This window comes from Oncorhynchus clarkii, chromosome 22 (genome assembly GCF_045791955.1).
Source record: "Oncorhynchus clarkii lewisi isolate Uvic-CL-2024 chromosome 22, UVic_Ocla_1.0, whole genome shotgun sequence".
Lineage (NCBI taxonomy): Eukaryota > Metazoa > Chordata > Actinopteri > Salmoniformes > Salmonidae > Oncorhynchus > Oncorhynchus clarkii.
In genome coordinates this window covers 14774577-14912389 of record NC_092168.1, presented here as the reverse complement: position 1 = coordinate 14912389, position 137813 = coordinate 14774577, and the positions used below count along the sequence as shown (strand labels likewise).

Sequence of the window (137813 nt, the reverse complement as noted above, 5' to 3'; positions counted from 1 at the left end):
GAACATGTTATCACCCTAACCAAGATGATAAAGCACATCAACCTTGTCTGGCCTTGTTGAAGTCAAAATAAAACAGCAAAATTGAATGCTCCACACTTAACAAAATCCTTTATAAATTTCCATTCATACCAAGCACATCAAATCAATGTGGCAGTAAAGTACAATTTGCTTTAAAAACACATTTAGAATATGTTCAGGCACCTTTTCTAACTCTCCCTATTGACTGACTGTACACAATAATACATAATATATGAGCATTTCAAGCATTCAATAATTGATAATGCAGCAAAAAAGAGAAGTGCCTCTATCAGACCTGCTTTCATGCTTTTATCCTATAACAGATCTAACAGGACATCAGCACAGTATGTGAACTGGCCAAAGAAAATCCTTCCTCAGCCATTAAAACAATAAATCACTGGGAAAAGCCTGTTAATTGAAAGCTCCCTGCAGTTATCTGTTCTAGTTACCAGCAGCAGATGTTCACACGTTCCTCTCAACGGTTTCTTATTATGTTCAGTTTATTACACAGTTTTGGGAGGAGAACTTTAAGCTTCAGATGACACATCTAATCCACAGCAGGAACTTCCATATATCGGCATTCCGTATTGGAAAGCATCCTTAGAGCAGGAACTCCATATGTGGACAAAGACTTTCGTATTGGAATGTGGCCCTGAGCAGGAACTCTTTACATGGTCACCGACATTTATATTGGAACGTAGCCCAGGAGCAGGAAAGCCATATATGGGCCCAGACACCCATATTGGAACGTGGCCTATAAGCAAAGTATTCCATATGGACATAGAGTCTTGACCATGCCTATATGCTCACCTGCATCCAATCTTCATTAGCTACCAGCCCGCCTCACTCACCTGAATCCCCTTTCTTAATCAACCACCCTCATAGTATTTAAACGGCATCCATCCTCACTCCTTTGTACATCTGCCTAGCGATCTCACCCATGACTGGTTTTTGGCCCCCATATCAAGCAGCTTAGGCCTTGCAACACCTAGCTTGTGTTGTCATGTGCCTTCAAGTTGTGAGAACTTCTATCCCCCTCTACCTATGATGACCCCTGTGGAATATTCTCTGCCCTGCTAATGCCTTTGTTCTCAGTCTGATCTTTCTCCATGGTCAATGGCTCCTACTGTGACTGGCCTGGCATGCTGCCTCACTGCCAGGGTCCATTGCCATGGTTCCACCCTTGAGTTCCCCTGACTTGGAGGTCCTTCCTCTCTCCCTTTCCTCTAGGACAGGTATTCCCAAACTGGGGTACGTGTACCCCCAGGGGTACATGCAATGCTGTCGGGGGTACGCCAAATAAAAAAGTGATACACATTTACATTTTATATTTTCCAACATGACTATACATTTGGGTGAGGTTTTTTCTCACCTGAGTAGCCTTGTTTCACTGCCAAAAATAAAACAACACAATGTCAAATACAGGTAGCCTAGTCAAATAATTATTATCCAATCACATTAACCGGAATTCCGCTAACAGTCTGTACGTAGCCAAACTTAGCTGCTGCTCATGTTGGTATCTGTACTGATGGTGCAAAAGCCATGACAGGAAGACGTAGTGGAGTGGTAACGCGTGTGCAAGCAGTTGCTCCCGATGCCTCTTGGGTACGCTGCAGCATCCATCGAGAGGCTCTTGCTGCCAAGGGAATGCCGGTGTGTTGGACACTACAGTGAAAAATTGTTAACTTTATTAAAAGCAAGGCCCGAACCCAGAGTCTCTGGTGGCACAGCTAACACTGTGATGCAGTGCCTTAGACCACTGTGCCACCCGGGAGGCCCTATTTCACCTTTATTTAACCAGGTAGGCCAGTTGAGAACAAGTTCTCATTTACAACTGCGACCTGGCCAAGATAAAGCAAAGCAATGCGACAAAAACAACAACACAGTGTTACACATGGGATAAACAAAGGTACAGTCAATAACAAAATATAAAAATCTGTATACATTGTGTGCAAATGAAGTAAGGAGGTAAGGCAATAAATCGGCCAATAGTGGCGAAGTAATTACAATTTAGCAATTTGCACTGGAGTGCTATATGTGCAGATGAGGATGTGCAAGTAGAAATACTGGTGTGCAAAAGAGCAGAAAAACAAAAACACATATGGGGATGAGGTAGGTAGTTGGTTGGATGGGCTATTTACAGCTGCATCGATCGGTAAGCTGCTCTGATAGCTGACGCTTAAAGTTAGTGAGGGAAATATAAGTCTCCAACTTCAGTGATTTTTGCAATTTGTTCCAGTCAAATGGCAGCAGAGAACTGTAAGGAAAGGCGGCCAAAGGAGGTGTTGGCTTTGGGGATGACCAGTGAAATATACCTGCTGAAGCGCGTGCTGCTGGTGGGTGTTGCTATGCTGACCAGTGAGCTGAGATAAGGCAGGGCTTTACCTAGCAAAGACATATAGATGGCCTGGAGCCAGTGGGTTTGGCGACAAATATGTAGCGAAGACCAGCCAACGAGAGCATTCAGGTCGCAGTGGTTGGTAGTATATGGGGCTTTGGTGACAAAATGAATGGCACTGGGATAGACTGCATCCAATTTGCTGAGTAGAGTGTTGGAGGCTATTTTGTAAATTACATCACCGATGTCAAGGATCCGTAGGATAGTCCGTTTTACGAGAGTATGTTTGGCAGCATGAGTGAAGGAGGCTTTGTTTGCAAAATAGGAAGCCGATTCTAGATTTAACTTTGGATTGGAGATGCTTAATGTGAGTCTGAAAAGAGAGTTTACAGTCTAGCCAGACACCTAGGTATTTATAGTTGTCCACGTATTCTAAAATCAGAGCCGTCCAGAGAAAAGAGTCGGCCCGAGAATTGAACCCTGTGGCACCCCCATAGAGACTGCCAGAGGTACAACAGGCCCTCCGATTTGACACACTGAACTCTATCTGAGAAGTAGTTAGTGAACCAGGTGAGGCAGTCATTAGAGAAATCAAGGATGTTGATCCTGCTGATAAGAATACGGTGATTGACAGAGTCGAAACACAGTACTGTCTTTTATCGATGGCGGTTATGATATCGTTTAGGACCTTGAGCGTGGCTGAGGTGCACCCGTGACCAGCTCGGAAACCATATTGCATAGCGGAGAAGGTACGGTGGGATTCGAAATGGTCGGTGATCTGTTTGTTCACTTGGCTTTCGAAGACTTTAGAAAGGCAGGGCAGGATGGATATAGGGCAGCGACTATGTAATGCTTTTACAACATACAGAAGTGCACTGGTTATCAAGAGGCAAAGTATTGACACATTTTTTTTGATTGAGAAACAAGCTTAAAGTTTTCTTTAGTGACCATCATTTTCACTTGTCTGACCGCTTGCATGATGATGAGTTAATCACATGACTGGCCTATCTGGGTGATGTTTTTTCTCGCCTGAATGATCTGAATTAGGATTACAGGGACTCTCCAACTATATTCAATGTGCGGGACAAAATTGAGGCTATGGTTAAGAAGTTGGAGCTCTTCTGTCTGCATTAACAAGGACAACACACAGGTATTCCATCATTGTATGATTTTTTTGCGTGCAAATGAATTCAAGCTTACGGACAATGTGATACAGCGAAGCACCTGAGTTGAAAGTGCAATTACGCAGTACTTTCCAGAAACGGATGACACAAACAACTGGATTCGTTATAACTGGGGGTTGACCCTACCAGGAAGTGGGATTGAGCAAAACCTCGGTCCAGGACCGGACGGGGGCTTCCCTTATATTACATTTCCGCACTCGTCTGCTCTTTTCGCCTCCTCCGTGCCAAAAGCACCTGCCACTCGATATTGGCCACTCTAGTGCATGTCTACAAGCAAACACTTCAACTAGGTCGAGTGAATGACTCAGCTCATTCACCGAAGTGCAACGTGACCATTCCAACTTGGCGCTCTACTGGAGCTTTGGCATCTTGCCTGGACCAAACCCTGGACCTCTTGATCTTCCTACCTGCACTCCACAACTCCAGATTCCCTTTTCACAGCCTGCTACATAGGCCCAGATCGAACCAAGCATCCTGCTTCCACTGTACAGCCATCACATGGCCATTCCCACATGGTTCTTTCCCACGCCGATTCCGAACAGATCCTCCCACTCCACCAGGCAGCCGTCACACAGCCTTCGTCACACGTTTGCCCACCCTAGGACGGGGCTGAATCTCCTGCAAGCGCCCATTTTCTCTCCAACAGTTGTAACTACACTCCCACGCTGTTTCCTAGCCAGCCTTCATAATGTGTAACTCCATTACCAATGTAGCTTTACATTTTTAGAGCACAGCTTTAGCACTCCCAAGGGTCTTGACTTGGACTAGACTTTAGCGAATACAGGACTCAGACTGGGACTCGAACACCAGGGACGCAGCCTCCCGGGTGGCACAGTGGTTAAGGGCGCTGTACTGCAGCGCCAGCTGTGCCACCAGATACTCTGGGTTCGCGCCCAGGCTCTGTCGTAACCGGGCGCGACCGGGAGGTCCGTGGGGCGACACAAAATTGGAATAGTGTCGTCCAGGTTAGGGAGGGTTTGGCCGGTAGGGATATCCTTGTCTCATCGCGCACCAGCGATGCCTGTGGCGGGCCGGGCGCAGTGCACCCTAACCAAGGTTGCTAGGTGCACGGTGTTTCCTCCGACACATTGGTGAGGCTGGCTTCTGGGTTGGATGCGCGCTGTGTTAAGAAGCAGTATGGCTTGGTTAGGTTGTGTATCGGAGGACACGTGACTTTCAACCTTCGTCTCTCCCGAGTCCGTACGGGAGTTGTAGCGATGAGACAAGATAGTAGCTACTAACAATTGGATACCATGAAATTGGGGAGAAAAAGGGGGTACAATAAAATTTACAAAATTTAAAAAGTACACCATGGACACGACTCAGACTTGAGGTTTAGTGACTTGACTACATCACTGCTCCCACGTCATCCCCACAGTGGCTTCCTCCACAGCAGGATTGGACAGAGCCTCCACCCAGGGCCTTCCGCAAATGGACCCCACCTTCGATGAGACAGGACTGAGGCTCCTGCATGCACCTTCTCTCTAGCAGTCAGCCAGAGCTCCCGCTTCCACCTGGAGATGGGAGCTGAGTCTCGGCTGCAGAAGAGAAAGGGAGTGAGAGCATGATGACCAGTCTGGGCTCAGAATGGACCAAGCGAGATAGCTACCTACCTATCAGCTCCCATCTCTACCCCACAGCCACGGCCCTCCCTACGCCGAGCCCTGACCCTTCACCCTCCTTTCCTGTTGACCAGGCCTTCTGAAGATTGACTCCTCCAAAAAATGATCAATGTCCCTATGTGTGACTTTCCTATCATCACATCCTACGTCAAGTACGCCCACCAGCACCACCGCTAGTACTACACCACCATCAGTAGTATGTGGACACCCCTTCAAATGAGTCGAATCCACTATTCCAGCCACACCCATTGCATGGCTCTGTGCTCATTTTATACACCTGTCAGAAGTCTCCACAGACAAATATTGGCAGTAAAATGGCCTTACTGAAGAGCTCAGAGACTCAACGTGGCACCGTCATAGGATGCCAACTTTCTAACAAGTCAGTTCGTCAAATTTCTGCCCTGGTCAACCCAACCTAACTATTGCTCTTATGGCTGAATGGAAGTCCCTGCAGCAATATTCCAACATCTAGTGGAAAGCCTTCCCTGAAGAGTGGAGGCTGTTATAGCAGCTAAGGGGGGACCAACTCCATATTAAATCCCATGATTTTGGATGAGCAGGTGTCCACATACTTTTGGCCTCCAATTCATGGATATTCCTTTTGGGGGTGCCAGCTCAACCTTGGGCCACGATCGGGGGCTATCCTGCTATAGCCAGCATGAAGGCCAGCACAACCTCGACATACAGCTGGAGGTTGGCTCTGCCAGCAGGCTCAGCACAACCACAGTTCATGACCGGGGGCTGACCCTGCCCGGGAGGCCGATCCATGATCGGGGGCTGGCCTCCCCAACCTCCATCCATGGCAAAACCCTTATACTAAACTCTGAGCTACTACTTCTTCCGACATGTTTGTCAGATGGCGAGAAGCCGAACTTGTGAAGTCAACACTTTGTAACCCAATTCTCAAGGTCAGATTGAACCCAATGGGCACAGACTTCAATTCAGCGCATAATCGACATTGGTTCAACATAATTTCATTGAAATAAAGTGGAAACAACGTTACTTCAACCAGTGTGTGCCCAGTGGGAAGAGTATGAAGAAAAAATCTTCCCGACAAGTGAGTCATGGTGACAAAGATTCTGAATCACCACAGAGGTTCAAAACAGACTGGTTACTGAGCTTTACTTTGGTCAATGAGGGTTACAAGCACAGGGGTGAGACGCGGTTGCTCTAAAAGGCCCAGGCACCTGCTTCTTGTCTTCTGTCATCATCCTCATTTCAGTGAACACTGAGCAGACAAACAGCACCATGCTTATGCACAGCACTGAAGGGAAGAACTCAAAACAGCTGAATCAATACGTTCAATACAAACAGGACCTTACACTACAGAACTATTGATGTGCAATAAACTCCGATTATGAGAATCAGGATGGTAAATGTTGAGTACTAAAGAATCTGTATTGAGTGCCTCCCAAAACCTCTATGCTATCCTTTATGGAGAAGAGTAGTCGTGTTTCCATGTGTTTGATGCCATTCCATTTACTCCATTTCGGCCGTTATTATGAGCCTTCCTCCCCTCAGTAACATCGCCACTAACACACATGCACACACACTCACTGTATATCGCTTACTTACTTCCTCGTGTTCTCCTTATTTATATTTCTGGTGTGTTTTTGTTCTACTTTATTACTAGTACTACTGATATTGATTACTGCATTGTTGAGAAAGAGCTCGCACGAAAGGCATTTCACTGTACTTGCGCACATGACAATTTAACTTTAATATTTAAACTAAATAATCCTCTTGAACGATGAGACTACACTGTGAAGTTCCATCATTCCACAATCCGAAAGTGATGAATCATGCATTCCCAGTGGGTATCTGTTGCCTTAAATTGCTTCTGACAGTACTTACGTTTTCCGTGCCAAGTATTTGCACCCTGTGCCTTGTTAGCTGGCCTCCCAAGGAAAAACAGATGTTGAGACAATGGACAAATCTATTCCAGGGGCACTCTCGTGGCACACAGCCAAGACTCACCTCTCACCTCTTCACACAGGGCCAAGCAGAGGAGAGTAGTAGTAGGGGTGATGACTGCTCATCTTTCACTCTCCCTCCAGATTACTGTACGATGACTGTCCTGGCTGAAAACAACTTGTCTGTTGTCTCTTGCCGTTTGTTGAGTCTCAAACCGCAACGTGTCAATAACCAAATGGTTCGGTATGAAACACATTTGAAACTAAAAAAGCAACTTAAATGTAGGAAACGTAGTGAAACCACTGATTAACCATGTTTTATAGGTATACCGTTTTTTTTTCTAGTATGCTTATTTCAAAGAATAAACTCAAACTTAGTATATCCTTAGTAAAACATGAAGTGGTAATGAGACTGATCAGCTTCAGTGCTGCTACTTTAACTGCATGGGAGCAGCTCATTCTGGCCATAGACTATTAGGTTGTTGCTGGCTGAGTGCAATGAGACTGTGGAGATCCTTAATGGGCTGTGACAGGCAGTCCCCATCAGTCCAGCCTGGGAATGGAGCGTTGTGTCCCTGGAAACAATGGGCAGATATATCCCCCTCATTATGTGAGGAGGAGAGATCCCAGCAGCCTGGCTCTGCCAGAATGACTAAGAAAACTCAAACTGACCATGTCCACCACAGCAGATGGCCAGGTCAGAGGTATCCTGGAAACAGAGGGTCATGTCTATGGTTTATTCAATCTCAGCAGCTATTTTACTGTTAGCTTGTTTGTAGAAATGTTTACTTTTATTTACGATGTATCCATATACCTTTTGACATTTTCAATGCAAAGTTCACTCGGGCCTGGACAAATTGGACATCTTCTGAGTAGGTGAATTTGAAGTGAAAGGGTAAAGTAGACAAATTGATTGATCGGGTCATTCAGTGGATGTGAGATTCCTATTTTTGTTTTGTCATTCAGAAGGTCCTTACACACTGATAAAAGTTGTTGGAAAGAGAAAGTGAGATCTAAGTTAGAATGAATTCAAATTGTGTCCATTGTGTAGGGGAGGGGGCCTGTTGGTACTGGTGTAGTGACCTGTGTACTGACCCCTGCCCATCCCTGCATCCATCCTACCACGAGTCATGTGCAAGATCTGACAAAAAGCATTTGTACTGACGACTGTTCAGTGCTTTATTTGAGCCAGATCTGGCACCTCTTTCCAGGGTTGCCAGGTGTAATTCGTAGCCCAATGAACACTGAAAACCCACCCAATAGGCCTGAAAACTAGCCAATTATTTTTTTCCTACAGCAAGAGTTGCCAGATTTATACGAACCATTTTTCCATTACGTTATCGAGCAAATTAACGAATATCGACAAAACTTGTAACTACGTTAGAAGCAAAATGCCGTTTTCATTAAAATAATAATTATTGCGAACTATGACATAATAAACTAACTTGAATATTTCATTTATTTAACCTTTAACTAGGCAAGTCAGTTAAGAAAAAAATCGTATTGACAATAACGGCCTACCCCGGCAACGCTGGGCCAATTGTGCGCCGATCAAACCAGGGTCTGTAGTGACGCCTTTACCACAGCACCTCTCGGAAGCCACCAATATGTCACAAGAGAAAATACAATTTGCCATTATTAAACTCGCCAGATCCTTTTCCATCAATGGATGTCGATTTGACTCATTTGACTACAATAACTAAGTAATAAGGCACAGGGGGGTTAAATAGCTAAACAGTTCAGTTAAATATCCTACCTACAACTGGTAAAAAGTTGTCAGGACGTGTGCGTGTGCTGCTCTGTCTCCTCTCACTCACCTGACTCAAAGCTGCATACTGCAGTGCACTCTCAGCACACACACACCACTCAGCTACAGCCTGCCGCACTGCATGATAGTCAGCAGCAACAGGTCACAGTGAAATATATGTTTGATTTTTCAAGAGAAATGCCATGGCGGCTGCGGTGCAACTTAGAAGTAGCCCAAAAAACACTGCAACCTGTGAACAATACATTTTCGAAGTACTACAATTTTCAGAAAAAAACACGAACATGGCAACCTTGACTGTTTCCCCAGCACCTGCTTCGTTCCGGAACCTATTTGGCCGCATCCAGTACATCTCGTGGCATGAGAAATAATTGTCACTTTTTGCTATACAAACATTATACTAAAAGCGATCAAAGTTAATTTGAGTTAAAAGAGGGAGATATAAACTTGTGGTACGTTTGCGCATCATTGGGTGAGTCAGTGAAAATGGAAAGCATTTTTAGGACTACCTTCTTCTTTTTCGCATTCTTCTATAATATAATTGCGGTCTGCAAACAAAACGTTAAAGGTGCATGCCGCCACCTACTGTGCTGGAGTGTGTGGTCAATCTCAGTTTACAAAATGTCTAAATCCTACCTAACTCAGTACTTCTGAGAAAATAAAAAAGAGCCCTACTAACTTCTAATAGACCTTCCCCCACCCCCCAAATCCCTTCCAAACCCCCCAACCCCGTCCAACTTCAATGGCCCTACACTTCAATCTTTCCCTCTCTTCAACATACTTACAATATAACAACACAAGCTCCACCGTTTCATCAACCATACACTCCAGACACAAACCATTCACATGCTTGCCAACCAGATGTAATGACAAGTTCAATGTCGTAAGTCATTTCCTTCTCATATTGTAGCCTACAATATTTCTCCACATGCCCAGGCCTAGACCACGTGTCCAACTCATTCTGCAGAGGGCCGAGTGTCTGCTGGTTTTCGCTCCTTCCTTGTACATGACTGACGATTTAAGGTTACTAATTAGTAAGGAACTCCTCTCACCTGGTTGTCTAGGTCTTAATTGAAAGGAAAACCCAAAAGCCAGCAGACACTAGGCCCTCCATGGAATTTGTTTGACACCTCTGGTCTAGGCTATGGATTCAAGACAAGGGCGTTTTTATTGATCTCAGATTATCTGTTTGACAGTGCCAAAGTAGTTTTGGTTTTCCCCCCTAGCACTACACAGCTGATTCAAATAATCAAAGCTTGATGATAAGTGCAAAAACCAAAACGCCCACCCCTTGGACCGAGTTCAGAAAACCCTGCACTATGCAAATGTGCAGTCCTTAACCACTGAGATGTGGTTAAAGAAGAGTGTTTGGAATACTGATGTTAACCTTTCTGGTAATAACCTTTTTCGACAAGACAGAAGTTCCAAAGGTGGGGGAGGGACAATCGTTACCAAGGATAACCTTCAGTGCTCATTTGTCTACACCAAGTCTGTCCCCAAACAATTTGATTTGCTGGTTTTAAGTATTAAACTTTCAAATAGCTCTTTGTTGGCTGTTGTTGGGTGCTATCGTCCTCCATCAGCACCGGCTTGTACTCGACCTGCCCTAAGCTCTCTCCTGGCCCCTTACACCAAGTCTGAATTTGTCCTGCTAGGTGACCTAAACTGGGACATGCTTAAACCACCTGACCAAGTCCTAAAGCAACGGGACTCCCTAAATCTTTCTCGGATTATTACCAATCCCACAAGGTATGACTCCAAACACCCAGAAAAGGCTACTCTTCTTGATGTTATTCTCACAAATAATCCTGATAGGAATCAGCCTGGGGTTTTCTGTAATGACCTTAGTGAACACTGTTGCCTGTCACCAAAGGAGTACCCCAAGGCTCAATCCTAGGCTCTTCTCAATTTACATCAACAACATAGCTCAGACAGTAGGAAGCGCTCTCATCCATTTATATGCAGATGATACTGTCTTCTACTCAGCTGGCCCCTCCCTGGATTTTGTGTTACATGCTCTACAACAAAGCTTTCTTAGTGTCCAACAAGCTTTCTCTACCATTAACCTTGTTCTGAACACGTCCAAAACAAAGGTCATGTGGTTTGGTAAGAAGAAGGCCCCTCTCCCCACAGGTGTGATTACTACCTCTGAGAGTTTACAGCTTGAAGTAGTCACCTCATACAAGTACTTGGGAGTATGCCTAGACAGTACACTGTCCTTCTCTCAGCACATATCAAAGCTGCAGGCTAAAGTTAAATCTAGACTTGGTTTCCTCTTGTCACGTTCTGACTTTAGTTCCTTTGTTTTGTCTTGTTTTAGTATGGTCAGGGCGTGAGTTGGGTGGGTTGTCTATGTTAGTTTTTCTATGATTTTCTATTTCTGTGTTTGGCCTGGTATGGTTCTCAATCAGAGGCAGCTGTCAATCGTTGTCCCTAATTGAGAACCATATTTAGGTAGCCTGTTTTCGATTGTGTTTTGTGGGTGGTTATTTTCAGTCTTTGTGTGTCTGCACCAGACAGAACTGTTTCGGTTGTTTCTTTGTTGTTCAGTTTTTTCATTAAATAAGATGAACACTTACCACGCTGCGCTTTGGTCCTCACCTCATTCCAACGACGACCGTTACACCTCTATTGTAATCGTTCCTCTTTCACCCCAGCTGCCAAACTAACTCTGATTCAGATGACCATCCTTCCCATATAGATTACAGAGACAAAATGTATAGATCAGCAGGTAAGGGTGCTCTCGAGTGTCAAGATGGTCTTTACCATTCGACCATCAGATTTGCCACCAATGCTCCTTATAGGAGGCATCACTGCATTCTATACTCCTCTGTAAATTGGTCATCACTGTATACCTGTCGCAAGACTCACTGGTTGATGCTTATTTATAAAACCCTCTTAGGCCTTACTCCCCCATGTCTGAGATATCTACTGCAGCCCTCATCCTCCACATACAATACCCGTTCTGCCAGTCACATTCTGTTACAGGTCCCCAAAGCGCACACATGCCTGGGTCGATCGTCTTTTCAGTTCGCTGCAGCTAGCGACTGGAATGAGCTGCAACAAACACTCAAACTGGACATTTTTATCTCAATCTCTTCGTTCAAAGACTCAATCATGGACACTCTTACCGACAGTTCTGGTTGCTTTGCGTGATGTATTGTTGTCTCTACCTTCTTGCCCTTTGTGCTGTTGTCTGTGCCCAATAATGTTTGAACCATGTTTTGTGCTGCTACCATGTTATGTTGCTACCATGCTGTGTTATGTGTTGCTGCCTTGCTATGTTGTCTTAGGTCTCTTACGTAGTGCTGTGTTGTCTCCCTTGTCGTGATGTGTGTTTTGGCCTATATTTATATGTTATTTATTTTATATTTAATCCCAGCCCCTGTCCCCGCAGGAGGTCTTTTGCCTTTTGGTAGGCCATCATTGTAAATAAGAATTTGTTCTTAACTGACATGCCTAGTTAACTAAAGGTTAAATAAAGAATAAATAAAAATGTGACGATATTCAAATCAAACTGTATGTGCCGAATACAACAAGTGTAGACCTTACCGTGAAATGCTTACTTACATTCCTTTAACCAACAGTGCAGTTCAAGAAGGGTTAAGAAAATATTTACCAAATTAACTAAAGTAAAAAATACAAAATAATAAAAAGTAACACAATAACGAGGCTATATACAGGTAAAGAGTCAATGTGCACGGGTACCGGTTAGTCGGGTCAATGTAATAGTCCGGTGGCCATTTGATTAATTGTTCAGCAGTCTTATGGCTTGGGGGTAGAAGCTATTAAGGAGCCTTTTGGTCCTAGACTTGGCGCTCTGGTACCGCTTGCCGTGTGGTAGCAGAGAAAACAGTTTATGACTCGGGTGATTGGAGTCTCTGACAATTTTATGGTCTTTCCTCTGACACCGCCTATTCTATAGGTCCTGGATTGCAGGAAGCTTGGCCCACGCATTACACTCTGTAGCGCCTTACGGTCAGATGCCGAGCAGTTGCCATACCAGGCGGTGATGCAACCGGTCAGGACCATCTCGATGGTGCAGCTGTAGAACTTTTTGAGGATCTGGGCACCCATCCTAAATCATTTCAGCCTCTTGAGGGGGAAAAGGTTTTGTCGTGCCCTCTTCACAACTGTCTTGGTGTGTTTGGACCATGATAGTTCGTTGGAGATGTGGACACCAAGGAACTTGATTCTCTCAACCTGCTCCACTACAGCCCCGTTGATGTTAATGGAGGCCTGTTCGGCCCACCTTTTCCTGTAGTCCACAATCAGCTCCTTTGTCTTGCTCACATTGAGGGAGAGGTTGTTGTCCTGACACATGAGTCGCTGGTGCGTGATGAGACAAGGATATCCCTACCGGCCAAACCCTCCCTAACCCGGACGATGCTAGGCCAATTTTGCATTGCCCCACAGACCTCCCAGTTGCAGTCGGCTGCGACAGAGCCTGGGCGCGAACCCAGAGTCTCTGGTGGCACAGCTAGCGCTGCGATGCAGTGCCCTAGACCACGGCGCCACCTGGGAGGCCCCTCGTGCTCACTTTTTGTTCCGGCACCTCACGATTTACAAATTAAGAACTGCAACTGTTGCTGTATGCTCATGGTTTCATTTCTTCACAAGCATATCTCCATGTTACTGTGGTAAGGGCAACAAGAGAATAAGTCTCAATACAGTTTCTACTGAACCTCATATAATATACTGTACATAGCCAAAACCTTACTTTTATGATCATGTCCACATAGTCTCATATCAACTTGAAATGCTGTGATACATGGGGTGTTCTGTATATCAAGGGCATTTGGAATGTGTACAATAAAACAGAAGACATTATTTCAAGAATCTGTTGGCTAAATGAGATGATACTGACCCCTAGAGGGCATGTTTGGGCCACTCTAAACAACCAAAACAATGCATAAAAAGGATTGACAATATTATTTGCCGTCTTATTGCTGTCTTAATGTCCTCATGCATCAGTGCTCAGATAGGACGCAAATGGTATAGCAATATGAGTTGCTTGCCAGGTGTTGTTGTCTTTGAAAGGACATATAGGCCTATATGTAATCAACCAAGATGAGTTCATAATAGAGGTGTGGAGTGCCCTCATCAAGAGAACAGAATGATTTGAAGAGTTTCATTCCAAAACGCTATATATATACATTTTCAGAAATGTTGGTCAATTAGCTTTGGATGTTTAAAGAAATTATGAAAGAGATTAGTGTGTTTTCTCTCTATCTATCTAATTATGGCATGGGGTTGACATGCATGTATTTGTTTTAAATCTATCACTTGATGGTTTCATTTCAGAGAGATAAATAATCATGTTTTCTTACTAAATGCTATATATCCACCTCACTCTCAGAGAAATAAGTAGACATGCTAGGTTTACCACAGTCAAATGCAACAAATACCTACTTTTTTAATAAACAAATGATAGATCTGTGACATCAATATTTAAAAAATGGTTAAAATAATAATTCAATACAGTAATATGTATTTCCCCTAAGTCGGGAAAAAGATGAGAAGTCTCTATCTGGTTACGTTTCCGAAATATTCATGGTTCTGTATAGAAGAACCGGTCGCCGGAGGGTTGTGGCCCAAACCGGAATGAGAAACCAGGAGTTTCCTACCACATCAACTCTAGGGTGGAACCAGGTCATTGCTGTAAATGAGAATGTGTTCTCAATCAACTTACCTGGTAAAATAAGGGTTAAATAAATAAAACAATTCCAGCTAAACAATGGATATATAGCGTTCTGCAACAACAAAACAATTATTTCACACACATCTAAAATCTATGAATAAAACATTTGCAATATTTTACACACGTACCCATAAGAAATAATTTCTGATAAAAAAAAAAGTATATATTTATTTTTTGATATAGCGTTTTGGAAATAAACTCTTAATTTGTACTGTACCACCCACCCACTATATTACTATGGTATATTTCTTATACCACGATGAAGGTGAATGCAGTTGTAGCAACAGAGAACAATGTTTACGCTTGCCTCAATGTCACTCATGATCATGTCACGCTGCCTGGTGAAAAGTGTATAAATAGTCGAAATAGTCTTCTCACGGGGGTAGAAGATATGTTCATGTAAATTTTAGAGGACAGAATATGTATCACTTCAAATAGAGAAAGAGGCTGACACTTCAGTCATGTTCTCTGGGAAAACAAGACAGATATTTTTTTTTACATTGCTGAGATGTGTTTACAGATCTAAAATAGCGTATACATTCGATAAAACATGACTGAAGAATCCCCCCCCCCCCCAAAAAAAAAAAAAAATGAAGTGCAGTAAAAGTGTAAATAAATGTTTAAGTGCAGTAAATGTCTGTGGGCCAACAGGGTGAACATGCTGCCATCTTGTAATGGAAAAGGACCCGCAAGTGCCGCAAGAAATGTTGACCAAGATGGGGATAGAAACTTGCTTGAGACAAGCCAGCTGCTTCTGCGATGTGGTATCCCCCAACATCCTTGTCTCTTCTACCGTTCTTCCCCGTGTAGGTAACTCGCCTCCATGTTCTAGTAGGCCTATAGGGTTCGAAGTGGGTGCCGTTTTTGGAGGTCGCTAAACTGGTAGTTCAGTAAACCTACACTAGCCCACTTAATCTATAAATTATCTCAGGCATCCCCGTTTCAACGCGAAAATCTTCACAATCTATATGATGCCACCACATGAGGACGCTAGCCTACCATGACGGTCTCCCAGAGGGCTACAGGCAGGAGTAGTATATGTCAATCATAACCTCCACGCCCAAAACCAAAAGGTGAAGAGAAAATTCTCAGGGTCTGACATCCTCTCATCCTCAAATGTTCATTGCAGTGACGTTTAAGCATACACCTCAATCTGGTGAGTAGAAGCCTAAAATGTTAAGAAGGCGTGTGGGCTTGTGTGTTGGTCTTTTTTTGGCACAGATGCCATTATGTCCTATACTTATCGTTGAAATATGATCCTGTAAAATAAAACATTTGTCTTTGAAATCTTTTAAAACAAATACAATCTTGAACCATATAAATAGAATTTGAACTCCCTTAGGGTCTAATGCGTGTGAGGTCATATAAGTAGACGCAAAACGTACATTTACACACGTATCTCATGTTCGGAATTAACAGAGGCTGTTTGGACTTCCAGAAGGTTTTTCAAAGAGCAGGTCTTTATAACAGATAAATAACTGCTAAATGTTATATTGTACAAACATGTGTTATCACATTTTCTATAGCCTCTGCTTTAGAAGTTTAGTTTACGATATATTGTTACATTTGTTTTACATTTGTCAATCGGTGCAGGGCAAGCAAGCGGGATAAGTAAATGGTGGAGTCTGAAAATCTGTGGAGTTGTCAGACATGCACACAGTACTCATTGGCTGCCTCGGAAATACCAGCTCTGCCTCCCACGTGATACTGGATAAAGGCCCGCCCGCTAGCCTCCTATAGCAGACAATCACAGACCACTGAGAGAGGGACACACCTTCGTCGTTTTTAGGTAAAGTTCATGGGGATGCCATTTTACACTCAACTCATTTAATATACGAGATTTAAGCATTATTTGCTAATTGACGTGTTCAATTGCATTGCTTCAACCACATCTACTTGCGCGACTTTGCCGATAAAATGACTGGAGTTTTTGACAGTCTAAATACAGACATGCATTCGAACCAGATGACCTCGAACAGTTACCATAGCTTGCACAAATCGCAGGAATCCCCAACTCTACCAGTATCGACGGCGACGGACAGCAGCTTTTACAATAGCCAACAGCCTGGACACTGCGCAGGGTCTCCATATGGCCAACTCGGGACTTACCAGTACCACAGCAGTGGTATGAGCAGCGTTCAATACAATAACAAATCATACGATCTTGGTTTCAACTCCACTTATGGCACCTACGGCTCCTATGGTTCGAGTTCTTCGCCGACTCTGACGGATGCAGGTAAATAAAATCGCAATGTTTTCCTATTCGTATTATATTACATGTAAATTCTACTAAGATCAAAAATTGTATGCATTTTTAATAATTGTTCGTACATGTATTTCTCAGAAAAAGAAGAAAGTGAACCTGAAATCCGAATGGTTAACGGAAAACCGAAGAAGGTCAGAAAACCTCGAACTATTTATTCAAGCTTCCAACTGGCCGCTCTTCAACGGAGATTCCAAAAGACACAGTACTTGGCTTTACCGGAGAGAGCCGAGCTGGCAGCCTCAATGGGCCTTACACAAACCCAGGTTAGTGCAACTCTGCAATGCATCCAGTTTCTGTCAAATCCCCCATCCCCAATCTGTGAATATTATGGCTAGCTACATATTTTATATAAGCATGACATTTTTACTTTGGACTGCTATTTATATTTATCCAGCATTTGTTGTGTATAGTTTGTCTCTTGTTAGGATACGTTTTTGAAATAAACTTTAGGTTTAGAACAATAGTAACAGAGTTCCTTTTCAGGTGAAAATTTGGTTCCAGAACCGTCGCTCCAAGTTCAAGAAGTTGTGGAAAAGTGGAGAAATCCCCCCTGAGCAACATGTGGCCTCCATCGAGTCTCCCCAGTGTAACTCTCCACCCGCCAATGCCTGGGACTTTCCACAAAATCAAATAATGAACAATGTAAACTCCAGTTTACCTCAGAGCAGCAGCCCTCCAAATACGACTGCGCCTTCTTTCTTGGCAAACTATTCTTGGTACTCATCAACGAACTCTGCAACGCATCTTCAGTCTGTCCCGCGTGTCCATAACCACCACAACTCCGTCTTGAGCGCTGGGACAATATTTTAATACAATTGACTCTTACTCGGAGAATACTGGTGAAACATTAAAAAAAAGTTCATGATACATTTTCACAGACCTCACAAAGCGAACTTTACGCGCAACGTTGACCAACTTAATGTATAGGTGCCAGGGTAATTCAGAAGGTCACAGTCCTCACGCCGGCAAATGGCAGACTACAGATTTGTACAGTTATTTTTGTATTTATTTATTTAGTTTATTTTAATGGATAAAATGTATGAACCACTAATATCCAGAGCAATCACAGAGTAAGTTGCTTTCTTTTAGCGCGGGCGTTACTTTTGCATCAGTGCAAGTAAAAAGTTGATTGCAGGATGTAAAGAACTGTCACATCTAGCACAATTTGCAACTGTATCGTGCCTTTTGAAAATGACCTCAGTTTTGTTGTATGATGAGATCGATGTTTTACATGCACTCAGATTTCTATTGGGCCTATTCTTTACTCTTGATTTATTTTGTACGGTGTCAGAATTCGTCTTTGAGCATATTTCATAACATTCTTTTCATATTAAGTCCTGTCATTTTTTTCTTGTTGATATTAGGGCCAAATACCTTCTAAATCCTTCGTAAGCTACTGATTGTCCCATATTCATACTGAACTTGTATAACATTTTGATGGTATATTGTCTTTAATTTATTTTTATGGTTAGCAGTGTTTCTTTTATAATGATATGATAAGGCGTTATTTAAATAAAATGTGTTTTCTGTGTACATGGTGTTTTTCTCAATTTTAAGAACTTTAAGAAATGTGTATACTAAGTGAGGAGTGGATTTATTTTTGCATTGAAGCTTAGCCCGGTTCTTTGCGTCTTTATAGTCTATCAATAAGCATACTTCAATGGAGCTTTCTTATTTAGCCTACTGGGAGAAAAACCCTACTCCACCTCCATTCAATACCACGGCGCCAGAAGAGTTCTCCATCCGTCAAAGATGTGTTCCTGACCCTTGTAAATATTTCAACGTAGCTCACAACATTTGAACGTCGCAGGTATGGGCTCGACAAGCTTTTTGAAAGACGTAGCTTAAGTAATAACCATATTAAAATACCACCATTTGGTTATGCATTTGTATTATTTATTAGCTGCAAATTGTTTCGTCTTCTTAACTCATGTTTTATAGACGCGTTAATTCTAGCTGGGTATGGTTCTGGGAACTTGATAGAGGCAAGATGATTAACAGAGCCGAGACACACTGCCGGGGGCGCAGAGAGCGTTGGAGTATTCAAAGGCACGCAACACGCCGTGGCATGCAAAAGAGAAGATGAGGGCGTATGACTGAGCTCAACCCCTCAGACTCTCTGGAGTCAGAGCGCCGCTCTCCAGACGTTTTATGAACTCAGTCCAATCAAAAAACTAGACCCAAGACCGCCTGAAGCTAAACAACATGGAAACATTTCTCACGTGTTCACTCACACAACACAAGGCCCTTCTCATCGGTTCTCATTGCAGGCTAGATTTTCCCATCGTAGACTAGGCTGGTAAACACATTTTTATTTATTTATACGATCGTATTCTTAGCTAAATGTTATCTACTTTATCTCAGCCAAGTTTTGAAATACATTCCAGATAGTGGGCCTTTTATTTAACTAGGCAAGTCAGTTAAGAACAAATTCTTATTTACAATGACAGCCTACCGGGGAACAGTTGGTTAACTGCCCTGTTCAGGGGCAGTTACCTTGTCAGCTCGGAGATTCGATCCAGGAACCTTTCGGTTACTGTCCCAACGCTCTAACTACTAGGCTACCTGCCGCGCCTATTCTCTGTTTTGTAGGCCTATCCTCTGTTATGAAATGTAAGGATAAAATCTGGATAAGGATCAAATCTGGATTTTCTTAGACGTAAAATAAACATTTTATTACGTTTATTTATATTGTGTTCTCTAAAGGGATGTAAAAGACATAGCTTTGAAAGCCTATCTATCCCAAATGCACGAGCGTTTGCTAGGTTTGATCATCACGTCGTCCCGTTGCTTTTTATGGTTGAGTGATCATAAGCCACATAACGTGGAATCGTTTTGCATAAGGATGTACCTTGTCAGTGATTGCCACATTACAAGATGGAACATTCTCCCTGGGGCTGTCGTTGCTTTATCTTGATATGAGGAGTCCCTCGGGATAGCAGGCCTACCACATGTTGAGTGGGCCTGTGCAACAAGAAACAAGATAATACACATTTGATTGAAGACTACGGTGAATATATAGATACATATTGGATAAATACATGCTTAAATATGCTTAATAAGTGGTACTTTACATTTAGTAAGATATACCTCTTTCGCAAGTGATGAGCTAGTGCGTGCGTAATGTGCGTGCTCATACTCACGTTGGCTTTGACGGTCTCCCTTTATAGACATTTGGATGGAACAATAATCTCCATAAAAGGCATGCACTAATTCATCTGCTTCAGAAAGGTCCTCAGAACACATGCCCTTAGCTGACATTGCAGCATTTTCTAGTCTTTGTCTACACACGAATAATAATGTTCACTTATGGAAGCATATGTAGCCATTACGCACGGGATCAAATAAAGAAAATCTGACAGATTAAACATTTTTTTCTCTGTCTAGTTGGTGCTTGAAGTGCATATATGTCAAATAAAAGTAGGTCCGAGCAAACAATGGTTAATGACAATCACAATGATATGTATGTTTCTTATTGCGCCCTGCATCCATGTCTCATCCTCACCGATTAGAAATGATGTGGCTTTATACTTCCGGAATCCTGTAGGCAACTTGAAAATGCCATACCCCCTATCCTAATTTATACCCTGATCTGTAATCACATCCACATTTGCTCTACTTTGAGCATTCTGGCGCTTTCCGATCTGAAAGCCTGCAATTACTATATAATTCTTCGCAATTTTAGATGTCCTAATATGGGCTGTAATTTTTTGCACAAAACAATTTCAGGCTATTTCAAGCATCAACGTTGTCAAAGTTGTATGTACATAATAAATTGGAATATCAATGCATAGGTTTTAGCATACCATCTTGACTCGGCGATAATTATATCCGTGTGGAGCCTACGCAGAATTAGCCTGAATTGCATGGTAACTGCTGCTTTACATTTTTAAAAATTGCTCATAATTTTCCCAAAGATTACCAAGATCTCGAGTGCACAATGTCATCAGCGTAATGAGGAGTAAACATTTATGCTAATAATCTACAATTTTTTCCATCAGCTATTAAAAGGGGAAATAAAGCAGAAATGTTCAGTCATATTCCGAGCTGTGCTGTTATAGCACTTAACACTTCATGGGCAACAGTTTATGGGATTCAAGCGCTCAACATATGCCCATGCATCAAGATGCTACTTTCATTTATCTGCCTTTATCGAAATCAGGGAATATTTGAATCCTGTCAAAAAGAGACTCTGCGGGCTTCCTTTTTAGAGATTACGGTAAGTATATAGCCTATGGAGCGTTATTTTATATATTTTTTAGATTTTATGTTAAAACATTTTTTTTGGGGGGGGGGGGGGGGGGGGGGGGGATAGCCTATTTAGTATTCACCAAGATTCCATTAGACCTAATTGATAGTTTAATACATACATCACGATTAGGCTATAACAATCAAACGGATATATAGTTAGTAATTAATTGTAGGCCTATTCATTGATATATTACAAATCTATTTTCTATTTAATTGGAGCATAGTTGTCATACATTTAATTTCTGGAAATGACAAAATTATGCCGCATGTCAAATTGTAATGTGTTCTAGCCTATTCTAGACAAACTGAAAACATAGAAATTGCACAAATTTCAAACAACGTCATTATTTTGTCCATAATATACTATCTGTAACGAGTTATTTTATTGTCATACGCGTCTGTATACAATACTAATGTAATATATGCCATTTAGCAGACGCGTTTATCCAAAGCGATTTACAGAACTGCGTGCATACGTTTGAGTTGTCCCGGGAATCGAACCCACTGGGGTTTTCTATTAATAAAAACGTGTACAAAAATGGGAGAAAAAAACAAGGATTCTCGATTAATCTTCCGGAGACAATACTCACCATGCTATGACTGATTCTATATTTACATTAGGAAATGGGTACTGTAGCCTATGGATTTGGAAGGGACCTGGCATAGAATAAGCCTCCTCTCTTGCTGTAATTTAGCCACTGCCTTCATCACTCTTACATTGTGCTTTGCTAATTTTGAACCCTCTTCGCATAGACAATCCCGTGCTATACACCTGCAAGCAATTTGCCAGCCTTACATGTAAGGGAACAGCGGAGAGGCAGCAGCTCACCTATTTCACGATTTTCATTGCGCAGCAAATTTCTTTTAGTGTCTCTTTTGTTAACGCTGAAATATTCCCCGTGCGAAAAAATTGCTCATAATTACCCCAGAGATGGGAAACTGCATTAGAATAAATAAGGGCAAATTACTGTAATTATGTTGGGTTTGATGGGCTCGGCTCGTAATCAAGGGGAGAATACAGTGAAATAGCACTGAACCTCTTGGACGTGCAGCTGCGCCTTTCGGAGGGAGAGCGAGAGTATATTTATGTTGCAGACGCCTCACTCTAGCATTTTCAGGTTGATTATTGCCAGGCTATACTCCTCAGAAAGTAGCCTATATAGGACTACTAATACCAAGTGAATGGGGAAAACATAAAGATTCATTTTTACACAGAGAAAAGAGTTAAAGGCACATATAGGCTAGCCAATAATATAATTGGTCATTACAATTATAATGATTTGCTATGCGATAATAGGCCGAATTAGTTGATTTAACGATAACCTGGTGACAAGATTAAACCAAGACCAACACATATTTTTTCTCCTTTCCCTGAATAATAATAATAACAATAATAGCATAAATGCCAAAGTTATAGTTACATTAATGTGATCAGGTTGTTATCTTGCTCATTGTATTGAACATAAATCAAACAATAAATCAAGGCAAGCAGATGGATGATCTGTCTATGCGTGAACTTTAAGGGCAATTTGTGGCGGTGAGTTAGCCACATTATTGCTGTGGTTTTCTCAAGGGATGGCTGGTGCCTTTTCTGCTCTGGCCAAGCCGGCTAAACATTAGAACGTCTCTGCGGTGTCACATTTGTCATCTTAATTACTAAACACTCGCATTTGAATCTTCATGGGGAATGCTCTATACACGCACTTAAGGAAAATATGTTGTTTTGTCATTAACAACTTGAAGAACATAACACTCAGTTTTTTCTGAAGTATATATTTTATTTTGTATATTTGAAATATAGGATATATAGGCCTTGTATTTATGAAATAGACAACTGGAATGAGTGTATATCTGCATGGTGCATGCACGGGATGATATTGGCAGTCTATTGTCTCCAGTAGGCCTGTACTGTTTTCCCTCAATTGGTCCTTTCCTCAGCTCATCGGGTGCTTCAGAATGTTCTGTAAAATCGCAGTTAAATCATCAAACCCAAACAAGAGCCCCTTTGAACTTTTCACTTTTACTTATCTGCATTTAAACCCCACCCCCACCTCCTCTACCAACCAGTCTTTTTGCAGCACCTGCCTCTCGCCCAATTATTCACTTAACACACCCCATTGCTCTCTCCTCTATTCATCGATGAAAACAGTGTTTGTTGGAACCACAGAAGACTTAAAAGGAGCTTATAGCGGCTAAATGAAACCGAAAAGAAACAAGCACTATATTGTTGAAGGAATTACAATGTTATAGAAACTGACATCATTAATCAGGTCAGGTTTGAATTGACACGTCTTCAGCATGGCTATATCCAGCACTCACAGTAAGAGATTATGATAAACTGATAGGCCTATCCTAGGGACTAAAATGTGGAAACGCTGAACGCCTGTGCGTAATCACATGTAGGCTATACGGCCAATGCTGCACATTGTAGACTAATGAAAAGGAATAACCATATAGGCTTTATTTTATCACACTGTATCTTACCTCTGTATTAGTTTTAAATATAAGTCCTGAAGAGATAGCTGCATGTCATATCCCAGGCCTACATGGACTTGCATGGAAATGTGAAAGTTGTGGCCTACAACAAATGGCCGGTAAGGAGTCTGACACGTCATACTGGCCTTTTAAATCATAGCTTTACTGTTTTCAACATTATGTACACAACTTCCATAAAACAAAGCAATAAATTAAAGTGATCAATACAAAACTAAATATTTCTAGATTGCTAAACACATTCATCTTAATGAACACATGTAAATAAAAAAAAATTAAAAAAAAATTAAATCCTATTACACAACATATCGATTACAGCACAAACCAAAGCTGAAAAATGCCTATTATATTGTCCTTATGTACATCCAACCGCTTAACACATAACAAACAATGACAAACCATATCTTTATCATCGGGATCACGTTAATGCTCTTCTCAAGCAGCCAATCATCATTTAAACGTGTTATTAACAACACGTTGTTGTCGTTTCATAAGTCAAACACACTGCATATTAAATAAAGACACAGACATTGAAAAAAAACTAAATAATTTAACTTAAATTAACATACAAAGACAGCATGGTAGCATGCGCAAAGGGCGCGGGCAACTCGGGCTGTGAAAACTAAGGAACGGACTGAAGATTCGATTCCATGCAGATAAAAATGATGAGGCTATTTTTTAAATGCTTCATTGGATTGGCCTACATTCGTTGGTCAAAGTTACATTATAGACCAATGGGGGTTTGTCTGTTTAAAGGCTAGGTTTTAAGGTCATGGTCAAATCACCATGTTGACCTTCGTTGGAGCTGTAGAGGCCTAGCCTACATCTGATAGGCCTTGGTAATACACGGCTTCATAGGCCTATTTTTTATCATCATTGGGATAAGAAATGTAGCCAATCTTAAAATCAAATATAGTATACATAAATATACTCTCACTGACTTGTTACAGCAAAATATATTTCGTCTAACACATAGCCTATTAAAATTTCACAAAAGATAATAACAGCAGCTTGAGGACCCATTTGTCAAAACAATTTCCGGTATCTGTCGTGGACATGACAGGACTTCTTGCCCTTGGGCGCAGACAGTGCCCTTTTCAGTCTCTCGGCTCCCAGGCTATTCTCTGTGCCGTCGTTCGGTATGAAGAGGCCAATATGTCATCTGGCAACTTTGAGAGCAAACTCCGGATTACATCTGTGCATGGCTACAGCGGGCCAGTGCAAGGCCACGCTGGGTTGTTGACCCAAAATCTCCTGATATGGGCCATGGCAGTATAGAGGGCGGGACAGGTCTATCAGCTCACAGTTATGTTCACATGAGTTGCGGTTGCTGCATAGACTCTTGGTGTGCAGTTGGATACCATGAGGTATAACTTGGAATGTAAGACCCTGGTGCACCCACGGATGTTTTCACGGTGGTCGGTGAGCTCCAAACTGGTGCTACCGGAGATCCAGTCGTAGGTCCGTGACCATTAAACTGGGCTAAAGCGTTCGTGTCTATCGTGCCACCACCTTGCTTCATCAGTTTCTTGAACTTCGATCGCTTATTTTGAAACCAAATCTTTACCTGAAAAGAGAGAGACAACCAATGTGATTAAGATTGGCTAGTTGGGCCATTTCCATTAACTCTAGACCAGGCGACAGTGACGCACCATTTGGACTTGGAATGTAAAAGCCTATATTTATTCCCAGAAAGTCCAGGGCAAATTCATCTACATTTTTTCCCGTTTTATTTAAAAATAAATAAATAATTGAATGCAAGAGGAAATGCTTGCTGAACATGGTTTTGCCATTATGGGCCAAATTTAAAAGCTATGAAGAATAAAATGAAGAATAAATCGACAAAACATAATTCTGCGTAGCTATTTATTATACTTATTTTAAAAGCCAATCCTCGAAATACTTGTAAGCTTTTTCATAGAACATCTGCATGATGATAATCAATCCGAAACATTCGATAAAAAAACAAACATTTTGTTTGTCAAACACGAGGACAACAAATCAAATCAAATCAAATCAAATTGTATTTGTCACATACACATGGTTAGCAGATGTTAATGCGAGTGTAGCGAAATGCTTGTGCTTCTAGTTCCGACAATGCAGTAATAACAAGTAATCTAACTAACAATTCCAAAACTACTGTCTTGTACACAGTGTAAGGGGATAAAGAATATGTACATAAGGATATATGAATGAGTGATGGTACAGAGCAGCATAGGCAAGATACAGTAGATGGTATCGGGTACAGTATGTACAAATGAGATGAGTATGTAAACAAAGTGGCATAGTATAGTATAAAGTGGCTAGTGATACATGTATTACATAAGGATACCGTCGATGATATAGAGTACAGTATATACGTATGCGTATGAGATGAATAATGTAGGGTAAGTAACATTTATATAAGGTAGCATTGTTTAAGTTGTCTATAACCCAAACAAACAGGGAATACATAGTCAATGTAACCACTTGGTGGCCTATTGTTTAACGTGGTACATTAAAGTACACGTACATTAAACTGCGAGCATTAGGCCTAAGGAAATGAAAGTAAAAGCAAACGTTGACTTGCCTGTGTTTGCGTGAGTCCCATCGAAGCTGCGAGCTCGGCTCTCTCTGGCAGTGCCAAATATTGAGTTTGTTGAAATCGTCTGTTTAGAGTCTGTAGCTGCAAACTGGAATAGATAGTCCTTGGTTTGCGAATCTTTTTCCCTTTCCCATTGAACCGCACCTCTCCGCCTTCTACAACTGTGTTCTTCTCTGTCTCTTGTGCTGAGAAGGAGAGACAATAGCAACATTACTCAGGAGACAGCTCGCCAACGTTGCTGCACAGCAATGAGCATCACAGTGCACGTTTTACAGGCTGTAGTTTAGGTATAATTACCCTTAATTGCATACATTGTTTATAGCATTACGCAATAAATAATTACCGAGCCTAATACCCCGACATCTGGGTTGCTTTTCCAATCCAAAGCGTGTTTGCGGACCGAAAAACACAAACCAACAGATTCCAAGAACATTATAGAGCCGAAAGGGATGAAGTATAAATCTTACCTGTATCTTCTAACCGTGTCTGTGTTAGAGTCGAGTTGTTTTGGTACGACTGCACTGTACTGAGATATGGACTTGAGGAATGGCTGCCGACGGAGTTAACGTATGGATAACCTAAAGATCTAGGAAATGATGAGGCTGGACTGTACGAGCTCTCGTGTTGCGTATGACCCGCAGAATGTAAACAGTGCATGGAATAGTGTCCGTGAGACATTGAGGAAGGCGACATTTGTTGACTCGGTGGCCCAAATTCCATGAAAACGGTTTTTCCTGAGACAGGGCTATTAAGACTTTCTGGTATTGTAGTCATTGTCATCTCTTCTGGCGGATCTCTCCTCTTCCTTTTTTGTTTTCTTCTATGATCTCAGTGAAGGATGGATCCCAATTTAAGCTGTACTGATTTTTTCTCTTTCCATTCATAAGAAAATGTAGTTTGTCTCTGTGAAAAGTCTAGGCATGATGCAGTGGTCTAGACAAACTCGCTCAAAGGTTTGAATCAGGGATTCATGAATATTCATCAAAGGCGGTCGCTGATTGGTCCACTCTATCCAAGAATGATGCCTATTGGCGATCCTGGGGTTGTGTCCGAAGGACCTGATAAACTCAAGAAAAACAACAAGACCTGCAGATTCAGGTCTGAGATGTATTTTTTTAAGTGCTTAGGTAGCAGGGAAAGGTATAAGCAAAATAAACACTAACATCAAAAATGTCTGCTTTAAAATAAACAACACACAATTAAATCTAGCCTATTTGATAATAATAATAATAATCCAATTGTAAAGAAATAGCCTATTCTGTGATCAATCACACATAGGCTACGGATAGATCATGTTATGTTGATAGGCCTGCTATTCATTTAAACATTAAGAAACAGCCTGCATAGTGTTATTATCTAAGAACTGTTACATCCAAATTAATCACACTACAACAACAAAGATGAATGTTCATAGATAGCAGTATGAATACATTTAAGTGTAGCTTTGAGGCGTACCATTTAACAGAAAAACGACGTTTTATTTCGCATTAGATATTATTTCGATATCTCATAAAAAATCGTTATAGATTGGCTCATTATTGCCAGCGTCTTTTGGTGTTCACATGCACAGATGTATATCTTACAGGTCCGTTTGATTATATGCCAGTCTCAAGTGCTCTGAGCCACAGCTGAAGCGAGCTGAATTAGCATAACACTGATGTTTAATTTTCATATGCATAATTAGCCATTTATTTAACACTTGCAATAGCTCGTGGTCTCAATTATCTGAGCAAAGAAGTCCTGGTTGAATTTATGCATTTAAAGCAATGACTAGTCTAGCCTATGTTACATGCGTAAATATATTGTTGTGAAAATTAACACCTTAAACTTAATATTTGTAAAACCAGATTCCTATTGGGCTGTCTATGCAACATCTCTCCATATAGCATTTTATTGTGCAATCATTTCATGACCAAAAACAAAATGGCTCCAGGAATCCTTTAACTTAACAAACCGTTATGTTTGCCCTGAGTCAACCATTAGTGTTGAACGTTTTTGATGCGGGGTACATCATAATGACCATGAACGTGTGTTATCAACTTACAAAACAATCATCTTTGTATCTAATTAGCTAGATTGTCAACCGATGTAAAACACTACACAACTAGGAAATCCCCAAATGATTAATGTGTGGGTAATCAAACAAAACGAATGAAACATAATGTGTCATTCATTTGAGGCTGATGTGGCAGCAGTGTTAAGACATTATTTATAAGTGTCATTTTTTAACAGGTTTTGTTTTGACAATGGTGGGATTATATTTAATTTATTTTCACTTATTTTCAAATTAAAGTCACTCTTTTCCAAATTCTTGTCCAGTACATTTTCATTAGGAGTAGGCCTACATTATGCAATAGCTTTGCTGGAACACGGATTGGGTGACCTTTGGCTGATCAATTTATTGCCCAGCTCTCACAATACAATAACTAAAGTATTCACTCTCAGTTGCCATTAATGGGAATTATATAGTTGATATAATACCGTATTAAATATGGAGTCATGCAGCCCTATATATCATCTCCTCTATCCAGTATTTTGCCCAACAGCCAACAGCCGCCATTTACCGCAGCAGTTGGTAAATCCGTCGGCATCATGTTTTGTCGTGAAATTCAAAACACATCAAGTTCAATTAAACATTTTGATTTACTCTGTAACATAATAATGTAGGCTAATTTAATCGTAAATAAACCTAACATTTAACATAGCATCCTTCAACTAATTTAATCCCCAGCCAGGTTGATGGGGGGTGTGGACAGTTTTCCATTAAGACCATAGACGTTGAACAATGATTTTCCCGAGCACGTTTGATTTAACTGAACTGACGACTGACTAAAGAGTAGGCTGTTTCCCTTTGTTATTGGCTCAGTTTCCGGAGAGAAAAACCCCCGTCAAAAACCCACGCTGATCCATATAACAGGGCATGTATGAACGTTGATCAGTTGAGTTGACAGTAGCTATACAGTAAGAATAAATGGGCTCCACATTTCAATCAGCACTGAGATTAAGTTAACAGCGATTAGGCATTATTTGCACTTACTTAATCGATAATCATGTGAGGAAAAAGAACGCACATCCCCAATATCCATTGCGTACTACTCATTGAGGGTGACGAAGAAGCAGCAAGTATCCAAATCTTCATTTTATTGTACAATGTACTTTATAGAGTCCGTCTGCTGTAGACGATCTGAAACCAAAATCACCACTAGCCGGTTCCCCGGCAGCTCAAAATACCCACCTGAATAACAAATTAAAGGCAGTTAAATTCCGTCACTGTGATTATCAACCTAATTGCATAATTGAACTCGAAGCAGAACAAGCAACTTAAAAATGTGTTTTGAAAATGCGAGCGCTAACATTATGGTGAGCAATATCTAGTCTGCGATGTGCGTCTGACAGTGGATCTCTGGATTTGAAGAATTCTATAAAATATTAAGGCTTATAAGGAAAACTGCACTTCTCTCCTTTAAAATTGCCCAATTTCAAGTCATTTATATCTGGAATTACATTCGAAAAATACTTAAAGGTATCCTCTATCTACAGCGAAAATGATAATAGTACAACCAATAATTATCATCTTCCAGAACAGAGGACCGATTTTTATGGGCACTTGGTGGGTGCGACTGATAACTGTCATTATTTCCCCCGATTATAGTATCTGCAAACTGGAATTCTAAAGATGAACATGCGTGTTCTGAGCAATAGGCCTACATTTCAGACCATTAACAGATTTAAAATGTATTTAATTCCAAGGAAAAGCACGACAAAAGATAAATAATCACATGAATACAGTTTCACTGAAGAAAATGTCAAGTAACCCAATCTAAAACATAGGCCTACTGATATTTAAATATAACAACATGCATATCAAGTCGTTACCAGTAGATATATAGTCTTTCTCAAATGGCATTGTAATTAACTTTGTTTACAATAATATTTGTTTTGACAAAATCCTAAATTCTCGAACAGGGCAAATATTAATTAGCATTTCATGTAACGATTTAATTAATTATTTTCAACCTATATTTTCATTAAGAATAATAAAGAACAATAGAATACCAATTTGTGTTCCATGCAATTATTACAATTAGACTAAATGCAATTCCAAATTGAAAATCACAGCTTTTAAGGACACTGCTGACTTGGAGAAGCGTTAGTCATAGACGAGACATAACATAGTAAAGATAAATCCGGGACATTCAAATTAGTATGATATGTTATGTTTGGTATGGTTACATCAGACAGAAGGCTACTTTAGACAAAATCAAAAGTTGTTCAAGTGGGATGGGTGGCACGAACCTCTAGCAACTCAAAGGATGTGTGGTCGAATCTCATCACGGACTACTTTAGCTAATTAGCAACATTGCAACTACTTAGCATGTTAGCTTCCCCGTCCCCTAATCTTAATAACATAACCCTAACCTTAACCTTGACCCCCAGCCTAGCTAACTTTAACCATCTAGCCAACGTTAGCGTTAGTCACCTAGCTGAAGTTAGGTGACTAGGAATTCATATATCATACGTTTTGCAAATTCGTAACATATTGTACACATTGAAATTCGTTGCAGCATGACATGGTTGCAGCATGACATGCCTTTACATTCGTGGCTCCTCCAGATGGAGGTACCTTGTAATGGTCAGTCTTACACGATTTTTTCATCTTCGGATGTAATCATGGCATTGCTCTAACTGGCCTACGCTAACAATAAAGCCCATGTGCATAGAAGCATCAGTGGACCAGAGAATTTAAGGAGACAGGACTCATTAGCAGTGAGTAGCTCTATGGCAGAGTGTGTTTTAACACCTGCTGCACTTCACATGAGGGTTAGCAGCCAGTGCTAAGGGTGGAGGGTGGAAGCGACAGGGCCTGAAGTGTCACAGACCTCATTTCAGCCCCCTGGTGGAAAACGCTCACTAACTGTCCCTTCCAAACGACATTTTAACAGTCGCCAAATGTTAATGCTGTGGCTCTGGAAAAATCATGTTTCTCAAATTAATATTCTCTGCCCCTATGAGCTTGCCAGACTAATTCTGTTCTTCTGTTGCTTCAGACTGTAAGGCCCAGGGTAAATGTGAGTAAATGTCAATGATTAATTACTGTTGTTGGTGGCACAGGATACTCAGGTTTATTTAATTTCCTCTATGTTGAAGGGAGGGACACACGCTATCCATGGCAAGACTTAGCCATGAGTTGTACAGCCATATTCTATGAATCACATTACTCTCGAAGATGGCCATCCTTTGCAGTTGTAAATGTGGTGAGGTGACACTTTATTATGAAGAATATCTGAGGAATGTTATAAAATGCTCTATAAATTCGGACTACATAATGTCCAGTTCATTTTGAACAGATCATTTAGCAACAACATTGCCACGATAACATGCTGGACAGAGGGATACTATGGATATCTGCAGAATATCCATGTTAAAGGAAGAGGTGAGAAACATATCCTGTTTCTAAACCTTCTCACTTTGGTTCTATTTCATCGAAAAGATTGCTTCTTGTTGCAATGCATGTCTTTTGATGTGAAGTACACTGTTCTGTGCATCATCTATTCTGTTTACACGAGGAGGTAGTACGTGGAAACATATCCACACCGTAGATTTCTAACAGGCTAGGAATATCAGAGACTGCTCTGAACAAACGACTTTGTTAAATCTAACTCAAAATGGAAAATGTCTTCATTTGTCATGCTTGTATTACTTTTGTCGCCAATTAATATTGTATTCATTAAGCGTGCAACATTTTATAAAGACAAACTCAACAGTATCATCTACGTTACATGAACTTGATCTATTTGCCAATAATAGCAAGACAAAATGACTATATTTCTCTCAAATCGGCAATAATTCATTAATGCGTCTTTATCAGAGTACCAAATACTTTTAACATGTGATTGATATCTGTCTGATGTCTAAAACCAGCTGTTGATAAACAAATATTAATTTAACAATATGATCAATCCATCCAGGTCCTCTGGATGGCATTTCCCTCAGCTTCTCCTCTGCGCTTGGAGGTCTTTGCCTTGTAATTTGCTGCTTCGCTGGGCACCAACTAGACGAATTAAGTCAACCTTAGAGGTCAATTTTCCCGTTCAATGTAGCATCAAACAGTTAATTGATTTGGATTTACTCATTCCTACTCTGTAAATAGATACTGCATTATGTTATAAATGAAGTTCAAATGCAATACAATTGAACAATTGCTTGACTATTATGTTGAAAAGTCACGATGTCTGTATAAAAATGCAAAGATGTTATGAAATTATAGCAATTATACAATTTCTGAGTTTTAAATATTCTTATAATAAATGGAACAATGTTCTAGCTATCAATTGTCCTTTATTTCAGTTACTTCAGACAGAAGGCATGATACATTATTTACAGCTTCTCAAATATCAAACTGTATAAGTAAGTGTATCAAAAGATGACAATATGTGGAAGGAGTAGGGATTCGGTGCAGTGTACCTTCACTCATCAGAACTGTCAGGGGAGTCACTGTGAACAAGAAAGCAGAACATGCAGAAATTCTTGTTAAATTCCATTATCATTACCATTAACAATCAATTATAGGTTTGGATTCAGTCCAAGTGGTTTATGAAACTAGGAATACGAATGATATTTATACAAGATGATGCATGTTTCATTAATTTATCTTGTAAACTCAAACTTCTATTCTTTGACATTTGTTGACTGAGCTAGGGGGGGTTGTTTCTTGTTTTGAGTCAGTGCTCTAGAGGGACAGCCAGTCAAGTTGGACTTGTTGCTTCTGGGTGAATCAAAACCCAGCAATCACCATTGTGGACTGGGTCAGTCTGAGCTTCTTCTCGTACATCACGCGTCTGTCTGGGGCACTTCCCGATGTCGAGTTAGATAAACTCCAATCAAGAATAAAATAACACAAAACAAGCACTGCACGGCCCTTAAAATCTCAAAGTGGTAACAATGTCTCTGTAAATATGTATTTGAAATAGTCAGGGTCTCAACTGCTCAACTGTTGTTATGTTTTTTGTTGTTATTTTTGAGAAAATGACACACGAAATAGCATGTCAAAGGTTAAATAAATATGCAGGTTGTTCATTCGGGCTTTAGAGGATGTGATTTTAAACTTTCCCAAGCGTATAATGTTACTTTTAGATAATATTTTCATTGTTATTTTCTTACATGGTTGAGTATTTGCCAGCCTTGTCTGGTGGAATTTTAGCAGAGTACCACATCAGTCTTGAAAGATCAGCCAGAGATAATTGTCTCCAGACACTGCAAGTAACAGACACCTGCACATTGAGAAATACTACGTTGACTGACTTCCCATATTCCGTCTTTTTCAAGAGGTTTTCTAAGAAGAGGGTTCATATAGGTACCATATTGGCTCATACAGGCACCATATTGGCGTTGTTCAAAGGCCTATTCCGCACTTAGTGATTGGACATATTATGTTGGAACAAAATAAGTTAAACGAATACATCTAGCTCCATACTTTCTTAAAACATTATGATATTCTCTGACATAAAAAAAGCTATATTGGAGGTCCAAATCAATCCAAGAATTGTCCATAAAGAGAGCCATTGGGAGTGAAATGTGATTAACTGTGGCGTTTTCATGATCTTAATTAACTGAATCAAAGTGAAAGCTCTTTCATTTTAGGAGAGGGGCAAATCATACACAGGATAATGTGACGGGGTCAACCATTTGTTGAATTTTCTGTGACCCATGTTAAAACAATGCTTAATTAAATGTGTGCAAATGTATGTCTCATTGAATTAATGTCCTCACAAATGGGAAACATGCAAATTTCCCAATTAAGTCATTTTCCGTGGAGGACTCGGCTGCTGCCTGAAGTTCAGCTGCCTCTGTGCCTTCGTCTGGCTCCTCTTTCTAGTTTTTCTAAAGATTGAAGTCGCTAAAAAAGAGAGGAAGGAGGTCAGCACTCACCCAACACCTGAATGCGCTCCCTTTTTTGTGTTCCCCTTGATCCCCACAGTCCGTGCCTGTCATTAGTCTTAATGATGGAAAATTGTCATGTTGATACAAGTCTCTTACTCTCCCCCTCTCTTCTTTGTATAAGTAGTAGGTGGAAGCTCCATTTGTTAGAAAGTTCTTTGTGACTAAAAGCAGTGGACGGTGCATTTGTGCTGGGGAAGAGAAAAGGCTCTAGATGCTCTTTCCATAGCTGGGATAATTATTCCTACTGTGACCTTAATGGTTCACAGTGTTCCCTCTGCATCTCATCCACGTGCCAGGCCCTCAGTGAAGCCCCATGTCAGGGAATATGAAAAACACATATAATGAAACCATTTTGGCTGATGGAAAAAGGCTACTGAAGCTTCACTTGCTACAAAGACGGCTCAATTATATGAGTAATTGTGATAATTTTCCTTCCATTCAGAGCTCTTTCTGAAAGGTAAAAAAAAACAGAGATGCTGAAAGGGAAATTACTTGGACAATATAGAGTGTGAAATGTCGACAACAAAAAAAGGTGACTGTAAGAAAGTATAGGACTATAAATAAATAGGTTAATGTAGGGTCAGATAAATACACCCCTCAAAAGCTAGCAAACAAAGACATATATAAACACACAAACTCTCTCCCTCACACACACACGGACGTACACAAAAACGTATGTAGACAAATGACCGTTGAGAATAACTACATAAAAAAAAAGTAGATCTGCAGCTGCCTGAAAATTAAACCTCTTTCTCCTTCCTATTGACGAAATTTCAGCTCCTGCAAATGGACCCCAGTCGCTGGCTATCATTTGTTGTTCTGTGAGAGGAAAAGGATAATTACATCTCTGAGAGGCAGGGCGACTGACATTCCCTTTAGACTGCCATGAATGCAGGAGGCTTGATAGAAAAAGGCTGAGGAATAATTTGTTGCTTTTCCTTTTCCTTTTCTTCATTTAGCAGAACATGTTGTGTTCAATGGAACACAGGAATGGCAGTGTTGTAGAGTGCATTAAACTCCGGGTGTTCATAAATATGATGTTCCCTTGCCTGTAAACTCTCCCCTTTCAAAAAAAACTCTTTCATCACGCTGGCAGACAGGAGAGACAGTGAGATGTGCATTACTTTTTGTCTCTCAGTGGGGGTCGGATTAAACATTTCCTCCCCACAGCAAAGATAGAAAAGATTCTTGACAAGCAGGAGCCAGCCTATAATTTCAATCTCTGTGCTACAGCGAATGGCCAACATACATCTTGACAATGGTGTACCTTCTGAATTTAAGAAATGATTATTTCATACAGTCTACCTTTATTCTTTGTAAAAATGCTTGAGACGAAATGCATGATGCACAAAGCGAATTCAACCAATTTAGAGAAATGGAAGCCCTCAAAATATGAATTGGAATAAATAAATGCGTGCTCTCCTCAAAGCCACATTGCCCTGTCTAGACTGAACATCTGATCTATGAATACAATGTTTGGAGCATGTATTGCTCCAAACATTGTACCCTACTAAATAATTCTGAAAATGTTATAAAACTGTTAAAACCCAACTGTTACATCACATTGTGTGATTGAGCAATAACTATCCCACTGCTATCAATGGTAGATTAGTGTTTCTTGTTCTTTTTGCTGACTAGCTGACACCTGGATGTTGTCCATTTTTGGGATGTTAGTATACCCCCACAAAACTGCAATTTATTCAGACAAAGCTTAAACTGTTCCCACATGTATAGCTGCTGACCCCTTAGGCCCTGCAATCTGGGATAAATCTTTCCAGGCAAGGCGAGCAACATTACAGCCTGGCAGCTCAAATGCTTGTATCACACTCAAATGATGAGTCTCCTGTCACCAGCCATGTCATCAGCTTCATCCCAACCCCCAATAACTTCTGGCCCATTGAGCAGCCTGTGTGCTACATGGCCAGACCCTCTGGTCCCACCTGATTGTGCCTCCGGTGACATGTAGAGGGGGTGTCCAGCTCACAGGCGCCAATAGCCGCGTCCCGCCACCAACACTCAGCTCCCAGCATAGCCAAGCATCTCCATGCAGCCCCCCCAGCAGCGCTTCTCCTGGCAGCCACCAGAAATGTCTGCAACTTGTCAGGTTGCCATGGTGATAGGCCCGAAACAGAGAATAGCACTAAAGCATATTCAAGCAGTGATGCGGAAATAAAAAGCCTATGAAAACACTGACGTTCACAATGTTCACAATTTAAAGAAATAAGAGAGCCTTGAAGCCGTACATTATTTCCTCTATGGGCTGCGAAGAGGTGGTATATTGGTTTCTTTTGCCATTGATGACTTCTATGTTTAAATTGAAAGCACATATCATTCATATAGCCACTATATGAGGCCAATGGGGGTAAATCAAAAGACAATGATATTAATTCCAGGCCACTGCTGACTTGTAACACGACCTGCCACCACTAAGCAGGGTTTATTTGTCTGACACATGAACAAAACACAAACATCTCAAGGGGTCGGTAACATTCTGCTTGCCTGACATTAATTGACGATTGAGATAAATGGTTGACTCACAGTGAAGGAAACAAAGGAACTGTCCCTGTATGATACAATCATCAGTTGTCATTTTGTGGAAAGATTCTCTTGCATCAAAAATGGCTTTACACACAAGTTCACGCACACATGTAATTCCTAGACGGGTGTAATCATCAAGACCAACTAAACACCACTGCAGTGTCAGTAACCCTTCTGGATGGTTGGACAGGTGGTTTGACTTTGAACTACGATGATTAGTCATCTTATCCCATCACGCAATGGAAACCACACCATCTACACCTTAGCACTGCCACAAGAACAGGTACCCTATTATCAAAACCATTCCTGAGGTTAGCGTTTACTAATCATTCCACAGTTTTCTTCAAGCTTGGGCATCTATCCAGAGAAAGCTCACCAGCAGCAAGGGTTAAGGTGTCCCTAATGCACTCGGAGGCCAGCTAGCCTGTCAGGGATTTTAATAAACGTAAGAGCACTGTGAGGGAAAAGTGTTGCTGTCTCAATAGAGTGACACAGACAGGCCAAGGCTGTCAATGGAGCGCCTAATGACAGAGGAAGATAATGACGGACCCCAGTCAGAATCAGCAGGAAGAGGAAGATCAATCCGCAGTGAAGGAGGGAGGGATGGAAGGGGGGGGACGGTAGGCTCTTTCTTTTCTATCTTCTCCGTTCTAGCTCATCTCATACATATCTATCTGCTGCAGCTGGCCCATAGAGTGGCGAGGGAGCTCTGCATTAAGCGCACAGCGGATCAATAACCATTACGACTCCTCCACAGCCTGACACATAGCAGGGACGCGTTTGACATTTCACTCAGGACTGCATTGATCCCAGCACACAGTATTTCAGCCCCCAGTTTGTGCCTGAGCCTGGGGTCTGTCTGGAATTGAAAAAGGGGGGGGGGGTGGGGGGGGGAGAGCAGCAGAGGGAGTAGCTAACCAGCTGCCGGCGTACAAGTAAACAGCACACCCCTCTGTGCATTCCTCGTTTTCAATTTACTGTTTTTCCTGCCGCTACTGGCAATTCAAGAACTGGATCAAAGTGGATCAAAGCTTGACCTATGTAGGCTATGTTATATATAGCCAGGGTCTGAGTTTTTAGTGAGGTCTGGTCCAATACATGTTTAGAAAGTTGAAGCTCAAATACTGCATTGCTATATAATTTAAAAACTCTAAAAGGGCATTTGGAGAACAGCACATTGGTTTGCTGTACCTTCATTCCCCTCAGTCGATCTACAAACGCATAGCCTGTTAGCCGCTACACGTTAACTCAGCACCGGGATTACAAATGATAATTGAATATGTACAGAGGGATCTGTTAGCAGAATAAGTATTTTATGAACACAAGGTAAACAAATATGTTTGTTTTACAGAACTAGATTTTTTTTAATGCAGTTTCACTGCACAGTTCCTGAAATTCTACACATTTTGCCATGTGGAGGGTAGGAAGTTTGAAGCTAATTTCCTGCTATTCTACACATTTTGCCACCACTTATGCTAGGTGAAAATTATATCTGAGTGAGAGTGACTAGGAAAATCAACGGGGCCGCCTGGTGGTCAGCCATGGTTAGCTTGCTGCAAGTTTAGATAGTATAAACAGCTAACTAGACTCATTTACCAATCTAAAATGTTTTAACTGACATGGGCTAATTGAGTGATTGTCAGTGAGTGACATAGAACAAGATGAAAACTGCTGCACCCACGTTTAGACAATTCACCTTGTGTAGTCTACCATTCTAACTCTCAGCAGTAAATTGAGACCCTGACGGAGTTAAATTATTTTTCGTGAAGAATTACCGCCCTGACTGTATGTGTATGAATGTGTATGAGAGAGAGAAATAGTCACACTGACATCATTCTGGATAACATCTCCAGCCTGAAGTGGCGGTCTGGAAATCCAGAGGCATAAAAAACAAAAACAATTCAGAAAGTGGGAGTTTCTGAGAAACCATGAACAAGATAAACATACAGAAAAAGTAGACGACATAAAATTAGAAACAATTTAGTCCAATTTCTTTTTAATCGTCCTTTGAGACCCAAGATGTTATCTCCTAGGTCAGTCTGCTCTTTTGGTGTTTTCATGTAAAAACAGAGGTGGTAGTGATGCAAAAAGACCTTCCTCCAAGGAAAGGAAATGGTTGAACTTGAGGTCTACCAAAATAAAATAACACATTTTTATTTTTAAATGACTGATACAATCTGAACCATCTCAAGTTTTTATTTCCATGTACTTTTTATCAGGAACTTGAAATGTTAAATAGGAGTCTGAGATATTATATTTTTTGTAGTCCGTCATGTCTATGTCTTCCATACATACTCATGCATATTTTTTTCTCCATTAAAATGTGCTATATTCATATGCCATACAAATCATTACATTAACCTGCATGTAATTTGTTTCTGTTTCATTGGAAGGATAGGACATCAATGAGCTTCTTCATAGCAAAAGACAAGCCTATCAATGACCAACAGGGATCCTTTCCAGGACCTATCTGCAACACAATGGGCTGTGTGTTCCCCTGTTTCTATACTCATGTCGCTTTATTTAAACGAAAAACATCTTCTCATAACTCCACTGCCAGCCATCACTGTTCCTGGGGTTGATTCCTAAATTGCGCTGGTATAATGGAGAGAGGGGGTTTCCCAGCTGGAGCCGGAGCCGGAGCCAGGGCTAGACTGTACAGCTAAAAGGAGGTGAATACCTGTCAGGTATACCGTGACACACCACATTGTTCACTGGGGTAAAGATTGATTTGGGGAAGCTTCTGTGGAGCAGAGAGGAGGAGACTGATGGCTTTTTTTTTGCTGAACAATTTATGTCTGTTTCTTCAGTTGTCATGCCAACCTGAAGATTAAACAACTGAGTGCAGCTCAACTCCAATCATGAGTAATGAGCAATTACTTGCCCATGCACACGTTGAGACTCTAGTAGAAGTAGGCCCAATAGGTTTCCAGAACTCGTTTGGGTGAACGTATGTGGTCTATGCATGCTGAACGCACTTCTGGTATTGAGATGCTAATGGTAGCATGGATAATTACAGTGGCAAGACAAAGTATGTGAACCCTTTGGAAATACCTGGATTTCTGCATAAATTGGTCATCAAATTTGATCCGATCTTTATCTAAGTCACAACAATAGACAAACACAGTGTGCTTAAACTAATAACACACAAATTATTGTATTTTTCTTGTCTGTAATGAATACATCATTTAAACATTCACAGTGTAAGTTGGAAAAAGTATGTGAACCCCTAGGCTAATGACTTCTCCAAAAGCTAATTGGAGTCAGGAGTCAGGTGACCTGGAGACCAATCAATGAGACGAGATTGGAGATGTTGGTTAGAGCTGCCTTGCCCTATAAAAAAACAGTACAAAAATGTGAGTTTGCTATTCACAAGAAGCATTACCTGATGTGAACCATGCCTCGAACAAAAGAGATCTCAGAAGACCTAAGATTAAGAATTGTTGACTTGCATAAAGCTGGAAAGGGTTACAAAAGTATCTCTAAAAGCCTTGATGTTCATCAGTCCACAGTAAGACAAATTGTCCATAAATTGAGAAAGTTCAGCACTGTTGCTACTCTCCCTGAGTGGCCGTCCTGCAAAGATGACTGCAAGAGCTCAGTGCAGAATGCTCAATGAGGTTAAGAAGAATCCTATAGTGTCAGCTAAAAACTTACAGAAATCTCTGGAACATGCTAACATCTCTGTTGATAAGTCTACGGTACGTAAAACACTAAACAAGTATGGTGTTCATGGGAGGACACCAAGGAAGAAGCCACTGCTGTCCAAAAAAAACATTGCTGCACTTCTGAAATTTGCAAAAGAGCACCTGGATTTTTCACAGCGCTACTGTCAAAATAGATTAAACTAAAGTTGAGTTGTTTGGAACGAACACAACACTATGTGTGGAGAAAAAAAAAGGCACAGCACAGCACACCAACATCAAAACCTCATCCCATCTGTAAGTATGGTGAAAGGAGCATCATGTTTTGTGACTGGTTTGCTGCCTCAGAGTCTGGACAGCTTGCTATCATCGACGGAAAAATGAATTCCCAACTTTATCAAAACATTTTGCAGGAGAATGTTAGGCTATCTGTCCGTCTATCGAAGCTCAAAAGAAGTTGGCTGATGCAACATTACAACGACCCAAAACACAAAAGTAAATCAACAATAGAATGGCTTCAACAAAATAAAATACACCTTCTGGAGTGGCCCAGTCAGAGTCCTGACCTCAACCCGATTGAGATGCTGTTGCATGACCTCGAGAGCAGTTCACACCAGACATCCCAAGAATATTGCTGAACTGAAACAATTTGGTAAAGAGGAATGGTCCAAAATTCCTCCTGACCATTGTGCAGGTCTGATCCGCAACTACAGAAAATGTTTGGTTGAGGTTATTGCTGACAAAGGACGGTCAACCAGTTATTAAATCCAAGGGTTCACATACTTTCCCTACCCTGTACTGTGAATGCTTACACTGTGTGTTCAATAAAGATGTGAAAACGTGTTTGTGTGTCATTAGTTTAAGCAGACTGTGTTTGTCTATTGTTGTGACCTAGATGAAGATCAGATCAAAGTTGATGACCAATTTATGCAGAAATCCAGGTATTTCCAAAGGGTTCACACACTTTTTCTTGCCACTGTATCTGTCCTTTTGCAGAGAGGAGTTGCATGAAGGATCTCTGCTGTCTTTCCTTACAAGTCTTTGATGTTGACAAGGTACTCTCTGAGCTAACATGAATAAATAATGGAAATTACAGGGATTGTCATTATTGTGAATCATTATATAACATTTTATATCACAATAGGACTTGTATGCCAAGCCTGCCTGTTAACCAAGATATGCATCAAATTACAGGGCTAAACCTAATATTGATTTCTTGCTCTGGGCAGCTGATCTGATGTTAACTACTACATGTGTAGGAAATCACAAACACACACAAACAAACACACACCTTACATTCATTTGAACCAGTGGCAGGATATGGCAGGCCAACTAAAGGAGCTGCGGCAGCCCCTGAATCCGATCTTCATCTTTAATTTCTCTGTGGTCGCCCCAGTTGGATACAATGCCTGTCGTCACATAGTCTGGGGTCATTATGTGCTGGGAGGCAGGGGGGGGGGGGGGGGGATATTGTACGATGAAGATGAGAGCAGGTCTGCAGTCACAATGCAGCCATTTAGCATGGTGGGGGTGTGGGGGACCAGAAGCAGCCTGCCCTCCATGTCCCAGGCCGACCCAGGGCAGCTCTAGCAGAAAGACTCCAGAGCCCTGGGGACTGACAGAGGACTCAATTCCCCTCAACACTCCCAGACCATCATATAATGTTTGTCTGGCACACAATAACAAGTGATACTTGGGCTTAACTCTGGAGCTTGTTGGCAATCATCCATCTAGCCGCTAGCGGTATGGATACCAACCAGTGGAGAGTTGACGTGGATGAACTTGATGTTTGTAATCGGCAACCAGATGTACACCACCAGTCAAAAGTTTGGACACACCTACTCATTCAAGGGTTTTTCTTAATTTTTTACTATTTTCTACATTGTAGAATAATAGTGAAGACATCGAAACTACGAAATAACACATATGGAATCGTGTAGTAACCAAAAAAGTGTTAAATAAATCAAAACATATTTTATATTTGAGATACTTCAAAGTAGCCACCCTTTGCCTTGATGACAGCCTTGCACACTCTTTGCATTCTCTCAACCAGCATCATGAGGGAATCACCTGGAATGCATTTAAATGAATGCCTTGTTAAAATATCATTTGTGGAATTTCTTTCCTTCTTAATGCGTTTGAGCCAATCAGTTGTGTTGTGACAAGGTAGAGTTGGTATACAGAATATCGTCATATTTTGTAAAAGACAAAGTCCATATTATGGCAAGAACAGCTCAAATAAACAAAGTGAAACAACACTCCATCGTTACTTTAAGACATGAAGGTCAGTCAATGTAGAAAACTTCAAGAACTTTGAACGTTTCTTCACATGCAGTCGCAAAACCAACAAGCGCTATGATTAAACTGGCTCTCATGAGGACCACCACAGGAAAGAAAGAAAGACATTTATTAGAGTTAACTGCACCTAAGATTGCAGTCCAAATAAATGCTTCACAGAGTTCAATTAACAGACACATCTAACATCAACTGTTCAGTGGAGACTGCGTGAATCAGGCCTTCATGGTCGAGTTGCTGCAAAGAAACCACTACTAAAGGACAGCAATAAGACGACGAGACTTGCTTGGGCCAAGAAACACGAGCAATGGACATTAAACAGTGGAAAACTATCCTTTGGTCAGATGAGTCCAAATGTTTGATTTTTTATTCCAACCGCCGTGTCTTTGTGAGATGCAGAGTATGTGAACGGATGATTTGTTTTTCAACAGGACAAAGACCCTACACACCTCCAGGCTGTGTAAGGGCTATTTGACCAAGAAGGAATGATGGAGTGCTGCATCAGATGACCTGGCCTCCACAATCACCCGCATAGTAAAGGAAAAGCAGCCAATACGTGCTCAGCATATGTGGGAACTCCTTCAAGACTGTTGGAAAAGCATTCCTCATGAAGCTGGTTGAAAGGATGCCAAGTGTGTGCAAATCTGTCATCAAGGCAAAGGGTGGCTACTTTGAAGAATATAAAATATATTTGGATTTGTTTAACACTTTTTTGTTTAATACATGATTCCATGTGTTATTTCATAGTTTTGATGTTAAGACCCTTGAATGAGTAGGTGTGTCCAAAGTTGACTGGTACTGTACACAAAAATATAAATGCAACATGTACTGTGTCCCATGTTTCATGAGATAAAATAAAATATCCCAGAAATGTATGTGCACAAATTTGTTTACATCCCTATTAGTAAGCATTTTATCCTTTGTCAAGATAATCCATCCACCTGACAGGTGTGGCATATCAAGAAGCCGATTAAACAACATGATCATTACACAGGTGCACCTTGTGCTGGACACAATAAAAGGCAACTCTAAAATGTGCAGCTTTGTCACACAACACAGATGTCTCAAGTTTTGAGAGAGCGTGCAACTGGCATGCTGACTGCAGGAATGTCCACCAGAGCTTTTCCCAGGTAATTGAATGTTAATTTCTCTACCATAAGCCATCTCCAATGTCGTTTTTGTGAATTTGGCAGTTCGTCCAACCTGCCTCACAACCACAGACCAGAACCTCCACATCCAGCTTCTTCACCTGCGTAATTGCCAGAGGGGAAGGGCGGGGTGCTGAGGAGTATTTATGTCTGTAATGAAGCCCTTTTGTGGGGAAAAACAAATTCTGATTGGCTGGGCCTGGTTCCCCAGTGGTTGGGCCTATGCCCTCTCAGGCCCACCCATGGCTGCACCCCTACCCAGTCATGTGAAAGATTAGGGCCTAATGAATTTATTTCAATTGACTGATTTACTTATATGAACTGTAACTCAGCCAAATCTAAAACATTGTTGCATGTTGCATTTATATTTTTGTTCAGTATTGATACACATTTATGTCATGCACCTTTTCCCAAACTGATTTGCTACAAATAATGTATGTAGGAAAGAAAAAAAGATTCATTTCGATCCACATTTAGACACTTAACATAATTTGTCAAGTTCCCACACGGCAATTACTCGGATGCTTCCATCCCTCACAGTGTAGAATATATATTTACCCCCCCCACACAAATAACTTTATCTGTATTAAATAACATTGTAAACATCAACATTGAAACTTGAAATGCAACAGAATTACAATATTTAATACCAAACATGTTAAATACAGCAATACAAAACACCTTCAAAATGACTTTGACACTCTCCTACATTGCTTCTTTGGGCATGTGGAATGTCTTGAATATTGCACTGCACACACCAAATTGTTTCGCTTGATATGGTTGACAATGTGTAGACGGGGAGAGCAACTATTACGGTTGTTGATTAAGTTGGCCTTTGAGGACACTGTGGATATCCATTCACCTTTGAGACTGGGTGGGTACGCCACCACTGCTCTAACAACGCTCTAACAACGCTCTAACAACGCTCTAACAACGCTCTAACAACACTCTAACAACACTCTAACAACACTCTAACAACACTCTAACAACACTCTAACAACACTGGAGGAACTGATACCCAGACCCTCTGGAGGAAACACCTGCACAGACCACATGTTGAAGATCCTCTAGTTCCTCTAAGTCTGCATTTCTCTAGCAGTGAAAGATGACGACCTTGTTCTACGACAGCTCAGGACATTGTCTGAATGGACCTCGGGAGACTCTACCAGGGAAAGTATCACCATGACCTGTTAATTATATCAATTACAAAACAACCCATTTATGTGAACCAGCTCTGTAGTGAACAGCAGCAGGAAGGGCAGTGGTCTTAGGCTGTGTCCGTCTGGCCTCTCTGAGAGGAGCTGTGTAACGTAGTGTGTAATGCTCTTTGGGCCGTGTGAGAAAGTGCTCTCCCTCCACGCGGCTTGTTTAAATTAGCCCGAGCACCAGAGGCAGTGGGAACAGCAGCTGGAGAACGAGAGGCAGTGCTGGCAGTGGTGATAATCAGCAGGGAGGATGTGGGGCGAGAAGCCCTGAGGGAGGGCAGAGAGAAGGCCTGTGATCTTACAAGCCCAATCAGGGCCCGAGTGGAGCCCGCCGAGGCCTCATACGGCTTAACAGCACACCAGCGCACCACTCAACATCCTGAACACAGAGCAGATCTCCTCCCTGACCGGCAGCTTAACCTTTTTCAGAGTGTGGGGGCTCCCCTGGCCCGGGCTCACGCCGCTCGTTCGCTCATCACCACACCAATCAGCCTCAGAGAGAGCAGCGACGGGGAGCTCCACTCCCAGCCTGGGCTGGAGAGGCTTTTATCCTCCACCAAGACGAGTGCAAATATGGAGCTTAGTGTTCTCAGCAGGGACAGCATGAGGAGCCGCATTCAACCACATCCAGTTGGCTCTTTTGTCGTCTTCTGTCAACAGCGGGTTTATTCACCGAGTATGTCTACGAATAGAAACACAGAGAAGGGAATATGGGGATATGGTGAACATTTCCATGACAAATATAGAATAGCAATTTTTATACTGAATATACAAGCGCTAGAATTTGAGTCCCTGGAATTGTGAATTACAGTCACTAGGCTGTGAATCTGTATACCAATGACGACACTGTACGTCAGTGATTGAGGAAAATAACAAGAGCAGGCTAGTTGCTGGGGCGTTTCTAGACCCTCTGATTTCAGGCCCACTGGCACCTGTAGCCTCAGTAAATCAAGCACCAGGACAAAGCTCCTCAGAGGTTGCACGTGACCAGTTCATCAGGGGCCCGCTCTCCTCGCGGTGTGTGACAGGAGGACATGACGGAGGGCAGAGAAGCCCTTCCGCTCAGGTAGGGTCAGCGCCAGGCACTGATTACACAGCTGCTGATCCTCCCCAGCACAGAGCCCTGAGACAGACGGGGCGGACGGATCCCATGTCCCCAATCCATCCCCAGCCCTGGCCACGCTGCTGCTGAGGACACGGACCACAGCCACACACTGCCTTCTCCTCACCAACACCTACATAACAGAGGTAGAGGAGGAGGAGAGATCCAGAGGTAAATGTCCCTGTGTGTTCCATAGGCTAACACCACAGACATGAATGCCCAAGCCACTGATATTCCAGTCTCAGGCCCAGCTTGACACAATATTCAGTAACGATTTTATTCTGTCAATCAAAGCAGAGGAAAATTTACACCACTTGGCAGCATTACATAAAGGGCTATTCTCACAAGAGATTGTCTGAGCGCCTACTCCCCCCCCCCCCCCCCCCCCCCCCTCAGTGTACTTTTGTCTGGGGTTTTAGAGAACGGCGTGGCCCGTGGGAGGGGAGCCTTGGAGAACAATGTGGGAAGCCAGAGAAGAAACCGCACATGTTCCCTTTCTACAGTCTCTGCTGTGACTCCGAAAAGAGGCTGCATCTTCACAGGCCATTTCATGCGGCTACATCGTCAATCACGTCAGACAGGCCAGACTGCACCTTCTACTCTTCACGTTACTTACATGACCCCACATTCTTCTCAGATGAAGGAGGACAAAATCCGACGCGCTCTTACACAATACTAACCTAAAGGAAATGTATTTTGGCCGTTGTGTGACAGGGTAACAAAAGGTTGTAATTATTGGATGTATAAATACACTGTACTATTTGGATGTGTATGCACTGAGAAGGCTCATTTCAATTGAAAACATGCGCTATTATTTTCAGCTCAGTAATGTACACACGCTCATTTAAATAAGTAGCTATGTAACCTCATCAGATGGTAATGATTAAAATCATGAGCTGATGTTCATAACACCTCAGAATAGTGAGCCCAGAATAGGAACATAAAACACCCATCAAAGATTACAGCACATTATCACCAACCACACATGCAATGGATACAGTCTAATTATGGCGCAGATAAGGTGAGAGCTTGCCCTATTATAGGCTGAGTGGTGGTACGGATCACTCGCATGGAGACGATAATGGGACAAGCATTGTTGACCCATGTAGCAATGCAATGGGCTCCCAGGGACCCAGGCACGGTGTCTGTCTGTGGGCCTGTAATGCTGCAGCCCTCCCCCAGCCAGCGGAGCCTCTGCTGTGGCTGGATGTGACAGCCTTCTCCACCCCTCCACCCTTCCCCAGGGTCCAGCCACCAGAGGATCAACCGTGCTTAGAGATGCCTAGGCAGCCTGGCTAGCAGGGGAACAAGCCGGGCTTTGAGGAGACCGCTGCCAGTCAGACAGGGAGCCCCAGGTCTCCAGCCCTCAGGGGTTAACCTCTCAGGCTGCCAAGCAAAATACTGCAAGAGGCTCATAATTACACACACAGTCAAAGGGCATGCGTAATTTCCAGAGCTATTTACACAGTTGAGAAGGCCCCCTCGAGATCTGCCAGGAATAGACCGAATCAAGATAGTAAGGTGGTCTCCATTGAATATGCCCACTGTAATTTAAGGACATTGACTGTTCTCGGATTAGAAGTCATTTGTGATCGTATGACCTGTGTACTGTCTGTTTCAAAAACCAGTGGCTTTTATGCGAATGAAAAAGTCTGAGGGTCATGATAGTCTCAGCCTAAATAATGTGTCAATTTTCAGGATTATAAAATAATGAATCAAGTTCATCCCTAATTACATGTCAAGAGCAGTTGTCATGTGTGCAAATGAGTCTATCATACATCCTCCTAAAACAGAAAAGTGAATACTCATAATTCAACTTCCCAACAGAGTGGGCTGGGTGTGAGGTGTTGCTGTTAAGCTGGCATTGGCCCAGCCTCTGGCCCTGGCCTGCTGTGGTGTGAGGATGAGTATGTGCAGTGGGACTGAGAGTGTATAAATAGCAGTGCAGAGCTGTACCTCCTACCTGGTCCGTGCAGAGGCCCCAGGGGAGCCAGGAGTGCTCGGGGCCCCTGCAGCCTCTAACCCGCACAGCTGTTCCCCAGGTCCAGAGTCTCTCCAGAGCCCACCGCTACCCCCTGCAATGGGGACCGCCAGCCGGGGGGCATGGAGCACTAATAATAACAACATCCAACATGCAGAGACCAGGTCAGGCACTCCATGACCCTCCCCATCACAGTGCTGGAAACTGGACAGGAGCCAGGCAACAGCCCCATGCTGCAGCCCAGGAGAACCAGGCAGGGAGGGGGAGGAAGGGGATCTGTGGGTGGCTACAGCTCAGAGGTCTCCTTTCACTTCCTGCTTCTCCTTTCACTTCCTGCTCTATATACTGTTTCCTTACAACAGGGCTCCAGGTCAATCTCCAACAAATTCAGACTTCTAGGAGAATCTAAATATTTGTTTGTATTGATCGTTTAGGAAAATGTCATTCCAGTTGACATGGCCACTAATCTTCATGGTAAAACGACTTGGACATGTGAACACCTGCAGACGAGGTAAGAAAAATACATGATTGCGCACCGGAGAGATGGAGGCCTGAGTAGGACAAGTTCATCTCCGCTGTGGACTAATGGTGTTTTGCTTCTCCTCCACACTATGTGCTGCTGTATTTGTGACACACACAAAAGGCACGGCAGTGAGGCAGGCGGAAACCGCAGCCTGTGTGGCTCTTAAAAAAGCCAATGGATCCTTAATAACAGTCCTCCTCTACAGAGTCTGGCTGCACCTTTCAGCGGGAGGCATCCTGGAGAAAAGACACCGCTAATGCCTCCAACGGAGCCTCCTGCCAGAACTGGTCTCCATATTCTGGAGCTCTGGGCCCACCAGGATACAGACCCAGCCCACTCACACACACACACAAAGAGCAAGTGGATGAGCTGCTACTGCAACTGAAATCCTACAAGGTGGTCGTCTCTAACGGCTCCAAATATAGAGCTCTGAAAGTATTAAAGACCTAGGAGAGCCAGCTAAAGTGTAGGAGGATGGTATGACCATTCACATGTCTATGAACAACGAAATGACACATTGCTTCTCTAGAATAACACTTCTGGTTTACAAAGCCAATAATAAAGCAGTGTTTGTTATGTTCAAGTGTTGGGAGTCCAAACACTGACGTTTCACTCGAGGCAGGTCTGATATGGTTTCTCACCCACGCCACGCAAGAGGGAATACTTGGCCCTAATTAGAACAGAGCATCTGGCAAATGTCAGCGTCTTCTCGCAGCATAGGCAACATTCCTATTTACTTACTAAGCTGGGGTTCAGCTCGAAAATTCACTGGGAGCTTCAGAACGTTTCAGACAGGGAGTGTTCCCACTTCGATCTTATTGTGAGTGGCATACAGAATGGAATGGCATCTCATCTGAATAAAACCAGGGGAAAGTAACAGGGGTTTAGAAAAAAAAACACATGAATATCACGTGAACACGTGATTTTATGTGAGGTTAATGTGATAACATGCGATAACGTGAAGCTTCATGTAATAACCTGAAACTACACAACTACAATAAATCTACAACAAGTTACTGTACTTTAACAGCTAAATTTAGGTGATAATGTTAAAGAACTGTATACTGCTGTATGCTGATTACTTGTCAGTCAACCTTCCTGCTGCGCCATCAGGTTTGTGGGCATAATGGAGATTTGACTGGTACTGTACGTATAGCCAAAGTTTGGACACACCTACTCATTCAAGGGCTTCTCTCTATTTTTACCATTTTGTACATTGTAGAATAATAGTGAAGACATCAAAACTACAAAATAACACATATGGAATCATGTAGTAACCAAAAAAGTGTTAAATAAATCAAAACATATTTTATATTTGAGATACTTCAAAGTAGCCACCTTTTGCCTTGACAGCCTTGCACTCTCAGCATTCTCTCAACCAGCATCATGAGGGAATCACCAGGAATGCATTTCAATTAACAGGTGTTGTTAAAAGTTAATTTGGGGAATTTATTTTGTTCTTAATGCGTTTGAGCCAATCAGTTGTGTTGTGACAAGGTAGGGGTGGTATACAGAAGACAGCCCTATTTGGTAAGAGACCAAGTCCATATTATGGCAAGAACAGGTCAAATAAACAAAGTGAAACAACAGTCCATCATTACTTTAAGACATGAGGGTCAGTCAATGTGGAACATTTCAAGAACTATGAAACTTTCTTCAAGTGCAGTCGCAAAAAGCATCAAGTGCTTTGATGAAACTGTCTCTCATGAGGATAAATTCATCAGTGTTAACTGCACCTCAGATTGCAGCCCAAATAAATCCTTCACTGAGTTCAAGTAACAGACACATCTCAACACAAACTGTTCAGAGACTGTGTGAATCAGGCCTTCGTGATTGAATTGCTGCAAAGAAACCACAAAGAATAAGTGACTTGGTTGGGCCAAGAAACACGAGCACTGGACATTAGACTGGTGGAAATTTGTCCTTTGGTCCGAGTCCAAATTTTTGATTTTTGGTTCCAACCGCCGTGTCTTTATTAGGTGAACAAATGATCTCTGCATGTGTGGTTCCCACCGTGAAGCATAGAGGAGGAGGTGTGATGGTGCTTTGCTGGTGACACTGTCTGTGATTTATTTAGAATTCAAGGCACACTTAACCAGCATGGCTACCACAGCATTCTGCAGCGATATGCCATCCCATCTGGCTTTCACTTGGGACTATCATTTGTTTTTCAACAGGACAATGATCCAAAACACTCCTCCAGGCTGTATAAGGGCTATTTGACCAATGAGAATGATGGAGTGCTGCATCAGATGACCTGGCCTCTACAATCACCCAAACACAACCCAATTGAGATGGTTTGGGATGAGTTGTACTGCAGGGTGAAGAAAAAGCAGCCAACAAGTGCTCAGCATTTGTGGGAACTCCTTCAAGACTGCTGGAAAAGCATTCCTCATGAAGCTGGTTGAGAGAATGCCAATAGTGTGCAAAGTTGTCATCAAGGCAGAGGGTGGCAACTTTGAAGAATATAAAATATATTTGGATTTGTTTAACACCTTTTTGGTTACTACATGATTCCATACATGTTATTTTATAGTTTTGATGTCTTCACTATTATTCTACAATGTAGAAAATAGTAAAAATAAAGAAAAACCGTTGAATGAGTAGGTGTGTCCAAAGTTTTTACTGGTACTGTATATTGCCAACAGGGTTGGGGAGTAACGGATTAGATGTAATCCGTTACATGTAAGGGATTACAAAAAAAATGTGTAACGTAATCTGTTACTTTACCAGCAAAAATGTTGTAATCGGATTACAGATACTTTTGAACAATTACTTTTCAATTCAGAAAGGATGTTTGTGGAAAAAAAATATTTGACACTTCTGTTCTCAATGACATTCAAATCAGCATTGAAAAAAGACGCAAGTTTAAGTTTGTTCCACCTGAGCGAGTCTGACCCCAAGTCAGAGGCCACTATGATGACACACCAAATGTGGATCGCGGGAAAAGAGCAGGAATAGGCTTTTGTAGGCTAGAGTCAAAGCTTTGTCTTCCAACGGTGCGACTGCTGTCGGCATCCAAGATTATCCAATTTGAATAAATGCTTGGAGGTAAGGATGACAGCAGTGGTGTTGTCTACGGCGTTACGGATATCACTTATTATCTACATAGTGCACTGATGTGAATCACACTGCTGTTCTCATATATCCAGGGTTGGGTAGGTTACTTTCTAAATGTAATCTGTTAGTTACTAGTTACCTGTACAAAATTGTAATCAGTAACGTAACTTTTTAGGCCTATAGCAGGCACATTAAGAAGCCTGAAGGAGAAAAGATTACTAGAAACTAACGCTGTTTACCCTTTTATCTGTGGATTAACTGTCAGAGTAGAGGACCTTGTGCATTTCAGGTAAAATAACAACCCAATGTTAATATCCCAGGACATATTAGCGAGCAACAGCAAGCTAGGTAGCTAAATTGCCATAAATGTTTAATGCTTTTTGACCTGTCCCCAAATTAATATAGTTGGTTCAGAGTTCATGTTTATATTTGAACCTGCATGTCCTGATCCTGTCTAGTGTGGGTGGACAAAGTCAACATGCACGCGATGGCAGACGCACATAGCGAGCGGTCTGGTCAGCATGTTAGCAGTGAAGAAATTCAGGTTGCTGGCATCCCCCTTACAGAAAAACCACATATCGCATGGAAAAACACAATTTCCCACGTGACAATGTGTTTTTAGTACACTTCACGTGTGACATTTCATGTGAAATAGTGTAAAAACGTGCATTTAGAACACATCTTGACATTTCACATGTTTTTGGAACACATCACATTTCACATGTGAAATCATGCGCAAGTGAAATTTCACAAAAAAAAATCATCATGCGCAACACAAATTTCACATTTGAAACCTCTTAAAACACTTCACAAGAGGTTTCCTGTTATTACACAATGAAATGTGCATCCCCGCGTGTCACATTTATTTCACATGAGACCATATTGTCACACGTGCTCACATGTCACGTTTAGTTTCATGTTGTCACATGTTGCTTTACACGTTGTCACATTAACTTCACATAAGATTATGTGAAATTCATGTGGTTTTCCAGAAGGGTGAGGACCATGTTAGGATTTTTGTAAGACGTTTTCAAGACATTTGTTTTACCAGTCGCCAGGACGTCACGTGATGGTCCCAAACATCCCAAACCATTCAAAGTAATGGCATGAGGGTTTTAAAGTAAGACGTGGATGTCGATTTAGACAGCACCCCGCACCTCTCTGATTCAGGGGGGTTGGGTTAAATGTGGAAGACACATTTCAGTTGAATACAGTCAGTTGGACAACTGACTAGGTATCCCCCTTTCCCTTTAATGTTGGTGGGGCATATTATTGTTGACTCATATTAAACATCTCCAATCCAAAATCAAATCTAGAATCAGCTTTCTATTTCGCAACAAAGCCTCCTTCACTCACGCCGCCAAACTTACCCTAGTAAAACTGACTATCCTACTTCGGCGACATCATCTACAAAATGGCTTCCAATACTCTACTCAGCAAACTGGATGCAGTCTATCACAGTGCCATACGTTTTGTTACCAAAGCCCCATGTACCACCCACCACTGCGACCTGTATGCTTTAGTCGGCTGGCCCTCGCTACATATTCGTCGCCAGACCCACTGGCTCCAGGTCATCTAGAAGTCTATGCTAGGTAAAGCTCCGCCTTATCTCAGCTCACTGGTCACGATAACAACACCCACCCATAGCACGCGCTCCGGCAGGTATATCTCACTGGTCATCCCCAAAGCCACCACCTACTTTGGCCACCTTTCCTTCCAGTTCTCTGCTGCCAGTGACTGGAACGAATGACAAAAATCGCTGAAGCTGGAGACTTATATTTCCCTCACTATCTTTAAACATCGGCTATCTGAGCAGCTAACCGATCGCTGCAGCTGTACATTGTCCATCTGTAAATTGCCCACGTAAGTCAGAACCAGAGTAGTGATGCTAGTCGGGCGGGTGCGGGCAGCGAACGGTTGAAAAGCATGCATTTGGTTTTACTAGCGTTTAAGAGCAGTTGGAGGCCACGGAAGGAGTGTTGTATGGCACTGAAGCTCGTCTGGAGGTTTGTTAACACAGTGTCCAAAGAAGGGCCAGATGTATACAGAACGGTGTCGTCTGCGTAGAGGTGGATCAGGGAATCATCCGCAGCAAGAGTGGCTGTTATGAAAGTGAACTGTGTGGGTGAGCTCAGGAGTGTATTCATTCAGCTGATTCTGTTGAAAAACATCTAAGCCCCGTCAAAGCCAGGAGAGGGAATTGTTTTAGAATTTTAAGACCCCTTTAAGTAGCAAAACATTTTAGGAACATTTTGATTTTGCCTTACTGCTATTAGCCCATACAAACACATTGAATAACATATTCACTACATGGAACCACAGATTGTCCCCCACAAAAAAATCTAAAGGAAGTTTCTTCTGAAGTCTCTGTTCTATAAGAAAGATCATACATACATACATATATATATATATATGTTCGTGAGAGTCTCCCCTTTCCACAGAGGGGTCATGTTAGTGTGTGGCACAAACTGTTCGGACTCTATAGACAGAAGTTGTCAGATCAGCTGTATCGACTGTAGACGAGTCCCAAGACGCTTGTGGGGGTAGTACGGCAAAACAGAGAACACCATTGTGTTCATGAGTCTCGACCATTCGGACACTCCAGACAATTTTGTGAGAAGACTGACTTCCGGGATGCCTCATGGTCTGACCAACATCGCTCTAGCACCTTTCACCGCAGATGCGGAAGTGCGACATAGACAAATGCGGTGGATTGAGACACATCCAATGCAAAAAAAACAAAAACAGATACAGTATCTCTAGCTTAAACTGACAGATTTTGATGGGGATTTTTGTTATTATGCTAATTACATTTCTGCGGGGGCGCAGACATCAACCTTAGGGGGTTGAACGGAAGCATATGGAACCAAAACAGGGATAAACAAACCTGAACTTGTCCAATAGAAACTCTCGTTTGCAACTGTTTGACTAATGACTACACCCTAGATCAGCTAGATGCAGGCAAGAGTGTGGAAGGCAGTATGGAATGTGTCACTGTCTGTCACCTTGATTACTCAAATTTTTTCTCTTGACCTGCGCACCTACGATGTAAACTTTCATTCATAGGCTAGGTTGTAGTAACTTCATGACGGGTACAGGGAAAATGTTTTATAACCTATCGCTGTTACATTGAGCTGGGTGAATGGAATATGAATGCCGGTCATCCAATATGCTGTAGTAGAAATAAGGCCATTCTCATTTTTGAAAAAAAAAGAAACATCATCCCTATTCTTAAACGGCACCGACTGCCACTGCTTCATAGGCACCTTCCTAATACAGACTTCCCACTATGTTGTTCCAAAGACAAACATGGAAAAGAGTATGTCCCCAGAGTAACACTTCCCTGCAGCCAAACCCAATATCTTATTCGCATCTTGTGGTTCAAGCCGGTGGTCCAAACTGAGCACATCAGTACATTAAAAAAACAGCAATTGAACTCTGAAAACAGTCTGCCCTCTATAGCCTGTCGTGTTGCCTATGACCTGGGTATTTACATATCCACCTTAATAGGGAGTGCACTTGTGCTTAACAATCTGTCTCCTGAGATGGGTCTCGCCTGTTATTAAGCAAGTCATTTGTATTGCACCACAGTTGTCAGTGTTTATGATCTTCCTTATATTTGGCACTCCAAAAACATTTTTACTGTGTCTCACTTAATACACAGGATAAATGTTTTTACTGTGTCTCACTTAATACAAACATTTTAGAATTAGGTTATGCCTCCGCGGAAGTCTATGACCTTCATATAGGAAACTTCTGTAAATGTTTGTTATCAATCAGTAATGAAGATGCAGGACAACACTCTTTACCACAAACATCTACCAGGTTCAATTTATGCCAGGATTCATTAGAAACACACATAAAAGGGTGCAATAAGACAGGAGTTGAGGGGAGTTGCCCCGTCCTGGGGAGCGACTTCTGTAGAACACAGAATAGACCTGATACCACCTCAATGTTACTCCTCCTAGCCCCCCCCCCCCCCCATCATAACTCCAGATAGTGCTGCACCAATTACAGCCTAATGGGACAGTTTTAATTAGAAAACTACATTGAGCAAGTATTTGCTTCTCCTCCACAACACGGCTCATTTAAGAGATTAATGCTCAGGCCCTGGATGGCTGTACAGTTAAGGAAGCCGTTCCTCCCCAGATCCAAACACGATTCCTAATATTTCAAGGTCACTTCCTGGCTGATTTTATCATGCCACACATGGCAACATGTACCCCCCCCCCCCCCCCCCCGCATCCAGTAAATGAAAGCCAAATGTCACCACTCCGGTTCAAATCATTAATGACCACACATGTTCAGTCTAATAGCATCTGATTGTTTACATTGGTTCAAGTTAATTTAAAAAGTGAAACATTTAAACGAGGAAAAAGCCCCCCCCCCCAAAAAAAAGAGATAATAAATGAGCACATTGGACGACAAGAACCCAATTCAAGCCGCGCTGCCAGGTCAAGACAAAGTGGTCTTTGGGGTTTGAAACGGGATCTTTATCGAGCTGTGATACAGGAAAGGCTTGTTTAGATTTTCAGCACTACCAACATACATCACTTGCAACAAAAAAAATAACAAGTTCTGCACTGGAGCTGTTCAATCACTGTCAATCATTATGACTAAATCCAACGCACACCACTGGTTCTCTGTATGGTCCTTCAAATATTCATTCAGTTTAACAATACAATTCATGTTTTCCTTTCTTCATATTCCAGATCCCAGTATGGATGCTTCCAACGAAGTCTTGGCAGTTCAATCCCAATAACATATTCGATGCCGATGTAATCACAAAACGATGGAATTATGAACATGTTTCCAATATTTCCCAAACAGATCCTGACGGTATGGATAGCAATCCATCAGCTTTCACAGATGTATTTTTCAAATATTCAGTTATTGAACCTGGCCACCCGTTTTTGTCATTCAACACCAATCAAATAACTTTCTGCTGACACAAACTACATGTCATTTACTGAAATAAAGACAATGTGCACTGCCTGAACCGTCTTTGCATGTAAATGGATAATGTGAAGCAAGCCACAAGCACAGTGGTCTCCAGGGACTTCTACTGTGATCAACACCACCACTTTCATCACATCCTTTACTTGAGCAAATTACCATATCAGGAGCATGATCTCAACCAGTCGAAAGACCTGCAATCATGCTTTTTTTCTGGCACACAATTAAAAGTGGTCGTCAAACCTAGCTTCTTTTACAGTGTTTTGGTTCTGCTTGTCAGCGCAACAAACATTATCTTAAAGAGGCCTCATTTAGCAGAGAAAACAACTGACCAGGTTCAATGATGGCGACGGGGGCTCGGGGTATGTGGGTAACCGGGGAGCACAATGGGACTGGAACACGATAAGGAGGACAAGGGAGGGAGGAGGGGGGCACCAACATGCCTCCCTTTCACTCTCCTGGGAATCCAGAGGCTAAGACGTGGCTTAGACATCGGGGTTCCTCAACACAGGTATCATGTTCCTCAGGCCCTTCAGTACAGCTGGGAGGGGTCCAAAACTCCCCGTCTGTCTCAGTGGAGGGATAGGGAGGCGCCATCAGGTAAATGTAGCAGACAACCTGCATGCCAACAGGTGAAACCAGAGACTTAAAGTCTAGCTTTATACTGTCCACTAGTCATCAATAATAAGACTCATTTCTGGCCCATGCACAATGCACACACCAATCAGCCTTTGTTAACACAACAGAAATGATAAGCACGTATTTAATTGAAAAAGTCCATAGAAAATGCATACACATAATGCATGCACTATATACATATACAGTGCATTCAGATCCCTAGACTTTTTTGACATTTTGTTACATTACAGCCTTACTCTAAAATTGATTAAATCATTTTTTCCCCTCACCAATCTACACACAATACCCCACAACACAAAGCGAAAAAACAGGTTTAGATTATTTTTTTGAAATATATATATACACGGCCCTCTCTCGGTCAGGGCCGTCCTTAGGTGCTTTATGGACAGTTTAAGATATGACGATGGATGCAGATTGTTGTGCATCTGGTAACCCAAAAAGGCCTGTGTGCATCTGGTAACCCAAAAATTAAAAAACAGTGCCTTGCGAAAGTATTCGGCCCCCTTGAACTTTGCGACCTTTTGCCACATTTCAGGCTTCAAACATAAAGATATAAAACTGTATTTTTTTGTGAAGAATCAACAACAAGTGGGACACAATCTTGAAGTGGAACGACATTTATTGGATATTTCAAACTTTTTTAACAAATCAAAAACTGAAAAATTGGGCGTGCAAAATTATTCAGCCCCCTTAAGTTAATACTTTGTAGCGCCACCTTTTGCTGCGATTACAGCTGTAAGTCGCTTGGGGTATGTCTCTATCAGTTTTGCACATCGAGAGACTGACATTTTTTCCCATTCCTCCTTGCAAAACAGCTCGAGCTCAGTGAGGTTGGATGGAGAGCATTTGTGAACAGCAGTTTTCAGTTCTTTCCACAGATTCTCGATTGGATTCAGGTCTGGACTTTGACTTGGCCATTCTAACACCTGGATATGTTTATTTTTGAACCATTCCATTGTAGATTTTGCTTTATGTTTTGGATCATTGTCTTGTTGGAAGACAAATCTCCGTCCCAGTCTCAGGTCTTTTGCAGACTCCATCAGGTTTTCTTCCAGAATGGTCTTGTATTTGGCTCCATCCATCTTCCCATCAGTTTTAACCATCTTCCCTGTCCCTGCTGAAGAAAAGCAGGCCCAAACCATGATGCTGCCACCACCATGTTTGACAGTGGGGATGGTGTGTTCAGATGTGTTGCTTTTACACCAAACATAACGTTTTGCATTGTTGCCAAAAAGTTCAATTTTGGTTTCATCTGACCAGAGCACCTTCTTCCACATGTTTGGTGTGTCTCCCAGGTGGCTTGTGGCAAACTTTAAACAACACTTTTTATGGATATCTTTAAGAAATGGCTTTCTTCTTGCCACTCTTCCATAAAGGCCAGATTTGTGCAATATACGACTGATTGTTGTCCTATGGACAGAGTCTCCCACCTCAGCTGTAGATCTCTGCAGTTCATCCAGAGTGATCATGGGCCTCTTGGCTGCATCTCTGATCAGTCTTCTCCTTGTATGAGCTGAAAGTTTAGAGGGACGGCCAGGTCTTGGTAGATTTGCAGTGGTCTGATACTCCTTCCATTTCAATATTATCGCTTGCACAGTGCTCCTTGGGATGTTTAAAGCTTGGGAAATCTTTTTGTATCCAAATCCGGCTTTAAACTTCTTCACAACAGTATCTCGGACCTGCCTGGTGTGTTCCTTGTTCTTCATGATGCTCTCTGCACTTTTAACGGACCTCTGAGACTATCACAGTGCAGGTACGGAGACTTGATTACACACAGGTGGATTGTATTTATCATCATTAGTCATTTAGGTCAACATTGGATCATTCAGAGATCCTCACTGAACTTCTGGAGAGAGTTTGCTGCACTGAAAGTAAAGGGGCTGAATAATTTTGCACGCACAATTTTTCAGTTTTTGATTTGTTAAAAAAGTTTGAAATATCCAATAAATGTCGTTCCACTTCATGATTGTGTCCCACTTGTTGTTGATTCTTCACAAAAAAATACAGTTTTATATCTTTATGTTTGAAGCCTGAAATGTGGCAAAAGGTCGCAAAGTTCAAGGGGGCCGAATACTTTCACAAGGCACTGTATATATATATATATAAAAAAATATATATATGTACATACACTGCTCAAAAAAATTAAGGGAACACTAAAATAACACATCCTAGATCTGAATGAATGAAATATTCTTATTAAATACTTTTTACTTTACATAGTTGAATGTGCTGACACCAAAATCACACAAAAATGATCAATGGAAATCAAATTTATCAACCCATGGAGGTCTGGATTTGGAGTCACACTCAAAGTCAAAGTGGAAAACCACACTACAGGCTGATCCAACTTTGATGTAATGTTCTTAAAACAAGTCAAAATGAGGCTCAGTAGTGTGTGTGGCCTCCACGTGCCTGTATGACATCCCTACAACGCCTGGGCATGCTCCTGATGAGGTAGCGGATGGTCTCCTGAGGGATCTCCTCCCAGACCTGGACTAAAGCATCCGCCAATTCCTGGACAGTCTGTGGTGCAACGTGGCGTTGGTGGATGGAGCGAGACATGATGTCCCAGATGTGCTCAATTGGATTCAGGTCTGGGGAAAGGGCGGGCCAGTCCATAGCATCAATGCCTTCCTCTTGCAAGAACTGCTGACACACTCCAGCCACATGAGGTCTAACATTGTCTTGCATTAGGAGGAACCCAGGGCCAACCACACCAGCATATGGTCTCACAAGGGGTCTGAGGATCTCATCTCGGTACCTAATGGCAGTCAGGCTACCTAAGGTGAGCACATGGAGGGCTGTGCGGCCCCCCAAAGAAATGCCACCCCACACCATGACTGACCCACCACCAAACCGGTCATGCTGGAGGATGTTGCAGGCAGCAGAACGTTCTCCACGGCGTCTCCAGACTGTCACGTCTGTCACATGTGCTCAGTGTGAACCTGCTTTCATCTGTGAAGAGCACAGGGCGCCAGTGGCGAATTTGCCACTCTTGGTGTTCTCTGGCAAATGCCAAACGTCCTGCACAGTGTTGGGCTGTAAGCACAACCCCCACCTGTGGACGCCGGGCCCTCATACCACCCTCATGGAGTCTGTTTCTGACCGTTTGAGCAGACACATGCACATTTGTGGCCTGCTGGAGCTCATTTTGCAGGGCTCTGGCAGTGCTCCTCCTGCTCCTCCTTGCACAAAGGCGGAGGTAGCGGTCCTGCTGCTGGGTTGTTGCCCTCCTACGGCCTCCTCCACGTCTCCTGACATCTCCCTACTGGCCTGTCTCCTGGTAGCGCCTCCATGCTCTGGACACTACGCTGACAGACACAGCAAACCTTCTTGCCACAGCTCACATTGATGTGCCATCCTGGATGAGCTGCACTACCTGAGCCACTTGTGTGGGTTGTAGACTCCGTCTCATGCTACCACTAGAGTGAAAGCACTGCCAGCATTCAAAAGTGACCAAAACATCAGCCAGAAAGCATAGGAACTGAGAAGTGGTCTGTGGTCCCCACCTGCAGAACCACTCCTTTATTGGGGGTGTCTTGCTAATTGCCTATAATTTCCACCTGTTGTCTATTCCATTTGCACAACAGCATGTGAAATTTATTGTCAATCAGTGTTGCTTCCTAAATGGACAGTTTGATTTCACAGAAGTGTGATTGACTTGGAGTTACATTGTGTTGTTTAAGTGTTCCCTTTATTTTTTTGAGCAGTGTATATATATATATATATATATATATATATATATATATATATATATATATATATATATATATATATATATATATAAAAATTATTGAAAACCTTATTTACATAAGTATTCAGACCATTTGCTATGAGACTCGAAAGACTTGTTTCCATTGATAATTATTTAGCTGTTTCAACAACTTGGAGTCCACCTGTGGTAAATTTAATTGATTGGACATAATTTTTAAAAGCACACACCTGTCTATATACACATTTGGCAGTGCATGTCAGAGAAAGAAACCCAAGCCATGAGGTTGAAGGAATTGTCCATAGAGCTCCGAAACAGGATTTTGTCGAGACGCAGATCTGGAGAAGGGTACCAAAACATTTCTGCAGCATTAAAGGTCCCCATGAACATAACGGCCTCCATCACTCTTAAATGGAAGAAGTTTGGAACCACCAAGATTCTTTCTAGAGCTGGCCGCCCGGCCAAACTGAGCAATCGGGGGAGAAGGGCCTTGGTCAGGTAGATGACCATGAACCCAATGGTCACTAACAGTGCTCCAGAGTTCCTCTATGGGGATGGGAGAACCTTCCAGAAGGACAACCATCTCTCCACTAATCAGGTCTTTATGGTAGTGGCCAGACGGAAGCCACTCCTCAGTAAAAAGCACAACAGCCCGCTTGGAGTTTGCCAAAAGACAGCGAAAGGACTCAGACCATGAGAAAAAAGATTATCTGGATTGAGGGAAAGATGAACAGAGCAAAGTACAGAGAGATCCTTCATGAAAACCTGCTTCAGAGCGCTCAGGACCTCAGACTAGGGCGAATATTCACCTTCCAACAAAACAACAACCCTAAGGACACAGCCAAGACAACGAGACCTGTCGTCAAACCTAGTTTAAGTTTACCTAGCATATGTGGGAACTTCTTCAAGACGTTTGGAAAAGCTTTCCTCATGAAGCTGGTTGAGAGAATGCCAAGAGTGTGCAAGGTTGTCATCAAGGCAAAGGGTGGCTACTTTGAAGAAACACAAATATAAATTATATTTTGATTTCTTGGTTATTACATGATTCCATGTGTGTTTTATTAGCTTATGCCTTCACTATTATTCTACAATGTAGAAAAAAGTAAAAATAAAGAAAAACCCTGGAATGAGTAGGTGTCCAAACTTTTGACTGGTGTATACAGTTGAAGTTGGAAGTTTACATACACTTAGGTTGGAGTCATTAAAACTATTTTTTCCAACCACTCCACAGATTTCTTGATAACTATAGTTTTGGCAGGTCGGTTAGGACTTCTACTCTGTGCATGACACAAGTACATTTTCCAACAATTGTTGTTTAGACAGATTATTTCACTTATAATTCACTGTATCATAATTCCAGTGGGTCAGAAGTTTACATACACTAAATTGACTGTGCCTTTAAACAGCTTGGAAAATTCAAGAAAATGATGTATAGAAGCTAAGAATATAAGCTTCTGATAGGCTAATTGACATCATTTGAGTCAATTGGAGGTGTACCTGTGGATGTATTTCAAGGCCTACCTTCAAACTCAGTGCCTCTTTGCTTGACATCATGGGAAAATCAAAAGAAATCAGAAAAAAGAGACCTCATCAAGTATGGTTCATCCTTGGGAGCAATTTCCAAATGCCTGAAGGTACCACGTTCATCGGTACAAACAATAGTACCCAAGTATAAACACCATGGGAACACGCAGCCGTCATATCGCTCAGGAAGGAGACGCGTTCTGTTTCCTAGAGATGAACGCACTTTGGTGCGAAAAGTGCCAATCAATCCCAGAACAACAGCAAAGGAACCTTGTGGAGATGCTGGAGGAAACAGGTACAAAAGTATCTATATCCACAGTTAAACGAGTCCTATATCGACATAACTTGAAAGGTCGCTCAGCAAGGAAGAAGCCACTGCTCCAAAAACAGCCAGACTACAGTTTGCAACTGCACATGGGGACAAAGATCATACTTTTTGGAGAAATGTCCTCTGGTCTGATGAAACAAAAATAGCAATGTTTGGCAATAATGACCATCGTTATGTTTGGAGGAAAAAGGGGGAGGCTTGCAAGCCGAAGAACACCATCCCAACCGTGAAGCACGGGGGTGGCAGCATCATGTTGTGTGGTGCTTTGCTGCAGGAGGGACTGGTGCACTTCACAAAATAGATGGCATCATGAGGTAGGGAAATTATGTGGATATATTGAAGCAACATCTCAAGACATCAGTCAGGAAGTTAAAGCTTGGTTGCAAATGGGTCTTCCAAATGGACAATGACCCCAAGCATACTTCCAAAGTGGTGGCAAAATGGCCTAAGGACAACAAAGTCAAGGTATTGGAGTGGCCATCACAAAGCCCTGACCTCAATCCCATAGAACATTTGTGGGCAGAACTGAAAAGCGTGTGCGAGCAAGGAGGCCTACAAACCTGACTCAGTTACACCAGCTCTGTCAGGGGGAATAAGCCAAAATTGCCCCAACTTATTGCGGGAAGCTTGTGGAAGGTTTCCTGAAATGTTTGACCCAAGCTAAACAATTTAAAGGCAATGCTACCAAATACTAATTGAGTGCATGTAAATTTCTGACCCACTGGGAATGTGATGAAAGAAATAAAAGCTGAAATAAGTCCTTCTCTCTACTATTATTTCACATTCTTAAAATAAAGTGGTGATCCTAACTGACCTAAAATAGTGAATTTTGTACTAGGATTAAATATCAGGAATTGTAAAAAACTGAGTTTAAATGTATTTGGCTAAGGTGTATGTAAACTTCCGACTTCAACTGTGTGTGAGTGATATATATATATATATTTTTTAATAACCTAAGATGGGCCCGTCACCAGGTGAACCTTGTATGTCCCCTTAATATTTCAATGAATTGCACCTGAATGGTTGATTGACTGCAGAAGGAGAATAACATGCGATAACATTACAGAGAAGTCTAGATGTCTCTTTTGCTAAACATGATTATCACAACAACCCCAATAGGTCCATTTTAACACAGTGCATGGGACAAGATCTGATTCCTAAACTGAAGAGAATATAATAATAGAATATAGCTCCACCTTGTCTCTCGTCGACCACACCCGAATACAGAAACATGCTTACTGTTCAATATAAAAAGGTCTGATTTGTCATCTCTTTTCAAGAGTGTAAATGTGGATAGCAGTTTTGAGACATGAGTGCACTAAAGCAACACTTGTCATTGTAACATGTTATCAAACAAGCCCTTAGAAATATCTTTGTATGCTCCCTGCTGCCTAGATGTCAACAGCCTTGCATCAATCTGAGCCACATTCACTCCTAAACTCCCCAGCACTATAACCTACTACAGGCAGGGTCACTGAGGGACTGAGGGTTTGGGCTCCCCTGATTTGCATGGCAGAGTTCTAGGGAAGTAATTGGGCTTCTGTAAACATCACTGTGTGGTCTGGTCTGGAGGGAGACATGGGGTCCCAGTCCCATAACCCCCCCACTCTGACAACATCACAGAAGGCATGTAAAACTGTCCAACAGCACGGCGAGAAGTCCCAACACGAACTCATAACTCAAGATGTCAGCAACCACTATTCCCCAATAAAATGAAACCCATCTCTCACCAGTCTGTTTGGCTTCTACCGTAGCTAAATACTCACATCATTAAAGAACAATACATGGTCTGGTCTCCGACAGTGAAATGACACCCCACACGTGGATTGAATCAATCCAAATCCGAGCTGGTCAAATATTCAGAGATTTTACTTGTTACAACTGAAGTGGAGGGGGGACGAATTAATCTGGAAACCTTGATTTGGCGACAATGTGCAAAAGTATCTAGAGATGGCTATTCATCACAGCGCTCTGGACAAGTGGGCAGTGCAGAGGCAAAGAGGTTTTAAATTGAAAACCATAACGCTCATTAGCTCAACACTCAGCCTAAAGGGCAATCAGAAGTTGCATTAGCCACAAGAGGGTGCCTGAACAAAATTATATCTGTAAATTGATTAGACTAAATAGAGTAACTGATATTAGTAACTGCATATTCAGCCCAGTTGAACTCCACACTGTGCTTAAAAGTACAATTGATCTGGTAAATCAGGATGCAGTTAACATTAGGAATACATTAAGTTTAATACGGTAGTTTACCAAAACATTGAGAAAATAATAATTGTACATTGTACCAATAACAGTACAATAGTAGCTACCGGTACAATAATCATCACAGCGCAATAATTATTACACATTGTCCCAATAACAGTAGAACACGTGAATCTGAAATGACACTTCAGAACAGCATCAATGAATAGATCAACCCAATTGATCAATGTACAACAAAAAAACATGTCATTTATTTCAGTACGAAGTGCTTAAAAACCTACACGTCTTCAGGAAAAACCTAGACAGATATTTGAGGGGGAAAAAAATAACCACCATCTCTGTTATTCTCTATATCAAAAGGAGGCATGTTCTGCACAGCCAGACCGTATGGATGGTGTTCCTATCACCTGTGAATGATTACCAATCACTAAATCTCACACAGCGTGATTACACACATGGGACACAGTGGGCCTTCCCCAGGCAGCCAGCCAGCTGCACAGCGCTGCTCAACCTCTACTGTATATCTAGGACCATCAGTGGGAAGAGGAGAAGGAGATGGGGCCAGGGTGGTGGTGGTGGGGGGGTTTGTGTTACAGGGGGTAGCCAGGGCCGACGTTAGGCCCCCTGGATCAGGCCTGTGCTAGCCTCTCAATGACTCTCCGGTACACGGCTAGCACCTCCTGGTAGCTTTTCTCCAGCACCTCCTGCTACAGCGCCGTGTCCATCTGACTGATGTGGGATGCCAGCTCCTCTGGCCGCAGACACCTCATCATCTTGGTCAGCTCCCGCTGGTTCTTCTAAGCACGCAATAAACACATACACTGGTTAATGCACTGCGTTTGTGTAAAATCCCTTGGCGTGTTTCCCCCCCAAAACGTTATAGTTGCAATAGTAGCTTGTGTTAGCCATGTTTTTTTTTATTGAAGCAAAACAAAAAAATGCTATATGGTATTTTGCAAATGCGACTGTTTTGATTGCAATTAGCAGCATCTTACATAATGCACGTTCAACTGGCAAGAGAAAGTTAATATTGTTCCTCATATTGCAGACCTGAATGCATCTCATTAGTGTCTTAAAACCAAATAGTCAGAGGGCAAGCAAAGGATTCTGTAATTGAGTCTGCAGGAGTGCTGACAGCTTCTGGACATGAACCAAGAGTCCTCACTCATGTATTTTGGGGCCAGTGCAAAAAAAGTTCCCACTCTCTTGGGAATCGGGGGAAGAGAAGTTGAGCAGAGACGTGAAATTCTCCACACATTCACAGAGAGGACTCCGCTGAGCTAACTACAAACTACAAACCTCCCCGAAAACAAAACGGCCTGCTGCATCTGGCTGCCAGATCTCTCCTCCACTCAACAGCCAGTCTCCCAAGGAATTCCTACTTCCTTTTCCACCACACACTTTTTCCCTCTACAGATAATAAGGCCTTTTTCAAGACATGTGGTTACACTGCTGACAGCAATCCTCTAATGCAGGGATCATGAACGAGTATACTCCCCCCCCTTATGAAAATGTATGCACTCACTACTGTGAGTCGCTCTGGGTGAGAGTGTCTGCTAAATGACTCAAATGTCAAATCATCAACTAGACTCAGCAGCGGGCAGTCTTTCTTGAGCGGACGGTCGGGAGCCTGAACATAATTACAACTCATTTGTAGACTGCAAATTGACCTCAAGAAGCCCAAACAGACATAAGTCACTTTACCCCTACCTACATGTACATATTACCTAACTTACCTCTACGGCGTACATGATCACGCGTCTCTCTATTAGGCGTGGGAATAGTTGGAAACAGATTTCCAAAATTAAAAACACTTGGAGCTGATATCCAGGTTTTTACATTTCTATTAGAATATTTTACTTTTTTAATGTCATTTTTTACAGTATTTTATGTCAAACGCTGATTTTATAAAAATAAATAAAAAGACCCGCGGGGAGGGGGACAAATTCAGCATGCGGGCCACCAGATGAAGAACCCTGCTGTAACGGCTGATATGCTGGGTTTCAACGAGACACTCAAATTACATGTCATGGAACATACATATGTAAATCAATGTTATCCTGTAAATACAAAATTAGTAACAGTTTGTCTAATCAAATTTCAAAAAGCACAGTAAGAGCGCTAATATGAAACGTGTACTATTTGGCAAGCATATTCTTTAACTGCTTGAATGTGTGCTGTTAGCAACCTACTTCCACCTAAGTTACTCCTCCCTCCTAATGACATGCAAATCCTGCATAATGACACTGCTCTGAATAGAACTGAATCCTGGGGTAACACTACTGTGGAGGCCTGCAGTGCTCCATTGTATCTCCAATAATAAGCCTTTGGTACTCCAGACATTTTTCCTGCAAATGGGGAATAATCGTTCTCCTGATTCTAGAAAAGTATTGCAACATAAGTTACAAGACGCAACAAGAAGTAGCTCTAAGCAGATAAAGTGTGTCACATTCTTGGCCTCATCCTTGGCCATTTCTGAAACCATGCTAATGCATCGTGGGTAGTCAGTCATAAGTCGTCAAACACTATATATTTTGCAAACGTGTGGTATAATCAGTTAATGGGTGGATTCTACACCAGAGGAAAATAGTTTTGGTATCTCAGATTGTTCTGGCAATTCTCACATAGAAACTTCATTGGGAGGAAGGATGTTTGAAATGCCTCTTTCATTTGTATCAAACCATTTCTTTGAAAACCATGATGAAAGTGGCCATTTTAGGCCCTTTTTAGACCTATACATGCCTCCTGTAAGACCCTACATGATACAGACACCATCTTGGTTTCATTATAGTCCTTATAGTGTGTTCTAACTTACGAAGTATGTCTAGATTCTGAAAGACAAATGTTCACATTCATTTATTCAACATTAAAAATATTAATATCGCATAACGACCCTTTTAGATTTTGTTCATTTTTAAGACATTGTTTGGAACAATATACAAGTACATCAAATTTCCAGTGTGGGCGTTGCTAATTATGAAGTTATGATACATTTTATGAGCACCACCAACACAGTGAATGGGAAAATGGATTCAAAAGGGAACTCCCTGTGCTGATGATTTGCAATCCTCAAGGAGGGCTGTGATTGGTTAATGACCTACAACAGGGGTATTCAACTCTTACCGTATGACGTCCAGAGCCTGCTGGTTTTCTGTTCTTCCTGATAATTAAAATTGCACACACCTGGTTCAGCCGGGTTTAAAGCGGTCCCTGATTAGAGGGGAATAATGAAAAAAAATGCAGAACTGGCTTCGAGCTCCAGAGTTGAGTTTGAACAACCTATGTAATTTTCTATGTATAAATGGGTTATATCATTAAAAATAACAGAGAGCCACTCTGGACATGGTTAAAGCTGAGGTTTGAAGAGTATATTGTTACAAACAATGTCTAAAAACAAGACAAATCAAAAAAAGGATAGTTTTGAGATATTCATATTTATGTTGGACAAATATGTCTTTCAGAATCTAGACATACTCCCTATGTTAGAGCACACTATAACTATAAGGACTATAATGAAAACAAGATGTTGTCTGTATCATGTACGGATCATAGGGTCTTACATGAGGCATGTGTAGGTCTAAAAAGGGCCTAAAATGGACACTTTTATTATGATTTGTGATACAAACGTAAAAAGCATTTCAAACATCTCCCAATGAAGTTCCTATGTGAGAATTGCCAGAACAATCTGAGATACCAAAAATATTGGACTCGCCCTATTATCAAATGAAATCAACTCTGAATTGATCCCAGGTTATATAGTGCAACTAACAGCCATTCACCACTAATGAAGTCTATTGGGAAACACATAGACATTACACAGTAGACACAATCTGCTTATTCCATGTGATTAGAAACTAGAGCGCAAGGCAGACACTGCAAAAAGGACGGAGGAATGCATTTCACTGGAGAAGCTACGGTCCTTTCTTTTAAACATACCTTGGTCGGGGGCAAATAGCCTCTTTTTGACTTCCAGACGGTAATCTCTTGCTTTCGTCTCAACGCTCATGTCCGTCACCCTCAGTCGGAGGATTTCATACACTCGTCTTGCGTGTTTCTGTAGGGGGAAAAAAACAGGACAGGGCCATTAGTGCCTTTAAGAACCCGTACAGTCTGTCTCCACAATCATCTAGAAAAGACAGACGATTTCTTAGCTTGGTCGAGCTATTCAGAACCTTCTTGAACAACTCTGAGGTGCCTGAAGCTTCATGAAAGTGCCATGGCGGAGTGAGAAACAACCATTTGGCAAAAATGAAAACATGACGCAGAATAAGTGCAGTAAGATAAGTCAGTGCCTACCCTTTTAAATAAAATGGTACATGTTCCCTCTAGGACTGGAGAGCCTTGGGTTAATGAGTGAGAGAAGTACAGTAATCAAATGTATCCTCCTCTGGGCTCTAGGGTTAAAGCTGAGGTTGACCTTGTTAATCTTTAACTTCTCCCTGGCCTCTGTGGCCATGTCGTCACTGAAGCTCAGAGGAAGCTTGTCTGTGGCGAATGATCGGCAGCGTTTGGCAGAGCTTGACCAGAACGTAGTCTCTCAGCTTCACGTAGTTCTCTGAGGGGTCTTCAGCTGCAAATAACAGAAAACAATAAATTAGACACAAGCTTGAAATTCCATTTAAAATAAAAACATTACATGAAATGTTAGGTATAGTCAATTGATGTTTTATCAAACTGTTCACATCAACCTCCCCAAGACATCCAAGGCCACAGTTTTCAATACAGGCTTATATTCAAATCCCACTGATTCCTGAAACAGTCCAATAATTACACCATTGTCAGAGTATGATTGTGGCTGCATGTGTCAAGCGCAGTTCTGCGAAAGCGGCTTGCATTGACATTTTACCCAGCTCCCACTGCGGTTTTGAAAAATATTCACTACAGCGCAACATGGAGAGGATTTAAAGCCACCTGGAATAAAACATTTAAAAAAAGAGACAAAAATCCAGCAGTAGCTGGCCTACCTGGTTAAATAAAGGTGAAATAAATCAAATTTTTTAAAAAATTCAAAGACTAGATTCAAAGTAGAGAAAAATAAGACAAGAAAATAGGGGTGCCCCTCTGGACAGGAGAGCGGATGCTTCTTTGTTATTTTCTAAATGAGCTGTCAGCTAAATCTGGTGCACCGCATCACTTCTCCTCTCTGAGACTTATGTTTTGTTGTACATCGTCCCTGGCAAATAAAGTAAAATACAAAATAAATTCATTTCAATTGTCCTACGCAAATCAATTATTCGGGTGTAACGGCTTTGCATTTTACCATGTAAATACATGTAATCGTATGTGAAACTCTAGCAGTTATAGCCTCCTCCCCAAAATGAAACATCATAAGACATCAACTCATTTTGTGTTACTTACATTAACACACACAGTCTTGTACAGCTTAACCTTGTGGGGACACAATTCAGTCCCATTCCAAATCCTATTTTCCCTAATCCTAAAATCTAACCTTAACCCTAGCTCCTAACCCTAACACTAATTCTAACCTTAACCCCCAAGAAATAGCATTTGACCTTGTAGGGACTAACAGTTAGTCAAATTTCTGTTAGTTTACTATTCTTGTGGAGACTTCTGGTCCCCACAAGTATAGTTAAACACGCCCACAAACACACACCTGTAATGTCTTGTACTTTAGGCAGATTGCAGTAGAACCTGTGCACTACCTCCAGCAGCTGGGCACCATGACCCTCTCCTTGGAACGGCGGCAGGATCAGCATTTGGCTGTTCAGAAGGACACCAGGCCAACATACACAAAGACATGAAAGAACAGCCTTGCTGACCTCTCAGCCAGACCTATCAAACCCCCCGTCATTCACAGAAAAAAGGCAACCTTGTATATGACTGATCAGATCTTGATGTTAAGATAATTATCTGAGAAAGAAAAAGCTCACTTTTGTAATTTATGTTAGCATGGAGTAATGTACATGGCCTTGAGACTTTTTCCACGTTTTGTTGTGTTACAGCCGGAATTTAAAATGGATTACATTTAGATTTTTTTTGGCACTGGCCTACACACAATACCCCATAATGTCAAAGTGGAATAGTTTCCCCCAAAAATGTTTATTAAAAATGAAAAACGAAAATTATTAAATTATTCAACCCAATTTGTTGGCAGTTGTGGCTGCTTTGCGTAATGTATTGTCTCTACCTTCCTGCCCTTAGTGCTGTTGTCTGTGCCCAATAATGTTTGTACCCTGTTTTGTGTTGCTACCATGTTGTGCTGCTCCCATGTTGTGTTGTCATCATGCAGTGTTGTCATGTGTTGCTGCCATGCTATGTTGTTGTTTTAGTTCTCTCTTTATGTAGTGTTGTCTCGCTTGTCGTGATGTGTGTTTTGTCCTATTTTTGTCATATTTTTATGTAATTTATTTTGAATCCCAGCCCCCGTCCCTGCAGTAGGCCTTTGGCCTTTTGGTGGGCCATCATTGTAAATAAGAATTTGTTCTTAACTGACCTGCCTAAGTTAAATAAAATGTTAAATAAAAATAAATACAATTGTTATGGCAAGCCTAAATAAGTTCTGGAGTAAACATGTGTTTAAGAAATCACATAGTAAGTTGCATGGACCTACTCTGTGTGCAATAGTGTTTAACATGATTTTTGAATGACTACTACTTCATCTCTGTACCCTACACATACAATTATCTGTAAGGTCGAGCAGTGAATTTCAAACAGATTCAACCACAAAGACCAGGGAGGTTTTCCAATGCCTTGCAAAGAAAGGCTCTTATTTGTAGATGGGTAAAAATAAAATAAAGTAGACATTGAACATCCCTTTTAGCATGGTGAAGTTATTTACCTTTGGATGGTGCATCGATAGTCCCAGTCACTACAAAGATACAGGCGACCTTCCTAACTCAGTTGCCGGAGAGGAAGGAAACAGCTCAGGGATTTCACCATGAGGCCAATGGTAACTTTAAAACATTTACAGAGTTTAATTGCGGTGATAGGAGACAACTGAGGATGGATCAACAACATTGTAGTTACTCCACAATACTAACCTAAATTACAGATTGAAAAGAAGGAAGCCTGTACAGAATAAAACATATTCAAAAACATGCATCCTGTTTGCAATAAGGCACTAAAGTCATACTGCAAAGAATGTGGCAAAGCAATTCACGTTTTGCCCTGAATACAAAGTGTTATGTTCAGGGCAAATCCAATAAAACACATTATTGAGTACAACACTTCACATTTTCAAGCATAATGGTGGCTGCATCATGTTATGGGTATGCTTGTAATCGTTAACGACTGGAGAGTTTTTCAGGATCAAAAAGGAACAGAATGCAGCTAAGCACAGGCAAAATCCTAAAGGAAATCCTGCTTCAGTCTGTTTTCCACCAGACACTGGGAAATTAATGCGCCTTACAGCAGAACAATAACCTAAAACACAAGGCCAAATCTACACTGGAGTTGCTTACCAAGAAGACAGTGAATGTTCTGGAGTGGCCGAGTCACAGTTTTGACTTAAATCTAATTGCAAATCTACGGCGAGACCTGTAAATGGTTGTCTAGCAATGATCAACAAGCAATTTGACAGTGCTTGAGGAATTTTGTAAAGAATAAATGGGCAAATGTTGCACAATCCAGGTGTGGAAAGCTCTTAGAGACTTACCCAGAAAGACTCAAAGCTGTAATCGCTGCCAAAGGTGCTACAAAGTATTGACTCAGGGGTGTGAATAATTATGTAAATGAGATATTTCTGTATTTCATTTTCAATAAATTTGCTACAATTTCTAAAAACATGCTTTCACTGTCATTATGGGGTATTGTGTGTACATGGGTGAGAAAATAAATCCATTGAATCCATTCTGAATTCAGGCTGTAACGCAAAATGTGGAACAAGTCAAGGGGTATGAATACTTTCTAAGGCACTGTACTAATGAATTGAAATTGAGGGAGCCCTTTTCACTTGATTATAAGAAACGTAACAAATTGTTATGTCATGTCCATCAATACATCAAACAAAATGCTTATTTACAGGCAAAGCTTTTTTTGTTGTTGAAGATACTCATCATTTTGGCTCCCATATGAGTCAGAGCGGGGTTGGATGGTTGGATACATAAGCCAGTAATTTGAGATTTTTGTAAGACTAGGGAGAGAGAAATATATAATTTTCCTCTCCTTTTTTTGTACAAAAGAAAAGGAAGGCACGTGCTCCCCTAGTAATTACCTTACACGTGGTCGGGTTTTGTCTGGATACACATAGTAATTATAAACTGTCATGTAGCCAACAGTTGCGAAAGAGAGTCTCCCCATCGTTATTGTACTTCTCAAATCTGCAGATAAAACACAAAAGGCAAGCAGGACAATTACAGGCACACTCCAGTGCCGCGTCCATTTTCCCCTCTCCATTCTCTGGGATGCTTTTTCCAGTGTCAGCATGCTGGAGCAGCCAGGCCCGTCCCGATCCGTACACCTGCTACAACCTGAATACATTAAGCACTTAATTGGAGGACTGCAACTTAGAAGAGGAGAAGAGGGGTAGAGAGGGGGGGGAATCGGGGGTCCTCCACATCACTTCAGTCCATTTACCCATTGTCACTATAAATAGGTGCCAGGATAAAGAAAACACTGGCAGAGGCTCTTTTTACTGTTCGAGATGTCATTCAGTGTTTCAAAAGACAACCGTGTTCAATTCAGCTCTTGCCCTGAAAAAAATGAATGAAAAGGGTTTTCAACACAAAAGGTGCCTCTTGCCAGATCAACAATTCTCCAATAACCAGGGAAAATATAATCAAACTGGCCTGGTAATTGGTAGTGAGCTCCTCAAAGGAGCCCGTTGTTTCTGAATGAGTCAACGAACGGGTTCGGGAGAGTGACGTTGGTTAAGGAGGGCACCACTCACACGAGAAAGAAGTCCCAACGATCGTCGTCCACGTCGATAAAGCTGGCCGTCTCAATGAACCACATGAGGAAGGTCTGCAGGCGCTCATGGTAGTCTCGGAATCCAGGGCACGACACGTCCACCTAGAGAACACAGCAGGTCTGAGGACAGTCTAAGTCATGATAAATAAGCAGAGCGCCCTCCCTTACACTGAAATAACCTGCAAGTCATATGGGCGAAATGGAAAGCACTGTTATCTGTATATAATTACATAAAATACTCTATATTGTAGGACCAAGGACTAGAATGTGAACCTTGTGAATCTGGTAGGGAAAGTCTTCACCCTCCTCCACATTGTGGACGTGGTATGTGTGAAGCAGGGTACCGAAGGGTTTGAAGTTGGCCTCTTTCTCCAACAATGAGGTGAAGTCGTCCGTGTTGCAGCTGAACCCAGCGGGAATGATCTCCCGGATCTTTCCTTCGACATCATCAGGCTGCTGGGAGGAAAGAACAGGGTTTACTAGAACATGACACAAAGCGACAGCATCTTGTATAAGGGAAAGTAGCCTTGTATCTATATTCCATTTCTGTTCAAAAATAAATAAAAGTATGCCGATAAGCATTTGCCAGGACGAAAACTGCAATCGTATAACTTTTAAAGTCAATAATGCATTTGAAATAAACGGATTTCTTCAAAATGTTGTACGCGTTTGTTCTTTGATATAGTTGGATCATATAGATTAAACACGTCCACGGTCTTCATTACAAAAAGACCTTACAGAGCCCATCTAGTTTTATGGCCTAACTGCTCCAATTGAATAAATCAGGAAATCTGTGGACATTATTTATTTATTTTCCGCTGCCATGTCTAATCACAGTTCCTACTGTTCGGTCATTAGGCTATGCTTCAGCCCTGATTGACAGAGAACACGAGGAATTAAAGTGGAAGAATACATATTTTTGTGCCACAAAAAGGAGAACCATTAGGCAATTAAGACAGTCAGCAGAGCAGAGACGCCCGCCCCCCTTCCCAACCCCTTGGTGAAAGAGCACTTAATTGAATACATTTACTACTTACGTTAAACCATGAATATTTGATGAAGCCCCCACAATAACGTATTTCTGCATTTCACTGGGCAATAAAATGTAATGAATTGATCTCAACTTAACAAACCTCGGGCATCCATAATAGAGGCCTCTCGTCTAATCCTGGCGAGCGCAACTCAATCAAATGAAAGAGCCTGGCAGACAAAGGGCCCCCCCCACCCCACCCTCTCCCCTGGACTTTTTACTCACTAGAATGTGTGGTTGGTTCAGCTGTGATGTTTGCATTGTATCCATTTCCACAAGGATTGACATGAGAACACTTTGTATTAACTTGCTAAGCAGCCCTTTCACACCATTTACATGCACGATGAGCATTAGTTCTATACCGAGGCCCTTTCTGCTCGCCATAGAAAAACGGGGAAATGAAGAAGGCCCGAACAAAATGCACTACAAAAGGCTAATACAACACACTGCTAATTCCTCTCCTTTCAGACATCAGCTAATATCCAACTGGAAGTAATGCACCTGCAGCCGAATGCCACTTCACCATTGCAATTGTTGGACTGCATTTCTGAGGAATAAGGATCAGAAGTAAAAGGCCATGGACAAACAAGACATATTGTCCGAGGCACTCTCCGATATACTAGACACTAAATTGCACAATCGTGAATAAAAGAAGCCATAGTTCGGTATAAATTACGTAACAATGCATCTTTAGAAACGCTTTGTTCCATCCGAATGCCTTTTATCTTCGGGATATAATTGATCATGTGTACACATCTTATTTAGGAGTAGTGAAAACGTTTTTGAAGGTTAAAAAAAAAAGAAGAAAAAAAGAACACTGAATCAGATCGCGTTGTCCTTCACAATGCACGGATTCTGCGGCTTTGCATGTACCTATAGAGCAAATACATTCAATTAGATCTCTCTCAGGACCCAGAGAGGCACTAACCAGGCCGACAACAGGATCGCAAATATTTGTTTCATGGCAAAAATGAAAACGCAAAGCAGACTACTCTTTGGTCCTTTAAAAACCTTGTGTATGTAACATATTGTGTGCTATAGCTTGGAAAATAAATACATGTGACTGAATGACAACATAATAACGGTTTATTGCCAACATTTTCCTAAAGTAGTTAAATCTGCTTCGCGTTTCTTTTGCGTTTTGTTTCCTTGACGTGATACTAAGGAGTACCACGATACGGTTATCGTCCCGGCCCTACCCTTTAACCCAACTGTGCCATTTTGATAAACGTCCAAATTCAATTGAACTTTTAATTGCATCACTATCTGCTTAAAATCTCAAATTGGATTTCTTTGTCATACAAAAAATATCTCCATTGACAATGATTTTTGGCAGACTTAAAACGTAAGCTACATATTGCAATGACAATCCAAACATTTGTATATTAACAGCTTTGCATTTTAGATCGAGGCTCATATTTGATTTACACATTGCTGATGTACGTTTCAGATTTCCACGAGTGGATGCCCAGTATGAAACAAGGACTGGAACAAAAAAACGATGTCCGACTGTGTGGAGTCCATCATTATAGAGTTTGGCTGGTTTAGGGTAAAGGTGATCTCTGACAAGTCTTCCATTAGAGTAGTAGCAGCTGCATGCTGAACTCTGTCTCACAGCTCCCCTCCTCTCCCTCACCAGCTGCACTCTACCCAGCCACAGTGAGCACGCACTCACAGACAAACACTCTTCAGATGGAGCCTGAACTCTGCTGCTGCTCCCTAACTCTCTACCCTCGCACCAGCTGCACTAAACCCTTAACGAGGTGGACACTCGTGGGTCAACGTTGGCCTGGCCGTCATCCTCGCTGGAAATTCTCCAGCTTTACATCAGAGTACTGTTTAGTATTGGGAACAGAATAGACAGTCTGGGAAATGTTTAACAAAGAAAACTACAGAAAAATTCATCCAAAACAATTATTTCACTGATGACTGCTCGGTGTCTAATAAAAACAATTGGATTTCCCTGCCGCTATTTGTTCATGTATAATGTTACTACGGTCTATGCACTCAATTAGACAATTGCTTCTCATTGTGACATACTTTTAATGAGTCCACAAGAAAACTTTCAGGTAACACTTGACATTCAGTCTATCCTACTACACCTAGAGATGTAGAAATGCTGTAACTATATTCGGGTAATAAGTTAACATTTTCTTCTTGATATTCTGTAATAATAAAAAAACATTCAACTCCATAAATTACAATGTAACAAAGTGTCAATGCAATGGAGCAATTACAGCTATACTATGTGTAAAGCAAGTGAAGTGTTACTGACCATTACTTTACTAGGATTTCTTTCAATTGAAAGCACTACACAGATTAGCTACTGCCCAGGAAAACTTGGTCAGAGGTTCAGAACTGTAATTTGGGTTCGTTCTGGGGACCGAGTTCTTCGGTGATACATCTCCCTCCTGACAAAACACACTTATGGGAAACATTCCCCAGCAGGACATATTCCACTTCCTGCAGACTATCACAGAGCCACTCAAATCAATGGATGAGCCAAGACCACCCGATCCAACTCTGATCCTTCCCTTTAGAGAGGGAGGGATAGGATTAGTGCACCAATGGCCCATGGGGCCTATGATAGACTGGGATTAGTCTGACAAAATATGAGATCTCTTACATATCTTCTGCATAATACCACCACTCAGAGGGAGGTGCTGGCTCACTACAGAAGGCCCACGGAAACATGCACAAAGCAGCCCACAGAAAAGGCTCCCGAAACAGCTCACCTCGAGCTAAAGCAGGCTGGGAAACTGGACAAGTTCCAGAAGAGGAGCTATAAGGGTACCGAGGGTGGGTTTTTTCAAATGACCGGGAAAAAACTAAGCTTTTGCGAAGACCAAGAGATTTCCCTGGGCAGGTCACGTGGTTGAGAAACCCTCACGACATAAGAGTTGGGGCCTATCTCTGAATGGAATATAGTTTGACAGGACATCGCTCTTTTTTATTTACGTAACACCCATGTTACTGTGCTCGGGCTAAAGTGATAAAAAAAGGCATTTCAAATCAACTTATTTACCTCCACGCAGTCAAGGTTTTCTGTGACTCTGGCTGAACATTTAACTTTGAAGAATGTGATCAGGTTCCTAGCACTGTAGTACAGTTGAATCTGAAGGCCTTTGTATCCAAAAGCCACCTCACTGAGGAAATAAATCAATTAAAACAAAGTGGATAACTAGCTAGTGAGCTCCAAAAGTATTGGGACAGTGGCATTTTTTGGCTCCGTACTCCAGCACTTTTGATTTGAAATGACAGAATGACGGTGAGGTTAAAGTGCAGACTATCAGTTTTAATTTGAGGGTCATTTTTATCCATAGAGTGAACCGTATCATACCCCCCCAAGACATGCTAACCTCTCACCCGTTACAATGATATTTATGCCCCTGTAACTTTCTCACTCATCATGATTCATTGAGGATTATCCATAAACATGGTAGCATCCAAATTGTTTAGAAACATATTCTATTCTTATTTACAAAATAAAAGTGATTCCATTTTGGGCATATAACACATCTGAAACCAGCTAAACAAACAAAAAATGCATCCGACAAATATGTAGAGTCACAAGCTTGATGTAGTCATTGCGTGCTATGAATATGGGACCAAATACTTCACTTTTAACTACTTTAGGTGAATTTGTCCCAATTAGTTTTGGTCCACTAAAATGGGGGGGACTATGTACAAAAAGTGCTGTAATTTCTAAACGGTTCACTTGATATGGATGAAAATGCCCTGAAATTAAAGCTGACACTCTGCACTTTAACCTTTAATAGTCATTGTATCATTTCCAAAAATGTGTCACTGCCCCAATAGTTTTGGAGCTCACTGCAGGTGAGTTAGCGTTCACATAATTCAGTTCTCAACAGTTCACCGTCGTGCAACCAGCACACAGATTTAGGCCGCTTTCCAGAGTTTTGATTAGAGGTCGACCGATTATGATTTTTCAATGCCGATACCGATTATTGTAGGACCAAAAAAAAGCCGATAGTGATTAATCGGCTGATTGTTTTATTTTGATTTGTAATAATGACCATTACAACAATACTGAATGAACACTTATTTTAACTTAATATAATACATCAATAAAATCAATTTAGCCTCAAATAAATAATGAAACATGTTCAATTTGGTTTAAATAATGCAAAAACAAAGTGTTGGAGAAGAAAGTAAAAGTGCAATATGTGCCATGTAAAAAAGCTAACGTTTAAGTTCCTTGCTCAGAACATGAGAACATATGAAAGCTGGTGGTTCCTTTTAACATGAGTCTTCAATATTCCCAGGTAAGAAGTTTTAGGTTGTAGTTATTATAGGACTATTTCTCTCTATACCATTTGGAATTCATATACCTTTGACTATTGGATGATCTTATAGGCACTTTAGTATTGCCAGTGTAAAAGTATAGCTTCCATCCCTCTCCTCGCCCCTACCTGGCCTCGAAGCAGCGTTACCCATGCAGAGCAAGGGGAATAACTCCTCCAAGTCTCAGAGCGAGTGACGCTTGAAACGCTATTAGCGCACACCCCGCTAACTAGCTAGCCATTTCACATCGGTTACAACAACCTCATCTCGGGAGTTGATGGGCTTGAAGTCATAAACAGGGCTGTGCTTGAAGCACAGGGAAGAGCTGCTGGCTAAATGCACGAAAGTGCTGTTTGAATGAATGCTTACTGGTGCCTACCATCGCTCAGTCAGACTGCTCTATCAAATCATAGACTTAATTATAACATAATAACACACAGAAATACGAGCCTTAGGTCATTAATATGGTCGAATCCGGAAACTATCATCTCGAAAACAAGACGTTTATTCTTTCAGTGAAATACGGAACTGTTCCATATTTTATCTAACGGGTGGCATCCATAAGTCTAAATATTCCTGTTACATTGCACAACCTTCAATGTTATGTCATAATTACGTAAAATTCTGGCAAATTAGGCGGGCCAAACTGTTGCATATACCCTGACTCTGCGTGCAATGAACGCAAGAGAAGTGACACAATTTCACCTGGTTAATATTGCCTGCTAACCTGGATTTCCTTTAGCTAAATATGCAGGTTTAAAAATATATACTTCTGTGTATTGATTTTAAGAAAGGCATTGATGTTTATGGTTAGGTACACATTGGAGCAAGGACAGTCCTTTTTCACGAATATGCACCGCATCGATTATATCTAGCAGGACACGCTAGATAAACTAGTAATATCATCAACCATGTGTAGTTAACTAGTGATTATGATTGATTGTTTTTTATAAGATAAGTTTAATGCTAGCTAGCAGCTTACCTTGGCTTACTGCATTCGAGTAACAGGCAGGCTCCTCGTGGAGTGCAATGAGAGGCAGGTGGTTAGCGCGTTGGTCTAGTTAACTGTAAGGTTGCAAGATTGAATCCCCGAGCTGACAAGGTAAAAATCTGTTGTTCTGCCCCTGAACAAGGCAGTTAACCCACCGTTCCTAGGCCGTCATTGAAAATAAGAATGTGTTCTTAACTGACTTCGTTAATAAAGATTAAATAAAAGGTGTAAAAAAAAATGAAAAAAATCGGTGTCCAAAAATACCGATTTCCGATTGTTATGAAAAATTGAAATCGGCCCTAATTAACTTCTCTAGGGTAGGGGGCAGCATTCGGAATTAAACGGCCTGCTACTCGGGCCCAGAAGATATGATATGGATATAACTGGTAGATTTGGATAGAAAACACTAAAGTTTCCAAAACTGTTAAAATAGTGTCTGTGAGTATAACAGAACGGATTTGGCAGGCAAAAACCAAATTTGTTGTTGGTTTTATAGTTTTCTATTCAATGCCATTACAGTATCCATTGACTTAGGACTCAAATTGCAGTTCATATACCTTCCACTAGATGTCAACAGTCTTTAGAAATTGTTTCAGGCTTGTATTCTGATAAATGAGGGAGTAAGACCAGTCTGAATGAGTGGACCCTACCATGTCACAGAGCTTTTTCATGCGCAATCCCGAGAGAGTGCCTTTCTTGTTTACCTTTTATATTGACAACGTTATTGTCCGGTTGAAATATTATAGATCATTTAGGCTAAAAACAACCTGAGGATTGAATATAAATATCGTTTGACATGTTTCTATGAACTTTCCGGATACAATTTGGATTTTTTTTGTCTGCCTGTTTTGACTGTGTTTGAGCCTGTGGATTACTGAAGAAAACACAAACAAAACTGAAGTTTTTGGATATAAAGAGACTTTATCGAACAAAAGGAACATTTATTGAGTAAATGAATGTATTCTGAGTGCCACTATATGAAGATCATCAAAGGTAAGGGATTAATTTTAGCTCTATTTCTGACTTGTGTACCTCTTCTACTTGGCTGGTTACTGTTTGCAATGATTTGTCTGCTGGGCTACGTTCTCAAATAATCATAAGGTATGCTTTCGCCGTAAAGCATTTAAAAAAATCTGACACCGTGGTTGGATTCACAAGAAGTTAATCTTTAAACCTATGTTAAAAAAAAATGTTCTGAATTTTTATAATGAGTATTTCTGTATTTGAATTTGGCGCTCTGCAATCTCACTGGATGTTGGCCAGATGGGACGCTAGCGTCCCACAAATCCTAGAGGTTTAATCGGCCATTCCACTAGTTTTGACGTTGCTGACGCCTGACAGATCTTACAACGCCTGGATAGGTATTTTAAGTATTAGCTAACCATATACTGTACGTTACAGCTATTTGTCAGTCAATGACGTGGCACACAACCATTGGTTGTTGCGTCGCCTCAGCTGTGGAACGCGGCCGTAGAATTCACATGGAGTTACTGTAATGAGATGCACAGATCTTACTGGCTGAATTAGGTTTGATACTCACTCATCACCATAAAGCTGGTGGCTGTACTCTGGATGGAATGTCGTGCTTTCATTATCGACCTCCTCTGCGAAACGGACTGAGAGAAATAGTTGTATTTCATTATTTGAGTAAGAGGGTGTGGCAAATACTCAGTCAACATATCAAATATTGCACTATGTATATGAAACACTTAAAGCACCATTTACCAAACAACAAAATGCAGGGCAAGTAGCTACTATCTCCACATCCTAAAACAAAAGAGTTTACACACAAAGCTAAATAAGAAGACGCATGAGACAAACCTAGTTTTAAACAGATTGCTTCGTTGGTGTCACACTTATACTCTGCCAACTTCTTCTCCATTTCGTTCATCCCTGTGGAGCAAAACAAACAGCATTTCCAGCTTAATTCTTTATTTATTTATTTGTGTTTAGTGAGTGTGCGTAGGGTCAACATAAGAGTCAGTGCAGATAGTTTGGGACAATAAATTGACAAGAAAAATAAAAAAACTATTTTTTTTTACACATTTTGGTGATATCCAATTGGTAGTCTGTCTTCTCCCATCGCTGCAACTCCCGTACGGACTCGGTTGACCCGGAAGCCATCCGGACCAATGTGTCGGAGGAAACACCGTACAGCTGGCGACCGAAGTCAGCGTCCATGTGCCCGGCCCGCCACAAGAAGTCGCAAGAGCGGCCAGCTGCGACACAGCCCGGGATCGAACCCGGGTCTATAGTGACGCCTCAAGCACTGCCTTAGACCGCTGCGCCACTCGGGAGGCCACTATCTGGCAGTCTTATGACTTGGGGGTAGAAACTGTCTCAGTGCCCGTTGGTCCAATAGCCGATGCTCTGGTACCGTTTGCCGGACGGTTGAAGAGTGAACAGTCTATGGCTTGCGTGGCTGGAGTTTGGCAATTTTTCAGGCCTTCCTCTGACTGCCTGATATAGAAGACCTGGATGGCAAGGAGATTGACCTCAGTGATGTACTGGGCTGTCCGCACCACCCTGTCTAGCGCTTTGCGGTCAAGGGCGGTGCATTTCTATACCAAGTGGTTATGCAGCCAGTCAAGATGCTCTCGATAACACATGCCAAATCTTTTCAGCCTCCTGAGGGGGAAGAGTTGCTGCCGTGCCCTCTTCACGACTGAGGGTGTGTGTGTGGACCATGTTAAGTCCTTAGTGATGTGGTCCTTAGTGATGAAGGAACTTGAAGATCTCAACCTGCTCAACAACAGCCATGTTGTTCGCCTCTTTCACCTATAGTCCACGATATAAGCTCCTTGGTCTTACTGACGTCAAGGTTGTTGTCCTGGCACCACACTGCAGTCTCTGACCTCCCTGTAGACTGACTCATCACCGTTGGTGATCAGGCCTAGCACCGTCATGTCGTCAACAAACTTGATGATGGTTTGAGTCGTGCGTGGCCACGCAGTCGTGGGTGAACAGGAAGTAAAGGAGGGGATTAAGAACACACCACTGAGGGTCCATCGTATTGAGGGTCAGTGATAGCATTGGAGGTGATGTTGCCTACCCTCACTACCCTGGGGGAAGCCTGTCAGGAAGGCTAGGATCCAGTTGCAGAGGGAGGGGTTCAGTCCCAGGGTCCCTATCTTGGAAGGGACTATGGTGTTAAATGCTGAGCTGTAATCTATGAACAGCATTCTGAAATTGCTATTTTCCCTCTTGTCCAGGTGGGAGAAGGCAGTGTAAAGTGCAATTGAGATTGGATCATCTGTAGATCATCTGTGGATCTGTTGGGGCGGTATGTGAATTGGAGTGGGTCTGGGATGATGGTGTTGATGTGTGTCATGACCAGCCTTTCAAAGCACTTCATAATTACAGATGTGAGTGCTACAGGGCGATAGTAATTTAGATAGGTTACCTTGTTGCTCTTGGGAACAGGGACAATAGATTGGGATTATAGACTGGGACAAGTAAAGATTTAAAATGTCTGTGAAGACACTTGCCAGCCGGTCTGCACATGCTTTGAGAACGCGTCCTGGTATTCCGTCTGGCCTGGCAGCCTTGTGATTGTTAACCTGTTTAAACGTTTAGCTCAAAATCTGCCATGGAGAGCGAGATCATCCACACAGATAGTCGTTCTAGCTTTGTTTAAGACCATTGGCAAATAATATATAAAAATAGAGAAGACTAACAGCCCAAGGCAACTGCCCTGAGGGACACCACATCTGATATTCGAGAGGCTTCTATTGAAGAACACTCTCTGGGTTCTATTGGATAAATAACTCTCCAACCATGGGATGGCAAGTTTTTTCAATAACAATTTAACCATCCATTTATTTTAAGCAATCATTATTCATTGGCGTCAGTGCAGTACAAGTTGAGTGCCCTTCTCGATAAGCATGCTGAAAGTCAGTAGTTAACTTGTTCTCTGAAAAATAGCATTGTATTTGGTCAAACACAATCCTCTCCATTAGTTTACTAAGAACAGGCAGAAAACCGATTGGGCGGATGTTAGGGTGCGTTGCTAATTTTAGGCAGTGGAATTAATTTAGCTTCCTTCTACGCACACACTCTTTTAAAGTTTGGTTAAAGAAAGGTCAAATAGGAGCGGCAGTACAGTCTGCAACCATTCTCAATAGTTCATCAAGGTTGTCTATACCTGGTCGCTTATCATTTTTTTATGGATAACAATCGTTTTCTACCTCTCCCATACTAACTTGAACAAATTCACAAACACAATAATTTTCTTTCATTATGAAATCCTTTATTAAAAAATATGATGGTTCACTGTTCAATGTTTTCATTTCAGTTTTTCCACTTCACTAATGAAATAGTCATTGAAATGACTGGCAATAACTAAAGGTTTTATTATAAATGGTACTCCAAAGTATTTATCTTTGTTTGGTAATATATTTTATTCTTGTTAAGTTTAGTCACAACATTTCTCAATTTAGAGTATAACAACTAATCAGCTGAGCAGACAACTTTTGGATCATTTCTTTCTTTGAACCATCATCAATCATGGGGTACATTGTCAACAGTTGGCATGACATTTTTTTTACAAATAATTCCAGTGTTGCACCTGAATTCACTTCCTCATAAACATCAGACCAACATACATTTTCAACAAAAGAATCGAGGAAACATTTTGTATGACCTCTTATGAATTACTTTATGCCCAACCTTTGGCACTTACACTTTCCTTGTTAATGCCACCATGTTATAATCACTACAGCCAATGGAAGCTGGTATTGCTTTGGAGCAAAGCTTTGCAGTATTAGTGAAGATATGATCAATACAAGTAGATGTAACAGAACCAACACTATTGGTATGCACTCTAGTTGGCTGAGTGAACCTGGATCATATTACAGGCATTAGTCAGAATGGAGCGCTAGTTGCTAACTAGTCAATCGTCAGGTCACCCAGAAAATAGACCTCTTAACAAAATCAATCAATATATGTGCATGTGATGTTGTGCTGAAGCTACTGACCCTGAGGCATGGCTATCTCATTCCTCACAAGGCTTTTGGGAGGGAGGGTGGACAATGAGCCTGTCGTAGTGGATGTAAGCAATGCTCCCATGCTCTCTGGCAGTTTTCATAGCTGGGATAAGTTCTTTCCGCCTCTGGCCGACAGCTTCTGTGAAGTCCTCGTTGAGGAAGATGTTCATTCCTCTCAAGTTCTTGGCTCTCTCCAGAACAGCCATCTTGTCCTTAAACCTCTAGAACTTGACCAGGAACTGTCATCTAGGCTGGTTACATGTTTTCCAGACCTGTGGGCACGCTCCATCTCAATCTTCCATCTGCAGCTTTTCAGTAGGGCTGTCCCAAACTAAAACAAATTTTGGTCAATAGAGTTGTCTTTTCTTTAAGCAATCGATTGGTCGAAATGTTAAAACTTGTATTTTTCCATATATAGTGTTTCTATATATGGAAAAATACAAGTTGTGTTTTAATAAAATCAACTATATGTACTGAGATTGTCTGATGCTTTAAGCGTGCCATTTGATTAAATAATGAAGACATACAAATGACTCAAGAAGAAGCAGGAGATCAAGATATCCTAACCAGAGAAACTTTATATTTTTAAAAATTATATGTTTATCTCATGCTAGCAAACTTGCAACATTGTATGAAATATTCTGGGCCCTCAGAGTTTCCCGCACCAGTGAACTCAGGACAGACACAGCTGTAGGCTGTTTGTGCAAGGGATAATAAGTAATTAGGTATTTTATTTTAACTACATCAGAGCATTACAATTTCTCCCTTTCATGCTGAGTGGTTATCAAAAGGGAGAGGGCAGAAAATATGTTTCAAATATGTCAAGGAGCTATTGTAATTCTCTATGGACTCAAAAACAGACATTGTTTACTTGCTGTTTGAGGTGAAAACAAATTACTTTGAGAGGCGGCAAAACCGTAACCAACCAAACATTGTAGATCAGAAATTAAGGGAATTAACAGTAAATGTAGGCTACTACTGGTGGTATATGTAATGGGGAATTGATAGACGATAACAATCAAAGGGCAAACAATTCACACGATGAAGTTAAGAAACACTGAATGCACATGGCATGGTGGGAGAGAGCGCATTCTGGAGAGACACATGCCTTGTGCATTTTATACACACTCCCCTTCTTGGACCGTGGCATCCTCAATAGATTAGTCCACTGAACAGTGGTGTAAATTAGGGATGCACGATATACGATATATCGGTGAACATTTCGGAATCGGACGATATTAGCTAAAAATGCCAACTTCGGTATCAGCCCGATGTCTAGTTTAACGCCGATGTGAAAAACCGATGTCAAAGCAGACGTGCATACCTTTATAACGTAGGTACATGACGTAATGACGCCACGTACAATTTTGCGCTACACGTGCATCACAGCATTCCTAACCTAGCCCACAATGTCTGCTGTGTGGATTGAGCAGTCAACAAGTCAAGCAGTCATTTGAAAGAGTAAGAACATTTCAGCGAGTCAACTCAAAGGCAAAATCCATTAAAACGCCAAGATAATGGAATTCATTGCCCTTGACAATCAACCGTTCTGTCGTGGGTGACGTTGGCTTTCGCGACTGTTCGAGCACCGGTACACACTAACGTTAACAAGGGTGCTACTGTTCAGATGCTGCCCTACCGGAGTTACACAGTAATAGCGTCACTTCTATTAGCTTCATGACATACTATGGAACACCATTTGGGTCTTTGCGTGTCAAAAAAGATACACCTCAAACAACACTATTCTACAATAACACTATTTGATGCGTTAAATACACTTTTAATTTGACACGTCAAATAACACAGTTCTATTATAGAATGTTGTGTGTTCTGAACTTGCAAGCCAAGCGACACCACTACTATCAGTAGCACTGTCAAAGCTGTACTAAAAAAAAGTCTGCAAACAAGCAAACACTGGTCACGAACGATGTGTTAACAATACCTCGTTGGTAATAAAGCATTATTTGTTTGGCCGTAACTTCTGGGGTAGCTAGCTAGCTTAAGCTTGGTACCTAAATAGCACCAATACAACCAGCCTGAAAACAATGACCTGTAGAAACTGCAGTCATTTTCACTATTCTTAGCAATGATTTAGGAATCCTTGTGAGTAAGTATTAGCAAGGTAGCCACTTGTTGTTCGCCTATTGAAATTGAACTTCAGTTCATGAAAATAAATAGGTAGCCAGCTACTTAACCCTGTTTCCCAAAGCTAGCGTACAAGCAGCCTGCTGGCTTCATCTGGCTAGACCTGACCGGGTTGTGTTGTGAAGCTAGCCACAATAAGGATTAGGCACAATTGTGGAATTTGCAGTTTGCCTTCAAAATAAAAGTACCTCTGAAAGTGATGCAGAAGGTTACAAATTGATGGAATCATGCCATATTTAGACTAGATAATGTCAAACAAGGTTGGAATGTGAAGCAATGAAATGGGGTATCAGTCTACTCTGTGACACCCACAGAACACAACTGTGAAGAGTTTACGCAAATATTAGCGTTGTAGCTCTTATCACAGGACTGTGACTGTGTGAAATCACCTCCCCAGTCAGCCTATTGTGTGTATTGACATTCATATGGCACTGTACAGCTTTACCTAAGGATTGGGGATCAATGAAATGGGGTAACAGTCTACTCAATACCCAATATATTTTTTCCCAACGTCCTCCTCAGAGTTCAGACTCCAAAACATCCACGCAGTATTGTTTTTCCTCGGGAAAAGGGTGTTCTATACATAGGTTGACAATAAATGTGGCTCAATTCACAGTAGTTTCAGAGTCCTGCAATAAGAGCTACGATACTAATGTTCTCTGGGTGTCACTGAGTAGACTGATACCCCATGTCATTGATCCACAATTAATCCACAGTGAAATAAGTATGCCCCAATGCAATTCTAAAGTATAACACATCCGGTGTGATTTCAACAGATTGTCAAATTAACAAATGGTATTTTGTTGATTTTATATAACATTCCAACATCGTTTAGCATGCTCTATTAAATTATATGATTTGTATTAATTTGCATCACTGTCAATGACATACTTTTATTTTGAAGGCTAACCGCAAAGTCCACCATGGGTCCGACCACCATTAATCAAATAAGAACTTTCTTATATTTTTGGGTTATTTTAGATGATGACACCTAGCTAATATAGTTAGCTAGCTAAATGAAACCGATTGTCGTTTTACTATGTTTTTGGGGAAGAACATTGTTTGCATCCATGAGCTGGCTATCTTTATTTATGACCAGCAATGTAGATGCGCAAGACAACTTCACCAGCATCACAGCATACGTATCTATGAATCATTGTGACATATGAAATACGAGTGATAGTGTAATCAATGTGTAATAACTACGTAAAAATTTTATGAACGCGTTCAATTATTATGTGACATGCAGTCATATTCAGGTCCTGATTGGTCAACAAGCTTATTTGACACGTCAAACAGTGCTATTTGACGTGTATCTTGTTTGACATGCAAAGACCCAGACGCTGTTCCTTAGAAGTCCTGCTTGAGAATGAAATGACTGAACAACAAAACAGCACAGCAAGTAAGTGAAAGAAATTGGTTTTGATTATGTTTACTGGTAATGGGGACATACGTAAATGCCAACAAAATAACTTTTTGGTCAGTGTGGTGTGTGTGTAACCTTTATTTAACTAGGCAAGTCAGTTAAGAACAAATTCTTATTTACAATGACGGCCTACCCTGGCCAAACTCGGACGGCGCTAGGCCAATTGTGCTGCGCCCTATGGGAATCCCAATCACGGCAGGATTCGAACCAGGGACTGTAGTGACACCTCTTGCACGAAGACGCAGTGCCTTAGACCGATGCGTCCGTGTGTGTGTTTTAACTATTTAACTGTACTAGAATCATTAAAAGGCTGCTTAAATTTTAAATATTGATTATCGGTATAGTTTTTTTTGGCCAGGAAAATAATTGGATATCGGTATTGGCCGAAAATGTAATATCAGTGAATCACTAGTGTAAAGTACTTAAGTATTACTTTAAAATATTTTTTACTTAAGTAATTTTTTTGTGTATCTGTACTTTACCATATTTATTTTTACAACTTTTACTCCACTACATTCCTAAAGAAAATAATGTACTTTTTACTCCATACAAAAGTACTCGTTACATTTTGAGTGCTTAGCATGATTCACAGAAAGTGCTGGTGTCATCTCGAGAGGATTTAGTTTGTCGTCATCTTGCTGCAAGTTTCTTTCGGGACATCTGGAGAACTGCAAACTGTTCTAACGGTCCTGGGCCCGGTTGTATAAAACATTACCCCCTTATTTTCCTTACCTTTAAGTAAGTTTCACAAAACATTTTACGGCACATTTTTTGGTGAAGCCAGCTATATTGTGGTATGGTTACCTTCCTTCGCCAACCACCAGAACGATGCACAACCAATACTCTGGCTCCGGATGTGTCCCAAAGCTAGTGGTCGCCTCGTCTTCCATAAACAACTCCTATAACTTGGAGATATGGCCTGTGTGGGAACACGAACCTTAATACTACCGCAAGCGATGCGTAATAATTAACTTTCAGATCAAGCGTCGGGCTCTTAAAAAAAAAAGTAAAGAAGATACTATCGTCAATAGGCGCTAAAGCAGTTCGTGTCTATAAATGGGGTAGCTTGTCCCTAGCCACAACATCATCACTGATTCCCGATAACGTTATCAAGCTAGCTAGGGCTAGCTAGTGTGCTAGCAAGCTTGATGACAGCTCGATTGCCTGTGACAGCAACATACATACATCGCCCTCGAACACTCAAATAGGTGAGCACATCTATAATACAAATTGCAATACAAACCATAATACGGGGTTTGTGCACTTAAATGTTGTATATATTCATGTGTTTCTTACCCGCCATTTCTGTACACTGTTGCATCTCTGTTGTTGTCAAAGGCCCGAGGAAAATACGCAACGAAGACTTCCTGTTTGTCCACGTGTTTCCGCCGCATCTGATGTATGCGGAAGAAATCCATAACTTTTCTCATCGCTCGCTCTCCATCGATTTGTTTGTCACCCTTCCAGTGTGTGCTACAGTTTAACCACGTACTATTGCGCATCACCAATCGATGGAAGAAAAAAAACTATTTTCCGCGCAAGTGTATCTCGTTATTTTTATACTGATGAGATGATTTGGTGCTGTGTCTGTGCTGATGTTTTATTCTATTGTGTTCTGAATTATATTCTTATTTTTTTTCTTTTCTGACATAGTCTACTGGAAGCCTAAAAATGTGAGTCCTTTGAAAATATAAAAACTAGATTTTTCCCCCCAGAATTTAACACTAACTATTAACTATTGTTATGTATTTGATTTCCACACAACCAACCTCATCACACGCACTCAAAGTTTAAATAAGATTAAACATTCCTCGCGTGAGTTGTTCTTCCTATTGTGCTACCATATAGAGAAAAAAACAAAAAAATATATAGCTTACCTAAGCAATCTGTTGTAGTAAACAAAATGTACCCTTTAATTGTCCCATTATGACAGACCATGCTACCAATTAAGAATTTGAACCTTTAAAATTGTCTTTCAAAAAGTGGATTACAGTACAGTGATAGCTCGATAAAATAAATGGTCTCTCTGGGGGAGAGTGCAATGGCTGAACATTGAACTGTGGTAATGCTGTGCTATCATCCTTGGCATGGCAATTCTGTCCTCCAGAAGCACCAATGACTGACCCACACAGTCATGTTTAAGCCACTATTATTTTACCCCTACCTACTACTCTGACAGCACTAGATTATAACCCTTTCCTGCATAGGCTACAACGCCTTTTACTCTCTTGCTATGTGCTATGGTATAACAGTATGGAGACAATACATGCAGCTTGATCCCTAACCTTTATGAAATATTTCTGTTGAAAGCAGAATTGTCTTTTCTAAACGTCTGCCAAGAATTTGTGCAATATGTCTGTGTCTGTTTTTGTATTTTATTGCCATTTGTGGTTTGACTGTGTCCCTCTCTTTAACCTTCATACATGTTGTATCCTTGTGGTAACATAACGCTATTAAACAAAGGTTCTGCACAAAGCAGATAATAAAGTATATTCTTATGCAATATTTTTAAAAAGCACTGTTTGGTTTTATGAGAAAGAAAATAATGAAACCAAAGAGAAAACAAGCCCGACAGTTGCCTTTTCAATTTTATTTATTCATGACATTTCAGATTCCAAGTGCACAAAGTTCTTCATTTAAAAAAAAAATGTATCCCCTTAGTCCGTGAATACTGGATGGACATGAATAGTAATGCAACATTTGACCTTCAGTGCACCTCACTCGAGCTCACATTTCATTAAGATGATGAAAAATGTCTAATCATTTTGGACAGCATAATTTGTAAATAGGTTTTTACACAGGAGTCGCTTTACACTTTGCACAGCTAGCATAGCTTAGTCCTCTGATGATTTGTTTAAGTTGAGCATGCATGCTATAAAATATCTGCAGGTACATATAGACCACACAGCAGTGCATCATGTCCTTGCATGATGCATATGCATATGAGCCACGTGCGCAGAAATTGCGCTAGACTCTGCTGACAGCTGGCAACACTCCCATTGCACTGTATCTCTTCAACAGGCAAACCACGACGCTACAGTATGGGGCTACAGTATTGCCTAAAATACATTGTCATTAAGGTCTTCCTCAATATTGTCATGCTGTCATATCCCAATCATAGGCTACAGTAGCCAAGCGCCTGCACCGCTAGTCAACGTGACGTCACACTCAGCATGGCGGTCAAGGTGACTCCGTCAATATTTCTTATCAGAAATGAATATTACCTGTATTTAAACTGTTTATTTCTATTGGATATGGACGCTATCTTACCGATGCGGACGCATATATTCTTTTTTTTTTTTTTTTAAGGAACAGAATGGTCATCTTTCAGCATGTTTTTGTGTGCATGTCGGCCTTGGAGAGAGAATTGAGTAATGTTTACCTTGTTACAGTTTATTTTGTATGGATCTAATGGAAGTTATTCCGCAACTTTTATTGTATAGTGAAGGTCGAGTAGGCGGTTCAGTAATTATATTGGCAAAGGCGACTATGTTGCTGGTGGCAGGGCTGATATTCAAATGTAGACTACGAGTCCTGTAGCCTACTACTGCTTTTTCAAACATCGAAACTTCAAAGACAAGCAATCGATTGCTGTCACCGCAGTAATTATTTTATTCTATTGTAGCCTATTCAGTGTCGTTGCGTCCTATGGAATTCTCATACTGTCACTGTATTACCACAATCATCAAGGTTTGTATAACTGTATGTTTTAGGTGGAAACAACCGCAAGAGGCGATTCCAATGAACTGAGGACTATATTTCTGAAGGTAAGACTGTCATTCAGAGGACCCAATATTTTTATGGCACTTAAATAATCATTATTTATATTCTTGGATTCTTTAACTGCAGCTGTTCTTGGATGAATTAAAATAGCATGTATCTTTTAATGTATTGTCTTTAATAATACAAGGTTATAACCTTGATTGTATGGCAAAGCTAGAGTATGGAAAAGCTACAGTTGAAAAAGTTTTACATTATATTATTGCCATCATTTAACTCTCTCTACCTCACACACACACACACACACACACACACACACACACACACACACACACACACACACACACACACACACACACACACACACACACACACACACACACACACACACACACACACACAGAGAGAGAGATACACTGAGTGTGCTGCCTTTACTGTTCATTACTACAAGGAAAGGTCACACAAATACTTGGACTAATTCTGGATGCCCTTCAACAAGGAATTTCTCCTTGCCTAACTTATTTTAGGGTGTGACATATGCTTGGATCTTCAGATGTCTGGAAGATTCGAACATACGTTCTTGTGCTTTACAAAGCCACACATAGTAACAAGCAGAAGGCTGTTAGGCCATTGTTTGGAGGGTAAACATGCCTCTTGCAACAGACAGCGCCAGGGAGGGACTCCTTATTTGACCTAGTACTATTTTAGGACCTCCTTCTTTCTTCATACAACACTGCACTGATTAATTCTGAAAGCACCCCAATTAATATTAGGCATAGCTTTTTTAATATGCACCTCTAATTAATATTAGGCATAGCTGTTTTAATACACACCTGTAGTTAGTAATACACATATCACAGTGAAATAGCTAGTTAATTAATGGATGAAAGGGGGGAATTTTGTCCAACCTGCCTAATCTGATCAAGAAGCACTTGAGGCTTACTGTGAAGGCAAATTGATAGCAAATTATGTAGTGAATAAATGGGTTAATAAATTGGTTGGAATTAATACTTTCACTTAAAACATTAACTCAAGAGTGTGCAGTGAGATGTGGTCTCATGCATTCCTCGTAAAGGTCGCTTTCTCTCTCTTTTACTTTCTCACTCTTTCTTCCTTTTTCACTCTCTCGCTCTTTTTCACTACCCCCCCCCCCCCTCTCTCTCTCTCTTTCCCTCCCTCCCTACCTCCCTCCCTCCCTCCGTGCTTGGCTGTATACCCAGAGCCTGGCCTTTATGCTGCCAGTTCATGCAGTGCTTGTGTTTCCTGAGCTATCTCTGTTCCAGCTTGTAACCTAAACCTGACTCTAAAACTGACCTTTCATTTTTTAAGGCTAGAATAGAGGTCAGTTTTAGCACCACCAGTGCATGGGGTGCATGTTCTGCAGCAGCCACAGCGTAGCAGCAACAAAACAAATGCTGTTGCTTTTTTCTTTCCAAGCAGTGTTCATGCATTCATTGCACGTTATGTCTAAAGTTATACATGGATTTGATTATCACTGTCTGTGTCTTAATTTAGAAATATATATTTCAGATGACTTGGCAGTCCCTTGCAATGCCACAGCTGAACCCCTAATGTCACACATATCATTATACGCTGCTCCAGTACTTATCTGTTACATTGTACTTACAACATCCCATATTGTGTATGAAATATAGTATACTGCATTGCACTTATCTCCATACATGATTGTGACACTTAACATGGTAGTGGTTTGTGAAGCTTTGATGACTTGATACGCTCCATCTTGTGCAGTGTCGTTGTGGGTAAAAAAAATAAAATAACGATTTCTATCTATGAAGGTAATAATACATATTGATACTTTATTGAAGTGTTTTGATAGCAAGTAGCTGAAGTTCTCTATCTGTTTATTCACTGAACAACTCAAATACATTACTGGAACACAATGAATTGCAAGAAGTAGATTGTTTTGAACTAGGGTCTTTTTGCCTAGCATTGATGGAATGTCTAGAAGCAAATAATATGAATCAAAGTATAACCATGGCGACAAAATGAAGATAGAAACACAGACACGGTGCATCAGGCTGTCTGAACACATCATTATTGTCAGAAGTAAAGTTACTGTAAGTGTTGTCAGATACAGTAGGTGTTGAGGGAACAGTGACACAACACAAAGATAAAGTGACTCCAGGCATGGAGCTTTGTAAGAGTATGAATTTTATATTGATTTTTCGGAGCATTTGCGTTTTACACTCATCTGGGTCTTTTGTCTCCCTTCAGCATGCCAGTGTGGTTGAGGACGGGGAGCATTACATGTCCCCCAGGGACTTTGTGCAGAACTTCCTGGGTCTGCACAACCAGCCAGACCACAACCGCAAGACTGTGCAGCTGATCGCTGGAGTAGCCGACACCAGCAAGGATGGGTAAGTCGACTTCCACGACGTCTGAGGTAGATCATTTTCATCATTAGTGACCCTGATATAGAATGGGTTGAGAGTTTCTACAAGACATCATACAGCGGAAATGGAATTGAGACTAACACTAGCATTTTTTGATGACAGTTTCACTCTCTACAAGAATCCAATGTAACCCTGCGATACACACTGTGGTTCAAAATGTCACATGTACAGATATAGGATCTTAATTTGATCACCCTGTTGCAGGAGAACTTTCCTGCAATTCAGGAAATGTAAAACTTGTAGTGTAGTTGAGGTTTAAAAAGCCTTTTCAAGTTAATAACTTCCACTTTGAAATTTCAGACCTGATTTTCCCTTATCAAAAATGTATCAACCCCTACAAAAATATCCATTCATTATAATCCACTAGAGATGAAACGGTATGAAAATGTCATATCACAATTATAGTGACCAAATGATCACATTATTTTTACAACCAAGTCGACGTCTGCCGGATTTTTTAGTTGTTGTTGAATTTTTACCCCTTTTTCTCCTCAATTTCGTGGTATCCAATTGTTTAGTAGCTACTATCTTGTCTCATCGCTACAACTCCCGTACGGGCTCGGGAGAGACGAAGGTTGAAAGTCATGCGTTCTCCAATACACAACCCAACCAAGCCGCACTGCTTCTTAACACAGCGCGCATCCAACCCGGAAGCCAGCCGCACCAATGTGTCGGAGGAAACACCGTGCACCTGGCAACCTTGGTTAGCGCGCACTGTGCCCGGCCCGCCACAGGAGTCGCTGGTGCGCGATGAGACAAGGATATCCCTACCGGCCAAGCCCTCCCTAACCCAGACGACGCTAGGCCAATTGTGCGTCGCCCCACGGACCTCCCGGTCGCGGCCGGTTACGACAGAGCGCGAACCCAGAGTCTCTGATTGCACAGCTGGCGCTGCAGTACAGCGCCCTTAACCACTGCGCCACCCGGGAGGCCTCTGCCGGATTTTAAATGAACAAAATATGTTGGTTGGGTAACTAAACTACATAACGTGTTATGGTGTGCAATGGGTGAATAGAGTCTGCAGACACACGACGCATACAGCAGCAGAACAACGTGTAGTGTTTTTACAAGAGTAGGTAACACTGAAAGCTTCAGTTTACGTTATTGACAAGCTATTAGCAAGTTAGACAGACTAACCATGACACTAACCATGACATTTTTCCCAAATCCGAAGTCCCCACATCATGCATTGACCTAAAAGTTAACTTACCTTGCATTCGCTATAAAGTAGTGGGTGGTCGTCACGAAGATGACTCAAGAGATTTGAAGTGCTGCCCCCTTTCGCTGCAATTTATTTTTGCATGTTCTGCAGACCGGGTGACCATCTTCGATTAAGTTTCCCTCAGCACTCTTGTAAAACCCAGGATATGACCACACTTCAGATTTGGTCCTTTTCGAAGGCTGACAAATCTCCAGAGCGCTGTCACTGCCTTCCGCCATGTTTTCACACAAAACAAGACCCACGTTGCACGCTGCGCCTGCGTCAGACTGTTGCTAACTTTGGTTGATGCTGGACAATATTTCCCGTGCGCTTTTCAAACCCGTGGTAACCAAACACGGTGTTAATGATAATTCAAATTTGAAACGGTAATACTAATCGTTGTGAATTTCACTGTGGTTTTTCCGTGAAACCGGTGACCATTTCATCCCTATAATCCACATAATAATTCCCATTTCCTGTTACTGCAGGATTATCCTGCTGTAGCAAACTGGCTCAAATTATGATCCTACATCTGTATTGGCATAGACAAGGCCTGGTGAAGAGAAGTCAGTCACAAGGAGAAAGTGGTTAGTGACTCATCACAAGGTTGTTCACATGGCCTGAATAACTTGTTTAGCAGCCCTGTTTGTTTCATTGAATAAGATAAGCGGACATATTATTTGCATAATGTCAAAGACTGGATAGCATCTCGTTTAAATACCACTAAACAGCAAGTTCCTATCTACACCATAGACTGTAGAGCATGTAATAATCATGGGTGAAATACATTGTTATACAGCGCTTGAACTTTTCTTGAAAAGAAAATGCTCCAAAATCTAAAAGTGGTTGTTTTATCGACTGTTACTTTTGCTCTCTTGTATGTAAATGATACAGGTAGGCTGCAGTTATTTGTGTGCTCAAGTTAAGGGTTCCCAATGTACCTTTGGATTTTCAGAGAAATGTATTTTTTTTTGAGATAGGACTCTTTCTTTCTTGTCCAAACAGACTGATCTCTTTCCAGGAGTTTCTGGCCTTTGAATCGGTTCTGTGTGTCCCGGATGCCCTTTTCATAGTTGCCTTTCAGTTGTTTGACAAGACTGGCACAGGGGACATCTCATTTGGTAGGTACACGGGGTTTGTCCGGTGACCTGGTGTTTGGGGATGTCCGTCCTGTTGCATCCCGTCTGTTTCATGTCATAACTAATGGGCACACTTTCCCATTGTGCAAGACCCATTTCTATGCAAGTAGTGGATCACCTAAGAGTCATATATCTCATGTATAACTTAGGACCTTGTGCAAAAAAAAGTTGCTGTTTTTCAGTGTAGAAAATAAATCTAGGTCTCTCGTGTGTGCTTAGTGTGTATTCAGTTTGTGCGCTAATGTGTCTCTCTATACTGGGCTTCTGGAGACTGCAGCTTCTATTCTAGAGGTGTCTTCTAAGAGAAGAATAGTGTCAGCTCTGAGCGAGCTGTGGGTAATACCACCTCATAATAAGTCGCATTTTACAGGGGGAGAAATCAATCCAGCGTGTCACAAAAACAGGGACAAAAGATTGGTTACGATGCTCATTGTGCAGCACGGGCCCCCATGAAGGCGATAGAAAATGAAGGCAGTGCTCAGAAACAGTGTCCTAGATATGCTTTGAACTCACACAATATGAAAGCGATGGGATTGTCAGCAAGGTCATATTCCCCCTCTGTGCATATCGATTGGATTTGTGGGTTCCCAGAAATGAGATGAGGACATAACACTGTATTTTTGTTGTTGTTTTTCGTTCAATCTCTTGATGTTACTCATCAGTCTTTCATTTGGCAGCCAATGTGCAGGACATCTTCAGCCAGACCACAGTGCACCACCACATCCCCTTCAACTGGGACTGTGAGTTCATCAGGCTCCACTTTGGCAATGACAGAAAGAAGAATCTCAGCTACTTGGAGTTCACCCAGTTTCTGCAGGTACAGTATAGGCATGGACATTACCAGCCAACATACATGTTGGAGACAATTCTTCTATCACGGTTTAGGTAGAAACACACCATTATGTAACGTATTGAAGTTGTAACAAGTATATGTAATCCCCAAAACAGGGTGGGGTATGTATGTGAGTATTATATGAGCCATAAAACCAGTAGTATGGCTGTGGACGTAGCTGGTTTGGAGGGAAGGTGTTTGTGGGCTCAGATGAAGCTGGGTGGTCTGGGAGTTGGAATGACTTGGCTGTGGTTCCACTACTCTACTGTGTGTAAAGCCTCATAGCAGTTTGCGGTGGATCATGGTTGACTAAGGGTTCCCACCAACCAATCAAGGACTATTGTTTGGGACCCTTTTCCTTCGAACCAACATTTGGTTTAGCTGTTATTTCGCTGCTAATGTTTTGCAACGTTGTTTCCAGCTTACACATTCTTGAATGTGATTCAGCTCAATCTAACGGAGTCATAAACAAAACAACATTTTTCTGTAAACAGAATGTGTCCTGCCATCTTGTGGAGGTTACATTGTTCCAGTCTAACTGCAATAAAACAAAAAGTAACTGTTTGTGTACATGGGAAATAAACGGTGCCTGCAATGTGGGTCTGATGTGCTACAGTATCCATCTGTAGTGCAGCGTCTTAGTACTGTACAGATGTAGGATCTTAATGTGATCACTCAGTTGTTGCTGAGAATTTTCCTGCACGGCAGTTAATGCAAACCTGTAGTATCCTTGAGGTTTAAAACAGCTTTCTAAAGTTTGTAATTTCCACTTTAAAGTGTCAGACTTGATTTGCCCTAACGAAAAGTGTATCAGTGCCTACAAAAAAATGTCAATTTAGTATAATCCACATAATAATTCATATTTCCTGTTGCTGCAGGACTATTTTCCTGCGATAGCAAACTGTCTTGAATTAAGATCCTACATCTGTACCTGCATTTGGTTATTAAAGTAATCCCCAACTCTTACAAGATATGGAGTAAAAGTGTATAGTATAGAAAAAAAGTTAGCATGATGCACTGTATTCTGTTATGGCACAATTAGTTATGTATATAGATGAGGTATCCGCTACTAGTATGTGATCAGCTTTGACAGCAGTACTGACCCTGGGGCAGTGGCCCCCCTGCTTCCCCTCTGATTGCATGGCTGTCCTATTGAATCATCCCCGTGCTCCTCCTGACACACCTGTCTGCTCTCCTGCACAGGCCTGGGATCAGACTCCGGGGGGGGACATGGTTTTTATTAGACTCCTGAGAGACAGCGATGATTACAAGAGCCAGGGTCTAACACTGCCACATCTAATGCTTCCACATGCTCCAAAACAGCACCCGACATCATCCAACATAATGTTGTGTTTTTTTCCCAATGTTCCATTTCATCCCAGGTAATCTGATGCGTCTTTGTCACAGGAGCCTGCTCTTTGGATATTTTGTTCAAACGTACACCCTTTCCTCTCATTGTAGGAGCTGCAGTTGGAGCATGCCCGCCAGGCCTTCGCCCAGAAGGATAAGAGCAAGAGCGGTACCATCTCTGCCATGGACTTCAGCGACATCATGGCCACCATCCGCCACCATATGCTCACCCCATTTGTGGAGGAGAACCTGGTCTCAGTGAGTTAGAGACCGCTGTGGTCTCCCAGTTTCAACATGAGATGATTGTATGGGCACAGCATGCATGAGGAGACCTCAAAGTGTCTGTTCCTCTCGCCATAGGCGGCTGGGGGCAGCACTTCCCACATGGTGAGCTTCTCCTACTTCAATGCCTTCAACGCCCTCCTTAACAACATGGAGCTGATCCGCAAGATCTACAGCACACTAGCTGGCACATACAAGGATACCCTCGTCACCAAAGGTACACATGTAGGATCTAAATCTGAGCAAGTTTGCTACGGCAGGAAATAATCCTGCAGCAACAGGAAATGCAAATAATTGTGTGGCTTGTAATTCATTGACATTTTTATAGGGGTTGGTAAATTGAAAGAAAAATAAGTCTTACATTTGTAAGTGGAAATGTCAAACTCCAGAAGCCTTTTTAAACCTAAAAAACACTACAAGTTTTAAGTGTTCTGCCTTGCAGGGAAGTTCCCCTGCGACAGGTTTGATCGAATTAAGATTCTACGTCTGTAGCCTACTCCTGCTCATGCCTAATTTGAGGAAATGTGATTTCTGACATGAACTGAGGCTGTGCAGTACAGTACCATCATAGGTGTTTCACCTCTCTTGACAGAATGGTGTCAGGAAACACAAGATCATTTTCCCCTTAGCTCTAAGTAAATAAGGTAAATTAACACTGTAATATGATGTGTCATGAGTTTCGTCTGATCCCTTAGAGCTGTGGTATTGATAGTTGACCCTGTTCTGATAGTTATCTATGTTACATTTTCCCTTTCACCTTTGTCGTGTACTGCTGATGTGGTTGGATACCCCTGCAGCAGGTCTACCCACCCACTGTGTCTCTACATCCCTGGTCTTAATAAGTGACCCCTTGCCTGGTTTCTCTTACATAACATGCCTTCCTCTGTTCCGTATTGTTCCACAGAAGAGTTTGTTAGTGCTGCCAACAAGTTTGGTCAGATCAATCCAATGGAGATTGACATCCTGTACCAGCTCTCTGGCCTCCACGCTCATTCTGGGTAAGGCTCTCTCTCCAGTCTCAGTTACACATCACAGCTGCTTGGTACTTTTTACTCACACGCATACAACATGGCTTTTGCGCTGCCAAATATTGAATTACTGTCCTCCACATGAATTCAATATATTTATCAAATTAATTTTTAAATAGCTTTTTTTCTGATTAATCTGTGAATGGGAAAAAAAAGTTACATCTATATTTATTGGATGTAAATGTGTAAGTTATTGCCATTCAGTTTAACAACTGTGGCTCCACCAGTTGATTTACAAGAGAAACGTAAGCATGGATACAGACTTTACGATGCGTTGGGCCAGTGGGGAATATCTGTGTATCGCTGGCATTAAGACAGCTTTATTTACTGCTTATGTTGTGGGCATATATCCAGCTTTGTTTGTCTGTTGTGTATACAAACGCATATTAAAGCTGCAATAACCTCAAGTTATGAGGCCGTAAAATGTCTGTGGAAAATCTTGCATCACCTCCGGATGAGGGACGCTGTGTTTGGTTTTCCTGGCGTAACGCTGTGATTCTCCCCTGCTGTTTTGAAGAAAGCTCAACTTGGCCGACATCGAGAGGATAGCACCGTTGGAGGAGGGCGCACTCCCATACCACCTGGCTGAGATCCAAAGACAGGTACCCTGCCCGACTGACTGTCCACACGGAGTTTACTTGCTTCCTTTTATCTACTGCATACCTTCTCCTCCCACTTCTCATTAGGGAGCAACGAAAGGGAGTGTTTGATGATGGAATTAGCCGAGTGCTGATGTTTTCTCTTTCTTTGTGAATGTGCATTACGGACACCTAGGATAAAAGCCCCCCCCCCCCCCACCCCCCCACCCCCCAATTATAGGTACAAAAGAGGAATGGATTGTTGCAATGTTCCCTTTTTCTAAAAGCCTGTCCCATTTTATTCCGTGTGGACATATACATCAGACGCTATCACATATCTGGGAAGCTTTTATCAGGATGGCTTTCCAGGGGTCTGCTGGTGTATGAAGCTTCTGGCTAAGTCGGTTAAGAGTAGGAGGCTAGGAGCACAGTGAGAGTGCTGGAGAGATGTGGCTCCTGGAGGCGGGGAAAGTTCCTATCTTTCCGGACGACACAGTTCTGTAAATCAGACTGTGGTCAGGCCTTTGGTCCACTCACGCTCCGGGACTTCTGCTCAGAGGTCTGGAATGTGTTTTTTTTGGGGGGGGAGGAAAAGACAAGAACACGTTGGCGTTCTCAGGTCTTGGCCCTTTGTGGAAGTAGGGTAGTTGCTTAAACCCTTTGATCAAGGCCTCGGTCTCATTAGCATGCGGCCTTCAGTGAAAGCAGCTGGGGAGGTGGATGGTCCTGATCTGGGAGATGTTGCTCACTGCCCCAAGGAGGGCAGACACACTCCAACTGTTACTTAAAACGGTGTAATAATGAATGTAGATACGTATCTTTACACGGGAAGGGCTTGCGAGATTAACCCGTTACACGGCACCACAGAGAAAATAAGGGGGCTCCACTTTCAACATCAAGGACAAAACCAGAGGTCAGGCAGATAACGCAAAATCATGCTTAGTTGGGGAAAAAAATCAACTGAGCATGAAGCCTCCAACCTCTCACAAGCTTCACCGTAATCAATGGCTAGTTCTGGAAAGTTCTCCTACACAGCCATGTACTGTATCCGTAGCCAGAGTGTCTATGCAGTGACATACAATACTGGCTTATGAATAAGACTTATACCACGACGAGATGTCTACATTCCATAGCTTCCCTCCTCTGTTGAGTGGTCCATAACATTTCTCTTTCCACAATGTATCTGGTTCACTACAGTTTAATAGAAGTTGATTCATTCCTGGTGTCCTGATCCCCCGTCTTTTCTCCCTCCACAGCAAGCTCACGGGGATCCACATCGGTCTGTCTTGCTCCAGGCTGCAGAGTCTGCTTACAGGTTCGGTCTGGGCGCACTCGCTGGAGGTGAGTGACATGTCTGCGGAAGAGCCCCCGGCCCACTGAGGGGTAACCCAAGCCGGTCAGACTGGCGCACTGAGTCCCTGGGGCCGGGTCAGCCCATTGTGCTGCAGGGAGAGGTGCTCTGATCTGAGGCTCCCGCATTGTGCTGCTGTGCCACTGGCGGCTCCAGGCTGTCTTTGGAGCCGGAGCTTTGGAATGACACAAATCTTCCGGAACCGCTCTGGAATCTCCATCTAATTACACTGGGAGGAACTGATACAAGGAACCTCTGACATGACAGCCATTGAGATAGAGATAGAGAGAGAGAGAGAGAGAGAGAGAGAGAGAGAGAGAGAGAGAGAGAGAGAGAGAGAGAGAGAGAGAGAGAGAGAGAGAGAGAGAGAGAGAGAGAGAGAGAGAGAGAGAGAGAGAGAGAGAGAGAGAGAGAGAGAGTGTGTGTGTGTGTGTGTGTGTGCAACCAACATGCAACTTCCTAAGACCCTATGTCTGTGTGGGCTGTGGGTCACTGAAGCAGCAGCCGAGGAAGGTGATCAGCTCTGAATGATCAATGGGCAGTTGAGAGAAAACAGTGCATCTCCATGGTGATGATGAGACCTTTCTCAACCTCTCCTGCTGACGAAGGGTGTCAGCTCTCTGCATGCTTGAGAGCCCGAGTCATTACAAGGCCTTTGATGTCAGAGACAAGACATGACAAGCCGCTGTGGCTAAGAGCTGCATTTAGGGCAACCTGCTGCATGGCTTCCTCCTCAGACAGTAGACACAATCTACACAACGGCTCTCCCACAGACTCCATAGTCAATACTCTGTCTGGGCCTAATGACTGTTTTTCTTGTTTATATGCCCACAGCAAAACAATAAAACACCAATCTTTAGCCATACTATACTAACCAATCTTTATTACCTAAAACTGTCTGCTAAATAGTTGAAATAATGATACAGATATTTGCTGTGAATATATGAACATCATAGAACATTATCACCAAGAAAAGTATGTTAATGGTGTGAATACAGTATGTTGATGGTGTGAATACAGTATGTTGATGGTGTGAATACAGTATGTTGATGGTGTGAATACAGTATGTTGATGGTGTGAATACAGTATGTTAATGGTGTGTATACAGTTTGTTGATAGTGTGTGATTTGCAGCCACGGGTGCGACGGCTGTGTACCCCATTGACCTGGTGAAGACCCGTATGCAGAACCAGCGCTCCACCAGCTCCTTCGTAGGAGAGCTCATGTACAAGAACAGCTTCGACTGTGCCAAGAAAGTGCTCCGATATGAGGGATTCTTTGGATTCTACAGAGGTATAAACTGAAGCCTGGTGAATGTGTTTCTATGATGTAATTCTAGATATAGTCATCGGGTCGTCCAAAACAAGTTATGTTGTTCTGCCAGCATCATCATCATCCGCATGGTTTGCATAACAGCAGAAACATTTGCCTTCATGTTCTAAATTCACCAATTCCAAAGAGGGCCACATTGTCATTACCTAGCTAGCTGAAAACGTCCCAGAGGAAAAACGCAAACAGAATTCATGTAGTACTGTCAGATCCATGTTTTCCAGTGTAGTGATAACGGTGCGGAAGGTTTGTGAAATGTAACACTCCCACTGTGAGAGGGCTCTCAGACGAAGGAAGTCAAGACTGCCATCTACTGCTGCCTCCGCCACTGCAGCTCTTTGTTCGTCCTCGCTGCTCTGTCCTCCTTCCTCCCTCTTTATCTTTCCACACTGATGAGAGGGGGATTGACCGAGAGACAGGCACGCTTGACGGTTTTCTGGCTGCGTACCATGAGCAGTCACTCACTAGCTCCTTCAGAAGTTTTATCTGGCTCACTGAAGGACGGACGCTGAAACAGTATGGTGGTTATCAAGCGCTATAGCACTGCCCCCCCACCACCACCAACACCACCACCAGGGCCACACAGCTCTCTCTGTTCCACACCACACTGGGATCAGGCTACAACAATGCTGATCCCATACAACTGCCAGTGTCATATTTTATATTTTTGTTCATTTGAACGGGAGGCATTATCGTTTGCTGCATCAGATGCATCAGCCGTACCTGGAGATATTGATTGTTTATTTTACCCAGACAAGAACCATGCTGATGTCATTGTAGGGACTGCCAATGGAATTATTCATTTCCAGTCAGTGTCTTCCTCTGTCAGGTAATCTAAACGGACTCCATCCATGAATACTGTTTTTGCAGGTCTCGTACCACAGCTTATCGGTGTTGCCCCGGAGAAAGCGATCAAACTCACGGCAAGTCATTACAATCATTTCCCTTAGAGTGCCTTCACTTTCATTGCACTGTAAGGAAACGTTGTGTGTCAATCATGAATACCATCGCACAAAACAATACGTCTTGCAAAATCCAAGAGGTGACCAGATGTACTCATTGTCATTCTCCTTGTGGAGCATTTGTTTCTTCGTAAGTGCGCCTTGTGCTTGTCTGATTCTCTTCTCGTCTTACAGATGAATGACTTTGTAAGAGACAAATTCACCACAGAGGATAACACCATTCCCCTGTTTGCAGAAGTCCTGGCTGGTGCCACTGTAAGTATTGGCGCGAGGATGTCTTCCTATAGACAGTCTGTCCATACAGAGTGAGGGCTGAAAATACTCTCGTGCTTCATGCAAAAGCGAAGGGAAAGCCTTGGCAGCGGCTTCATTGACTCGCATAAATCTAATTGACCTTGAATGTGGGGTAAGTGGAACAAGATTTTTGTTGAAACTCAAACATTCTGTAAGATGTTCTCTTTCAGTTTTATGAACATTTGCATCTCATGGGTGTACATTTTGAATTCCAGACATTGAGCCAAGAACGGGGGAAATTGTTGTGGTTTTCAAACTCCCTTCAACTTCAAGGTTTAGCTTAATTCTTTCTGACTGATCTGAAGCTACAATTATAAGCTTTTCCTTCTCAATTTGAATTATGGATATTGAGTTATTGTATTTAAATGTAATCTCTAATTCAAGCTTCCCACCAGTGTATTGACATCCTAAATAAGCTGGGGGGACTGAATAGAAAGGTGCTCTTTGGTCTCTGAACCCTATAATTGGGCACAATTTGAGAAATGATGCCTGTGAATGGACTATTTTTACCTCAGCGTGCTAATTAGGCACACTAACGTTTGGTGAGCGCATTGGTTAAGAAGCGCGCAATTCCCTCGGCCTACCTCTCTGCTAAATGAGTCCAAGTGAAACGAAACAGACAGGGCGGGTAGGAGAGCCTGCAGGTTGCCTACGGAGGGCAGGGTCTGTGGGGGTTATGACCCCTGTCAGCCTGTAATTGGAGGAAGAAGGGCTGGAGGGCCATGGGATGGAGCTGGTTCTACCTCACTGTGATTGAGTTTGACAGGACTGCACATACCTGAGGCCTGATCTGCCATGGGCCCATAGGTCCACACACCATACAAGTACAACAACTAGCCTAGCGTGCACCCTATAGCTTTTCTTTTGACAGGACTCCACCCTGCAATATTGTCTTCCCTAATGTATTATATAAGCATTGATATTCATGTTTGTGAGCTTTTCCCCATAGTATTAATCTCTTCGTCTGATGAACATGGTCTTTATGTAAAGTGGTTTTGCGTCGTAGAGCTGGGGTCTTCAACCTTTTCTTGCCCTGGGACCCCACCATATGTTACCAAAAAAAGTAATCGCATAGCTTGTCTTATCATTGTGGCAAGGAGAAGAATCAACATTTTAAAATGAATAGATTTGGTAGACAGTTTCATTATTTTGACATCCCCACATTATAATTGGAAGAGGAAGTGTAAACTCTAACTCTAACATACTAGCTAGAAAGGTAACTCCAAATATATTTTGGGTAAAAGAGCATCTGTTTAGCTGGTTAGCCATGTGTTGGCAAAAAAATGAATGGCCAAGTCAAGAAAGCTTAGCAGTAGCCAGCAGCCAGCAACACTTGCCACACTAGTAGCCTATTTGTGAGTGCTTTTTCAAAGCCAATGTCAAATACTCCAGTGAGTGTAATTTGCTGAATATTAGGAGTAGAGAAAAAGTTCACATCATTACAAAGAAGATCCTACATTCTTCTCTTTTTTACTGTAAAAAGATTTAAAAAAATGCGTTCTGTTGTTGCTAGCGATATTCATAAAAACATTCACAGACCCCCTGCAGTACTTAGTGGTCCCCGGAGACCCCTGGTTGAAGAACCCTGTTGTAAAGGGGCAAATGTTCTGCTAATTTTTTGAGATGGACTGTAATGTTATCCTGACTGACTGAAATAATACGTGTAGAATATAAGGGAGATAGCGACAGAGGGATGAATGCATAAATCTTCAGAGTAGCGGATATTCCCCTTCCACTTTGAAAATGACTAAACGTGCCTGAGCGTTTTTTTTAGGACAGCGCTCGGATGTTTACAGATAGGAGCCCTGCCCTCTGTGTCACCAGGCTTCCAGGGGCCTGATTAGATTTGGAGAAGGTGATAAATGTGCCTGAGTCAGAGGGGCTGTGCCCTGGGGCGTCCCTGTCTTGGCCCTGAGCAGAGAAGGGTGAGTCAGCGCTCTCCCCTGAGAGTGGGGGTGAATTGGGGAAGTGTGCGGGGCGAGGCCCTCTACAGGAGGTGCCTGGGGGAAGAGGGAAGGGGCAGAGGGCTGGTGCCGGGGTCAGGGCCTTCCAGCCTTGAGCCGGGCGTCTCCTCACACCACGCCTGTCTTCCCCTTACCCCACCGTTTCCTCGCTCAATGCCTTTTTATTTTATTTTTTAAAATTTTTATTTCACCTTTATTTAACCAGGTAGGCTAGTTGAGAACAAGTTCTCATTTACAACTGCGACCTGGCCAAGATAAGGCATAGCAGTGTGAACAGACAACACAGAGTTACACATGGAGTAAACAATTAACAAGTCAATAACACAGTAGAAAAAAGGGGAGTCTATATATACATTGTGTGCAAAAGGCATGAGAAGGTAGGCAAATAATTACAATTATGCAGATTAACACTGGAGTGATAAATGATCAGATGGTTATGTACAGGGATATTGGTGTGCAAAAGAGCAGAAAAATAAATACATAAAAACAGTATGGGGATGAGGTAGGTGAAAATGGGTGGGCTATTTACCAATAGACTATGTACAGCTGCAGCGATCGGTTAGCTGCTCAGATAGCAGATGTTTGAAGTTGGTGAGGGAGATAAAAGTCTCCAACTTCAGCGATTTTTGCAATTCGTTCCAGTCACAGGCAGCAGAGAACTGGAACGAAAGGCGGCCAAATGAGGTGTTGGCTTTAGGGATGATCCGTGAGATACACCTGCTGGAGCGCGTGCTACGGATGGGTGTTGCCATCGTAACCAGTGAACTGAGATAAGGCGGAGCTTTACCTAGCATGGACTTGTAGATGACCTGGAGCCAGTGGGTCTGGCGACGAATATGTAGCGAGGGCCAGCCGACTAGAGCATACAAGTCGCAGTGGTGGGTGGTATAAGGTGCTTTAGTGACAAAACGGATGGCACTGTGATAAACTGCATCTAGTTTGCTGAGTAGAGTGTTGGAAGCAATTTTGTAGATGACATCGCCGAAGTCGAGGATCGGTAGGATAGTCAGTTTTACTAGGGTAAGTTTGGCGGCGTGAGTGAAGGAGGCTTTGTTGCGGAATAGAAAGCCGACTCTTGATTTGATTTTCGATTGGAGATGTTTGATATGGGTCTGGAAGGAGAGTTTAGAGTCTAGCCAGACACCTAGGTACTTATAGATGTCCACATATTCAAGGTCGGAACCATCCAGGGTGGTGATGCTGGTCAGGCGTGCGGGTGCAGGCAGCGAACGGTTGAAAAGCATGCATTTGGTTTTACTAGCGTTTAAGAGCAGTTGGAGGCCACGGAAGGAGTGCTGTATGGCATTGAACCTCGTTTGGAGGTTAGATAGCACAGTGTCCAAGGACGGGCCGGAAGTATATAGAATGGTGTCGTCTGCGTAGAGGTGGATCAGGGAATCGCCCGCAGCATGAGAAACATCATTGATATATACAGAGAAAAGAGTCGGCCCGAGAATTGAACCCTGTGGCACCCCCATAGAGACTGCCAGAGGACCGGACAGCATGCCCTCCGATTTGACACACTGAACTCTGTCTGCAAAGTAATTGGTGAACCAGGCAAGGCAGTCATCCGAAAAACCGAGGCTACTGAGTCTGCCGATAAGAATACGGTGATTGACAGAGTCGAAAGCCTTGGCAAGGTCTATGAAGACGGCTGCACAGTACTGTCTTTTATCGATGGCAGTTATGATATCGTTTAGTACCTTGAGCGTGGCTGAGGTACACCCGTGACCGGCTCGGAAACCAGATTGCACAGCGGAGAAGGTACGGTGGGATTCGCTTGTTTCCCCTGCTCCCATCAAGGCCACTTTCTGACAGCGCGACATTGGCTTTAGAAAAGAGTGTCTTTTGTGTTTAAGTTTGCAAAGCTAATTTGAAAATGCTTATTGGGGTGAAATACTAAGGCACCATAACTCATTATCATCCTCACCATGGGCTGACCCCTTAATCATAGGACACAAGTAAAAAAATAAAAAAAAATTAAAGGGTTGAATTACTATAAGTGAGTACTTTCATTTGACAATTTAAGTTTAGCATTGTGAATCTAGATTTATTTGTGAGATGGAAAGTGAGTAAGACGGAAATAGTGTATTCAAGTGGTTCGATGGATTGAGACCTAAAATCTTATAACATTGCTGTTACTGGTGCTCTGTGACATGTACTGTTGCTTCTCACCCTTAACCTGGGTTGTGTCCTGCAGGCCGGAGGCTCCCAGGTGATCTTCACCAACCCTCTGGAGATAGTCAAGATCCGTCTCCAGGTGGCCGGAGAGATCACCACGTCCCGCAGGGTCGGTGCCCTGACCGTGGTCAGGGACCTGGGCCTCTTTGGCCTTTACAAGGTGGGTAAACACCTCTACATCGCAGCGCCATTCACACGTCACCTCTTAAAACCTCTGTTACAGCCTAACTCAACCACCTCTGCATGATGTCACCCCAAAGGGCAGCTTATGCTGCTGGGATGTTGAACAATACAAACTGTATGACTGTGTAACAATGCAGATATTGCATATTACACAAGTTATATGAGAGTTCTGGTGAACAGGCACAGTATGCAGTAGGATGACTAGCTAGATTCCCTACTGACTATTACAATCATATTATGTCTTTCCAAAACAGTGTATAACATGCAGAGACCACGGCTGCCAACAACCAACAGAAAATTAGGGGGGTTTATGCTTTGCCACTGTTCCTTTCCAAGTTCTTGTGGTTTTACTTACATCTCGAGTAATGTGTTCATGGTCCATATTTTAATGAGAAGCAGACAATATGGAGCTTGTTAAAAAGAGACTGACTTCCTCCCTGTGGATGGGCCCAGTAGACCACGGGTCCATGTTAATGCCGTCTCGGTGTGTGTCTGAGAGACTGTGTGCTGGGCCTGGGAGGGAGCTCCCTGGGGGGCCCCGGGGGAAACCACGGGGGAGCAGCGCTGCCTGGGGGCTTTCTGGCTTCTTCTGTGACCCACCGCACCGCCAGGCTCCTCTGTGGGTCGGCTGAGGCTCACAGCCAGCCAACAATAATCCACTGGAGCTCCCAGGCCAGATGATCCCGTAGCCACAGTGGCCGCCTCAACCACTGCAATTACCCTCGACACCACCAGGGTCAAACATGGGTCAAACATATTGGAAAATATGAATTACAGTAGAATATTCAGTACAGTAGTCTGAACCTGGACTAAAGAGACCAGATGTCGACACTACTTAACTCATTTGATGTTGATGATACCACATTAACATTGTGCAATATACTGTACTGTATTTTCAGTATAGAATCTCTTTCTAGAGCACTCAAAGCGTTATCGTGAGAAAATATCTTATAGAGATCCAGGCAGGTCTAAATGCATTTTACATTTCATGTACCATGAAAATGCGATGTTAGTTATTTTGGGATATAGGTAATAAATCCTCTGCGTTTGTGTGTCCTAGGGAGCAAAAGCCTGTTTTCTGCGTGACATCCCATTCTCTGCCATCTACTTCCCGGTGTACGCCCACACCAAGGCTGAGTTTGCAGACGAACAGGGCAGAATTGGGCCTTTGCAGCTGCTCACTGCTGGTGCCATAGCAGGTAGCTAGCGCTAACAACCACAGCTACAAACCTCACCATCTCAACCTATAGACATAGCATCGACACTAGCCCCGAAGAAATGCTTCAAATCAATTAAGAATTTGTAATCGTATACCGTATATTCAATGATTGTAATCTACTTTCTAGAACAGTAAATGACTGGATATTCTGTTCCTTTTCTATTTTAAACCTGCCAATGTACTGCACTGCTTGCCGTCAGTGGTGATACTATTCCTGCATAGTGAGAGTGCCTCATTATGTGGGTTGTGCAACACCTCCTAAGGTATACCTGCTGCCTCCCTGGTGACCCCTGCCGATGTCGTCAAGACCAGGCTTCAGGTGGCGGCCCGCGCAGGCCAGACCACATACAACGGAGTCATAGACTGCTTTGGGAAGATCATTGCTGAGGAGGGCTTCAGGGCCCTGTGGAAGGGAGCAGGAGGTAGGGACAGACTCCTCAAATGAGCGGTTTTATGACTGGGAAATTAGGCACTCTGTGGCTCCCATAATTGCTCTCTTGAAGACACCAGAGAAAATGGGAAATCCCACATTGTAATTTGAACCTCTCTCCCACCAGCCCGTGTCTGCAGGTCCTCGCCACAGTTTGGTGTAACCTTGGTGACTTATGAACTCTTGCAGAGATGGTTCTACATTGACTTCGGAGGACAGTGAGTATTTCTGCTTGGTTCACCTTTAGTGAACTGAAGTACACTTACAAGGATGTCTGGCATTGTATGTGAATTATCCTTCCCAAATCTTCTCCCCCCCAGTCGCCCCACCGGCTCTGAGCCAACTCCTAAGTCGAGGATCTCCGACCTTCCCCCTGTAAGTGCCGACCACGTAGGAGGCTACCGTCTGGCTGCTGCCACGTTCGCTGGCGTGGAGAATAAGTTTGGTCTACACCTGCCCAAGTTCAAGTCTTCTGGTGCGTTGTCTGTTAGCCAAGCCCCAGCAGTGCCCAAAAAGGAGCCTACAGCTTCGTAGGCTGTCTTTCCCTCTCAACACTTTACTGCTAAATGGCTGCAACTCTGAGTAGGGCGTCTTACATTTCTTTGTCCCATCATCCCTTCCGAAATGGTATGGTTAAAAAAAAAATGTGGCACCTCTTCTTCATTCATGGGCATCTGAAACGCTCTCTTTGAATGCTGCATGAACAGTGCTTCCTTGGTTTGTCTTTGAATAGCTGTTCCTGTACATATTGTACATCTCAGCGGAGAGACATTATAGCATTGAAAAGGAGTGATGTTACCATGTTTCTTGAAGCGAGGCTTTGGTGAGGATGTCTCTGAAATGTGATTGACGAGACTTGAAAGGACATAGAAGTTTTTTTCTCAAAAGTATTTATTTTAAAATCATGACCAGGGTCTTGGGAAATAATTGTAATGTATTTATTTTATTTTGTTGAAATAAATCATCAACGGATTCATTTTAATTGTGTGAAAAGTACATTCTGAGATTCATGACACGATATGTGGAAGATGCTCTCTGGGTCACACAAAGGGAAGACTTTCTTAGACACTACATACAGGCCGTATGGATACTGAATCCATACTGCAGATATCAAGCAAATTTCCAATACAGCATTATATCCTGAGGTATTCTACAGATTCTGGTTCTGATATCTTAAGTGTCACATTTTGTTGAAGAGCAATAGTCATGTACAAAGACATTCAGAAGAAAGGTGGTAACATTTTGGGATATATTACAAAACAAGTGGACATTTGGTGCATCTAGGTTAAAGGAACATAGAAAAACACTGGCTAACAGTATCATGAAACCACTACATTCCTGTGAGCAGTAATGATGTGATAGATCTAGTCTACTACAGTTGAAGTGGACATGGGCATTGAAGCACAGAGTGAACAACAAATATCAGTCATGATGACAGCAAACATGCTCAGGGTTGTGTAACCACAAACAACTAGAGTGGGCCAGTGAAACTGAACCTGCAGCTAAAACCCACAACACCACCATATGGAGTTGACACGGTGCCTTTAAGGCATGATGGATCTAGAGTTCAACTGATTTGTATTGCAGAGTAAGACGATGGCTTGGTTTCTTGTCGTGTCTGAGGTTGATAGATAGCCCTGTTAGTTATCCCATCAGACTGGTGTGCTTAACCAGCCAAAGGAGAAGTTAAGTATGTGTATTAAATCGGAGTACATTTCCAAAGAAAGGATGTCCACATGCCTAAACACTGTTGATATTTGCGCCTTTTCCTCCAATCAGCACGAGGCTGACATTATGAAGCCTGCCGCTGGTCCCTAGACTGGCGTTTTCATGGTCGATCAAGCAGAGAGGCGCTGAGCGGCAAGCTCCTCGGCGTCATCCCGGTTCTCGTTGATCTCCGCCAGGGTTCGGACAAAACGGGTCCACTCGTCGTTGCGTGGAACAGCGATTTGCTGGGGGGGATAAAAAATATTGATATGGGTGAAAATACGACACTCAGGGGAAGGGGATCACTGGCAATCTTCCAACTGTCACAGAGACTTGACCCGTCAGTGGCAGAAATCAGGAGGGGGGGGGGGGGGGCTGCTCTCTATCTGCAGCTCACCACTCACTGACCTGACTGACACAGAAACTCAGACCCTCAGGAGACGTCTCCGTTCAGATAGCTAGCCTCTGACAAGACAATGGCTTAATTGTTGTCCGAAGAAATGGAGCATAAAGTATTACCAGAACCCCTTCACCTCCACTAGAGAAAACACAGGAATAACCCTGTTGAACCTCTCAAAGAAGTGCCTTTCTTTTTTCAATACTTTATTAATATTAAGTACTTATTTGTATTATTCTGCCTGAAATGGAGTACCTTTATAAACCTTTTTAGATTTAGCCTATAGCTCAATTCTGGCTAAAATGTCTGAATGCAACACACCTAGAGCTCACCCTTACCAAAACATATGAAGAATGCCATGTGTTTTAAATGGCACAGTAAAGGCTTTTAACCCACTCACCTCTCCAACATCATAGACCAGGATCTGTCCATCAGAGTCTCCCACGGCTATCTCTTTGCCAGAGTGGGCCCAGCGCACGCGGTTCAGGGCTGGGTTCCCCTCCACTGTGGTACTGGCTGTAGGAACCTGCAAAAAGAAAAAAAACAAGAAAAAAAAACTTATTCGTCCACACCAATACTGATTCACTGACATCTGTGACACTATGGGCCGGTTTCCCAGACACAGATCAAGCCTAGTCCTAGACTAAAAAACATTCTTAATGAAGAATCTGTGTCCGGGAACCCCCCCCCCTATAGATGCTGCTACACTTGTAAAAAAAAAAAGGGGGGGGGGGGGGGGGGACATGTGAAAGAGTGCCAGGTAACGTTACCTCAGTGTCGTTGTTGAGGTTCCACAGATCAAGATGGCCCACTCCATCCACACACGCAAACAGAGCCGGGTGAGTGGGGGACCACATGACATCATAGACGTAATCCGAGTTGTCCTCGAACGAGTACAGTGGCTTGTTGTTCTGGAAGAGAGAAAACGGAGGCGGCGCGTGAAAACACATCCACTCTGACCTGACCGGGCGCAATACAAATATCTGGATTAAAGCTAAAACAGAGAAGCACACGGATCTTTGTGGGGCTAATGGAGTCCGAATTCAACCACATATGCACTGAGTGTACAAACAAAAATTAAAAACACCTTCCTAATATTGAGTTGCACCCCCCCCTTTTGCCTTCAGAACAGCCTCAATTCGTCTGGGCATGGACTCTACAAGGTGTCGAAAGCGTTCCACAGGGATGCTGGCCCATGTTGACTCCAATGCTTCCCACGGTTGTGTCAAGTTGGCTGGATGTCCTTTGGGTGGTGGACAAGGCATAAAATGAACACCCACCACCTGCCAAATGCGGGTGGATTTTAGCATTGGTGAATGTCTAACTCACCAGTCATGTTGGCTATAGTCAAATGAATGCTGCAGTAGCTGTTTCCAACGTATTTCTGCAGTTTAGTTTCATAGCTGGTAAATGAATCGCACAAAGTCAAAGAACTACAAATCATATATTGCCTATCACACCTCACCCTGCAACACTGCCTAGCTGGGGGGGGGGGGGGGGGGGGCTGGGCTCACGTGAAAGATTCATTTCTCGAAGGGTCGTGCACAGGCATAAAAGTTGGCCTAATTTAGTTGAAATGAAAGTCTACTGAAGTGAGACTGTCCTTGTGTTTATTGGCTATTTACATTGTTTTGTTCACAAGCTGGGTTGTTTTTCTATGTTTGAGTTTCAACTGCTAGGGAAGAGAACACAACGTTGCTACTAAGTCAGACTCAATCTTACAGGCACAAACATGACTAGAGTCGCATTACCACGTAACCTCCCGCCCTTAAAGGGGCAGGTTTTTTGTCTCATCTTTGATATTTTGGTTAACTCAGGTCACAAAAAATGAAATGAAACAATATACCAGAGTTGTAGACTCGAGTCTGACTCAAGTAAAAAATGTGATGACTTGAAACTCGACTTGATTGAAAAGCAAATAACTTGACACTTGACTTGGACCCTCAAGACTTGGGCCTAGACTTTGACTTGAGACTGATGTCTGGCCAGGTTCGGTAATGTTTTGTCACTCATTTTGTGGAACAAAATCTACGTGGATTACTCTACACGCAGCCAGAGACAGTATAACCGCAGCTTTGACCGTGCAAAAAAAGAAAAAGCTGTAACAGATTGGCTAGTGAAAAGCACACGAGACACTCCGATTGGACCAGCAAACTGTCAATCAACACAGGTCGGGGAGCTAGCGAACAGATTGCTGATTTTCTGTACAGCTATAAGATCGGGTGCAGTGCAAACATCAAATTTTAGGGAGAGAATTGCCAAATTAAATAAATGTGGAGCTCCAAAAATATTAACTGTTTACTTTGCAAGCTCACCAGCAATAGGGCAACAATTACTAGCATCGGCCTACTGTTTTTTTGGTATGTAACAACTGCTTGAAATGTATCATTTAATTATAAAGCTTGCATTTTGGAATGTTGTTGTTAAAATTAAGTATTACTGTGGCGAAGACACACCATACGAGTGGAGAGTGCTTTTTTCTCTCCACTTGTTGAAATGTTTGCTGTTGCTTTCACACGTTTAAATGCAGGCCCTATGTGGTAAATCTATTCCATCTAATACAATAATTACTAGCGTTTCATCATTCCATCCCCATACCATTTATTGCAACATGTAGACATTTCTGTTTCATGTTTGATAGGCCATCGATACATTTTCATTTTATAGCCAACCATTTCTTACCTTGCTCTGAGTGGGCGCAAAGTTTATAGTGCACATGAACGTTCGCAAGTCTCGTGAGGTAGAAGTTCTGTTTATTTAATTCAATGTATGGTTTCCTTTGTTCATATTTGCCTTTCCTGAGTTCCGTGCGTCTGTTGCCGCATTCAAAACAACTGGGAACTTGGGGGGAAAAAACAAAACCGATTTGAACGGTCATCCAACTTGGAATTCCAAATCTGGAACTCGGGCCTTTCCAGAGCTCAGACTTTCCAACCTGAAGATCACTGACGTGATGATTTGACCTCTTATATTTTCCTGAGTTCACAGGTTTTTTTTTATTTTTTATGTGGCATAAGTCCTACGTCTATGTCATTTTTGTTGTGCTCACCTCAGTGAGCATTGAAATAGGCTACGTGGCCTGCGCTCCACGCTTCTGAAGCAGAACGTTGAATAAGAGAAAACGATTGTTCCAAGTTAAACACAGTGTTGAAATATAATTAATAAATCATTAAGACGAATGTCCCAATGTAACAATAGATGTGGAAATTGCCTTTTACATTGTAGAACCAGTTTTATTGGTTGTAATTGCCAAAATTGGGTAATTGTATGGTCCTGGGGGCCCAGTGCTCATTTAATCTAGGCCTACCTGTTGAAGCTCCTGTTAGACAGAGTCCTTTTGGTTTCTCAGGGGGAGGCTGTACAGTCTTGCCCTTTTCCTGTGTCCGTTCAGATAGGACAGGTTAAGCCTGATACAGAGGCTATTTCTTTTGGGCTAGTGTCGTGTATATTTGGTCAATCTATGACGTATATTTTGTATGATATGGGGCTTTCACCATTGGATCACCAAAACCTGTAAATATACTCTCTGTACACTCTGATCAAGTCAACCTGCCTTGCCTTCTGCTGATTTCATGCCCTTATTTATGACTGCTACATGTCCCTATTTTACAATTGCATAGGCTACTAAAGATATGTTGTAGACAAAATAATGAAAAGGGCTGTCTGGTCGCGTCAATAAATAGACAGAAAGATTTGTCATCGAACAAGTAGTTGCATATATAGATTTTGTTTTTACTTGACTTGCTCTTAGAATGTATGACTTGGACTGGACTCAAGTCTTCTCCCGTTCTACTTGGGACTCCACTTGACCTCGCACCCTGTGACTCAACTAATAGTTACTTGATCCCACCTTTGCAGGGGAAAAATATTTTGGCATGTAAAAAAAAATCTGAGTGGCTGGTAGATTTTTTTTAATTTACTTGCCATAGTCGCTGATAGACCAAAAAGTACATTTTAGAACCTGGTGGTGGACAATTCTTGATACACACGGGAAACTGTTGAGTGTGAAACACCCAGCGGCGTTGCAGTTGTTGACACACTCAAACCGGAGGCGCCTGGCACCTACTACCATACCCCGTTCAAAGGCACTTAACCCTTTTGTCTTGCTCATTCAGAGGGTGAATGGGCAAGACAAAAGATTTCAGGGCCTTTGAATCAATGTCTCACGGCTTAAAAATCCTTCTTTAACCTGTCTCCTCCCCTTCATCGACACTGATTGAAGTGGATTTAACAGGTGGCATCAATAAGGGATCATCACTCTCCCCTGGATTCACCTGGCCAGTCTGTCATGGAAAGAGCAAGGTGTTCTTAATGTTTTGTACACTCACCGTACATGTTCCTTCCTAAAAGGCACCCATAGGGCGCTGGTCAAAAGTAGTGCACTACATAGGGAATAGGGTGCCATGTGGGAGGCACAACAGTAACCGCAGGTTTTCTAGTGGCGAGACGGTACAGTACCTTGGTGCTCCACAGCTTGACGGTCCAGTCAAAGGAGGAGGTGACAAACAGGTGGGAGAAGTCGACAGGCCCGGTCGCTGTGTGACAGTCTATCCCTGTGATAGGCCCGTGGTGGCCCTCAAACATCTCACTGATCCCTGCTTTACTGTGGACCAAACATACAGCACACAGGGGATAAGAAAACGACACAGAGCCGACACCAACACTGAGCCGACACCAACACTGAGCCGACACCATGTTGCATTAATTTCCCCCTGATGAAACATTAGCATATATAATGTGATATCATTACCAAAATAATACACATGAAATAGTCGAGCATATATTTCTGACTTTCATAGCAACACAAGGTTTGGTCAAGACCCCCCTTTTTGCCTCAATTTACGTCGGGAAAAACATTTAAGTTGAAAGGACTCCCCTTTTAAATGTGCCACGGATGTAGATTCCCAGCTCAGTGGTGAGAGAGGGGCAGTCTTCATCTTAAGAGCCACATGTTGCAGAGCTGTTACTAGGCTGTGGCTCTGATAATTACCTCGAGAGATAAATACCCAGCATGAGAGATGCTTATGCGTTATTAACTGGGATGAGAGTATCATACCATTAGAGAATTAGGTGGAAAATTAGTCCCTCAATTACAGAGGTGATCGTGCAACGCAGAACCTAGCAACGGTCCCCCTCTCTGCGATCTCCGGGCATAACGCGGGACATAAGCGATAGCACCGTAGCGCAGAGATTTGCCTCTCCATCGCAGGCAGGAAGCACTCGAGTCAAGCCATGCTGCTCTGTCGCCTCACAAGTGGACTGTTTGCTTGGGCCACCCTCTGTCTTCCTCGCTCTCAAACGAGAGCGTTGTGTAACGATCCTCAGATTTGAGTCTCTTTGGGACATCCGGCTTTAAACAAACTCCCTCACTCCGAAGGAGGACTCCTCCAGAATAAATGATATCTTCCCTCTCTTTACAAACATTACTGACAGAAGCTAAGCAACACAGGATGACTGGGGTAGGAGTGAAAACCTCAAAACAGCAGGAGATCAAGTGTTGGATTCATATTGCTTGGGGAAGTGAGGGGGGGGGTGTATTTATTTGACATATCAAATCAAAAGTATTTATAAAGCCCTTTATGCCTCAGAAGATGTCACAAAGTGCTTATACAGAAACCCAGCCTGAAACCCCAGAGAGCAAGCAATGTAGAAGCACGGTGGCTATGAAAAACTCCCTAGAAAGGCAGGAACCTATGACGAAATACTGTTTCAAACCGGGGACTAACAAGCCTCCTCACTTTCCTGGAGGTGTCTGCCTAGCCGGAGGCAATGGGGACGCAGGGGGCTGGGTGGGTGGGGTTCTGGTTAATATCGTTGTACCTTCCGTGGCGACACGCCATGTAGACGGACCCGTCCTCGCTCCCCACCGCAAAGTTGTTGACATCTCCGAGGGGGAAAGACATGGAGGTGACAGCGACGGCCTTTGACTGCTTGAACACCAGCTCCAGGCTGTCCTGTAGAGTAGGGGGGGGGGGACAGAGTATAATAACATTCCCAACCAGCTCGCTCTATGCTCCGGCCTGCATGTTAACACACACTGCATAATCGAAATTCATCTGCATAATTGAAATTCATCTAGCAATTTAAATAAATGATTAACATTTGACGTGTGGGTTCGGCAGCGCTGTTGGATTGACAGCTAGCAGAGTTCATTTCCTTGATTTAAAAAGAAGAACAAAATTGAGCGCAAAAATAAGTTTAGAGAGTGCTGCCCCCCCCCCAAAAAAGTAGCGGCTGAAACAAAAGGGTTTAGTGAGGTCCCGGTGTTATAAAAATGGGCCTGACGTGGCGTGTGTGGAGAATAGGCGGAGCGTGATGGGCGGTACCTACCTGCGGTTGAGACAGCATGTCCAGGCTCCAGGAACACATCTTGCCATCGGTAGAGATGCTAATGAGGTTGTGGGCATTCTGGGTGCCCACCACGTTCACACAGTACACTGGGTGCTGCACAGAGGGGGAGACAGGGGAATCAGTCTGTTTACAACACACCGGCATCACCATTGTTTCTGCACGTCTGCCCGTCTGACCGTGTGTTCAATGTAACTGTTGAGATAAAATAATTTTGGTGATGGTTGATTGGCAGATGAGTGTGTCGTGTTATACCGTGTGAGCTGCTGCTGACAGAGGGGTCCTCTGCACGGGGGTCCTCTTGTTGCTCCTGTTGTCCCACAGAACGATCTGCCCCGAGTAGGTGCCCCCCACCACCAGGTTAGGGTGGAACCTGGCAAAGGCGGCCGACATCACTGCAGACTGGCGCGCGCACATAGAGAGAGAGAGAGAGTGTGCGTAAGAGACAGGGCCATGTCAGCGTCTGCTGAGACCAACGAGCGCACGGTGAAACGGCGACAGCTCTCTGGTGATGTGCGTCTATGTCACCTCCAATCAACCCCCCCTATTTCAGACCCGCTCAAAATAATATACAGACCTGGGCCATTCAGGGTAGCGCAGCAGGATGCCAGTGTGCTGCTCATTTTCATTTACACTTCAACTATCCTGTGTTTTCCATGACTCCCACTTCACCCCTCATGGCAGAGCCTCCTGCTGGAGGCTGCTCACGACAGGATATATCATGCATGTCTACATTATTCATGCTAGTTTATTATGTGTGGTCTCTCTACTTGGTCTCTGGCTGCCTGGTCTGAGCCCTACCTTCCCCGTAGCCTGAAACACATCCCCCGTAAACCCAACACATCTAGCCATATGTAATCATTCATTCATTCATCCAAGTAGATTTTTTGTTTTCCAAAAAGGTGAGAGAAAAAAAATTATATATTTCAAAAACACACTTGGAGGCATAGAGAAAAATGAGTTCACACTTCTGCTCAGTTTTATTTCGTCGAAGCAATGTGCCTGGGACGACATCCGCTCTGGCGGCAGCAACATGTGGTTCTACTCAACCCGTCTTGGTCTGGGAACCTCAGGGCACGCAGGATAATAAGGAGTGGAGGAGCTGCTCTCTCTGTCTGCTGAACACAGGGCCCTTGTTTAGGTACACATGATAACCACTCCAGCCCTGCGCAGCACAGCACACACAACTGCTGCAGCCCCTTACACCCTGGCCAGCTATTGCACCACTGCTCTTCTCCGGCGCCTCACTAACATGTGAAGGAGGTCAACGCCAGCCCAGTGAAATCACAATGTGGATGAGAGAGTGTGTGTGTGTGTGTGTGTGTGTGAGTGAGTGAGTGAGTGAGTGAGTGAGTGAGTGAGTGAGTGAGTGAGTGAGTGAGTGAGAGAGAGAGAGAGGCCCTGGGTGGCTTTAGTACCTGGCAGTGGAAGACGTATTCCGGCGTGTTCTTCTTGTACTTCATGTTCCAGACCAGGGCCACCCCGTCCGGCTCGTGGGGGGCTTCCTCGTTGTTGTTGTATGAGGCAACCAGCAGCTCAGGATACTGGTGACAGACAAATCAGCCCAAATGAATGTCAAGAGGAAGTAGACATGGCCTCCAGGCTTGGCTCCATGTGAACAAGCCTCCCCTGCCCTCAGCAGTGCCGGTGAATGCCGAGCAGAATGCGTAACCACCCCCTTCTCCAACAAGATTTATGGCCCGGGAAACATTTCCCCCCCCAACAGCGCAGTCTGGTAAATAACGTTTGGATGCTACGGCTTGGCATAATGTGAAAGGACTAGGGGACTAGACTTCTGAGAGAGATGAGTGAACCACGGCTGTAAAGTTGGCCACTGCAAGTCGTTGGAGACCTTTGAAACACAAACCCCAGCGCACACAAAAAAAAAAAAAACGCAGGGAGAAACGGCCGAGGAAAGAAAGGCTCGAAAGACCTGCCCTCAAACACTTACCAGATGTAAACAAACCATTTAACCTCTGCTGCTTCTCATATTGGAACAACTGAAGTTTACAGTCGGCGAATACACAATTTAGCACAAGGGAATGGATATCCCTCTGAGCAAGCAACGCGGTGGCGAACAATGAGTTGGTGTTCAATCACTGTCAGAAGACATTGTAGAACTAGGATCAAATGAAGAGAGACATAAGGGGAAACAATTGATTACAGGCTCATACTAAGTGACAATTTGTGAACGACACGCTCCCGGGGGAACGTGGCTAAATGTCTAATATGAAAAACGAGTGCTGTGTTTATGGTACCGATTTAGGGCAGTGGTGAGGTAGCTAAAGACTGTCAACAATGTGTTAACGTACTTCATTCTTACAGCAAACAACTTGTGGTTGAATTCTGACACGCAACGACGCAGTGTGACATGATTCACAAAGACACAGGGGCCAGTGAAACCATGAACAACTACTGCTGGCGTCTTGACTCGGTGACTAAGTCAGTGAAAAGGTGGCGTCATGACGATGAGCCAATGGTGACTGATGGTGTTGTGTTTTACTGGTGTAGGGTGAAGTTCCACCCTAGATGCTGATCTTGGGTTAGTTTAGCATTTTCCCCATCAATGGTTAAGGTTAGGATTGGGTCAGGGGAAGCTGATCCTAGATCTGCACCACGGACAAACTTCACCCGGGAGCGTGTTTTACCTGAGGGGACCAGTCCAGACAGGTGACCACGCGATGCTTAGACCAGCGCTCGTCCACAAACTGTCTGTTCAGAAACAGCTTGGCCCCAGCTTGGATCTCACTAGGGAACAGCATAGTCACAGTCATAATCATAACACCGCACTCCTTCCTATGACTAAAACAGCGACTGTATTCTGCCTTTACTATTCAAGTGATGCCAAAGGGAGAGAGAGAAAAAAAAAAGGTCTTCTTTCTCTACCCTTCCTTCTCCTCCATCTCCCGGCCACTGTAGTCGAAGAAGACATCCACGTGTTGGGACAGGGCCCTCTCCACGATGCGGGTGCTGTGGTCAAAGAAGGTCATGAACTCTGAGGAGTGGAGGATCTGCAGCTTCTCCTCCTCAGTCAGCTCTTGTGGAGGTGCTAGACAGGGACAGTAAAAGTTATGGACAAACAGATTGGGGTTGTCTTATTCAAATTATATTTGAGAGAGAAAAAAAAAGGGCCATCATGCAACACTTGGAAGTCAAAATCCCGACAAAATGGTTGGTAGGACTCTTCAATAAAGATGACATCAAAGAAGTTCAATCGTTACTCGTTTCGCACCACAACTCCTACCTTCCTCCTCCTCTTTCTGGTCTGGTTTCTCCATTTGGATCTCAAGCACTGGTTGTGGTGGAGCGATCTCCTCCTCCTCCTCCTCGTCTTCCTCTGTTGGGTAAAAAGGTGGATGATTTCAATTCAACACTACATAAGAAAAAAACGAGAAAAAAAAATGAGCAACGCTTTACATTTCATGGTTTATACAAGATGCCAAATGCAACAGTGGCTAATGAGAAACGTTAGAAACCGCGGACGATTTCAATGACAATGGTTTTAAAGTGACAATTGATACTGCAATTCCGCGTCAATGTTTGGTTCATTCCTAATGTCTACAACTAGTCTCCATCTGCAACATAGTTTCTCTTCAACAAGCACACTGAATGGTAAGCAGGCTAGCATGGGTATGGGAATGGAATCATTATGTGCCTCTGCCTCTCATTTGTTTGGTTTGCCAACTCAAATGTCACCTCTCTGAAAGGACCTGTGCCTCTAAAGCACTGGAGGTTGTCATTTGTGTGAAGGGGGGGCCCTAGGACCAGACCCCCGCTGTGTCGCCCCCCCCCCCCCTCGCTGATAATGAGACCCAGCTATTCAACAAGGGTTCTTTTTTGCACTTCTCAGTGTAGCTATCTCCTCCATGTCCCAGTAACAAGTTGCCCCCTTCCATCCAGGCCAGGGTCCGGGGTCAGCGGGACAGAGGACGAGGAGCAGCTGCCCAGGCCCACTCCCATTGGTCCGACCAGCTGACAGGACGGGTGCTAGCCAGATGGCGCTGCTTTGATTGTCTTGTTGGCCTCAGAAAGGTGGCATGAGGATGGCACAGAGGTTTTCCGCCTGGCCGCCCCTAGACAAGTCTCTCTGAACGGCAAGCCCGTGCAATTACCGCCCCACCAGGGGGTCCACAGGCGTCTATTCAACCTCGGAGAACGTACGACAAAAATACAGCTCGTAGGCCGGACCAGCTGGCAAAGCACACACTGGCTCAGACTTTCACACGCTAACTCTCCGATCTCAAACAAGCACCTCGCCGTCTCCTCTCCATACACGCCCATTCAACGCAGGAATAGATTGTTTTAAACAAACACATTCATGTGGATGAGAAAATGTACAGTCGTCTACCTTTTAGAGCTCTAGGTACAGTTAATCTATGACGGCAGCAGTGTTGCACACAACTGTTCCATTTCCACTGAGATCATCTAAAATCAGGGGTGCCAAACACATTTTGCCCCGGGAGCCGCAGTCGGCCTTCAACAAGGTCTCAAGGGCCCCATTGAAAACTGGTTATATTTCCTCACCGTCAAATTTAGCTAAAAAAATAAATAATAAAATGTCCTAAATCCATAATTTGGGGAATGTTCTATGCTCCCTGGCTGTCAATAGCTTTGATTTGGGTGATAATTAGTGAGCTGGGCACAGTCAAGAAACGGTATGAATTGTCCATTATAATTTATACACAGTTTTGATTTGGTAAAATACAATTTAAAAAACTGTTGTTTTTTTCAAACCACCCACAGGCTGGATGTTTGACACCTAACGACATCTGCCTATATAAAGTTATTCTCTTTCCCGTCTCCCATGGAGGTTGGGAGGGGGGGGGGGGGGGCATTGGGTGTTCTGATGAGTTTACAGAACTGGGTTGATGACAAGCCATTTCAATGGACGGCCATACCCTGGAACCCAAAGGAGAAGGTTAAAATCCTTCCTTTCAAGGGCCTCAATCAGGCTTAAAGGAAAACAGTAATCACTGTCTTTCAGCTGGGCCCGGCCGCGCTCGTCAGCGCTTTCCCCCGGCGAGGCAGGCAGAGCAATCAACCTGCCAGGCATTAGGAGCGGAAGGACAATCTGAAAATAAAGGGTATAATGCACCTGCCAGCCAAAACGGCCATTTGGAGAAAATCTAGTGATCCTGGGTGACCCCGCTGGAGGGAGTGGGGTGGGGGGGCAGAACCAGGGGGAGGGGGCATTTAACAGAATTCACCCGGATCAACCATGTACTGCACACCGACACCTCCCCTCAAAGCAGGCTCAATTATGGCTTTTGTACCACTTAAAAAAAAGAAATGCTTTTTGGGGGGGGGGGGGGTGTAATCACAGGTCTTTGTCAAGACACTATATTAATACAAAAGCAAAGTGGGCCCAGTGTGTTGTTCAAGTACAAAACTAATGACCTTCACTCCCCACTGCAGGTGTGTTCGTCTCATCCACCGAACGGACAACACAAATCGGACTTCCACATGCCGGTTTACTAAAGGCTGTTGCACCAAAACCAGCGTCCACTGTTGGTCTTTTCTAGCTACAGTAGAGGAGTGTGGAGAGTAGACCGCACACGGTCTGCCAGTACAGAGAGACCCTACTTAGTGTTAAACACAGAGGACAACATGGCTTCATTCGATTCACGGTTCGTTTTCAATCCGTAAATGAAAATGTACTTCCCTTCGAGTCTAAAGTAAACAGCATTACTCATAACTGCTCACAAATCGCATACGAGAACATTCCCTTTAATCATTTATTATTTCATGCATTTGCCAGCTAAAAAGAAAATATCACAAAAAAAAAAGAAAAAGCTAAAATAATAATACTCACAATGCTGCAAATGTACACGTATTTTGCAAGTACCATCAGAGTATCTTTACGTGCATAGCACAGGCCTACGTCACATTTCTACTAGTGTCAGACAGGGATTTACTGAAGGGACAATGACCCGTTGGCATAAAGGCCATGGTATGTTTTCTTTCTGTGTGAGGTAGCAGATGAAAATACATCAAGCCACCGCGACCCAACACAACCCGGGAGATTTCAGCAGTCGCCCCACACAGCCGTTCTGACGAGCAGGTTAATCAGGGTTCAGTCAGCTGTGAAATGGGAGGCTTTTGTTGAGTTTACACACTTGGAGCACTGGTTACCGCTCTCGCTCTCTCTGTGTATCTACCCCTCTCTCTCAACAGACAGAGAATTGAGACAAAAGGGGGAAAAAATACCTCTCTGTGAAGATGTGATAGGGATTCAGCAAATGTTTTTACCCTATAAAATCTCTGGTTATTTTCTCACATTCGCATCTCTGAATAAACTCTACTTTAATTGATAAGAGCATGCTGAAACTGTGGTTAAAATGGTAGCCTAGGCCTACATTTAATTCAACAAATACAGTCAGTTAAGGGGGACTAATCGACAAGTGCCAAGAGTACGAAAGGTGACAATGTTCAAAAAGAGTGCCACTTCAAACAAGAGGCTGTTGAGTTGAGTTCCTTTAGTGATTAAAAGTTATGACCTTCCCCCGAATCCAAGTGATTCAAACAAATCACATTTAATTACATTTCAAATTTACTCAAACGCTCTACTCTCTCTTGTATTGCCTGAAGCCTTTTTAAAAACAGAGCTTCAGGCAGACCACTCGATGAATTCCCCCATATATTTTTTTCCATAATTACATCTAGCTAAGCAGCACTTACTGACGTCTCATGAAGTCCACTGCTGTAGCGTGAACACAGTGTTCTATATATAGGCTACCGCTAGATTTGATTTCTACACACTATCCTGATTCACTGCCTTTCCTTGCACGACCTGGAGTGGGAATTACAACCATCCAAGCAAAACAGCGAGTATTGCTTTTATAAATATTGGTGGAACTTACGATTTATGGGGAAACGTCTGTAACTAATAGATTCTTTCCCACCAGGTCACAAAATGTGCGTCTACACTGGACTCCTAGTAACCTAGTACAGGGTTTCTCAAACTCGGTCCTAGGGCCCTGGGTGCACATTTTGGTTTTTGCCCTAGCACTACACAGCTGATTCAAATAACCAACTAAACATCAAGCTTTGATTATTTGAATTGGCTGTGTAGTGCTGGGGATAAAACCACACCGACCCTGTTCTCCAAGACCAGGGTTGAAGAGCCCTGTTCTCCAGGACGGTAGTTCTCCAGGACCAGGGTTGGAAAACCCTGTTCTACAGGACGGTAGTTCTCCAGGACCAGGGTTGGAAAACCCTGTTCTACAGGACGGTAGTTCTCCAGGACCAGGGTTGGAGAGCCCTGTTCGAGAGGACGGTAGCTCTCCAGGACCAGGGTTGGAGAGCCCTGTTCTCCAGGACCAGGGTTGGAGAGCCCTGTTCTCCAGGACCAGGGTTGGAGAGCCCTGTTCTCCAGGACCAGGGTTGGAGAGCCCTGTTCTCCAGGACCAGGGTTGGAGAGCCCTGTTCTCCAGGACGGTAGCTCTCCAGGACCAGGGTTGGAGAGCCCTGTTCTCCAGGACCAGGGTTGGAGAGCCCTGTTCGCCAAGACGGTAGCTGGAAGGACCAGGGTTGGAGAGCCCTGTTCTCCAGGACCAGGGTTGGAGAGCTCTGTTCTCCAGGACCAGGGTTGGAGAGCCCTGTTCTCCAGGACGGTAGCTGGAAGGACCAGGGTTGGAGAGCCCTGTTCTAGAGGATGGGAACTGGAAGGACCAGTCCCCCCCCTACCCAAAATAAAATAACACTAATCAGCTTGTTGTGCTTTTTTTTGGAGATGGTGGGTCATCTCTCTTCTTCGCTCTCTGTCAAGCTTGGCACGGCAGCACCTTCCTCCAATGCCACCGCCCGTTGACCTTGAGTTTACAGTGCCGTCGCCTCCTCTTGACAACATGATGAATCGCTCAATCAGTGCACGCGAGCAACGCCACACCGAACATCAAATATGCGCAGAAGGGTGTGAGCAGGCGAGGGGACGCCGCCTCACCAAGTGCCAGGAGTGATGACGCGAAAGCGCACAATGTCACTGAGTGTGTTTTGTTATGTGCCTATTGGGTGAAGGGAGAAGACAGGAAAGCGAGAGAGTTGATGAAATGATTACAGAGTGGCAGAGAGAGCGGAGGGTGGGGTGGGGGGGGTCTAGTGTTGAACAGCCAACAGAAACCATCCTTGTTTAACACAGTGTTACAATGCCCTAAAGACAGAGTCTCTATGTCTCCCTCCACAGAACAGAACAAGCTTTGCTATTTATCCTTTACTCATTGGGTATTGGTATCCCAATTTGTTCACAGCCAGACCGCTTGCATTTCACATTCCTCAATGACAAATCACCAAGTCCTCTGGCTAGTTTCCACTGGAGATTGATCTGACCGGGATCTAACTGGGTTCTATGCCGTCTGAAGTGTGAAGGGGGAACTTAGAAGAGACAAGTAACCCGTGCAGGGTATCAATCTTTGTTCATCACCCCAAACCTCCGAACACAAACCATCAAGCATAAATAATAAATCTCTTTAAACTCCCACACAGTGTAAATAACAAAACGACTAGACTACATAGCACTCTATAGCAGTCGCTGATATGTTTTGCTGATAAAGCAGTGTAAACAACAGATTTCAGCCTATGAGACACTCTGAAATACATCTTAGAAGTAGGGAAAAAAACTAGGGGTGTAATCACAATATTGCATATTGTGGCACATGTGCTCAACATGTGGACGTTATGGGTAAACATGCTTTTTTTTTAAGGTACGCATAGACGACCACATGAAAGCTGCTGTGCAGCAATTACATCCATATTGACATGGTTCAGATGCATTAGCCGGGCATGAACGAGGCGCTTCATATTCAGCCCCAATCTACTGCCTTTCTTCCCAATTCACCCTGGCCCTCTCATCCTGCACATTCATTGTAGCAGGGCCCTACTGGTTTGAGGATGGGGGGTTTTGAGAGGAGTGAGTCTACGTGTGCGAATTTAATCTTTCCTTTGGCTTCTTATGTTTCCCGGGCCCCTGCAATTTCCCCCGGCTTTCATCTCAGTGCTCCGTAAGGTCAGATCATTTCCACTTTGTGTTCACTTCCTGCTCCCACTCGTATGATCAGACAACCCAGCCAGCCGGCCGGACACACATTAAAAAAATTTTTTTTTAAAAGAGTAGCCTTCGGAAACCTTGATAGATCGACTGCACTGTTCTCTGACCTTGCAGTCAACGAGCCAGGCAGCTTTAGTTGTGCCGAAAATACAGAATCCTAAAAGTAACTATGTACTCGGGTCAGAGTTCTCACCTTCTTTCTGCTGGGTCATCACAGGCGTCTGGGTCTCCTTGGTGTACGACACCGTCTCTTTTGGAGGGAAGTCAACATGGGTGATCTTGGCCATGCCCAGCTTCAGAGGTCCACGCCTAAAAGCAGAGCACACCTTCAGACTCACGGCAGGGCCACGGAGAGCTGAAACAATAACAAGAACCCGGGCGACCCAGGCACAACACGCAACAGTACTACTATCACATTCCAGCCTTTTCATTGGCCCCTCAAAAGCCGAAGACGCCTTTAAGGCTGATGTGCGACTTTGTCTTCTGATAATCACTTATTTATGGAGAAGGAAAGGAAGGATAACAACGCGTCTTTAGGTCAAAGAAAGACGCCACCAAGAGACACATGGCCGGCATGACTTTTTTCCCTCCCCTGATCTAAAACCATGGCTTTCGAGAGGGTCAAGAGGAGCAACGAGGCTAGAGGTTGAGGGAGGGATGAAGTGAAAGGAAGAAGGTAGAGTTCCAGTACCCCAGCTCGGAGTCAGAGTGAAGCTGAAGAGTAGACGGGTCAGAGTCCCAGTGTAGAGTCCTGGTTAGTTGTCACAGCAACAAGGCAGCATTAGTGCAACAAAGCAGAGGCATAAACCAAGAGGGGAAACCAGTTAGAACCTAGAACATGCCCATACTGACAAATGCAGGTGACAAAACAAACTTGTATTCAATTCAGGACATTTCAGAAACACAGACGTTTTCTTCGCAGAGGGTGGTAAAAACACAGTTACCACGAGAACCCTCTATTAGGCACTTGCATATAGAATCTAAAAATATATACTTTTTTTAAAACAAGGACAGTATCTGTTTAAAAATGCTTGGACACAGGTCCTGAGAGTGCGAAGACACTGGGTCTAATGAGGCAGCCTGAGGGGCTGGTCAGGCCTGAACTGTGTCACGCCAACGGCTCGGAATCCCATGTGAGGGAGCGCCCTGCGGGGGGGAAACATGACCTCCCATGTGTGGAGGAAATGGCCACGCTGCGGTAGGAAACGAGGCAACACGTAGAGCCTTGGGGGTGGAGGAAGAGCTCCCTGGCACTGATGGGACACTGGGGGAGCTAGAGTTTCAGCAGGGGGACCGGGGCTCTAATTAGGGGTCCCCCAGGCATCTCCACAGCCCTCTTGTTTTATAGCTCATTTAGGACCATCCTAATGCAACAGCACACAAACAAAATAAGCATGCACACCCCCGGCATAAGCCAGTCATCGTGATCTTCAAATGGTATTGTTGGTGGGCATTTGTGTGTTATTTGGAGAAGAACACTGGTACTGTGTTCTCAAAACTGGACATGTTTATAGGCATAGTTTATAAGGCAAATGGTTGCATAAGCACCTGTGTGCGTCTAGTAAAATGCATGCAAAGGTAGTTTAAATTTCATTGTAAGAACACTGGCAATATCTTATTAAAAACCTAGATATGCGATTGACTGTTCCAGCTGTGACATGGATTTATAGAGAAGAAACCTGTTCAAACCTGTGAAACACAAATCCTTTAAAATGACACAGACATTAGGAGAGACAGTTCCCCATTCATTCCTGCAATAAAAGCCCCGGCATGCATCGCAACCTAAATTACAGCGACGCTGCACTGTGCTTAGAGGATGAAGGCTTTTTGCAGAGAGATATTAGCGCATTTTGACATTAAAACGTTAGATTGGGGGGTGTTTGTACCTGGATCCCACGGCGCCGTCGCCCGAGTCTTGGCTCCCTGCCTCGCTTGGTGTGCCCACAGATTTGGAGGTCGGCGACATGGGAGGTGGGACTAGATAGTGAAACAGATAGTCTAGTGGTTAGAGCATTGGACTAGTAACCGAAAGGTTGCGAGATCAAATCCACGAGCTGACAAGGTAAAAATTTGTCGTTCGGCCCCTGAGTAAGGCAGTTAACCCACAGTTCCTAGGCCGTCATTGAAAATAAGAATTTGTTCTTAACTGACTTGCCTATTTAAATAAAGGTAAAAAAAAAAAAAAGGCAGGTATCCCCTGTTACTATGCGAAGAGGCTGGCATGTTCACAATAGTGCAAAGGTAGGTCAGTTTTGGGGTGCCAGAAGTGGTATAAAAAAATACAAATGCGGCATGCCAAAAATTTCTAAAATGGAGTGGATATGAACAGCAAAAAGGAGAAAAGACAAAGAAAAATATTTTATATTTCACCCCATATACGATGAAAACACAAGTGAAAATTCAACAGTAAGACAAATACCAATAGTATTAGAAATAGCTAGTCACACATCAACATACCAAAAGTAAGTGGATGAGAGAGACGTGGTGTGTCGTCAAATTCAAAAATACAAACAAGTAAATAATCATGTCAATGTCATTTAAACTATTTAAATTTAAGTCTAAGGAACAATGGCAAACCATAGAAAATAATATGACCTTTTCTGATTCATAACATCAGTTCCCTACTTTTCTTTATCACACTGACAGACCAAGCCAGCCATAAGGCAATATAAATGAATCTACTATGGACCACTTCTGCCCCCTTCTGTTAGCTTGGTGACAATATCCTCACATAAATCTTGGTTTAGAAAAATGTACAGTCAATAGTAAGATGGCCTACACTACACTAGAGAGACTCAATACTTGTAAAAAAGCTAATGTACAGAGATTTGTTAAAACATCTAATACTGCTGGTAGATGGTTCCTTACCAACAGGGGCATCAGCTGATGTGATGCCCATGCTCTGCAGAAGGGCATCTGTCTCACGTCTCTTTTTCTCCAAATCCGAGTCATCCAGTGGGGCGGCATCTTTCTTCAGGTCAGCCTGGAAGAGAACCAGAGCCGGTACACTGGTTAGTATCCTGGCTGTAAGCATGATGAATAGAGGGTTTGATGGATAGTTGTCTATATTTGGTTAGTTTATAGTGCTGGGCGATTAACTGAAATGTTGGTTATTTTTGTTTTTTAAACAACTAATTGACCGACGTCGGTTCAATTACTTTAATTTAATTTTGTTTTTTTCCTTCTTCTTCTTCTTCTTCTGTGAGCTCAATGCACAGTAAATCAGATCAAGTCCGAATTAAGTAATCAAATAAAAAAATATACACAAGAACTGAAATATTTTATTAAAGTAAAGTAATCTGAATAAATAAAGGTTAATAAGAGATAAGCAGTAATGGGCAGTCACTACCATCACTACCAACTTGTGTTAATTGTTTATTCTGTGGTGCTACAGCATTCAACCCACATAATGCATAACATTTTTTGTAATTATTTGTTAATACTCAAACCAAAACCTCCTCAAAAAGCAATAGTCGCTCAGCACTTTTTTTTGTTTAATAAAACAATTAACCTAGCCTTAGAATCTGTGCATTTTCCCTGCAAATCGAAGCTACTGCTTCCTCTTTCCACTGATATGAAATAGGCCTACTCAGATACTTTGAGCAGAATGCACACTGCCATTTTGGTCAGTCTAGTTCTGGCAGTATTTCAAGTCCCTATAAGCATGTACTTACCTCTTTCTTTTTGCGCTCATCTTCCTTCCTTTTTTTCTCCTCCCTGATCTGAGCCAGGCGTTGCTTCTTCCGTTCAAGCTCCGCTTTCAGCTCGCTTTTGTCTGACATGATGCCAACACTGTAGGACACAAACACATTTCAGAACAAGATATGTGACCTACAGCATTTTACAGCAGTCGGCAAATCTGAAAACTCCATCATTTGTACAGGTGTTATTTTTGACTCAGAAAATAGCCCCAAGTTAGGCTAAACATTGGAATATAGACTTGGGTATGGTCAGAAGCAATTTCGCCGACTGCATTTCATGAGCTGCTCTGAAAGTGTAATAAGATCACTCCTTTTTAACCTTTCAGATCAACGAGAATAGCACCTGCTCCTTTGCTCTGATCTGCCAGGTCAAACCATTTAACTAGCAGGCCCACTGCTAGTTTTTGATCATGAATGTTCAGCAGGGCACAGATAAGGCTCAAGAGCACACTCTACTGTCCAGACAGAGAAAGGTTGGATGCTCTGCCATTAACAGGGTCCTGACCACCTGGCCTGTAAAATCATTTTCTGGTCCAAAGCCCCATTCAATGCGCTTTTGTCTACTCAACTCTAACCAACTTCAGAGTGCGCTCTTAGAGAGATTAGGTTGATCATTTCAAGAGAGGCTTTACCATTCTGTATACAGCATTGATCAGCCCTCATATGATTCACAGCACCTGACCCTTTCAACACCCAACGCGGGGACCACTTTAAGACATTTGACTTAATTGCACAACTTAAGACAATGAATGGAGGTCTCTGAGCTTTATAATGAATTAGGTTTCTAAGCCTTCCTTTTCAGATGGCCTAAAGCACATTACATTAAGTACATTAAATTTGATCAACCACCTTGAGATAACAATGGTTGATGCAACTTTTTTAAACTCATACATTGTCATTTTCACACAAAAACACCCAATAAATGAAGCTTGTCAAGTAGTGCTCATGTAAATGCAGACTTCTGCAACAGGAAATGTAAGCTAACACAAGGACTGTAGCTAGCTAACTCAAACATACAAAAATGTATTTTATTGGTAAAATATAAAATAAGAAAATAACGATTTTAAAAACAGAAGTAAAGAGGACATCATTGAGCTCCAACATAAGTGATGCTGGCAAGAATCAAGCCGCGAAGTACAGTAACTAGTCTACTGTGCTGTGGTCAAGCCATGAATGATAGCATTGAGCAGCATCATCAGCATCTTCTTGCCTCGCTTGAACTTGAACCAGTGCGCTAGATAAATTACATAGCTAGTACGGTTTGTAGAGAGCCGGTAGAGAATGTTATCTTAACATTCAACACATCCGAAAAACACCATTGTTTTATTTACTAACGTTAGAAGACTGTCAGGTCTGTCGTTTATCAAACATAACTTTAGCAAGTTAGCTGCTGCCCCACCCAGCAACTGTGGGACTGACTAACCAAAATTGCTAGCCAGCGAACGTTGGCTAGAAGAATTGACTTTGTCTTGGCATCCGGACTGACCTCTTCAAGTTGAAAACATTGATTCGCTACCTGACTCTTACAACAACAACAAAATCGAACTACCAATCTTTAAACTATGTTACATTCAAGCCTAGTTGCAAAATTTAGATTAGCTAGCTATCACAATTGGCCTGCAACAGGCTAACGTTAGCTGTTACTTAGTTAGCTAGCCAACCATCTCGGAAAAAACGGGTGGCTGGCTGACGACTAAATCTCAACACACGTTTTCATTTACACGCTACCTCCACGTTTCACTTGTAGTTTGGTAACAAACCGTATTTCTCCTTGGCTTTCTAATCGCTTGAATCCAGGATCCTTTCCTGAAGCAACAACACAACGGTCATCACCAGTTACCACAGCCACGAAGTGAGAAGACCCGCCTACTCAACCAATCAGATGAGGGAGTGTGATGACGCGTATGCCAGCTCAGAAGGCCCACCTACTCAACCAATCAGATGAGGGAGTGTGGTGACGCGTATTCAATTTCGTGAGAAAGCCTCATTTTCTGGGACAATAATTAGCAACGTCACTAAAACTTAACATTGAGAAATAACAAAAGTCTTGGGCAAAAGGGCAAGTTGTCCTAAAATGAGCTAGCTAGCATAATGGATTCCATTCCAAGCACAGAGGAGTTATCTGGAGCAGTGACAAGTCCTTCATCCTCTGGCAGTCCAACAGAAGAATCTGGGTTTGGTGATGCCAGGAGACGCAGTTCAAACTGTAACGTTTGGTGGAGGAGCGTAGCCTAAATAATTTTATTGTGTGTTAAGAATCCAAACAGTACATCTCTCCACAATAGTGTAAAATCTTCATAAATGTGTTCAATTCTGAACCTACTGATGTCTTGCCACAGTTTTCTTACATGCATTCAATGCCAAAAAAGATGCAACACTGTTTCTGGGTGGTCATTACAAAAGGAGCAATTTGAGTTGATGTTTTCCTTAAACTTCTTCATATAGTGGTTGGCAGGATAATATTTATGAATAATTTTAAAGTAAACGTCCTTAATTTTGTTAACAAGTAGGTATGTGTGTGGCAACATCCAAACTTTTTTCCAACAGATATTATCAATAAATCCATTCCAATAAGGCATGACATAAGGTATACAACATCCTGCTGAAACAAGGTTTGTAATCGCTCTGTTGTTGAATGGACCAAAAGAGAAACAAATCTTTCCTACTGATGAGTCAACAGGGTCAATAGAAGGTAGGCTCTGAGGGTCAGGTCTTGACACGTTCCTGAATAACATAGCAACACCTGAGGAAATGGCGTCTAAAACAATTGCAAAATCTTTAAGTGTTACAGGGACCTTGTAAAGTGATAAGAATTCTTTATAACTGAGTAAAAGACCCTCTGCATTTACCAGTTGGCTCACCAATAGGATATTATTTCGGAACCAATATTCTAAAAACAAATAAGTATTTTTATACAATATATCCCGATTATTCCATTTTAATATCTGTGTGGAGAAAAATTGTGTTTATAAATTAAGAACCATGATAAGAAAACCTGCCGATGAAAAGCAGAAAGTTTCACTGGAACTTTGTCAATATTATAATTGCAAAACAACATGAGGTTAAGGCCACCAAAAGTAGAGAAGACATGATGAGGAATAAGATTCCAGATAGAAGTGGGAATCTAGGAATTGTTTTATCCAATTGATCTTAAAAGTAGTATTTAAAGTAGTAAAGTCCAGAACATTCAGTCCACCATTCTCATAAGTGTTCATTACAACAGTTTCCCTAATGTAATGGGTATGGTTTCTCCACAGAAAGTTGAAAAGCATCTGGTCTATCTCCTTGCTTATTTTACTGTCAAGATATAAAGATAGAGCGCCATATGTTAGTCTAGAGATACCTTCAGCCTTGGTTATTAGGACTACCTTTTAAAGATAAGTCCCTCTGTAGCCATTGATTTAGCTTCTTCTGGGATTTTTTAATAAGAGGGTTAAAATTTAGTAAGCCTCTAGACTTCTGATCCTTTGTTATGGTTATGCCTAAATATGTAAGTTCTTCTTTTACTGGAATAACATAATATGAAGGTGTCACACAATCTTTGACAGGTATGAGTTCACATTTATTGGCCCTGTCCGGGGGTGTCCTCGGATGGGGCCACAGTGTCTCCTGACCCCTCCTGTCTCAGCCTCCAGTATTTATGCTGCAGTAGTTTATGTGTCGGGGGGCTAGGGTCAGTTTGTTATATCTGGAGTACTTCTCCTGTCCTATTCGGTGTCCTGTGTGAATTTAAGTGTGCGTTCTCTAATTCTCTCTTTCTCTCTCTCGGAGGACCTGAGCCCTAGGACCATGCCCCAGGACTACCTGACATGATGACTCCTTGCTGTCACCAGTCCACCTGGCCGTGCTGCTGCTCCAGTTTCTTTCAACTGTTCTGCCTTATTATTATTCGACCATGCTGGTCATTTATGAACATTTGAACATCTTGGCCATGTTCTGTTATAATCTCCACCCGGCACAGCCAGAAGAGGACTGGCCATCCCACATATGCTCTCTCTAATTCTCTCTTTCTTTCTCTCTCTCGGAGGACCTGAGCCCTAGGACCATGCCCCAGGAATACCTGACATGATGACTCCTTGCTGTCCCCAGTCAACCTGACTGTGCTGCTGCTCCAGTTTCAACTGTTCCGCCTTATTATTATTCGACCATGCTGGTCATTTATGAACATTTGAACATCTTGACCATGTTCTGTTATAATCTCCAGAAGAGGACTGGCCACCCCACATAGCCTGGTTCCTCTCTAGGTTTCTTCCTAGGTTTTGGCCTTTCTAGGGAGTTTTTCCTAGCCACCGTGCTTCTACACCTGCATTGCTTGCTGTTTGGGGTTTTAGGCTGGGTTTCTGTACAGCACTTTGAGATATCAGCTGATGTACGAAGGGCTATATAAATAAATTTGATTTGATTTGATTTTATTAATGTTAAGAAATAGACCAGACGCTTTGGAAAAGGATTGTATCACATTGATCGATATGGGAATTTGGTTAGCGTCTTTCAGAAAAAGTGTATGTCATCAGCCTGCTGGCTTATAATAATTTCTTTACCAACTATGGAAATACTTTGTACAGGACTATTATTTTAAGAATTTGCAAGAAGTTGGGTGATTAATAAAAACAGGTACGGAGAGATAGGACAACCTTGCCCAATTCCTCTCTTTCACTCAAATCTAGGTGAGGTGCCATATTTCAATTTGATAGAGCTGTTACCATTTGCATAGTCTTAATAGCCTTACAGAAAAAATCCCCCAAGCCAAGTCTCTCAAGGGAGTGGAAGAGAAACTGATGCTCTACTGTGTCAAATGTTTTATAAAAATCTAAAGATAATATGAAGCTATCCTCAGTTATTAAGTCTGAGTAGTCAAGTATGTCTAATACTAGTCTGACATTGTTAGAACTATGTCTGTTCCTCATGAAGCCAGACTGTGTTTCATCAATGATTGCATCCAGGACTTCTTTAATTATTTTTGCAAGTAGTATAGTATAGTCATTATTAAGAAGACAAATTGGACGCCAGTTATCGATAAGCAGCACTTATTTTTTAGGCTTAGGTATAATTGTTATTAACCCCTGACTCATTGTAGGAGGGAGAACGTTGTTTTTAATACTCTCTAAAAAGACTTGTAAATGCATGGCTGCATGCCGGTCGGCAGACGCGTCACACTCCCTCATCTCATTGGTCGTTTCCCAAGAACCTTAAACCGGCAAACGCGTTATCACACTCCCTCGTCTGATTGGTTGACTATGTGGGCGTTCTGACTTTGTGGCTGTGGTAACGAGTGCCGAGCCCCAACACAATGGCTAGAAGGGATCCAGCTTTTAGCAAATTAACGTATTTTTTGTTGCATGTTTAATTCATGCGACGTTAATTAAACTAACCTGCTAAGAGAAGTCAATACAACGTTAATTTGACAAAAACTGGATATTTTTTGTAGCCATGACCCAACACAACGGATGTGTATTGCGGAATTGCGTA

The 137813-nt window shown here is 42.5% G+C and overlaps 4 protein-coding genes and 1 pseudogene across 6 annotated transcripts; 2 read left to right on the top strand and 3 right to left on the bottom strand.

Annotated features, from left to right (window-relative positions):
- Positions 1 to 16328: 16328 nt before the first annotated feature.
- Positions 16329 to 18276, top strand: LOC139380333 (homeobox protein Dlx2a-like). Its single transcript, XM_071122948.1, has 3 exons — positions 16329 to 16777; positions 16886 to 17070; positions 17291 to 18276. Exons 1-3 carry the CDS (start codon positions 16459 to 16461, stop codon positions 17615 to 17617), a joined length of 831 nt encoding a protein of 276 aa, XP_070979049.1. The 5' UTR covers positions 16329 to 16458; the 3' UTR covers positions 17618 to 18276.
- A 6549-nt stretch (positions 18277 to 24825) lies between these two features.
- LOC139380391 (homeobox protein Dlx1a) lies at positions 24826 to 27016 on the bottom strand. Its single transcript, XM_071123028.1, has 3 exons — positions 26603 to 27016; positions 26121 to 26320; positions 24826 to 25118 (listed from the first exon to the last, which is right to left on the bottom strand). Exons 1-3 carry the CDS (start codon positions 26913 to 26915, stop codon positions 24864 to 24866), a joined length of 768 nt encoding a protein of 255 aa, XP_070979129.1. The 5' UTR covers positions 26916 to 27016; the 3' UTR covers positions 24826 to 24863.
- A 37937-nt stretch (positions 27017 to 64953) lies between these two features.
- Positions 64954 to 90036, bottom strand: LOC139380443 (histone acetyltransferase type B catalytic subunit-like; annotated as a pseudogene).
- Positions 90037 to 91658: 1622 nt separating this feature from the next.
- Positions 91659 to 112121, top strand: LOC139380440 (electrogenic aspartate/glutamate antiporter SLC25A12, mitochondrial-like). 2 transcript variants are annotated; one of them, XM_071123112.1, is made up of 18 exons: positions 91659 to 91874; positions 92403 to 92456; positions 94648 to 94790; positions 97033 to 97148; positions 97844 to 97983; positions 99460 to 99606; positions 99709 to 99847; positions 100535 to 100628; positions 101176 to 101260; positions 102493 to 102577; positions 103721 to 103879; positions 104786 to 104838; positions 105052 to 105132; positions 109336 to 109476; positions 110560 to 110698; positions 110982 to 111140; positions 111276 to 111366; positions 111469 to 112121. In XM_071123112.1, the coding sequence occupies exons 1-18, from the start codon at positions 91863 to 91865 to the stop codon at positions 111680 to 111682; spliced, it is 2052 nt and encodes a 683-aa protein (XP_070979213.1). In that variant the 5' UTR covers positions 91659 to 91862; the 3' UTR covers positions 111683 to 112121. The 2 variants fall into 2 exon arrangements, with proteins under 2 accessions (XP_070979213.1, XP_070979214.1); XM_071123113.1 differs by lacking the exon at positions 91659 to 91874 and adding an exon at positions 92190 to 92291.
- Positions 112073 to 134214, bottom strand: LOC139380441 (dynein, cytoplasmic 1, intermediate chain 2a). Of its 2 annotated transcripts, XM_071123114.1 has the most exons (17): positions 134105 to 134210; positions 132318 to 132435; positions 131512 to 131626; positions 130530 to 130620; positions 129335 to 129394; positions 128837 to 128952; positions 122845 to 122937; positions 122487 to 122649; positions 122249 to 122348; positions 121019 to 121144; positions 119856 to 120002; positions 119583 to 119696; positions 119073 to 119206; positions 117711 to 117855; positions 114023 to 114163; positions 113653 to 113778; positions 112073 to 113100 (listed from the first exon to the last, which is right to left on the bottom strand). In XM_071123114.1, exons 2-17 carry the CDS (start codon positions 132423 to 132425, stop codon positions 112987 to 112989), a joined length of 1893 nt encoding a protein of 630 aa, XP_070979215.1. In that variant the 5' UTR covers positions 132426 to 132435; positions 134105 to 134210; the 3' UTR covers positions 112073 to 112986. The 2 variants fall into 2 exon arrangements, with proteins under 2 accessions (XP_070979215.1, XP_070979216.1); XM_071123115.1 differs by lacking the exon at positions 129335 to 129394 and having other exon boundaries at positions 134105 to 134214.
- Between the last annotated feature and the right edge of the window lie 3599 nt (positions 134215 to 137813).

Excerpts from the sequence above, each read along its gene's own strand:
- LOC139380391 (XM_071123028.1), bottom strand. The coding sequence starts at position 26,915 with ATGACAATGACTACAATACCAGAAAGTCTTAATAGCCCTGTCTCAGGA. Across the intron at positions 26,321-26,602 it reads GACACGGTTAGAAGATACAG|CACAAGAGACAGAGAAGAAC; the intron begins GTAAGATTTATA and ends TCTCCTTCTCAG. Across the intron at positions 25,119-26,120 it reads TGGGACTCACGCAAACACAG|GTAAAGATTTGGTTTCAAAA; the intron begins GCAAGTCAACGT and ends CTCTCTTTTCAG.
- LOC139380440 (XM_071123112.1), top strand. Across the intron at positions 102,578-103,720 it reads TCTGGGCGCACTCGCTGGAG|CCACGGGTGCGACGGCTGTG; the intron begins GTGAGTGACATG and ends TGTGATTTGCAG. Across the intron at positions 109,477-110,559 it reads GCCTCTTTGGCCTTTACAAG|GGAGCAAAAGCCTGTTTTCT; the intron begins GTGGGTAAACAC and ends TGTGTGTCCTAG.
- LOC139380333 (XM_071122948.1), top strand. The coding sequence starts at position 16,459 with ATGACTGGAGTTTTTGACAGTCTAAATACAGACATGCATTCGAACCAG. Across the intron at positions 16,778-16,885 it reads GCCGACTCTGACGGATGCAG|AAAAAGAAGAAAGTGAACCT; the intron begins GTAAATAAAATC and ends TGTATTTCTCAG. Across the intron at positions 17,071-17,290 it reads TGGGCCTTACACAAACCCAG|GTGAAAATTTGGTTCCAGAA; the intron begins GTTAGTGCAACT and ends GTTCCTTTTCAG.
- LOC139380441 (XM_071123114.1), bottom strand. The coding sequence starts at position 132,425 with ATGTCAGACAAAAGCGAGCTGAAAGCGGAGCTTGAACGGAAGAAGCAA. Across the intron at positions 121,145-122,248 it reads GTCTGGACTGGTCCCCTCAG|TATCCTGAGCTGCTGGTTGC; the intron begins GTAAAACACGCT and ends GTCTGTCACCAG. Across the intron at positions 113,101-113,652 it reads TGGTCTATGATGTTGGAGAG|CAAATCGCTGTTCCACGCAA; the intron begins GTGAGTGGGTTA and ends TATCCCCCCCAG.